Raw genomic sequence first — 144,179 nt, forward strand, 5'->3', positions numbered from 1 at the left:
GTTTGAGTACGAGAGTCTGAATGTATGCATAAAAGTTTTAAATGAACTTGTCTTTGAAAAAGACACAGACTCTTGTTTCTCACTACAATTTAAAAAGGAAACAAGAAAATTTATACGCTACAGTGTATAAAGCACTCATCACAATAATTAGTGAAAAGGCATCATACTAGCACATCGTCAAAACAGACGCTGTAAGTGACAAAGATCACCAAGTACACAAATACAAGATAATCAATGTCTCGTCCTATGACGCTACATATATAGATGCAAAATATTCTAAGAAATATTTATGAAATAAAGTAGTGGATACCAATTGTTGAAATCAATTGATAAGAAAATTTCTTTGAAGAAACTCACCACTCCAGAACATAAATATGAGACAGAATAAAGATTATGTTGTCTCCCTTGTACTCAGAATATTAAACACCTAAAATATATTAGCACTAGTGGTTTTAAGAAATATGCAACAATATTTCACCAATGCCAATACATCACAATCAATTCACAAATAAAACATCAATAAAGCATCAAGAAAAGATACCAATCAAATATTTCAAAAATGTGAATTAATCATGCATCTATTATTCTATCAAAGTCAATCATGAAACAAATAAGCATATACTTGTCATGGATCACAATTTAACTAAGAAAAAATAATAATTACCTACGCAATATCATATAATTATCAGATCAGCATATAACAACTAAAATCATGACAATCATACAAAGATATTCGCAAGCCCGAGGGAAAGTTGAAGAAAAGTTCACGAGTCTTATACAGATAATCCTTAAACACAAGTGAACTCACACAACTCCTCGCGGAAAATATTGACAATTAATATTAGTGATCTACATATAAGCATGCAAAAATATCACTAACACTAAAAGTATCACAACTATATGCAGTTAGACATGAAATAAAATATCAATTAATAAATCATCAAATATCTAACACAAAAAGTTATGCTTCAAGTATATACACTAATATAAATGGATTCAGCCTAGAGAGAATCTAAGTAACTCCACAAATACTAGTTTATCATGACTAAATTCTAACTAGATTCTAACCACATACCAATTACTGATACAAGTCACAAGTTTAGAAACAAATAAGTCATGCTTCAGATTTTATACCTATAAAAATGAATTCAACCTAGAAAATAATCCTAAGTATGTTCACAAATACAGATATATCACGACTAGATTATGACAAAGTTTCTCTACTAGATACCAATTGATAAAGAAGTATAGTTCAAGAAAAAATAACATAATTAAGTCATGCTTCATGTCATCTCTAATCATTTAAATCATGAACAAATAATTCACTTAATTGTCATGCAACGCAATTTAAATAATTTGAAATAACAAATACTCATGCTAAAACATATAATCACCATCTAAGCATGCAAAGCAATAAACATGGCAATCACATATAATAGCAAAAAGCACGAGGTACTGGATTTTAAATAAATTCACAAGTCATATGTATAGACAATTTAATACTCATGAATTCATTCAAGAAATACGATAGACATGCTCATGAAAGAAGTAGTACCTTATAGAAAATATAGTATGTGATCCACTTGCAGTTGAGTAAAGTGATGAGTTGAATGCCTCTGAGACTTGACATTTCAGTTGATGTACCTTTCTTGTACTGATCAAGTTCAGTGGTTGTTGGCTTAAGTCTTGGCAGGTCTAGAATCTTCCAAAATGCGCATATTCAAAAGATCCTTGACTTCCTCTTATTGCCATCATTCTTTAGGCTAACTAGTAGACCATAAAGAATTGCAACTTTCCAACAAATTACTCATCATATCACTAATCTGCATTCACTTAGCAATTATCTTGCACAAGTGATGTTAGTCCACATATAATATAATCATGGTATCACAGCACATATATTTGTATTGTGTGTGCCTTGTATCATGAGAGGTAATAATTTGGATACCAAATACGACTCTAGCAAACAGATATTAAAATAATATGCTAGTCAGAAGTCATACCATGTTCGTGACGATCATCAGGTGTTGGATACCCACTCATAGAGAGATGGTGAAGAAAGAGAATACAAATTCCGTTGGACCTGCATTTGCAAAGTCCTTGAGATTGTATGAATCTTCATCTTCTAGCTCACTGTAATATCCTGAACTCGAGTCTCGTCAATGGTGCTTTAGTTCAATCATGAAGGTCGTTGAGTTCCCTAAGATGTAGAGTCCTGAACTTGAAGATTCTGTTTCCATCATCTTCGTAACCTTCTCCTTTGTAGTAACTCTTAGCAACCAGATTGGCTTGTCCCTCGTAACAGAGCCAAAAACATCCAGTTGGAATCTGAATACCCGACAAGTACTAAGTACTAAATTGTCATTAAGTCAGGGTATCAGAATCCGCACAATCTGCTTTCAAACTGATTGAGATCATCTTGCTGTGCAATCACTCAATCTGGATCCCTTTAAGAGCTTCTGAATCTTCCCCAAGTTTCACTTCAGATTGAAACCCAAAGAAATTACATCCTTTCACAATAGCTCTCCCAGTCTTCACTTCACCATTAGGAACATTTAAGAACTAGAACCCGGGAATGATATAGACTCAAACCCTTTGTCTAAGCAGATACGTTCTTGATATGTCCTGTTCATCTTCAATGTGGTGTTGAGTTTGACTAGTGGATCCACCAAATGCTCCCCCTAAGCTGTTGTTGGGATCTCCTTAATAATCCTTATCCTTGCAAAGAGATTCTGCTAGGATCTGAATCATTATTAAACAAATACAATCACCTTTAACAGCTTGGAGCAAAGTGTCATTCAATGTCCCGTCTAGACTTACAATCACCTTCTGTTGATTAATCACAATCACCCTGTAGACTGTAGACTCCATTGAGTAGCCGAGGAAAATATTCTTTGATCTTCAAATGCAAGACTTTCAAAGAGGCATTTTCCTCCAAACACATACCAAGAGTTAGTGTTTACTTCTGATTGGCCACTGGAAAGAATGGTGTCTTTCTGGATTTATCAATGATCAGGGTTCATCTTGATCAACCTCTATTTGTGATGTCTTGTCCTTTGAACACATACGAACAACACGAAATAATCTAGAGTAGTCAATGATCTTCGCAAAAAGATATTTGGCTTTGTTGTAGACATGACATTAACTGATCCGTAGAAATCCATACGTATCATCTGAAGCGGCTCAGCAATATTGATCATATCTTTGCTTCTGTGCGATGCTCCTTTGACTTCCCTATTGACATACCTCATAATCTTCATCCATAATGAATTCCAGATGAGGCAGTCCTCTCACCAAATCTCTTCTTACTAATAAAAAGAGCTCCTTGTTTTGACATACAAGTTTGAGAGCTTCAAGTGCCATAGCTAATACTCATCTGATGAGGCTTCACTATCAAAACAGCTCACTCCATCTTCAGTTGAAGTTCCATATTAGCTACGAGCAATATTCACATCCTTCTTGATTTAAGATAAAACACTATTCCATGAACTGACATAATGTCCTTTGTCAGAGAACCGTTTGATACTAGGAATTTGTGTGCTTTGACTCTTCCAAGAAAGATATGCTTCCATGATGACATTCCAGGAAAACAAGCATGTCCCGCAAGAGAATCTTTGTTGTCATCTTTCAAAGATTATTGACAGGACTGCTCACATGATCACATTTGCTAACAGGGTACTTTTTGTGATTCATATGATTTCAGCTACTCAGCAAACAGAGTGCACCAAAAATTATATGGAATATATGTAACCTGCAATCACAAATGGAAAGAGTTCTATGGTCCCCAATCATAACTGGGTCCGAATGGATTAGAGATTTTTCTTTAACAATGGTAACAACAGAAGCAACCTTAACATGCTAATTCTTATCTAGACATTGCCCTAATGTGATTCTCAAACATGCTTTTCTAAAATCAATGCAAGTACAAAGACATGCATTCATGACATGAAAATAAACAGACATGATGTTGAGTACACATGGCAAACAATCAAAGATAAGACAAGAGCAAGACATGCAGTTATGCAATTCAGAAGATTCAGTACTCTCTACTTAAACCAATTAACACAAGTGCAACAGGTATAAAGTAGAATTACATATATTTAATAATCTTCTAAGAGCATAAGAATCTGATTCCAATCTGTTGTTATATGGCATTATACTATCTCTATTACCTAAGTCAGTTTTAGATCTAACATGAAGTTCTAAAAGTTCTACTGACACAAGGTAGACATCCCATCATAGAACAAATAAATTCCTTAACAAACAATTCAGATTAGATAAGCAAATCTAATTGTACTAGGGAATCTGAAAGTAAGTGTTTTAACACAGTTATACATGCTAGGATCATAACCCCTAAAACTAAGAGTTGTTTTCCAAAGGAAAGCTTCTAATCTCACCAATGCAAATAATCAGATCCTAAATATTCATACACATGTTAAGAATCTACTAAAGACACATGCACAAGATTATCATCAATCCTAGTTACTAGAACAGTGATCTAGCATACTAGTTCAACATTATCTATTGTGATGCTATCATGCTTGTGCTTGTATGTAAAACAATTCTACTCAGAGATTTATAACATTCTTTGAATATAAAGAAATATGTATTGCATAGTTAGAAAGAATTCGTACCTGAGATGTGCAAAGTGAATCATCTTCAGAGAATGCTTGGATAGCCAGATAACCATAATCATCCTTCTCATCAGCAATTGATCCATCTCACACCTTTCCTAAAATAGCATAAGAACTTGTTGTGATGCTTCTTTCAAAACATCCACTTGAATTTTAGACAATCCCTATCATCCTTGTTTGTCGAGGCTTCAATATGTATAGCAACCTTCTTTTGCTAAAGATACCAAAAATATTGTGTGTACTGACCAACTCAGTTTTCAAACAACCTGTCGAACTGAACCCCGAAGAGTCACCACTTGAAACCAATGGATTCCATCTGAATCTGACATGACTAAACCTCTCAGATAGTGTTATGCTAATCCTTGAAGTTCTGTCCTCACATTCTTCAAAAGTGTTAACTTTCGTCGACTTGAGCTTCCTCAAATTCAGCAGTTACAAACTCTTCTGTTCAATCCTAAGGTTCTGACATAAATGCACGAAACTGATTTGGTGCGGTAGTAACTCGATAACTATATCCTTAAACCTCCACAGTTCTCTGTCTTTGATCTCAGTTGATTCCAGATAAGTTTAGCATTGGTACAATTCACTGAGTTATTGTATATCCCTGAATCACTGAGTTAGATTGAAATCCCTTGAAGATTCTTCTGCAAAAACTTCTCTTTTCCTACTACCAGTGGTGCCATTCAAAGTTGACATTCCGAGCCCTGGAAAGATGCTTCACTGCAGATGTAGCAAATTTCCATCCTGATCTGGTGATCTGATAATCAAGTCGGAGTAATTACTTAGATCAAGGCCTGAAGTACCTTCTTCAAAATCCACTTTTAGTAGTACCAAATTAGTCTTCAATAGAATCTTCTTCGAATCACAATCAGCTTTGTCGAACAAAGAAAACTGCTTCTAATAATCCTTTGAGAAATCAATTGGATTGGGTCATCAATGTAATTCCATTACCGGTTCTGAGAATCTGGTATTTGAAAGTCCGATGTTTGTCTTGTAATCTGTCAGCCTGATCTGTCTCAACTAAATGTCAATCTGATTTGTCTTGGAGTAGAATAATTAAAAAGGTTACGGGACACTTGATTATTTAAACTAAGTTTAAATTATAAAGAAAATAAATTTAAAAATAAGTTTTAAAAGATGAAAGAAAATAAAGTATAAAATAAACTTAGTTAAATCTATAAAGTAAATTTAATTATATTTAAAAAATAAATTCAAATAAATTCATAATAAACTGAATAAGTTTAGAATAAATTTATTTCAAATTCATTTAGTAAATATATTAAAATTTATTAGATAAATTTAATTTTTGAAAATATTCAAGTGTCTCGTCTCCAATTAAATCATAGCTTCCAGAACAAATGAAATTGAACCCTTGAACTTGAACTTATATCCATAATCAGTTAAATCCTCTTAAATTTATATTTTATATTTTAACTTAAATTTAAATCATAAACTATACAAATTTAAATAATAAATTTATAAAAATTTATGATAAACTTGATGAAGTCTAAGAGTAAACTTTACAAGTCTAAAATAAATTTAAGCAAATTTATTAAATGAATTTAGCAAAGTTTATAAAGTAAATTTAATTAAGTTTATAAGATAAATTTAATTAATTCATAATAAACTCAATTAATAAGTTTAAAATAAATTAAGTTAAATTTATAAAATAAACTTATTAAAATTTAAAGTATAAATTTATAAGTCCCGGTCCAAAGTTCAGTATCCGACAGATAATCCTTGCTTAGGCCTACGGACAAATTCAGCAACACAAACCGGAAGAACATTTCCCCTAATCAAATATCAAAAGCTAGGTTCTTGATTTTCCGTACGATAAGGATCCTGATTTGTATATCAATCAACCTCGCTCTGATACCAATTGTTAGGTCCAAAGTATCGTAGAAGGGGGGTTGAATACGATACTCACTACAATTTAAAATTCTTTCGAATCTTGCGGATAAACAAATTGCAGTTCTGTAATGGGTTTCGTGTTCCGGATATTTATTGGGTCGATTTCTGAGGATATGAAAATATTAAACCAACACACAATATTTTTCAAGGTATATCTGTATATTGATAAATACCTCGAAGGGTGCTATAAATCCAAACCCGAAGGTTGGCTACAATGGCTATTACTACTTACACTCACAAACCCTAGCTTCTAAATATATATATAATACAAAACTAAGCTAGAGGTTATTTGTGTGTAGTAGTGTGCAAAGCACAAAGCCATTCCACCATAAAGGTGGTGGAGAGTGTTTTTTACAAATTATGAACCCACATCTCATGTATTTATAGGCTTCTCACTTAACTAACCCTAGTTAACGAGTTCGTCCTGGACGACTTGAGTTCGTCCTGGACGGATTCGATTTATAAAAATAAATCTAACTCCCAGAAATCAAAGTTGCGCCTGTGAAGTGAGGAGGTCAAAGGTTGCGCCAAGGAGGGAGGTGAGTTTGCGCCTCAGTTGTCCACAGAGTGCATGACTTAGTTTTAATAAACTAAATGAATGAACTTGCGCTAGAAACTCCCCAGTTCTCTCTCCAGGTTAAGTGGTTAACCAACTTGCGCCTTTGCTTTCTCTGTATACTGTATGCAGTGCCTTAGTCTCCACAGCTCTTATATCAATTAGCGCCATCAGACACATATATCATCTTGGCGCAACATGTGATTTTCCACTCATAACCTTGCGCCACAACAGGTACCACAGCATACAACAGTTTAGAGGAGCGCAAGGACACTTTGGTAAACATCCAAGGTGCGCTGCCCATGAAAGTTGCGCCAACTGCTTACCATGCATGCATCACAGTGTGCACAGAATGATTCCTGCCTTAGTGAAAAACACACACAATATCAACTGGCGCTTGTAAGTAGGCAATGCATATCTGTTGTCTCTCCTCCACGCCAATACAGGTTGATCAAGAGAGGTGTGCAACAAAGCAAAGAATACACGTGTGCATGGCATAGTACACATGCAACAAGGGCTTAAAAGGAGTGAAACCCTAGATGCACATGCAAACCCTAGAGTGCCCTAGACACCTGACATCATCTCCATGTATGCATAATATATAATATATTATATTGTGTTGTGTTTATATTAATAAATAAAAGTATATATATAAATATATATACACATATATATCTTATTTATATGAACATATAATAATATATGTACATATATTTAAATATATTCTCATATATTTAAATATATATAATATACAATTATATGTAAATACAAATACAAATATATATAAATATATATAGAGATATATATAGTTATTTATAAATATAAATATAAATATAAATATATGAAGAAAAGTATATATAAATATATACATATATATAATATTTATATAAACATATAATAATATATATATACACATATATTTAAATATATTCTCATATATTTAAATATATATAATATACATATAACTATGTGTAAATATAAATATAAATATATATATATATATAAAGATATATATATAGCTCTCTATAAATATAAATATATTTATGCACATAATATAAAATATATATATACACTTAATTATATAAATGTTAATGTAAAATATAAATACATATACTATATACATATATATTTATTTAAATATACATACATATAAATATACATATACATATGTTTAAAAACATATATACATATATATTATATATATTATATTTAATTAAATATACATATATACATATATATAAATATATTTGTACATATACAAATATATAAGTGCACACATATAAAAGATAGGTCACTTCCTGATATGGCTTTGTGTGGAAGCTTGACATATGGCATTTGAGCAGAGACTTGGCATAGGTTGCAGAGGCTAGGCATTTGGCTTGGCTTTGGAACAAATGACTTGATATGACTGGATCAATTCTTCGATCAATAAATACTTTGCAAAGCTCCGTACGTGCTGACGCTTAGTGCACTGGTCTGGTTCACAAGCGACTAACACTGAAGTTAAACATTGTACCATCTTTGTAAGCAAACATTGATCAGTCGGTTCCGGGTTAGTTTATGCTTCAGTTTGTTGATTATAAATAACCAACCAAGATATATAGAAATATCTTGCTTCAGGGGTTGCACTGAAATCTTTCGAGTACTTGGACAACATCTTCATTGCTTCAACAATCTTGAATACTTTAATCTTTATTCTTCACTGAGGCATGAACATATTAATGACCTTCTTCCAGTGAACTTATTCCTTCAAGACTGTAGATGGCTTCTTCAACCTTTGTCTTCGTATTTTCCGATTCCGGTGCAGGCGTAGTGTTATTTACTTGTCCTGTTCTATTGTTGAGTTATCATCCCTATGTAACAGATAGGGTTGTCTTTACATTTAGACTTACAAAATTTCGTTTTTTTAACTATCTGCTATAATTTTCCGCGGATAGGGAAAGTCCCTATCCGCGGAAAATTTCCACAGATAGGTAAGTCCCTATCCGCGGAAAATTTCCACGGATAGGAACTTTCCCTATCCGCGGAAAATTATAGCGGATGCTTAAAAAACAGGTTTCAATCCCAACTCTTGAAATACATATCTGATGATAATGGAGTTGTGTGTTGGATAAGACCCCCATGACAATCGATTGTCATGGACCAAAACCCTATTATAATATAGTGGTAATCTGCAATATTATGGTTATCTAATATGTGTCTATATCTTTATACGTAGGACTCCATGTGTCTTAGGTAGTTTATCTTGGAAGTCGAGAGTTTGACAATCATTTTAAGGCTCCTAAAAGATTTAGTTTCATAAATTATTTTAATTTTTTTTCTCATTAAAAATTTAACGTTTAAATTTTTATACACAAAAAAAATCTCAAAATTAAGTTATGAAATATGTTTTATAAGAAGTGGGAAGGTCAAAACACATGCCTAGGAGTGAGAAAGAAATATAAATAAATGAGATGGACGAAAGGAGTAAAAATAACATAAATGAGCGGTAAAATCGGGAAGAATTATAATTAGAATTCTAAATATTCATTGAATCATTAATGACTTCAAACAATTTACCATCTATAATCAATTCTAAAAGTAAAATTGAGTCAAGTGATACTATATTTTTGTGGAGTTCAACCACCAATTTAGATATCATATAAACTTCAAATCAAGATTAAGAATTTCTATAATTGTCTATTTTTGTTATAGTATTCGTCCTTATTTTTGTACAATAGTACAAATAATTACAAATGACATCTAACCTTGATTTTCATAAAACAATATATAATATAGACAATAGACAATCATAATTTTTATTCAGAAAAAAATAAATTTATAAAACTAAATTTTTAGAAGTTTAAAAATGTGTGTCAAACTATCGCCTACAAGGTAAGCTACCTAGGAGACATATAGGGTATTATATATAAAGATATAGATATATCATATCACCATAATATTGTAGACTACCAATGCATTTTAATAATGCTAAAAAAATAACATAATGTTAATAATCAAATCAAAACCTAACGTTAGTGACAAAAAAGAAATCCGAACTTAACATTAGTGACAAAAAGAAAAAAAAACATAGTTTAGTGGTAAGTTTCTAATTACACAATAAGTTGGGTGGCGAAAAAATCTGTTTTCCCTTTACTCTACTATCTCCCTTTTATACATTGAAAAATTAGTGGGTCCCACCACTTCAACCACTTTTCTTTCTTTTTTCCACTACTTTATACATATTTCATAACCTCCGTGCCCAAACCAAACGTAAAAAAATTGACTCGGACGGAGGGAGTATATAACTAGCCATCAAACATATATTTCAAAATTTATTATTTATAATTTAATTTTTAATATCATTTATCAATGAATTAAAATCTGATTAAAATATAACTAACTAATCATATTATTTCCTGAAAATTTAGATTTACAATATTTTTATATTGAAAATCGGTGATTAAACAATAATTATTTTTATTATTTATCAACAAATGTTTTTTCAATATTAATATGTGATAATATGTATTTTTTAATTAATTTTAAACCACATTTTCATTCTATAAGAATAAAGACATACTTTAGAATTTAAAAAGGTTAATTGATGGTTCGTGTTTGTATTGAAGTAAAACAAATTAGGATGAAGAAGAGTTATACGATGGTTTGTATTTATTTCCGATTATAAAACATTAGACATGTTTGTCCGTCTCTCAATATTTATAAAGCAACTCTAATTGTCTTTTAATTGTACTAAGTATTATGGGAACCCAGGCCTAAGAAGGCAATCAGATTTTATACGGACCAAGCAAGATGATTTTGTATGGACGAGACAAGATGCTCAAAGTCTACATTTGGTTTCTATTCAGCACTTGAAACCTATCCTGTTTAAGTAGGCTCTTTGAGTCTTGAACTTCCACAACTTTACGACGTGGGAGGGGAACTTGGAAGGAAAACTTTTCCTTCAAACACTTTTTGGTAATAGAGGCATCTAATTGAAATTAATTAGTCCCTTTTAACCAAGTTTAGTAAAAATTTCGGTTCGTTTAAAGAAAATGGACAGATAATAAAAAGCAAAAGCTTTAAGTCCATATTGACTTGAACTCATGACATAAAATAAGTTTAAATAATGGGTTGAGGGTGACCATTTCCTCTTCTTCTCGATGTGGGAAGTAGAGAAAAAAGTTTGAAACTATAAATTTGTTTACTAACTCTATTATGTTAAAGAATTGAACACACAATACTTATATAGATAGATTGCTAGAATCTTTATCCTTTTGTCTCGATGTTAGACAAAAGCTACTATACTAGGAGTTAAAATAGCACACTTGTAAGCACATCATACCACAAGTATGTACCCACATTTATTATATCTTAATGATACTTCTTTGCTCACATTCTCACAAATGTGGGAAGTGAGCCAAGTACCTAGCACAAAATTTAAACCCAATACCCTCCATACATTATATAGTGCAAGAAGAGGTTTCCCTCTTATTTTTAATCAATGTGGGACAATAGTTCAAATAACCATACACATTAATACTTTAAGATTAATTGAAAATAAATAAATAAAAATTACAAACATATTTCACATGGAAAATAAATTTAATTCATACATATCACAATTCACAACTACTATTTTAATAATATAAAATATCTCATATGTAATTATATTGTCGAACCTGGATATTACAATAAGTGTTTGAAGTGTTTGGATAATTTGACTTATAAGCAAGTTAGTAGAGTGTTTAATAAAATTATAAGTTAATATTTCAAATAAATAATAATAATATATATAAGAATAAATTTATTATATATGAAATTTAAATAACATTAATTTATTTAAATATATATTTAATACATCAAATGCTAATTAATTTACAAGGTAACGGAGACTTACGAAAAATAAGTTGACGGAGAAGATACACTTCCGGCTTCTAAATACTTAACTTAAATCACTAAAGAAGTCATGTGAACTTCTGCATTCAACCAGACAACAAAAAATAGAAGCAAGCTCATAATGAAAAGAAGGACTTAATTTTGTTAGCCAAACACCCACTAATTTTATAAATATGATAAAGCATATTCTCATATTTTATTCTAAATTAACCTATGGGCTCTGGTCCATTGATTAATTTTGCTTACTTAATGTCATCTCCCCACACAGGGGGTGATTTTTTGCTTTTTCCTAAAGACCATGCTAGGATTTAGGTATCATCACCCCAATAAGGGGTGATTCCTGTTTTTTCATTATAACATCACTCATCATCCCTATAAGGGGTGATTTTTTTCTAATCACCCATGTTTACATTTAGGGTGTTCAAAAATGTCATGTTACTTTCAATGTGTCTACTTTTGTCCATTACTTGTTCCGAGTACCTACAAATGTCCGGAGTAAGGGGCGATTTTTTCCTCCTGTTATCGCCCCTTGCAAGGGCGATCACTATTTATGTGAAGACTAACATGCTAGAGGAGCTATAAATCTTGATTAGGACGTGCCCTCTATTCTTCAAAGATGCATCATGATACTTGCAAGGTCTTTGATCGTGATACACTTAAGGCCTTTCAAAGGTTTACCTAATTATCTTTGATAAGCTCTGCATACTATGAATTTTAACCATCCGTGATACGCTCTCGAAGGAATAAGTAAGGTTGTGCCACTGTCAACGACATTTAGGCCGCGCCCCATGCTTTGTAGATTGTTCATGACTTATGAACATATCATGATGGCGCGCCAGCCTCATGCTTAGCCACCTAGGCAATTATAGAAAAGTGCAATGCACATCACAAAAGGAAAAGGTGATAACATCCACCAAAAGTAGCCGGCAGGCACGCCACTTGGCTAAATGTTCAAAGACACTGGCATCATATGTTTGCAAGGCCTATGCAAAACCTGCATCTTATAATGTCGAGGAATGAAAAACGGCTTACGTTGCGCCACTATGCGTGGACACGCCTTCGAAAGAATATATGTGTGGAACGGGATAAAAATTCCCTTGATATCTTCAATATTAAGAAAATTTGGGGAGTACTTGTTATGATCATTTTTGGTCCCGATATTACAGTGAGCGCGCCCTTTGCGGATGTGCTCCGAAGCGCGCGGCCCTCGGATTAGAAAGATGCTAAATAATGGTGAAAGCATGCCTTGAGGCGCACCCTGAGAGGGTGTGGTTTAAGGAGGAATATTTGGGTAGAGTAAGTGAAATTTGTTTTATTTGTGAGGATAATGAGTGATGTCGAAATGACAACCCTTCCGGGGGATATGAAGACTAGTTACCAGGCTCATCTACTAGTTATCAGGCTCATCTAGCAGTCGTCGGGCTCATCCGGCGTGATCTATATTCCTGCTATCTGCCGAGTTAACCCTCGTATGGGGGCTTGAGGTGATCACGATTCTTGAAGGCCCTCCAGCGTGGTATGAAGAGCGATCATATGTCTGGATCCTGTATTCTGGTGAGTTGCCCTCATTGGGGGATTGAGGCGATTGTGTATCCTAGCTCCTTGATTGCCTTACCTACTCTTGGTGATTATCCTCGCTAGGGGGTAAGGGCTAGAATTGAACAAAAGGACCGGCCTGCTAGGCCCAGGACCGGTCCTTAAAAAGCCCGGGCTTTTTTAAATAAGTCTAGACCAGGCTTTTCTTGTTACCAGGCCGGGCCAGGCCTGATAATTTCTGAAAAATGAAGGACTACCATTAGCGTGGTAGCACACCGAATCAAACCTGGATTTTACCCGGGCTTTTATTTACTTAAAATAATTATATACATATTTCTGGAAAAATTTAAACACAGATCCGAAGCCTAACCCCTAAGCCTTGTTGAAGAAAACTTGAAATGCATTTCTAGTATTCAAAGCTAAGCGTCTAGTACTTGATGTATTACGCCTATCGTTCATTCGAACCTGCATCTCCTCCATCAAGCCTCCGCACAGCTGATAACTTTGTGCTTGGTCAGTGTGGTGCTTGTAATAATTGGGCTAAAGATCACTACACTGAAGGCACTAAGTTGATTGATTTTTTTTCTCGATGTTGTCCGAAAAGAAGCGGAGGATTGTGATTGTCTTCAAGGTCTATAACTCTTTGATCTATACTACTCGTTTTATTCATTTTAATGGGGTTGCTTTGTTTTAAATTAGTCTGGTGTTTTCCCCCTGGATATTTTATCAAACACTTGGCGTGCTTATGTTTCGTTTCATTTTAATTTTGTTATTATGTTGATTTTAATTTATATTTTCATTTTGATTATAATTGTGTTGAGGATGAGACGATGGGAAGGACTGAAACATGAGTAGATATAACTTTGTGGTTGGATACTTGAGCTAGTCTATTAGTAAATGTAAGTGAGTAAACAAATAAGTACTGTAATGACAACTGAGTGATTGAAAATAATAGATTCACCAGGCTTTTGTCGCTAAATGGGCTTTTACCTACCAGGCTTTGATCTGGGCTATAATCTGGCTGGGCCGGGTTTTTATTATAAAATTAAGGCCTTGTAAGGACTTGCAGGCCAGACCTGGACCGGTCCGGGCTTTTCATATCTAGGCTTTATCCGGGCTTATCCAGATAGGCTTTTTAGGACCGGTCTTTTTGTTCAGCTCTAGTAAGGGCGCGTCATTACACTTCAAGGAATAGTCACACCGGACGACTCCTTCCATGATACAAAAATTAGCGGTTAGTGTTACCTCCGATAGTTAGGAGTAATATCGTATCCGTGATGTACTTCAATTAGGGTTCATGTAGTTGGCCTCAAGGCTAATCCTGACTGGAGTAAGACTCTGAAGACGTTAGAAGTCTAAGAGATAAGTCACCGCCTTAGGGCTGATCTTATCCCCAAGAGACCTAGTCTTGATCAAACTAGGTGTCCTGGTTCTATAGAACTACATATGGCTTGATCCCCTATAAATATAGGGGTACGTAGGCACATTAGGGGGACACGAGTTGAGAGCACACCGAGGCAACTCGAAACCCTAACCTCAGCCACCCCAAAACCCACACAACCACCACACTCCGGCAGCAAAACCACCATCATAAATCTTGATTCCGGCTATGAACCTCATCTTTGTTGATTACCAAATTCCTCCGTCAACACATTACACATGGTATATATAATTTTTGGGTTCCTACATTTTTTGGGCTCAGGTCGACCTGGATACCCTCACTATGGGTTGGGCATGAGTGTCATGAAGTGTCAAAAAAAGTTTCAAGGTACCCATAGTTGGAAGTATCATATCCACGGTGTCCAGAAAAGTCCGGGAGCCGTGGTTAAATGCTATAACTAAAGCAAAAGCCTTGACACGTTATTCAATCCAGATTATAGTGGATGCTCTTTTCTCTCAATTTCCAACCCCTTATCCTCAGATCCGAGCTTTGTATATATAGTCCTCCCGTGCGTGTCTTGCGTGTGATCTCTTCTGCATCTACTTGTTTTGGGCTTTCCTTGGGCTTTTGTGGTTTTGGGCTGGAGGTCCAAAGGTGATCAGGGGCTTGAGGCCCAACAACTTTCAAGCTCCAGATTTGGTTTTAAAGTAAAAGTTCTTCTCTGGTTGTATATGCGTTGTAACTTTATCCAATCAAGTAGAAATGTTGAAGCGAGTGTCAGCAAGTTGAGTGAAAACATTAGGTAGAATGAATCTAGTTGTTGAAGTCCAGTAAAAACTCAAGTAGAACATATAATCCCCATTATCCCCACTTGCTGTTGCTAAAAGAAAACTGATATTACATGCATTTAGTCCAATAACAAAGCCTGGTGTGATTGAATAGATTAGAGTGAACTAATATATCCACATAATGATGAAGCGTGCATCTACTACACTAAACTAAGATCCAATTGTGTAGGTGCATTAAAATTCATATGATTGGGGATTAAGAAATTAGTTGAAGCAGCATGTTTTAGTCCCTATCATTACATATCTCATCCAGATATTAGTTGAAGCAGCATGTTCTGGTCCCTATCATCACATTTCTCATTCAGATAGTTAAGCATATTGGCGCATTTGAGGTGTGTCATCATGTGCTATTGGCTACTTCTCTGGAGCTGCAAATAATCCGCATGCGTGCGCACTAGATCAGTGCGCGATTACAGATCAAATACGGAGTACCTTGTTCGCCCTTATCTATCTATCTATCAATCATATCTGTGCACTCGTCAACATTGGACGTCTGCAACTAACAAAGTACCAAAAGTATAGCCGTGGGGGGCCTGATATTGGCCGCACCTTGTCACTCATTTTTGTCAGACTCCATTCAACCTTCCTTTGCTCAATCAATTCAGGCCTACATGCTCCATCCCAGACTAACTCCTTGCCAACATCCTGCCTGTAGTTTTTCCATCATCTGAATAACGTCATCTCACTGTATGACTTCTCTATCTACATCATTTTATAATTTGTCGTCGTATCCATTTATCAGACCTCCAGCTTCTGCATCAACAGGGTGTGAGAAATTTTCGCAACTAATTGTGTCATACTTCCTAATTTTTGAGAATATCTACTGACATGATGTCTGCGCCATTGAAAAACAAATTAAATAAAATATATGCGGAGAATTGCAGGTTCAAAAACTCTTACTCGTCATGTCAATTCATAGAGGTACTGCTTTTACATTTCGACAATAAATAAGTGTACACATGACTTCACAGGATATTGATCAATCTACAGAGAGTATTGAAACAGCTGAGGTTAAAGATACTTTTGAGTCCTGTCTCCATTTATATCTATGCTTGTCTACCAACTTGTTTAAGATCAATCTGAGCTTTCGTCTATATATTTGCTCTGAGAGTCAACAGTGTGTAGTGGAGCTTTCGTTAAGCTAACGAGCAATATCTGGTTCCGTTGTGTAAACCAATTGTTGTTCCTTCTCCCAGCTTAGCTTAGCTGACTCCTCTTCATGCTCCGGAACATACTCCTGAAAAGAATAACATATTAATTGCGGGTCGTATGTGCTAAACCTATGGTAACCGTTGCAAAATCTTCCAGCAGTTGTTCTGCAACATGTTTTAATTGTTTAAACTTTTTAAGTATTTAAGGCACAATTAGCACACCGTTTTTCAGGAAGTAATGACACTTTAAATGCCAAACCAAACCAAAAATCCAAATATACCTCAAGCTTCGACATGAGTTCAGGGGCAGTAGGGGCAGAAACAATAATGTGACGAGCAGAAGGGGTGATAAAACCTTCGTCAACAGCTTTGTCTATGAAAGACAGCAGTGAATTATAATATCCATCCACATTCAACAAACCTACCTGCATATTTCCCATAATATGCACAGTTTTATTAAAAATCAGCATACATATAATTGATCCGAAACAGCAGAGTTATGATCAGAATAAATTGTGTACCGGTTTATCATGAATGCCCAATTGCGCCCAAGTAATGACTTCCAGCAGCTCTTCTAGCGTTCCATACCCACCTGAGATTATTTCAATAGCAACCCTTTAGCACTGTAAATTAACAGTGGAGAAGAAGAAAAATGCTCGAGATCATGGAGATTTAAAATAATAATGTGAAACCAAATACTAATGTGACAGTGGAGCATGTATAAGCGAAAAATTAGCAATTATTATATTATGCTTCCGTCGCATATGTTTTAAGAGTACCTGGCAAGGCTATGAATGCATCAGCTTGTCTCGCCATTTCTGCTTTTCTTTGGTGCATACCGGCCACTGGCCTTACTTCTCCAACCGTCTCGCCGGTTATCTGTCAAAATACAGTATACTAGTAAATTACTGCGCAATACATTTAAGTAAATTTCAAAGTGGTGGCTAAACTTAACTCAGTTTAACATTTAGTAGCCCTCAGACATTATTTCAAAAAAAAAAAAAAATGTCTGGTCAACATATTGCAAATTTAAAATTCCGACCAAAAATATGCTAAAACAGGTAAAGTCCAGTCACGACTTGAAAATTTACTCTGTATAGAAAACAGTAGTGTACCTCTGTGGGCATAAGTGTCTTTGGGATAACCCTGTGGAAGAAGTGGAGATAAGAAATTAATAATTTGATGTAAAAATAACAAAAATAATGAGAATAAATGGAGAAAAAAGAAGATGGTCGTACCCTAACACGTGGCGACCACCATCGTAGACAGCTTGAGAGACAAGACCCATCAACCCAATGCTGCCTCCTCCATATACCAAGTCGATGTTCCTTTCAACCTGTGTCCATTTTGTAGTTAATTAATTACTAACACTTATTATTATATTCTACACGTTATTCATAAGTTGGTTCACTTAATTGACTTTAGTTTTTATCATTCCACGTTAAGTATGCCGTTGATTAAATAATTATATCGCTAATGGCATTTTCTCAGCTGACGAATATCTTTAGAAATATGTTTCTACTAGGTGGAAGGAAGTAGCACTCTGTAAATTGTGTTTAAAATTTCACAGGTTGCTGAAATTGGAAACTAGATAGTTAAGAAAAGCACAAGACAAATAGGATCGCCATTTTTGGTTCCTGCCGACCATCAACTTAGAACCTGTTTGCCCGGCTTAAAATCCCGATTTTAAGGTATTTTTGATTTTAAATTTAAAATTTTCTACTTATGTAATAAGCCAGATGTCGGCTAGCTTAAAATAATAATAAATCAGAAACTCTTTTAAAACGAGAGGTTAGTTTGAGATCATTTTTTCAGTTACTTAATTCTTTCAAAAAAAAATTGATAAACATTACCCATTAGACATAATTTACTTAGAAATCATTTTCATTTTTATTATTATAATTTCAATAACTCATAAATTATTACTAAATTCAAAATTACTCAAACATATTAAACTCTCAGTTTATAACATAAGTCACCTTAAGTCGGAACTTACTCACGTTACAAAGACTTGGCATATATATGTAAGGAATATAGAAAAGGGCGGGCGGGGAGTACCAGTTGGTTTCCAAGATGAATGGCGGCGACTTGGTAGCTAGGATTCTTGCCGGGGCTGCTACCGCAGAAAACGCATATACGTTGGAATCTTGATTTCCTTCCATATTTCTGCTGCTGCTTCTTCTCCATTTCTTTTGTCGGTTTTGTCAGACAAAATAACTTCCAACGGACGCTGTGTTTTAGTTAAGAGTGGGAGAGATTAATATCCTATATTTTTGGTTGCTGTATATGTTATGTAAGACTTGCTATGACAAATACACGAGAGAAGTTCTTTCTTTAAATAGAGGCCGAGGGACACTTAAATTAAGAATGAAAAGAATAGATGGCGTCATGGTGAACTCGTCTGTGATCTATATAGTTGCACAAGTTATAAATAATAATAATAATAATAATAATAATTCATCCTTTATTATAATACCTGAGTTTATCACAGTATGCAGTTAACAAATCAGAGAAGAGGAATTAATTTTAAAACCAATCACAAGTAATTCCTAAATTTTAGACTGTTATGCCCAAAAATCGGCATGAGCCTCGGCAGGCCCATAGTCAGATATGGATCACCGAGGTGGGCCTGTCCATCTCTATTTATGAAGATTATCTAGTTCTTCTGCCTGGAGGGAGGATTGGGCCACGGATTCTGGACTCAATGATCGTTCTAGACTGAGTCCCTTGGGCTCATCTTCTAATAGGCCATCACATTGGTGAGTTCCCGCTACTTGGAAGATTTATGAAGACTTAAGGAGGACTCTATAGGGGTCATCATCCCTAAAGGTCATCATGAAGATAAAACAGTGAGCCTAGGGCCTCACCATCTTATGGACTCATTATCCTTGGGGGGTCATTATAGATGAAGGTTGCCAGTCTGGGGGGGTCCCCATCCCATGGGTCACTCTCCAGCTAGGCCTCGTCCTCTCAACTACAAGGTGGCCTCATCGGAGAGGTCACGTGCTTTATTCAACTAAGTCCTTTGTGCTCTCGTCATCAGGGCTACGCCTTCCATTTCGGGTTATATCACCCCGTAAGATGATGATCGGGTTACATCATCCCGTAAGATGATGAGAGGGCTCCCTAGCCCCATAGAGGATGATCGGGCTCCCTCGCCTCATACGAGGATGAATGGGCTCCCTCGCCCCAGAGAAGATGATTGGGCTCCCTCGCCCGGTACGAGGACTTATTGGATCAATATCCATTCTCTGACCCGCTCCATGACAGCCTCTTGCCATATGGGCCTAGGCCATGCGAGTACGGGCCTCTTCCGACGGCGGCCCTCAAGGTCCTACGGACCTGGGCCCTGATAGACCTGACTGACACTTAGCCCATGCTAAGAAGTTTGACCCGTAAGAACTACGTGGTAGCTTGAACCCCTATAAATAGGGTACGTAGGCCTCTTGTGGCTAATAAGCTGATTTTTGCTGAGAAACGCCTGAGAACACTTTCTCTCTTTCTCTCAAGGATTAAACTACAAGATCAGCTACACCATCCATCACTCTCCTTCTCGTGTTCTCTGGATATTCTTCCTACAATCACGTAAGTGCCCACATTTGTTGTTAACCAATTTCTCCCGTTAACATAGACCAATCATATATATTCTTGAACTTTCCATCTACCACTGTATGCGGTTAACCAATTAGTAAATAGGAATTATTTTAGGACCAATCAGAAATCATTTCAAAATTTTAGACCAATCATATTCATTCTTTAAATTTCCTTACTACCACCTTATGTAGTTAACCAATCAAAAAATAAGAATTATTTTAATCAATACAATTTTTTATTATACAATATAATTGAAAATAAGAATTATTCTAGGACTAATCAGAAACCATTCTTAAATTCTAGACCAATCATATTGATTCTTCAACTTTCCTTCTACCACCTTATGTAGCTAACCAATCAGAAAATAAAAATTATTTTAACTAATACAATTTTTTATTATACAATGTAATTAATCAACTCTTTTTCATTATCTGATTATAACTCATATAATTAGATTCCATTTCATTATCTAATTAGAAATCATCTAATTAGATAATAATAGAATTTGAGATTTACTTTAAGTAATTTGAAATTTAATTTAATTCAATTTAAGAAAAAATAAATTATTTTAGGACTTTATCCAATAAAAAAAAGGAATTATATTACTACCAATCAGATATCATTCTTAAATCTTAGACCAATGATATGCATTTTGTTATGGTGGTTAAAATATTAACATGTATTACGTGACATGCATGATCTTTCGATATGAGTCAAATACTATGCCAAATGCTCAAGCTGAATATCGGAAACTTGATTTGTCGATAAGAGAACTATATTACACGTTTCATTCATATCGCATTCTGAAACTTGGGTATCGTCTCTGCACACGTGTAGAAAATCACGAATAGACTTGTACAAAACTGATATTATTACATGCTAGTGACCGCTCATCCAGTCGAGACGATACTGTTCTACTACTGCAAATGTATTAACCACGAACTGTTGCCACAATCCTCTTCCAAGATGTAAATTCAAAACTTCAGGTGGTGAAACGCATAATTTAGCAAAATATGAAAAATGTCACCACGAATTTCTATATACCGAAAGTGTCTGAAACTAAATTAAAGAACAATGTAAATAATGTAGACTTTCATTCGGACGGATCATCAATTTATAAGTATAAAACTCCCTCATCAATACCGTTGATTTGGATCTTGATTCTTCTGGACAGGGCCGTCTGGAACTTTTTTGAGGCCCTGTGCTGACTTTAAGAATGAGGCCCTTCCAAATGACAAAACAAAATTTTAATATATTTAAAATAACAAGATATCATAAACAAAATTAGACTACTACAACTGAAAAATTGTTTGTTTTTTGAGTACTTAGACTTAAATATGTGTGTGGCCGTGTGGGATTTATTGCTTGTACAGTGCACTAATTTATGGGGAGAGAGAAGGAATAAGAAGAGACGTGCATGGCTGGGTCTTGAGAGTTGAGAATTGACTAGTGTTTCAATAAAATAATGATAAAAATTAAAGAGATATTAATATTATATTATATTTATCTTGAGTATACTAAAAGATAGAAAGAAGTAGTCATAAATTGGGGGCCCTAAATTTTCATGGGCCCTGTGCTGGTGCACTTGTTGCACTCCCTCAAAACCGGCCCTGCTTCTGGATGCTCATGATTAATGTTTGTTGTCATTGTTTTGTTTTTCTTCTCGTGCAAAGGTATATTTAGGTGAAAACCATTATCATCAAAGGGGAAAAGTAGTGGATACGGCAATTGCATACTCTCTCCATCCCATCAGATTCTTTACGTTACTTTTCGACACGTATTTTGAGACTCCTATAAAATATGCTTATAATATATATATATATATATATATATATATATATATATATATATATATATATATATATATGAGAAAAAGGTATATCAGATTAATCTGATATAAGTAGTGTGCATATATGAGGTTAAACGGCAAGGTGTATTTGTTTTTTAACGTATCTGGATTGTCGTTTCATGAGAAACCTATTACTCCACCTCAATTCCTTCTTTCTTTAAGAAATCAAGGAGACAATACTATATACATCTGTCGTATAATTGTGTAATCAGAAGGTTTTATATGTCATCATATTACACGCAAGTAGTATGCGTCCACAAAAAATACTCAATTCCTTCTTTCTTTAAGAAATCAAGGAGACAATACTATATACATATGTCATATAATAATTGTGTAATGAGGAGGTTTTATATGTCATCATATTACACACAATTAGGATGCGTCAACAATAAATAGCAACAGCAACGTGCAACGATCAGTTTTATGGTTTCACCTCATATAAGCAGTATCAGGTTAATCTGATATTCCTTTTACTATATATATATAAATATTTAAAAAATTTACTCAAAAAAAGTTTGACGTTTAAATTTTTATTCAAAAAAAGAAAAAATTAAAAAAACATCATAAAATTATACTTTACAAGAGTCTCAAAATACGTGCAAACAATATACGCAAACAATCTGACCGGACGGAAGGAGTATAACGTTTACACGTCTCAAAAACTTTTTCCAAATACCGCTGCTTGGTCTCTACCACAATATCCCTAAAAAAACATACAACGTCTCTCTCGCCCAGAATCAAAGCAGCAACCTCATTCGAAGGAATATATTTCCTTCATTTTTACATATCTTATATATTTCTTTTACTTTTTAACAGGAATTTTAAAATCCTAAATATCTTGTCTCTTTTTTTTTTTTTTTTTTTACGACACATTTTAAGATCCTTTGATCACGTAATTAGAAGCACTATTTTAAAATACTTCTTTTTTCAAATTAACACTCAAATGAAAGTGTTAATGTAATATCTTTATGTACAAAAAAGGAATATTATAATAATAATATTTATAACTATTTAATCAAAATACTTTAACATATTAAACAGTCGAAAAACAAATATTTAAGAACAGCGAACGTAATGCACATAAAAATAATGGAAGATATGCTTCCCCAAAATAGCTTTATTTTCAAAAGCTTTTCTGAAAATATTGTTGGAAAAAATATAATTTTTTTGTGAATATATGCGTAAAAGTATAACATAAAAATATGTAATGAAGCATTTGCTTCCCAAAAAATAGCTCTTCCAGCAAACGCATATACGAAATACGTTTCACAATTCACAGCCATAATTTTGCGAACAATTTCTCCAGACTTTAAACAAAAAGCTTACACATTGAAACATTTTTACAAGAATTCTTTTCAAATAACTTTGCAGTCTGCAGAACATTTTCATGCATAATAGGTTGACATAGGAAAATGCTTCTAACTATGATCTAGAGACCTTCAAATACGAAGAATGGTCAATAACTTTTTATATGAATTCACTGTTTCTCTCTATGTTATCAGACTAGAAATTTCCTACCATCGTTGAATAGTTGTCTTAGTAATATACTCGACCTCTAAAATGTAAATCTAATTACCAAAGTTCAAAATCCAACCTAGATCTAAAAGCCCACATTCACATGAAAATCACCAATTCAAAGTTCCCAAACATTATGTACAAGACATACTTGAACAAAAACTAGAGCTCAAATGAAATATAAACATATATATTACTTGTACAATTATTATTCCCAACCCCCGTAGCCATCCACCTCAAACATGCAATTACAAGAAATGCTCCCGCCACTACACAACACAAAAACCACGATGCCAAAACATGAACATTGATACACTTCTGTTTAAATTGAAAGCCCTCCCAACAACCTTGGTGAACAGAAGACTGCCTACTTAAAGTAATGGTCAAAACTGTTCGAAAGAAACTACGGAACAGTAAAAAATGAATCTAACTCTTGAATGCAGAGATGTAGCCCTTCTTACTGGGGAAAAGAAGAGAAAGAAAACCCACAAACTTGAAAACTGCAACCCTATACATCATATCCATGTCTGAATCCCAGCTTCTAACTTAACTGAACTGATTACTTTTGTAACATTTATAACCTTGCAGGAAACAAATACTGCTTTAACGCTTCAATATGTGATCTCTCAGTGGTTTGGACCAGGTTTTGGTCGGTGCTTGAAGATGGATCCACTTTCAATATGACAATGTACAATATGATGTAGAAGTTACAAACTTTCTGGAAAAAATATGAACCAAGTACAGCCCACAACCCTGGTCTGGATACTATACTTGATACTTTAAAAGCTTTTCCTTCACAGGAGGTTCTAAAGATGACATGCACTGTTCCCATGCTCCATTCCTAAGCATCTGGCAAGTTATAGATACAGGATTAAAGCAACACATTCCTATTTGATATTTGTGTTTATGCACAAGCAACAGATGAAACCAAGAACTTTGCCTGTTTGAATTTCAATCTACTTAAAGACCAGGGTAGAAAGGCAAGCCGAATTAACTCTCCAAACATAATATATTATATAAATTTTTAATTTTGCACTTCTAAACCCATTCAGCACATTTACCAAAAGTATACTTTTTAACCTCCACAAGTCCACAACGAGAGTAGTCATAAAGAATGGAAGGACAAAACAATGATCTAAGTGAATAATTTTGTCAAATATATATGGATATAATAACACAACAGGGTAATGCCACTCACATTCGCAAGCAGAAAATAAGCAATGTCTACAGCTTCAGAAATTAACTCAAAAAACTAATATAATGTTTAGTCTACTACGGTAAAAATAAAATTTTCTATATCCATTATTCAACACATGTAAATGGCACTGAGCAAGATTCAATATGACATTGAGTGCGTAAACATTTCATACCTGTTTGTATCCAAGCAAAACTTGGCAAACTTCATTCCGCAGCTCCTCACTCATTATTTCCTAAAAAAAACAAGAATGCAAGATTGAGATACAGAATTTTTTCTTTAGACTTTTCTTCTCGAGTTACTAGTGCAAACATCAAGTAAGTGGGTAATTTCAAGTAGCAACATAATTTTGTAGTTCTTTCTTACATGCCAGCTTGCAATTGCTTTACACATAAAAGGCAGTGAACTTAATGCTCCGGGTGGATTTGCTCTAACCTGCATGACAATGATAGAGATATTAAGATATAAAATTCTGATCATAATCTATTCTCAGGTATAAAACCATCTAGGTGCATACCATCGCGCATAATCCACGGAAGGCATCCTCTTTCTCTATATCATCACGTATCCTGCCACAACATATATTTATTCTTCAGATGAATATATTAACTTTTAGCTAATATTTACCATAAAGCTTCGAGTAGCTGATGATATAATACAAAATAGGGACTGAGGGGCAAAGACGTTAGATAAAGGTAACCTAAAAATATGTATCATCAAAAATCAACGGCATTTCACTATCGTTTCACTATCACACATTACAGACAAGAGAACGACTACAGCGTTCAAACCTAAAACCCAAGAACTGGCAATTTGGCCTTTTATATTTCCTTTAAAACCAGATTAATAACCTGCTCGCTGCAAAATATAATGTGGCATGTCAGTCATGCAATGGCCTAGACCAAATATCTTGTATACCTGATGTCCTCAATCTAATAGCGCATGATGGTCCCAAAATAATCAACCCAGATGTAATTTAGTATAAAAAAGTGGTTGGAAAAAACGGCTCACGGCATATTATACAAGTCAAGAAGACTGAATTGTCATATACATCTATCTGATTCTCGATGCGCATGATTTGAACTCAAACAGTAAGCCATGCTCTGAGCAATGCATGTAGTATATTGAGGCATTTAGATTAAAATCACGCGCCAAGTTTAATATGTAGCAATTAAATGAAGCGTAATATGCACAGATAGGAAGACACCAAGAGTGAGCACAAAATAACATACATCGATAGCGAAAGACACCAGGATTGCATAAAGTGCTCCATATGTGGTGATACTAGCTCCGGACAAACCCATGCAAGCCTGCCAAGCGTGATAGAACTGTTCTCAATAAGAGATTTGTTGAGTTCCTGTTAATCATAAAAAAGGTTTGAATTATTGCACAGAAAAATACCATTATATAGATTCAAATACAATTAATTCATGCAAGATGATACATATGGTCTATAGGAGAAAGCTTATCATCACAAGATGCCTTAAGAGATGGGAACTAACCTCGGCATGCTGAAGTATTGGAACCAACAATGATATCACTGTCACCACCACTGGAGAAATTTCTTGACGTACCTAAATTTTGCAATTTAATGCCAAGTAAAAAAAAAAGCTTTTGTCTCTATAATTAATAGAAAATAAATCCCAATATGCTTTTCAGTGTTGTACAAATCTGGCTTAGCCAAAAATTGGACAAAATCAACTGAAAATAAATTTGACCTATGTGGATATAATAAAATTATTAATTATAATTAAAATCTAATATATATATCCAATTAAATGTTAAATACCAATTTGATCTGTAGAAGGTACCCCAACCGCCTAGCAAATTTCTAAACAAATTTTTTTTACCCTAATGTAAGAAATATTAAGCATTCAAAGCTTAGGAGTGAAATAACCTTGATTGCTAGTTCTCCAATCGCCCAACAAGCATTGTTGGCCACTGAAACATTTTCTTTAAGTTTCATAGTGGTCTGCAAGGAAAAAAGGACTTGTGATAATTGAATGGCAGCCAGAATGATCCAAAGGATTAAAACTGAGGGTCCACTTACCAGTTGCTTAGCAGCAATGTCAAGAAATTCAGACAACCTGGGGTGTAGATGAATAGGACAAACCTAAAAACAAGCAGCGACTCCATTTATATGAATTATTCAAATAAAGTTTAATGAAAGTTGTAAGGTACTTCACTTGTAACTTACTCTTGCAAGGTCTCCAAGAAGTGCAAAGGCACTTTGCCGGATGTCAGGAGCATCATCCATGCAACATTGTAGAAGCAGATCCCTCAAATTACTGTTTGAAACCTGGAGAATAATATACAAACCTCTCAGAAAAATGCATCAAGGGCCCACTATAAACTTCATTATACACTTTCAAGCAAGTGATTTGTTTTTTTGACAGAAACTTGCTTATTATCCATACTAAAAAACTTTGTTACAGCATAAACTTTACAGGCTTCGCAAACAATAAGTTTTTTAGAACAATGTCCTAAAATTGTGGAACATGATTTCTAATGTTGACTAAACAACAAACTCCATATAATAAAACATTTGAAAGTTGAAACAGATGATAAGATACAATCCCTCAGTATCATTCTTACAGATAACCATCAAACAGAACGGATTGGTCAAAAGAAGAAGAAAAATGCATAGAGCACGTCAGAATACAGGGATATTCTCGACACTAAAGCAAATAAGACTTGTAATGGAAACATATGGAGAAAGGGTATACCAAACTCTCAATCCCACTTCCAAGACCTTCTGTCATTCCAGATAGAAGATCCAAGGAGCATACAATGAAATCTTTATCATATTGAATACCAGCTGAAGCATCAACCTGAAATGAAGTTGTAATTATTGTTTGGCAATATAATATACATGTTCTGTACTTCTATCATGGAGAAGCCACTATCTGTGAGGAAAAAATGGACCTTACACGGTCAAAGTTTCTCACTTCAGTTTGATTTGGTAAGATAATAGCAAACTTTAGTGAACTATGAAACTTTTAACTGTAAATTCATCTTCAAGCTTCTCTTTTGCTTTGTTCTACACTTGTGTCGAATTGAAGCTAAGAGAAATAAACTACAGATTTCAAATAACTTTTAAATGCAAAATCATTTTTAGAGATGAAACAGTAAATATGTTTTAGTGACAAAGCTTAAACAATTGATAATCATGGAAACCAGGTCTGACACGCACACAAGAAAGACAGAGAAAAAAAAATAGCTATTTCTACGATCATGCTGTAATGTCAGTAGCAAACAAGCATGCATGTCCGTGTTAAACTTTAAGGTTTTATGTCCGAGTTCCACAAACTTTAGGGTATGTACATAATATAATTGCATGTTAGAAGAATATCTGTGTGCATCTTATCTTATATTCAGAAGGAAATTTATATTTAATATGCAAGTGCATATAGTTTAAAGCTTAAAATATGGGTAGAAGGGGCATATAGGAAGAACAGAAGGTAGTAACACATAGGACTCTGATTGTTTACTAATTTATATGAATTCACTGAACAAATTTTCGCTATGAACTTTTAATTTTTACAATATTTAACTCCCGTGATTCAAACCATATCTAGTTCTAGACCTAGTAAGCAGATTGAGTTTACAACTAAATTTAAAAAAAAAATTGACAACTACAACTTACAGATGCAATTTACATACATTTGATGTACCTGCATGTGTTTGTCACGTCGGAACACATATGATAAACATCCTCCAATTAAAGTCTCATCATTAGTTAACTTTTAACATTAAACACAAATAGTTGGAAAGATGAAGTGTTACAGATTTGCATAAGAACTCTAACTCGCCCTACAAATAGAAGTACTAATTTCACAAACGCGCATGGAACTCCAGAAAAACGGTCATTAGTGTATGTACCCATCTACAAAGCTGAACCAGCAGATACTCCCTTTAGTCTATTTAGAGTTCCTGCAATATATTCAGCCTTGAAATAACATTCTCTCTACTAGTGTACTTTAGTATTACCGTGGTTGAACTATTCTTCAGTAAATTATTCTAAATATCTACACTATAAAAAAAACCTTTCCTTTGGGCTTACACATGAAGCTTTAATAGATATTATTTTGAAGTCTTATAGTTAATGTGATTTAATAGCACGGATGCAATCACAGGTTTTGTTCCTCATATTTTTTAATATTATTAAAGCTCATTTTTATCATATACCACTTCACCAACTTATAGAAGCACACAAATCATGCCAAAAAGATATATAAAATAAGCCTCAACATTTTAGGTACACCCATGTCTCAGACTCTCCTAATAAACTTTGGTACAACAGATATACCAATAGACTAAACATCAAGCAATACATCTAGAAAGCATAGAGAATTTAATATTCGAAAGCAACACAACTGCAGTAAAATGTATAATATTGGAAGAGCAAAAAATTATGAAAAAAACCAAGACAACAGAAATGTCATGTGTGGTCAAGAAATACAAAGAAACATGTGACAAATGAGGCAATATCATATACATTAAACAAGTAAGAACAATTTAGAACTGAAAAAAAAAACACAAATCATGTCTGTTAGGACCTTGGCGAGGTGTTGAGTCTGGATGATGTTAATGCACCTCTGGAATACAGGCTGAGCAAATTGTGAGAATCCTGTGCCCAATGCCTGGAATGGGAAAAAGAAATCAGTACTTTCTTCTTACAACTTCAACAGAATTATTAGTAAACCACGATCCCTTAATATCAATAACCAATAGCAAAAGCCTTTTACAACATGAAAGTCTTCAAAAATTTATAGAAGCATATTTCAATTCAACCACACATGATATATCAAAACAATCATGAATATACCTTATTGGGAAGTTGATTTGCACACATGTGAACTTAATATTAGTACATATGATCTACATGACGCATTATTTATTATATTTAATTAGTTATACGCATGACATATTAGTATGGCCGGATTCCATTGTGAGAACTAGTAGTTTTCACAAAGAACGGGTAAGAGCAAGTCCAATAGGTTACCTATCCCATTACTTATAAATAATATAAATAATATAAAATAATGAGTGCTAGTGTGTCTTAGTGATTTAGGTAATCTATTTTTAGTGTCAACTCCAATAGTAATCCCTATATTTGTTCTCCTAAGATTATTTTAATAATAAATTTGAGAGAGAGAAGGGGGAAAGGAGAGAATAGACAAAGAAAGAAGGAGAGAGATGATTATTTTATTCATAAATATTAAATAGGTAATGGCTAGGGGTTACTTATAAATAGGTAATGGCTAGGAGAATTAAGGTTGTGCTAGTGATCTAGGATAACACTAGGATAGTGTTGGAGTGCATTTTTTTGACACATTACCTAAATGTGAGTTTAGGACATCATATAGGTAACCTATTGGACTTGCTCTAAAATGTAGAGAGAAAATTAGTGGATAGCTAAAAGTTGTATACAAGTATAAGCCTTTTTATGTACCTTTGGTCCTATTTATAGGATAGCCAAAAATGATCAACTAGGGTAGAAGTCAACCTTTCATCAAACACAAATTACTGTATTGATGTCTACGATGCCCTTTCTAGGACCACCTAAAATAAATTTACTGAATATGAATTTCAGAACAAAAACTGGCCCAAGTACAAACAAATTACATGACTTCATCATAATAGGCCCAACCCAATTGCACCAATCAGACCTTAAAGAAGATCTGTGTCGGGTAATGATGTATCAACACTGCATAACAAACATATTGTATGTGCTGCTTAATGGTTTCTAAGCATATTAAATTAATTCACAAGCACAAAGTTTTGTGCAATATACCAAACAACATACTATAATCACAATTCACATCTCACACAGGGTTTGAGCACCAGTCTTCTAGTTCTATCCTTCTCAATTAGAGAATCAACCATTGACTGGTTGGCAGTTTAGTAAATTCAATTTACTTGGAAGATATGAAGTTCATAAAAAGAAGTCTGAGTTGTATTATTCTATGATGATTTGAATATGAAGAAAATCGAATATTTTCCACCAATCTTTTTATCTCTTGTCTCTAGTTTGTTAGTCATTTTCTCACTCTACAACTAACTTTCTGTGCAAGTTAAGCTATCTCTTTCAAATGTTCCCTATGTCTCTGAGTTGATCACTCTAATTTTCTGTGTTCTATCTATACATTTCTAATCTATTCTTCTTTGTTTGTGCATCTACACACCAGAATCATTCTCTAAATTCTACTTCTTCTGCCTGGTCCTTACTCTAAACTAAATTAAACGACAGAAATACACCGAAAACTATCTCAGGAACCATGGATTCCTGACACAAATTTAACAGATAGTACTATCCACGCAGATAGAACAGATGGCTATTTGCCAAGCAGCTAAAATCTAATACATGCATAAAAGGCAGCTGCATACCTGTGCTATAGATGTAAAGCACTCCAAAAGTGGGAATAGGTCTTTGTCTGAATCTGATAGTTGCTGCCACTTGGCAATCAACGGTGGCATGAGCACATCAAGATGCATAGGCTGTAAAATCATCAAAGAGAACCGAAAATCAGAAATATGCACCAATCAGAGGCAGTATATGTCAGAGAACAAGTCTGGACCTGCACAAATATTAAAGTGAACGGTAATATTGAACATTAGCTGATTAAAAATTGAAAATCCTAATATATCCTGTACCTGATTTAAGTCCACTCCAACAGCATCTGCCAAAGTTCCAATAGCATCATACACGATCCTAAGGTTCCTCCTCTGAGCATGTGCAAGAATTTGAAACACACAAAAGTAAGAAGAGAAAGAGAGAGCCACATGCAACAGTGGTAATCATACTAATTGGAGTGACAATTGATTGACATATAGAAGGAAATAAAGCAGGAAGACATCAACCTGATATTTCCCAAATGCGCACATAAGATGTTGCAATATTATATCTAATCGTGGTGCCAGCTCTTCGGCAGCTTCCTACAGATTATCCAAAAAAAGTATTTACAAAAAAAAAAAAAAAAAAAAAAGACATCCTCAAAGTAAACAAGCAGAATTAATATAAGTCATACAGAAATGTAACCTCTTCCAGAGTTGCAAAGGCTGAACAAGCTGCTTCCTGCACCCGCTTGTTATTATCTAATATTCTCCGTAGAAGACCCACAAGGACCTTCTCAAATTGTTTATGACCTTCCGGATGATTAATACCCTGAAGCAAGCACCGCACTTGTATTAATGCAACATGCTAAATATCTAATTAGCATACGAATGTGTTCTAGGTGGCATTGGTGCAGAACCAGTGTTGAACTGTTGTTAAAGACAAGCTTAATTGCACGATTAATGGTGCTTTGCCTTGGGCCAAAGATGTGTGTTCATTAAACTAATGACTAATAGGTTATAGTGGCTTATATTATTGGTGATTTTGGAGTTATTAAAAATGTAATAATAATAATAAATTTGATAGATTATTCATTTGAATTACAAAATTCACTTTTACTAAAAAAATATACAAAATAATATATATTGTTCCAAAAAATACATCTTACCAACTTCTGAATTTAAGTCAGTTTCTCATTTATTTTTAACAAACATTTTTCAAGGTTAAACTCGAAATAACTTTAAAGCCGCAGGCTTTCAGCCATCACAACAAGCTCTATATTAGATTTAGGATCGATCTAAATCCACATCCGATCCGTTTATTAATCAATCGGATCACTCTTCACTGATCGAGTTTTGGGCAGATGATTTCGGGCCAGGCCACGCTCGGATAGAATATCCAATCCAATCCATTGACAAGCCTAGTTGGTGATTTGGTAACCCCATATTCTAATTAACCGTTGTTTTTATTATAACCAAAATATTATATACTCGAATTCTGCTTAGAATCTAATATCACATTACGTAGTGCTGCTAAGTATGATATACATACTACATCTGAATTTTATTATTTGGTTTTTCCATCTATATTGAATTTAACAAACTTTAAAAATTATACAATTTCAAAATACAAAAATAAATAATACACTACACTATTATAACTAAACTTAAGATTGTTTTTGTTCGGTTGACTTGCCGAAATATTTATCAAGTCGAATCAATAGTTTTTAATGAAATTATATTTCATATATATCATAGTTACCATTTAATTATACATAGAATCCTACTTGCAATTTATAATTGCATAATATAACATAGTTCATCCTATCAAGTATGATATACTTGCACATCTTAATTTTATTAACCCCCACTAATCAAACACACAACAGAATTCATCAAAAATTGTAACTCAATATTTCCATTATATATTTCTAGTATTAAAGTTCAGAATAACATTTTGGAAAATATTAACAAAATATATAGACAATAGGGACAATAATAATAAAATTAATTGAACCATTATAAAATTTGATATCATATACAATAGCAAAAATATATATTGCCCATTTATGGCCTCCCGTGCTTCTTCTTTTAACATCTGCCAAGCTTACGTCAATTAACTTCCCTAAACTCTTCACATATCAAAACAAATATTGTATTGAAATTACACGGCATAGACGGGGATCCATGTATATGCACCATATCAAGCCTATAACGACAATAATTTTGATTTCCAGACCATCACAATAATATAATAAATTCCCAACATACTCTCTACTCACTATTACCCTATTCATTTCAACTAGAATTGGCATATACTCCTCCCGTCCCACTCAAACTGGAATGTTGACTTTTCTGGGTTAGACTAAACCTAAAAAAATGTATACAATAATAGATTACCTATATCTCCTTGTAATATTTTCCCATAAATTATATTTAACATTTAATGTGCATAATTAACTAACAAAATTGGTCGATTTGACCAAAAAAAGTCAAACAAAACAGTTTGGGAGGGACGGAGCATTTCTTGTATGTGAAGCCACCTCCAGCAGTAGGCTATACCTTGATACTCATTATTGCCATCTTTCATCACACAGAAACATAAAGAAAATCTTTTATAATCCAACTACTATGACCTTATCCTGCATGACTTCACATAAATCATGTATGACATATATCTCAAACACCATTAGGTGTTTGTCATCAACAAATAGCGACGCATTATGATGCAGTAGGCTATACCTTGATACTCATTATTGCCATCTTCCATCACACAGAAACATAAAGAAAATCTTTTATAATCCAACTACTATGACCTTATCCTGCATGACTTCACATAAATCATGTATGACATATATCTCGAACACCATTAGGTGTTTGTCATCAACAAATAGCGACGCATTATGATGCAGCATGAGATGTTAAGATTCAACTGCCATGGCGATGCAATGATGAAGTGAACTGATATTACCTCAACAATGAATTTGCTGAAACGTGAAAGGGTCCAACAGGATATGCTTCTGATCAGAGGAAACTTGTCGTCTAAGAGCGGGATGAGGAAAGCAACAATCTAACGAATAAAAAAAGAATATCATTCCTCATAGAGATATCAAAGTTATGATGCGCACTAAATTCAAATAGAGAAGAGCAATAACTAATTTGTACCAACAAAAAGACTTGAGCTAAAGTGGGACTAGTTTAGCATGGCACCAATTATCATCACCACAACAGGCCCCAATGGTACACTAAAATTGCTTGCAATGAACTAATAAAAACACTTATAGCGAGTCATCACACATCAAAATAAGAACAATCCATACCATATCCAGATTTGAGTTCCTTTTGCCTATATGAACCCCAAGCCCTCGTCAAACTGGTAGCATTTTGAAATTTACAGAGTTCCAGAGTTTTTTTTTGAAGGAAAAGAAAAGAAAGAGAGTGTTTTAATTTCTTTAACTTGTTTCTTGAGTGATATTTCTGGAAGGGAAGGGGAAAAAAATCTAAAGATTTGGTAAGAAAATCCTTATATGTATGTCCCAAAAATAACTAATTTATTATTCTTTCTTTTCTTCACCAACTTGGGAACACAACGTTGGAGCTCACAAATTTTAGGCAAGTAATAGGGTCAAAATCAACTAAAGGCCTTGAACTAATGGTAACCTTCTACTATTAATCGTAACGTGGTACTGTTTAGACCTATATTCAGCCAGGATCTCTGTGCAGGCCAAGGTAGCAAGGCAAATCAAGGTTAAAAATTATATAATTTCTTTGAATAACATTTATTCACCTTCATTCAGGCCAAGGTTACGGTACAATGTAAATTTGACCATCCTGAATTCATGTTCAAATGCAAGTAAACAAATTAAGGACGCGCACACATATATATATATGCTAGTGTTAGGGCCAAAAGTAGATGACATCTAACTTAACTGAGTGTGAAGCATTCTATGCATCTAACATCTATAACACATAACTTAATGACATTATAGTAGCATACAATTAAGTTAATAATTAACGGCAATATAAACATAGAAAATACATAATATGTCAACTAATAAGGCCATCAAAGAGTTTAACCTTCTGTTAAGTTTCTCCAGAGTCAAAAAGGATTGGTATGCAGATACTGAGGCTTAAGCATACCTGAGAGAGATGAGGATAAAGACCATTAATGCAACCCTCAGCTATGGCCCCTAGAGCTAAAACTGCGGCTTCCCTTTCTTTCCAGGTCTCATCATCAGAGGTGGACAACTTAGCCTGCAAAGTTCAAATAACTAGTTCGCATTATTGTATTCAGACAACACCATGCAACAATTTCTTACAAAAAAACAACATAATTTACAACATGGAAGCTAGGAAGCATAAGTGCGGGTGGAGGGGGATTCGGCATATATTAATATATTAAATATATATGTAATATATATTTCAAGAGTTTCATTTAAATTATACTCCCTCCGTCCCAATGAGTTATATACGTATGGGGCGTGGCACGGAGGTTAAGAAAAATTTGTAATTTAGTGAAGAAAGGTAGTAAAAGAGGATAAAGTGATGGGACCAACTCATATTCAATGTATAAAGTAGGTGTAGTGGAAGATAGTAGTGGGTGTAGTTAAATTTTTATATTATAGAATATTACTACTTTTGGAATGTATACAATATACAATTGAGTGGGACGTCCCAAATAGGAAACTGTATAGAAATCAATGGGACGGAGGGAGTACTAAATAGTCAACTATATAAGTTCATTATACTTGATAACATGTGTCATTTATACATAATAATACAACTGATGCATTTCAACGGACTTATTCGCTTATATTTTAGAGTATCTTCATTATTTTCTCTCACTTGTGGGTGAGAGAAGAATCCCAGTGCACCCAAGATCCCCAAGTACCGAGTCCACAGTGCGGCAGGTAAGTGAAGAATATCCCTGCTTTCTAGCATAGAAGCAATTAAAAGTAATCTGCCTTCCGTAATATACTATATCTTCATTCAACAACCACCAGTCCGATATATTAAATAATCCTCCAGGAGACATTTGGAGTATTCTACGGATGTTGTCAACTAAGGTAGGAAAACTGCTATATCCAAATTCTTAAGAGGAAAAAATTAAAAGAAACCAGTACACAGACAATCACACAATATAAAAATAATGATAATGATAATGATAAAAATAATAATAACTCTGATTTAGATAAATCCTTTACCTGGACATAAGGCATTAGTGTTGGAAGAATCTCATCCCCGAATACATTTGAAATAATATCAAGAGCAGCAGCACTACACTTCCTTAAGTTCCAAATATTCACTATGTCATCATCCTGTAATTTCATGATACAAAAATGGCTATATGAAAAACAAACCGGTGTAAACAGAATTCTTAATTCTATTGAAATATATTTAAACAAAGACCAGCAAGACCATACAAAAATTGAAGGAAAAGGACCAAGCCATATAACATAATTAGTACAGATAATAGAACTTAATAGAAAGTCTACGTCATCTTCCGCATCCTCCGATCCATGAAGGCGCGATGTATGAAAACGTGGCTTTAGATCCTGCATAGCAAGGAATTCATTTAGAAAATTTGTAAAGGTAACTTTGTAGGATATCAATAGAGAACAAACAGAGGTGACCATGAACACAAACCTGGTCTCGATCAGGAAGAGAACCATCCTCCTGCAATTATATTTATGACATCAATTCTCTATAAATAGGTGGAGCAAACTAAAACAATCTAAAGATGGATCTTAACCTCAGCTTCAGCAAGCGACTCATCATCATCATCATAAGCCATGTTTGATAATAAAACCTACATAGTTGTGACACAAGTAAGATACACTGAGTAGTGAGTACGGTCTTAAAAGTCTTCCATATAATATGAAGAACCAAATAAAAAAGTAAAAGCCATACTGGAATTAAACGTGGTAAGAACTCCTTGATGTTCTCAGGTGGTAATTGAGCATCACAGTACGCAGACCTGTAAAAGTATCAAACAGGTAACACGACAAAGACTGGGGGGGCGGGCGGGGGGCAGAGAGAAAAATAAAATGCACAAGTGAAAGTCCGCCTTCAACACAAATTTGTGTATGTTACTGTACTTGTTTATTAGTCCTATGTCAGAAGAATGTGAAGAGATAGGCTCATTCAAAAGACCAAACAAACTGCTTCTGTAGGTTCATCAATTTTTTATGAACGAAACGAGTTTGAGATAACTGTTGTCCACGTGTGAAATAAGGTAGTCTGGACATCCCTCGAAAAAAGAATTCTTTGTACTAAAATTTATAAAGCGACTGGAAGGGAGAAGCATATCACAGACCAAAAACCTTTTCTATATTTTTCCAGAAATAGATAAGATTTTGGGTGTTACATGGATGATCTGTGTGTTGTGGCAAGTGTGCTGTTCATTGCCAATATATTACTTGATTGTTGATTAAACAAGTCAACTAGAGCCATTCGACCCAACACACCAGCATAAGAATTCAGCACATTTGTGAACATATTGAAGAGTACCAGAATTCACAGGCTTCAAGAGACACTTCATCATCAGGGTCATTGTTGACTTGCAGCATGTATTCAATCACATTCCTCAAGTGCGGCTGATATTGTATGACCAAAAGAGATGAGCACATGAAGAAAATAACTCATAGTGCAAGATATTATATATATTATCATATAATCAAAAACTACTTTAGTTTGTCTACATAGACACCGAGCAACATGCAGAAAAAGATAATTAATTGACCAAACAATACAGAATGCCAGGAGGGGAAAAAAATCAGACCTCCAAAAATGCAGGACGAACTTCAATCAACTGAACAAAAGCCGCACAAACCTGTTCAAGATATATCAAGGAGAATGGTGGATGTAATTCTTGGCTATAACTGAACAAAGTAGTCCATATGAAACAGAAAAAATCTTTAAATAACCAATTTAATATTCTGCTAATTTCAACAATTATTTAACATCAAGGTCAAAAATAAGTTTATGAACATGATCCTCCACCCCCCTCCAAAAGGAAAAAAACATCCTTGCAAAACTAAGAAAACTGCAAGCACGCATATATTGCAGCTACATAGGGCAAGTACCATCCCAACACCTATATCACATTCCTCAAAAAGCTGAATCAACAAAAAAAGAGCACCATAAAAAGTTTTAGAATGGATGCTAGAAGACAAACCAACTAATGTTCCAAATATGACGACAGAGCATGATAAATGTATGATTCTCTTATAAGTTATGACTGTCTCGCATTCTGATGTGAAGACAAAGCATGTGTGTGTGTGTGTGTGTGTAAAGACCAAGTTCAAATCACGAGTTTAAATCAAGTCCAGACCGAATTTTGGCAAAATTTGAGTTAGTGGCCAATTACTACCAATTCAATCCACAAAACCCACCACAAGCTCTAAAAACAGGGGGATTGCATATTTTACCACCCCAACTAAAGCATCTTCTGTACAGAACCGCACATTCCAATGTGGAACAGGGAAATAACAAATTGAACTCAACAAATACCCATAAGATTCAAATCACAAACTCTCTGATCATTGTGTGGTAAATATCAGCTGAATTCATGTTCCCTGGACAACCCTCCTAGACCAAACAACCTGACCAAGGTCTAAAAGTTCAAGAATCAGCTCCCATCAATATATGACCACCAGACTCCAATCTCAAGCCTGAACTGAAACTATGGTAAATCCTAAAATTTGATCCAAATTAAGTCAAAGTTCATCGGCCAAATTGCAACCAACTTGGATAATCAAAAAAAGCCTAACACAGTTCACAAGTCCAAACCAAATCACTATTTATTGTTTCAGTCAGTAGTCAAACTTAAAATTATATTCAAACAATTTCCCAACATGTTCTCAGATCCAATGTGGAACAGATATGTCATAACAACCTTCTCCTAATGTACTTGTATTGAGGCCTCATTGATAAGTATAATTATGGAACATTAGTATGTTAAGATTTTTAAGCTTCACGAAACATGAATATCTAACTAATGATATGAGTCATATGACATGATTCTTCAAGCTAGACGGGCATTAAAACATGGTGAAATATAAAGCTGAGTGATTAGTTAGCATAACCCTGTTGAATATGAATATGAATATGTGATACATATTTAAAAAGCAATCGAAACTGGAGAGTTGTCATAGACCTACTATAATCAATCAAACCGAAAAGATGTTAAAGCATTTTGTACCAGTTGGGGGACTGAAAACTACTTACCAATTTCCGGACCTCTGCATTTGGATCATTAGCAAGAACAAACAAACCTTGCAGAAATTTATCCATAGATATGTACAATACCTGCACACAAATAACCCAATACATACAAGCAAACCAGTTAAAAACAAACATCATTGGAAAAGCAATAAAAAATTCTGAGATGAAATCGGCTAAAACTCACGCTTGGCATCAACATAATGTACTGATTCACCGAGGCCAGCGATAGTTTTCTCAATGAGGCATGTGGGGATTGGAATAACTGTCAGCATTCAGGTAAAAACAAAGTATAGATGAGTTGTTAACTCCAAAAAAAGCCCATCCTTAGGAAACGTGTTTCTCTTAGTCAAAGAAAATAATTTGTCACCTGGAATAGTCTGGGAAGAAAAATATTGATAGGTCTTTCAGATGATCCAGGTGTTTCAGAATCCAGCACTTGCGGAATGTCCTCACATATCTGTATATGACAACATCATCTCTCAGATGAACTTAAAAAAACTTTCCTTGCATACATTTAAAGAGCTACGATATAAACGAAATGTCCTCAATTGCAAAATAGGAGATAGACATGCCTTGGATAAAGCATCCATAGCACCTTCCATAAGATTCAAGTCATTACTATCCAAGCACTTGACAAGAGTATTGAGCAGCTCAGGCCAGCTAGCAACACCGCCGAGCTGAACAAGCACACTTATAATAGTCCCCGTAGTCGAGCGGATTTGCCTATCTTGTGCTCCCAAACACGGAAGCAATTCTGATTTAATAAACTCCTGGTTTGCCAAAGGCATGGCCGTATAGGCATTTTTTAGGTTATTTTTTAACAGCAAGCCAGCTGCTTGTCGAACCTCCACCGACTTGCTCTACGATTCGGAACAATACAATTAAAAAGAGTTGGAGTTTGAGTTTAAGTTTGATAAAGAGTAGAGTGATGAGAAAGAATATACCTGAGCGCGAGAGAGTATAAAAGCGAGATAATTATTGAAATCAGGAAACTGAGAGTAATGTTGAAGTTGCTGCCAAATCTGAGACTTATCAGAAGACGGTGAAATTTGCTGCTCCACCAATCCACAGATCTCTCTAAACCCTTCCTCTTGTGGTTGCCACTGACTCGCCGCCGCCGCCGCCATCGCCTCAGATTAGGGTTTTCGAGATGCTGCTGGGGTATATATATATGGTAATGGTAACAACAATAATAATAGTGATCAATGAGAAGAATAAGCCGAGAGAGAGAGATGTGTGTGTGTGTGTGTGTTGAATGTTGATGAGAAGTTTCAAAGAAGAATGAACAAGACTGATTACTGTAAAGAAGGAATCCAGAGAAAATGATTTGGGCTTTCTTTGCCCCCCGTTTGCTGGGTTCTGATCGTATGTGGCCGGACCTACTTTAAGATCATATTCTTTTATCATATACACCCTCCGTCTCAATTTTCAATTTATACGTCCATTTTGAAATAAGTCCATTTTTTTTTTTTTGAAAATGAGAATAAATTTTAACGAGAATCGGCAATTCACCGTGATAATTCTTTCATTCAAGAAAGCTTATTATCTAACCGTCGGACATGCAAGATGACCGGGGAAATTTAGACAATAAAACTTTAATGTCCGAAAAGAAAACCGGCCTTCTTCCAAAAATCCTGAAAATAAAACAAGAGAAACAAAAAGAATATAAGTCGATATATTTAACACATTACATCAAAATATTCCCACAATCATGATAACTCATGATTGAGACAATTAAACTCTTAATTAAGGCATAATAATAAAATATTAATATCCTTAATTAAGACACAATTAACGCCCTCAAATAAGGCCCAATTAACGCCCTCAATAAAGAGGCACAATTTACGCCCTCAATAATTGAGGCACAATTTACGCCCTCAATAAAGAGGCATAATTAACGAGGCACAATTACCGCCCTCAATTAAGGCACAATTAGCGCGCTTTCCTTTCTGAAACCGGGTCCCGTCCTGAAACCGCCGTCACCGCCACCATCGACCACCACCGCTATGCTATCGATCAAATTGCCTCGTCGTATGCGAAGCGAACAACGAAGCGTATCACATGTAACATGAAAAATTGCCAAAAACACCAAAAACCAAACAAAACACAGGGATTAAACAAACAAACAAATACACACAAACAAACAAGATTAAAATCAACACCTTTCGCAATTTCACTCAAAATCATGAGAAAAAGAAAGAATATTATAAATAATTGTAATAGAAGGGCATACCAGTTGAGCCATGAGGAACCCCATAGGATTTGAAAGTCGGAGCAGCATCATGTGACAAACCCATCTTTTTAATTGCCCCTCTCTCTTGCCTCTCTCTCGATCTTTTTCTCTTCACGCAGAACAAGATATAAGATGTTATATCAAGCTTTATTACTCAGGTGCCAGAGGATTGAATAAACAGAGACCAAACAGGGGTGAGTGAATGTGGATGAGTATGAGTTTGAGTGAGAGAGAGAGAATTTGAACGCAAGAAATTCTCAATTTGAAGTTCTGACCTAGGAGGAGTAGGAGGTTGAAGCGGCAGAGCAAAGGGAGAACATTCTGCAGCCACTCCGTAATTTTAAATAAGTCCATTTTGAAATAAACACGTATATTAAGAAAAAAGGTGGGTAGATAAAATCTTATCTCATATATCATTAATTAGTGCATTGATAAGTGAGAATATAGTTGAGTTTCAAAAAAATCACAATAAATATAGGGATTTAGTGCATTGAGAAATGAGAATAATGTTGAGTTTCAAAAAAATCACAATTAATATGTAGATAAATTTGTATTGAAAGAAGAGAGGGACAAGTATTTTGGGACAAATTTTTTTTCCAGAATGGACCTATAAATTGAGACGGATGGAGTACTACCTTTTTACATTTTCTACTTCATATTTCTCGATTTTATGATTTTTAGTTGAGAAACCATGTTTTGCAGTCGTCTTTAATAATTAAAAAATAAAATTTATATAATTTATTTAATGAAATTTAATTTTATACTATAAATATTTTAATTTGAAACTAATATTAACATAAAAATTGGCAAATTGGATCATAATTCATGATTAAAAACTATTGAAATATATTTCCACGTAATTTTGAATCTTGATAGATTGTTTATATGAGTTAATAATACGAAGAAAGGATTTACAATAAAATATCATGTTACAACATTTATAATAGTGTCATGTAAAATGTGTTATACTTAATTTCATCAATTCTATTCCTTTCGGTTTTATTGTTCTCTGCATCTTGTTTCATAGATATTTTTATTGTCTTTTTATCATATATAATCAAAGTTATCAACTGTGTGTGCAGTATAGCGCTTCGTATCCAATAAAAAATATACTGATCAATTAAATAGTCAAAACATATTTATGAATTAAATATTTGTATAATAAATAATTATATTACACTTGCAATTAAAGAGATAAATTTATGTGTATATAAATTATAATACTTTAGATGTTCTTTTGTTGATCGCTTAATTCATATTCTTGTTCTAAAGCTTCTCTTGGCTCAAAAATTGAGCAACACTAAAATTGTTTTGGCATAATGTAACTCTTGAGAAGAACTAAAGCAATCATGTTTGTGTTAAAATTAAAAATATCTGACCGTAATTTACAGAGGTTGATTGAATATCCTCAAATGGATATATGTTTGATTCAGGAAAATACTGAATTATCAAAAATAATTTACATTTATAATATACACTTTTTTCCAAAGTCTTGCAAGACCAAATGTTTATAGTTTAAAACTTCCTTCCTATAATTTTGAATAGAATTCAATAATTTCAAAATTTTAGAATTATAGAATTTACCAATTTTACAATTTAAAACTCTGTTCCAATAATTTTAAAATCAAAAAAGATAGTTTTGAAACTTTTTTCCAATAATGAATAAGACAGTTTTCAAACTTTCTTTCAATACATTCACATTTAAAAAAAGGTGATTTCTATTTTTTGTATTTATTATTCCAAAATTTCTGAAAATTATAAAAATAGAACAGAGTTATCTGAGAGGAGCCACCTACACGCCCCTCGCAATTTGATTACCTTTGTTCTTTTCCTAAGAAATTACATCTACAATACCTTTGTTTTATTTGATTTGTTTTCTTCAATAATCTCCCTCTTCGGGGAAGTATTTCAATCATTTCGAATAGGTTTGGTTTGTTTTTTAGATCTAAATTATTCGAGTTTCCGATTTACTTTTTTCTTCGATTCAAACGGAGCTTATCGGATTCGAAAGTTAATCGCCTTCTTTGTGGTTTCGGCTATTACATTTAAGTTTTTTAATTTCATTTGTTTTTAGTTTGCTTTTATTGAGGCTTGTTTTCGCTTCTTAATTGTAAACGATGGTCTTGAGTTGGTGATCAAATTTTGTATGGAATTGCAGTTCTGATCGATAACCCAAACGATAGCTCGATCGGGACATGATGAAGTGGGTACCAGTTAATTTAACAAGAATGCATGAAGCGAGTATTTGTATTTTTATATACATTATCTTCAAAATATCGTTTAACTGTCTTTTCATGAAAACAAGCGATTACAATTTACTATTTGTTCGGCTCAATCATTGGGATGTCGTATGACTTTTTATTAATATATTAACACCTTTGTTTAAAAAAACGCAGTGTATATGAGTTGCGCATTGTTACTATTACAAGTCCTAAATTCGTGCAAAACACATGCAATTGTATATTTTAAACTTATTTAGATTTAAATAAATTTAAAGTACCCAGCAACTAACGACTAAGATTAAACATTCTACCAGAGTTTGCAGTTTTGAGAGTCGACCTCCAAGGTTCTAGCCGCCACTTCTCCGCTCTTCAACCTTCATCCCCTCTACTGATTAATCAACTTCGTTCCTTTATCTTCTCTCCTATTTATCAGTTTTATCAATAAAACCAAGATCTAATCCTTTTGGGTGAGTTCTTATTGAGTACCTTGTCATCAAGGTCGTGCCCATCTTTTTGGGATGTTTGTGTTTGTTTTGATGTTTCCGTGTGATTTGCTATGGGTTTCGGTAACGTTTCTAAGAAGGAGTTACATGATATTTTAGGTGATCCGTAAGGCGTGTATCAAATATGGCATGGTGGTGAATATCGCAAGAGCTCACCTTTCACGACATGAAATTGTTCTTGTTTTTGGGTCATTTGTTGATCCAATATCAGTTATATAACTGATAATTTTGAACATTGGGCAATAGATGTTGCTGCTTATGTGAAAGTCAATTGTGATGCTAATATGTTCACAACTTATGTAGGTTGGATTGTTCGAGATTTGTTTGTAATACCGTTTGGCCTAAAGAATTTAAATATTCTATTTGTTAAGCGATCTAAAAACAAAGCGGCTATATGTTTAGCTCGTTTTAGTTTCTTAATCAGGTTGTAATTGACAGTTCGAGGGTTTGTCTCGATTGAGTTTCAGTTATTTATTAAATTTTTCGATTTTCATAATAAAAAAAAAAATTAAAGTGAGCTACTTTGTCTAGAATTGTTTCGGGTATTTCGGCATTAGTCTCCATCTCTTCTCCTTCGTGGGGAATATTATCGTCCCTTTTCGACTCGTGAAAGGAGCCACAGTTTGTCGACTGAGCATCATATTCATTCGAGGGGTTTCGTCCTTGAGTGATGAGGGGTCATGGTGGTCGTCACGACTGTTGAGTAATGAGTTCCAGCAGCGGTGGTCGTGGCCAAGATACTGGTTAAATGGGACATAATGCCGAAAATCAATCAAACCGATGTTTTAGGAGTTGTGGTTTGCCCATTTCTGGTGAGGGTTAACATGACTGGAGGTGCCATGGTGGTTGGATTTGAGGGTCCAACCCCATGTGTGGAGAGCGGAGTCGGCTCTGTGGTGGATGCAGCGGTGACCTGATTGAGGAGTGGATTCTAAGCTCCGGTGTTCTCTCCGGTTGATGGAACATGAAATTCTGAATGAACGGTTTCACGCGGTCTCGCCATAATTGCTGTCTTCTTCCCACTGACGACGCCAAATGTTATAGATTGCAAAACGAAGGGTGAGCTTTGTGACTGTTCTCAGGATACGAGATGCCTACGTATCTTCTCTTGTTTGAAGAAAAAAGTCAAATGTAGTTCTAGTTGTGACTGGTAGAGATCTTTATATAGAAATCGCAATGTTAGAGATTGATTGGAAGTTAGAGTCCAAGTTTAAGAGACCTTATAGAAGTAGTATATGTGTTTGAGATATGATAGGATTGATTTTTGATCATTATCCTGACTTGTTGATGGTTATCTAGGACTCTAGATAGTCATCTTTAAAAAATCAAAATATGTTTAGAACTCTGAAGTTCTAGATTCTTCTTATCATTCTCATGTTGGACTGGGATTCAAGATTCGGGACTTGATCGGACAGTTCTCTTATTGGACTAGGATTAAAGATTCGGGCATTGATAGGGCGGGGCTCAATCCAAGAGTTTTGACATTCTACGTAGCTCATATGTGGATGTCCAATAAGAGTTGGCCTATGCCCAACCCTCAGCTCCATCTTTATACAACTGAATGAGATTTCGCCTGCAAAGATGCATGGGATATGAGGTAAGCTTGGAAATATTCTTAACAAAATTTTGGCAACTTTGTCATTTCTTCTCTGACTAAAATGTGATAGTGACTACTAAAACACAAACTACAAATAAATATGAAAATTGGCCGGCTAACCTGTGCCCTCAGGGCAGAGGTTAAGGTGTATTTAATACACCTCTGTAGTTGTTGAAAGCTCATATGAATAGATAATTCTTACTACTTTTCACTTTTTCCAGTATTTTTTTTAATTTTTCTCTTCTTTCTTACCTTTCAAGACTTACATGTTTATTTTTCTAATTTTTTTTCCATTTTAATTTTATTTATATTTATAAAAAAACATGCTCAATAAAAGATTTATTTTTATATAATAATATATACCCAATCCTTGCATTTTTTTATAACTAGAAAAGTAACAAGTATGTGTATAAAAAATATGAATTGATTTCATCCTTGGTGTGCTTACTGACAAGGTGAAACAGAAGCATATCTTATTGATGAAAACATCATGTCAAGTGTTGCCAAATTTCTGAATGAACCTGATGACTATTCCTACTGAGGTATGTAATGTAATTTAACGACAAATGAACCAATTTTGGTGGAGTAATGGAGGTCAGGACAAAGGCGTGAAGTGGATGGCGTGGGAAAGAATGTGCGAGACTAAAGAAAGTGGTGGTTTGGGATATAAAGAATTACAGCAGTTTAATCTTGCAATGCTAGCGAAACAAGGGTGGAGGTTAGTGAGTGGTGACAATAAGTTTGTTACGAGTATAATGAAAGCTCGCTATTACCCAAAGACAGACTTTTTCAATGCGGAATTGGGAGCTAACCCAAGTTATATGTGACATAGTATCCTATCAGCTTAAGAGATTGAGAAAAATGGGTGCAGGAGGAAGATGGGAAATGGGAAAGACATGTTTATTTGGAAAGTTCCCTGACTTCCAGTAGTGGAGAATGGAATGCTTACAACTGAAATGCCAGATCAGTTAGCTAACATTAAAGTGGGGAACTTGATGCAAAGTGGAGAGAGACAATGGGATGAAGAAGTTTTAAAAGATATTTGCAATGACAGGGACATATTATTAATAACAAAAAATGCATTAATTGCCTAGAAGGGATATAGAGGACTCGTGGTATTGGATTTTTGATGAAAAAGGAGAATTCAAGGTTAAGAGCTGTTACAATCAACTACGAGGGGAGGGAAACATGGTAAATACGAATTTTTGGAGGAAACTTTGGTCGTTGAAACTGCCAGGTAAGATTATTCATTTTATATGGCGTGCTTGTAGATTGTGTTTACCAACTGATGTCGATTTAAAGAGTAAACATGCGAGTATTGAGAGTAGTTGCTCGTGGTGTCATAATTATGAGGAAAATGGAATCCATGTCCTTTTTGATTGTGTATTTGTGAAGTCAGTCTGGGATGTTGTAGGCTTGTCAAATCTGATTTAGTATGGATCAAATGACAATGTGTTTGTGAGAATCTTTGCACAATGCACAAGGGATCAAGCAGCTGCAGTGGCATTATTCTGTTGGAATATATGGACGCCGAAATAAATGGGTACAGGAGCATGTTAATATGTTACTGTATGGTACTAAAGCTGCAGCAACAAAGTTATTAGAGGACTGGAGAGGTGCTCAGCAAGAAGAAGCTAAATAAAGTCGGGGGCAATCTATTGGCAGTCGGGTGTGGCAGAAACCAACCATGAGGTGGGTTAAGGTCAATACGGATGCAGCAGTTATTCCTGGAGCTTATTAGATTAGAACGGGGGCAGTGATTAGGGATGAGGATGGGCGTTTTCTGCATGCGAGGTGTATGGATATTGCTGGTGAGTGGAATGTTAAAGAGGCTGAGGCTCGAAACCTTAGGGAAGCTATTAGCTGGTTTGTGGAACTGGGTTTTAAGAGATGCATTTTCGAGTTGGATTCCAAGAGTGTGGTTGATGCCTGTAAGGGTGGCGGTGGCTGATCAAATTTCTATTCCATTGTAAGTGAGTGTCTTGAGGAGTTTAAGCACCTTGATGAAGTTAGGGTGCAATTTAATTATAAATCTACGTACGTAGTGGCTCATACGTTAGCTAGAGACTCTATTTCTATGCCAGGTTTTCATGAATGGCAGGGGAATGCCCCTGAATTCATCAGTGATGTACTGAATTTTGACTTGAGTTAAGTAATGCAGCTACTATTATTTCAAAAAAAAAAATAACGAGACCCCCCCTGCATGCACACTAATTTTCTAACTAAAATTAGAATTACAAAATATAAATGATTAGAATTATATCATTTATTTTTTTAATATTATTAAAATAATAAAAAAATCATAAATTTATTATTAAATATCAAATTGACTGATTTTAGTTAGATAGCTAATTTTAATTAGAAAATTAGTGTGCATGCAGTGGGGCCTCGTTATTATTTGTGGGATGAAATCATAATTTATATTTTTTATACACATATACTTGTTATTTTTCTAGTTGGTAAAAAATGCAAGGATCGGGTATAGATTATTATATTAAAATAAATCTTTTATTCATCATGATTTTTTATAGAAATAAATAAAATTAAATGTTCTAGTTAAGAAAATAAAAAGATAAATATGAAAGTGCTGAGAAGTGATGAAAAAGAGAAGAATTAATAAAACTGAAAAACGTGAGAAGTGTTCAAAGGTGAGGAAAGGGAGAAAAATTAAAAAAATAGAAAAAAGTGAAAAGTAGTAAGCATTATCTTCATATGATCTGTCAACAACCACAAAGGTGTATTAAATACACCTTAAACTGTGGTTGCCCTCGTACACATGTTAGAGCATCTCCAGCAGATTAGCTATTCCATGTCCTAAGCTAAAATTTTGAGGAATGTAGACAAAAATTCACTCCTCATAAATAGGTAATCTCTAACTCATTTCTCATTTGTTTTTTAATGATTAAATATTCAACTCTCACTTTTTGGATGAGAAAATGCCCATATTAACTAATATTCAAGAACCGTGTGCCCAAAATATTAGATTTTGGTATCAGTGTCTTTTTTACCCAATTACCCACGCATCTTTTGAATGCGTATCTGTGTTCAAATTGAGGCTAGCTCCTGTGGCTAATGTTGGAGTCATTAAGCCTAAGAGGGGAAGAGTGGAAGATATTAGTTGGGCTAGCCTAGGAGGAGCTGCCATACAGTTAAACTCCTACCTGTGTTTGTCTTGATCCAGACCACGTCGCCATGGGACTAGCACCACACCACACACTGTTTCAAGCCTTTGAACCATCTTCTATCAGAACAACACAAGAGACTTGCAGATATTGAAGGATGGAACTGGCTAGCTCACAGTCCACACACCGGGATTTTGGTAGTCAAGGACTACGCATTTCTTATATGCGTGTATCATGGACTACGCATTCTCTGTATGCGTGTGGTGTATTTTTGCAAGCTAATGGTACAAAAAAGATGATGAAATTGTAACTTGCGCATACAAGATATGCGTGTATAACCTGCGCATTCTACAAATGCGTTTACAAGTCGGTATATAAGGCACTATTTACGCGTATTGCTATTTTGGATACTGTGAAATGGAATTGTGTTATAAAGGGCATTCACCCCTTTTTGGATACTCTTTCCCATATTTTTTCTTATTATCTTTTTGATGAAAGAATTTGAATTTAATACTATAATATAATAATAGAGAATACAAATAAAGATTATTGTTGGAGTGTCAATTAATATAGGATCCCTATTTTTTAGAATTTGAATTGTTTATTATATATTTAGGAAACCAAGTTGAGATAAGGCTGGAGATGCTATTCGACAGCCCGATATGAAAATGCCTCAGCGAGCTGCTTCAGCACAATCAAATATACAAGTTACAACTACTCCCGATTCATCAGATAAGTAAATTAATTTTTCGCCAATATATACCATAAAGCTTCGAGTAGCTGATGGTATAATACAAAATAAGAATTAGGAAGGGATTGCAAAGACGTTAGATAAAGGTAACCTAAAAATGGGAGTTGATCCACAGCAATCGATTGCTGTGGACGAGTTAAACAACTCACGATTTTTGGATCGTTGGATGCATATCCAGCGGCCAAGATCATATTAAAATTTTAGTATGTCCAGCGCTAAAAAAGCGCTGGACATACTAAAAATATAGTACGTCCTAGCCGCTAGATATGCATCCAATGGCAAGGAAACTGGGAGTTGTATAACCGATCCTTGGCATACGGCTGCCAAGGACCTGGACCCCCTAAAAATAAGTATCATCACAAACCAACGGCATTTCACTATCGCACATTACAGACTAGAGAACGACTACAGTACTGTTCAAACCACCCAAGAACCGGCAATTTGGCCCTGTATATTTCCTTTAAAGCCGGATAATTAACCTGTTCGCTGCAAAATATAATGTAACATTTCAGTTATGCAATGGCCTAGTAATATCTTGTATACCTGATGTCCTCAATCTTATAACGCATGATGGTCCGGAAATAATCAACCCAGGTGTGGTTTAGTATAAACAGTGGTTGGAAAAAAACGGCTCACGGCTTATTTTGAAGTCAAGAAGACTGGATTATCATATACATCTACCTGATTCTCGATGCGCATGATTTGAACTCAAACAGTAAACCATGCTCTGAGGCCTGAGCAATGCATTTAGCATATTAATGAGGCATTTAGATGAAAATTACGCACCAAGTTTAATATGTAGCAATTGAATTAAGCATTCAAAGCTTAGGAGTGGAATAACCTTGATTGCTAGTTCAATCACCCAGCAAGCATTGTTGGCCACTGGAACATTTTCTTTAAGTTTCATAGTGCTCTGCAAGGAAAATAGAACTTGTGATAATTGTAAGCCAGTCACAATGATCCAAAGGATTAAAACTGAATGATTCAAATAAAGTTTAATGAAAGTAGTAAGGTACTTCACTTGTAACTTACTCTTGCAAGGTCTCGAACAAGTGCAAAGGCACTTTGCCGGATGTTTCTTAGAATATAAGATCCTGGAAAGGGCCATTCTCTAACACCTTGAGGTTTTAGAGTAACTGGTTCCTTGACATGGTATCAGAGCCAGGTTGGCAGAGGACTCAGGTTCGATCCCTGCCACCCCCAATATTCTCACAATTTATAGTGGCACGAATGGCAAATTAATGCTCCAAAGATGAGCGCCCATAAATGGGCTCTCGAGTGAGGGGGAATCTTAGAATATAAGATCCTGGAAAGGGCCATTCTCTAACACCTTGAGGTTTTAGAGTAACTGGTTTTTTGACAGTCAGGAGTATCGTCAATGCAACATTGCAGAAGCAGATCCCTCAGATAACTATTTGAAACCTGGAGAATAATATACAAACCTCTCAGAAAAAGACTATATGATCATCATTTTATAGTCAGTGTTACAGCATAAACTTTACCGGCATTACAAACAATAAGTTTTTTAGAACAATGTCCTAAAATTGTGGAACATGATTTCTTATGTTCTGACTAAACAACAAACTCCATATAAACGAACTTTTGAAACAGATGATAAGATACAATCCTTAAGAAACAGATGATAAGAAACAGATGATGAGAAATGCATAGAGCACGTCAGAATACAGGGATATTCTCGACACTTAAGCAAATAAGACTTGTAATGGAAACATATGGAGAAAGGGTATTACCAAACTCTCAATCCCACTTTCAAGACCTTCTGTCATTCCGGATAGAAGATTCAAGGAGCATACAATGAAATCTTTATCATATTGAATGCCAGCTGAAGCATCAACCTGAAATGAAGTTGTAATTATTGTTTGGCAATATAATGTACATGTTTTGTACCTGTATCATCGAGGAGCCACTATCTGTGAGGAAAAAATGGACCTTAAGAGGTCAAAGTTTCTCACTTTAGTTTGATTTGGTAAATATAATAGCAAACTTTGGTGAACTATGAACCTTTTAACTGTAAATTCATCTTCAAGCTTCTCTTTTGCTTTGTTCTACACTTGTGTGGAATTGAAGCTAAGAGAAATAAACTACAGATTTCAAATAACTTTTAAATGCAAAATCATTTTTAGAGATGAAACAGTAAATATGTTTTAGTGACAAAGCTTACACAATTGTAATCATTTTATGAACATTTGGACAACAAGTACTACTAGATATATGGAGGAGAATTATAGGATAAACAAATATATCATTTTCTGCAATAACTAAATTACACACAGTTGCCCTATGCCCACCCCTCAACTCCATCTTTATACAACTGAATGAGATTTCGCCTACAAAGATGCATGGGATATGAGGTAAGCTTGGAAATATTCTTAACAAAATTTAGGCAACTTGGTCATTTCTGCTCTGACTAAAATGTGATAGTGACTACTAAAACACAAACTACAAATAAATATGAAAATGCCTCAGCGAGCTGCTTCAGCACAATCAAATATACAACTACTCCCGATTCGTTTAAAGCCGGAAATCAAGAAACATTTGTACTAGCTCTATGTCATCTAATACCTTCTCCAACGTGCAAAGCCGGAAATCAAGAAACATTTGTACTAGTTCTATGTCATCTAATGCCATCTCCAACGTGCGACGTTTCTATACATGTAGGGTTTTCAACTTTATGAGCTCCTTCTTTGTAACTGATAAGGTCCTGATACATCTTCAAAGAGGCCCTGGAAAAATCTGTCAAGGACTCAAAGACTCTACAGAATCCTGTCTGAAAACCATTTAACGTGGTCCTTTGTGTTTCTTGCATGCTGTTCTGGTGCTTTTCCTTCTCTATCTCAACCTTGGCTCTAAAATCATCTAACAAATCCTTCCTATCTCTCAAATACTCGAACTGAGAATCAGTGTCTAACTCTGAATTGTGCTCAAAATGGTTGGGTCTATAAATCTTGTTCTCTGTTTTCTGAAGTGTTATAATCTTTTTGTCAAGCACCTTTGATAAACTGTCAACTTTCCTCTTCTGCTGCTGCTCCTCTTCTTGCTGATTCAACAATGCCTTGACATCCTTTGCAAAGCTTTTAATGGCATAACCCACCATTTTATCAGGTAATTTCTGTAAAAGATTTAACCAATCTTGGCAAATTAGAAGCAACTGGGGCCCATTAGATCCATTTGGCGGGGCAGAACCTCTTCTCTTTGAGTAAAATTCAACTTCAGGAACCACAAACTTAGACAGCCAGCCATGAAGAGCTTCGATGTATGCCTTCTGTGCCAACATGTACTCTTTAAAGCATGTATGCCAGTTCTGAAGCTCTGCCCTGAGCTGAAGAGTAGCAAGTAGATGACTGTTGTTGCTAAATTTTCCGTAAGAAGGGCAGGTAAATGTCTTAACTTCAAACATAATTTTAGTCTGGATTTCGTGGCATTCCATCATAGTCTTCCATGTATTCATCATACTGCACAAAGGTAAAATAACAAAAGTAAAGTAGTACTCCTAAAACATTCATTTAACCCCAGTAGTGTGTAGGAGTTAACAACTAACCCTTGTAGCAATTCAATGATCTGAGGTTGCAGTTCTTCATCTCTTAGTTTTTCAATTCTTGAGGAGATTGATTCAGCACTTCGAATTGCAACCAGTATTCTGCTATATAAATCCTTGACTGCAGCCCTAGTCTTGTCCACTGTTTGTCCTTCCTCTCCTCTTGCATCTTGATCTCTTAGTTGGTTACATTTCTTCTCATATATTTTCCGTATGCTATCTCCATCCTAATAGAAATTAAACTGTATAATTACAAAAAGTAGAAGCATGATAAAGTATGAAAGAAGCTTTTAGGGCATACTGCTGGCATGACCAAAACATTTTTTACAGTGCAAAGAAAAATCAATCTTTCACGCGTCCAGAAGCAATCCTTAATAAAGATTGATTTTCATACTCATAGAGGGTTCTTGCTTTCGCCTTCTTATCTCTAGTGAGTTGCAAAAGCAGGAAACAAAAGTAGGTGGATAATCTGTCACTCTTTCAGCTTGAAATATGATCACTGTAACTGAAATCTAGTTACATTTGGCCTTCTCCTTTACTATAAATTGTTTAGAACATAAATATGTAATCTTACGGAATACATGACATAGATTAATGGAGACCATTTACCTGCCTATTAGTTTTTGGAGTGAGATTTCCACCCTAAAGAACTAATATAGCAATTTATTTGTATATAGGGATACAGTAGAGATAGGAGTGCACAGTGAACAGTGCTCAAATTTTGTGCAGTTTTCAGCTTCCTATAAGCAAGTCCACAACACTTGGTTCAGAATCCTTGAAAATATAATGCAGAAAAGCATATTAAATATCAAATTTATAACTAGAGCAGCTGACACAGTTATAGCAATGGTTTACCTTAACCTCTTCATAGAGCTTTTTCTCCCAAGCATATAGCCTACCCAGGGTCAATGAATGACTTCCAGAGTCCATTCCGCCATAGTCATCAAATAGATCATTCTTAAATTCAGTCCATGGTGAAGAGTTTTTAGAATTTGATACTGCAAGACTCTTGCAGGATGATGAGCGAGATGAACTGGAACGCAACGTGATATCTTGGATGAGTTTAGCTGACTTCTCTGCATAAACAAACATTAAAATTGACACCAAGGGAAAAGATAAAAATTAGAATTGTGTTTCTAAATACAGAAACTGAAGAATGCGGAACAAGAAAGATAAATCAGCGAGGCAATAGGTAGACCATCAAGTAAAAATGAAAAATAGATGGGGGCACAGCTTATGTGCAACAAATGACAAACAAGAAAACACAAACAAACAATTCTGACCAAAAAATATACACAAAAAATTCCAATTAAGTTACTAAATTAGTCCAAAAAATTATGAAGAGGGAACAGGAAAAAGTTACAGGATAAGAACATCACTGCAGCTGAAATTGCTAAGTACTAGAAGGTTTTAAGGCCATCTGTGCCTTTAAACCAGCTTAGTTTTAAAGGGAGGGAGGGGGGGTCTCAGATTCAATAATGCAGTTTACACCTGTCAAAGCCAGAGCTGTATTGACAAACTAAAGTCCAAATTATATTCACAGAGGTCACACTGGTGAGCTAGGAAGGGAGGGTTACAAAGTGAAAACAGCAAAAGCAAAAACTTTCTGAGATCAACCCAAATTGACCAAAAAAACTCTTCTTATTAGAAAAAAATGAAAATAGAGGCCCACTATAACAAGGTGGATTAAATAAAAAATGCTCAAACAAAAGTTTAAACATGCTGTGGGCATAATTGGACACCATCCATATAACCACATCACCACTAAAATAAGCATGTCATACGAAGGTAAGTATGATATATAGAATGTAAAAGAGGGTCATAACTTGCAAATTCTCAGATCTGTGAACCATAAAGTGTTAATAGGAGTATATCCTAATTGCTTTGGTGAAGATGTTCACAATTATTGCAGAATAACTTTAAAAACTGGTCAGGTAACATATAAATACAAGTATGAAGAGGAAATAAAAAAGGCACCTTTAATTTCCTCGAAATTAGATTGCAAGTGGACTCTATTTGCCTCAAGCATCTTCGAAACCTCCTTGCCAGATTCATATGCCCTAAGGAAATGATCTTCGATATCCTTCAAAGCTTCCAACAACTCCCTTCCCCTTACAGGTGAATGAACCACTGTTAAATCCTTTTGCTCATTTCCTGGGTGGGTGATGTTAGAATCAAGATCCACTGGTTCTACAGTCTCCTCAACTTGAACTTTCTTTTCATTATCAGTCACCACCACATTGCTTTTTCCCTCCATTCTAACAGTCTCTTGTTCTACTTCTTCTTCTTCTTCTTCTTCTAGGTCTGGAATTCCTTCCTCTTCCCTAACCACCCTCAAATCATCCTCAGAGTTCCTACCATAACCACTAATAACCCCTGGTCTCATCCCTGCAAAAGGGTCAAAATAATCCCACCCAAAATCAGGCATGTCCATATAAAAATACCCACAAGAAGAAGAAGTGTCTTGTTGCTTTTGGTACACAAAAGGCTGCTCTTCCCTCTCAACTTTCTGGTACATACAAGCTTGTTGTTGGGCTTGCTCCACTCTCTCCTCTGAAGATGAAGTTGCAGAGGACTCACAATGTAGAGGTGTTTGAGCAGGCTGTGGAGATGGTTCTGAGTGTTGAATGAACAAAGGGTTTGAAACCACCACATTTTCACTTTCATCTTCATCTTGTTGAGATGGTGGGGGAAAAGTGATGAGAAATGATGAAGAGGGTGAGGAATGTGTAGCAACAAACAGATTTATTGCAGCTGAAACTCCAAACAGAGCTTGACAGTACCTAAAATGTGCATCTGCAAGACCATATCTTGTGTCCACAGCTAGCTTTAGCTGTCTCTTTCTTTCTCTGCATATTGAAACCACTTGTTCTTCTTCTTCCTCTAGCTTTGAGGCTACACACCCCATCTCACACAACAAAATGGTGCCTGTTTGTGTCTGCTTTTTCAACCCTTTTCTTGTTTTAGGGTAAACTCAACTGGGGTTTTGCTAAAGCCCTAACACAGAAACTCCACAACCACAACCCGTTTCATCCAAAACTAGAGAGAGTGAACCTGGGTCTGGGGTGAGAGAGAGAGAACGAGAGAGAGAGAATTATTTTATTGTTTTTTAGGAGTAATTAATCTTGTTCATGTTAAAAATCTGCAATCAAGAAGGAATAGATTATCTAGAGAGAGAGAGATTATGAGAAATGTGCATAATGAATGAAATATAGCTAGTGAAATAAGCTGACACATACACAGTGATAGATACTAGTGTAGAGAGAGACAGAGGAGAGTAGGGGGGAGTGGGGTGTCAAAGCCAAAATAGTAGGGGCTCGAGGAGGAAGAGAGTGAAAAGTGTAAACCAACCTTGTGTTTGCCAATTTGTTACCAACTGTTGTAATATTAAAATTACTCCCTCAGGGCGTTTCATTGTTTACACGTATTTACTACATGCTAAAAATTAATATTTTTAAAATTTTATTTTTCTGAATAAAAATATTGATGTTATATTTTTATTTAAAAAAAAAATTACAAAAATATTAATATTTACTATACAATCAAAGCACCTAAAATTACGTGTAAAAAGTCAAACATCATGAATAATGAATCAGACAGAGGGTATGTTTCATTTTAATAAAATCATACCCCTTACACTCCTGCTGCTTCGAATTTATTTAGGGTTTGTTCAGGGTGAGGTCAAAAGCCATATTTGTTTCTAGCCTTTTTCATAAACAATGTCTAAAAGCATTTCCAACGTTCTCTTAGTTAACTCTTATATTATAATATAAAATCCGTCTTTTTAATGTGTGCCCAAGGGCACACAATAATCACTAAATTCTATAAAAATGGCCTATTCTGATTGGTGGAGTTGATGTGAATGCAGGGGGTCATTCCCATTTATTATTCATCCATCAATCAAAAGGAACTATTTTTATTGGAGTTAGGGACTATTGTGTGCCCTTGGGCACACCATAGAAAATCCCATATAAAATACGGTTTGGCTAATGTGTGCCCATGGGCACATGCTAAACACGGAAATTTTTGTATTTGGGAGATTTTGATTGGTGTGATTGGTGTATTTGCAGCGGGGTCCACCATTATCATGAGATAGGAGCCAATCAAAATGATCAAAACACAAAATTTTCCGCGCTTAGCATGTGCCCATGGGCACACCATAGAAAAACCGTATAAAATATTAGACTTTTAGTAATTTAATACAATTTTAAGAGTCTCAAGTCCAACAATATTTTTTATACTTGCTCTTAAGTTTATATTTTATTTTTGTTTGGACTTTGTATATGACAAAAATTCAAATGCAATTGGAGGAATGAATACTTTATTGTAAAAAATAAGTTAAGAGCTATGTAGTTGCTCTTAACTTTGAGGAGAGAGGAAAAAGAAATAAGAAACTCTTGGCGATTTGAAGAGCTACTAAGAGTCTCTCGGAGTAACAAATTCTTTCTCCCTCCTCAAATTTTAATTTAAGAGCTCATTTAAAAGTTTATTGAAGATGCTCTAAAATAATTATTACAAGAAATAATCTGATGTGTTAGTTATTAATATCGAATTATTCAATATTTGTTTTTTGAAAAAGAATGCTACTACATCATATCGCGTTTAGTTTTGAAATTCTTTTCAAAATATAGCACGATATGATATTCTAGTGTGAAGCGTTTAATAAATTAGTGTATAAAACTTAAAATGCTAAACGATGTGGTGTTAATAAGAGAAAGATAGATGAACTTGATTGCTTCAATTGTAAAATAATATTTTGGTTCATCTTCTTCTATACACTAGTATATGAAACCTTATTAGAAAAAAAATAAGAGATTCGGCCAACACACGTTAAAAAACTTGTAGTTCATATTCTCCAACACTAGTATATGAGTCTTATTGAAAAACATAACACGATATGATGTTTAGTGTGAAGCGCCAAATAGAATAGTGTTTAGAATTTAAAATGCTAAATGATGTGGTGTTAAGAAGAAAAAGATAGATGAACGTGATTGCGTCTTCAATTGTAAAATAGTATTTTAATTCTTCTTTTTATATGTATTAGTATTTAGGTGTTCTTAACTACTTTTCATAAAATAAAATAATCACTTTCTTCTATTTCTATTCACTTTTCTCAAATTCTCTCAAATATGAATAAGAAGCAAGTGTCTAGAGTAGGGTTGAAGTTGTCACGATATTCAATGTATTAATTTACTAGGAGCCACATATTATATTATTTTTTAAGGACGGATTTAAGAGCACCACTGGAGATGTTCTAAAAATTCTGCGCCTAATAATTTCATGTGGAACATGATGACACGTATGGTGTGTGTGTGAATTTAGTTTTAGATTGAGACCGAAATATGGATCAAACTATAAAATCTTAAGATTACAACAAATATTAAAAACATTTCTAGTGTATGTGTCTTTGAATTTTAAAATTAGACGGAATATTACATTTTCGAATAAGATATAGAAAACTTCCATATTATAATTTTATTTTATATTTAAAATACCTATTGCCCATTTTTCTAATATGAATCTTTTTAAATTTGGCATTACATAAATTTTTTTAAAAAATGCGAGGTATTTAAAAGTTATTTCTAATTCTTTTCTCTAAAACGTAATGGCAATATTTTATTCATTCGAATCATATTAATAATAATGTCCTAATATATATTTATAAATTAATTTATTTGCAGGGAAAGCATTGTCCAATTATAATATTGTAGAAAGCATTCTGTATGTAAATATAATTGTGGAAAGAGGCATGAGGCATCGACGAATGTGCCCCATTAGGCATAAACGAATGTAGGACAAATTTTTTTACGCTGAGTTTCTAATAACTACTACTCCACTCATGATTTATAAATTAGAATGTGAGAAATTAAAAAAATTTAATAATTTTAAATTTGTTAAAGAATTAGAATTTAACTTTACTTTATCCATCTTTGACATATTAATTGCAGGTATACGGTTCTTATGTTTTTATTGCAAATATACGGTTGCTTTATTAAACTAATAGAAACACGTACTTGCAAAAATACGGTAATTGTTTGTTAAAATTGTATACGAAACTTGCATTTGCTTTAAATATTAACAGAAGTCCCTTTCCACTTTCACTCCATCTTTTTTTTTTGGGGTTATATATCATACTGGCCACCCATTACGTCAAAATGTCTCACTTTACCCACCCATCTCATCGGGGACTCGTTTAAGCCACTATAAACCAAATATATATCATTTTACTCACATCCCTATTTATACCTATTTACTTAATCATTTATAAAAAATCAACCGTTTGTTTTTTTACTACAAAACCACCTTGAGTACCTTCATAATTGTCTCTATTATTTATTAAAATAATTTAGAAATTTTTAAGGCAACATACTTAGGGTGATCACATAAATATATATATTTATTTCTAAATATTTTTTTTTAATAAATAGCTATGTTGCTTTATTAATTTTCAAATTATTTTGATAAATACTAGAGACAATTATGAAGGTATTCGAGGTGGTTTTGTAGCAAAAAAGCAAATGGTTAATTTTTGATAAATGATTAAATAAAAATGTATGAATAGTATTGTGGGTAAAATGATATATATTTTGTTTACAGTGGCTCAAACGAGTCTCCGATGAGATGAGTGGGTAAAGTGAGACATTTTGACGTAATGGGTGACCAGTTTGATATAAAACCCCCTTTTTTTTGGAGGTGACAAAGGCAATACAAATTATGTCGGTGGTCGTCATAGCAATTCAGGGTTGATTTTTGAAGATACACAAATTTTTATCGAGTCAGATCTATCCAAATTTGACAACGTCGACATCGCCGTTGTGGTTGTAATCATCGTGACAGTGATTTGATTGCGAAACAATGATCTAAACATAGTGGATTATGCATAATTGAGAGATGACATGATGGTGATGATGAGGCGGGGCAAGAATAACGATGGGGTCGGGAAAACAAAAAAGTTCAGAGAAAGGAGAAGAAAATGACAGTCATAACAGGTAGAGATAGGCATAAACGAATGTAGGACAAATTTTTTTACGCTGAGTTTCTAATAACTACTACTCCACTCATGATTTATAAATTAGAATGTGAGAAATTAAAAAAATTTAATAATTTTAAATTTGTTAAAGAAATAGAATTTAATTTTACTTTATCCATCTTTGACATATTAATTGCAGGTATACGGTTCTTATGTTTTTATTGCAAACATACGGTTGCTTTATTAAACTAATAGAAACACTTGCAAAAATACGGTAATTGTTTGTTAAAATTGTATACGAAACTTGCATTTGCTTTAAATATTAACAGAATTCCCTTTCCACTTTCACTCCATCTTTTTTTTTGGAGGTGACAAAGGCAATACAAATTATGTCGGTGGTCGTCATAGCAATTCAGGGTTGATTTTTGAAGATACACAAATTTTTATCGAGTCAGATCTATCCAAATTTGACAACGTCGACATCGCCGTTGTGATTGTAATCATCGTGACAGTGATTTGATTGCGAAACAATGGTCCAAACATAGTGGATTATGCATAATTGAGAGATGACATGTTGGTGATGAAGAGGCGGGGCAAGAATAACGATGGGGTCGGGAAAACAAAAAAAGTTCAGAGAAAGGAGAAGAAAATGGCAGTCATAACAGGTAGAGTCGATAGATACATATAATGTTTTGGTTTTTTGTTTGATTTCAGATTTTCTTTTGGTTGCTGTTTTGATTGCCTTTGTGGTATCAGTGTTGGCCTCGAAGAGGCGATTGTTTCTCAATCATTTGCAACTCACTATGCAACCAAATATAATTTTTAACTTCGTCAAAAAAAAAATATAATTTTTAACAAATTTTTCTAAAGTTGCATTTATAGTTACACGTAGAGTTGCTAGGAGTTGCAGATATGGTTGCAAATGCAAATACCGTATTTTTGCTTTTTTTTTCTTGGAATATAGTATTTTTACAATTTGTTTGAAAAATTGGTAGTATTTTTGCAAAAAATAAATAAAATTTAAGTATGGGTATATATGAAAAACCCCATTACATTGTTATCATAATTTTTCCATACAATAAATTACAACTATCAATTAATATATACAAACAAAAATAATAATAATTTCACTTATTAATAAGGTATATGCGACACGAGTTTGTTGTGTGCCCATGAACACGTGCAAGGACATATTTAGCATGGCGGCATAGGGGTACTTGCCCCCGCTGACCTTCATAATGGATATAAATTTTTATAATAATTCTCAGTAAATAGTTTTTTTACCCTCATGGTTTAGGTGTTCTATGTTACTTCAGGATTTAAAGATTTGATTCATTTAGCAAATTTGTTGCCCCTCTTCTTTTCTTTCTCTTTTTGTTATATTGTGCCCCCACTATTTCAAAAGTCCGGCTCCGTCCTTGGGCACGTGCTAAACACTGCTCCCTTCGTCCCCTTTTATATATCCATTTGACTTTTGACGAGTCAATTTGATTATATTTTGACTGGAATTTACATGTATCATATAATTGAGTAAAATAATAAAGATTATATCATTAGAAATTATATTTAGTCTATTTTAATATGCAATTTTAAGATTTTAAAAATAATGAATAAAAATTTGTAATGTTTAGTCAAACAAAGATTAACTTGACTCCTCGAAAAATAAATAGACATGTAAAAAGGAACGGAAGAAGTAAATTTTATATGTTTGGATTATTTTGATTGGTAATTTGGTATGATTATTGTATATGAGGAGGTCCACCATTATTAAAAAATAAAAAATCAGTCAAAATGAGTCCAAATATATAAATTTTACAACAGTACTTAGCATTATGCTCGCGAGGACATCATAGAAAAACGATGCCAGATTACTTAGAAGACGTTTAAGACCTTTGTCACAGGAAAGGAATAGGATAGCCAGCCTCAAATTTTTTTTGTGAAAAGGTGGAGTAACAAGTTTAGAGTACAAAGGCATTTGATTCCTTCTCTGCTGAAAATAAAGTTGCTGCAAAATGCAGCAGAGATTTTTTGGGGAGAGGGAGACAGGGCAGCTGACTAGTGAGTGAAACGAGGAGTCAAAGTTTGTCAATCACTGGGTAAAGGGGAGTAGTGCCAATGTTTATGTTTTCGAGTCTCGTAGGAGAGAGAGGCGGAGTCATTAACTTGTCTTGTTTCATGTTTACAAGAGCTTGTCAAGGGACTATTAACCATCGGTGTACAAGTGCATCAATGTACTACGTTGTCGATTCAAAATTGTGGATTCTAATTGTAGGTGCAATATATTAGCCTCAAAAATTAAGGGGGTATTTGGAAACCCGACATCTAGGTTTAAGTCAGAGACTCTTGTTCGTAACATTTGTGTAAAAGTTAAGAAGTATTTATAAAAAATTGAGAATACTAGTTTTTGTTTCATGACTTCTACTTCTTTCTCAAATACTCTAATTCATTATAAGTTCTAACTTCTACTTCACTTCTTTACTTTAAATAAGAAGTACTTATTTTAAGTTCGTCAAAAGGTGCTTAAGTCTGGCGATATTTTTATTTGTATTTTTTGTCAAATGATAATATACTACTATTTTATCCGTTTTACGTATTGAAAAATTATATTTTAAAACAAAAATAATTTTGTTAATATATAGACTCAAATATATATTGCTTTCGCTGCTTTTTCTTATTTAACGTTTTGACTTTTGACATATATTTTTAAATGAAATATATCTCCTCTTGTTTCTGTAGTATTCTTTCGCTTGGGAGCCAGGAATCTAGTGAAGAAACAAGCAATTTTTAATAATTAGCAATCATGACTTTTAAAATATATTGCAAATTTAGCATTAAGTATTAAAAGTTTTGCGGTGTAAATATTTTTTTTAGTTAAGAGTTTGCATAAAAAATTTGCTAAAACAATGACACCTGCTACATAATTATTATATAATCCTGCTTAGAATCTAGGTCCTTTGTGTTGCTGGTCTGTACTGCTTTTGGGTCTGTTCTGTTGTCCTTCCTCCTACTACAATTGGAGGCTTATTTATGCTAATATATTTCGCTTGCTGTTCAAAAAAAAAAAAAAAACTAAATGAAATCGGCTAAAATACATAAAAGGTAAAAATGAACAACATATGATAAAATTTATAAAGATTTTATTACAAGCGTGTTAAACAACGCTTTCTTAACTCGTTTTGAAGACACAACGCTTTCTCAAATGCTGCTACTAAGGTAGCTGCGGGCATTTTTCTGAAGATAGACCGATACAAACACACTACTCATTAAGGAAAATGACGAAACGAAGGATATAATATATATGTACAGCAGATGTTCTCCACCCCTTAGAATGACAATTTGTACCGAACCGATAAATATCCGATCCGTCCTCATCCAATTGGATTTTACCGAACCCGAATATTTCGGGTTCGGGTTTTAAATCCGAACTATTTTTAGATCGGGTTCGGGTTTATGGCATACTGTTTCGAACCCGACCCGAAAACTTGAAATTCGTTTCAAACCGAACCCAAACTCGAAACCGACCCGAAAACCATATATATATATATATATATATATATATATATATGTATGTATGTGTATATATATATTATTGATATTAATATTTAATATATTAGTAATATGTACATACATAGTCTACTTTAATATTAATAATTTTTAATATATGTTATTTATAGATATTTATCAAGTCATTGACCTAAAACTTGGTTAACTTGCACAGCTTGTTCATGCATTGAGGCTTCCAAATCAAAAATGTTATCCTGGTAATTACTTACGCATGTCATATTCATAGCTATATGTTCTCTAAAAGCTACTTCATCCTCCATGCCATCCAAACTAACCACGCTGTCGATTCTTCCTTTAAGCTCCAAATCAGGTGCTCGAGCAACTTCTTAATTTATCCGATGTTAGTATAGTGCGAGCAAGCCCGGCACAGGCTTTTGCCTTGACTCTTAATTCTGAAATCATGCAGCAATTAGCAATTATATATTTCGGGTTTCGGGTTAACCCGAACCCGAATAAAACCTGACGGGTTCGGGTTCGGGTTTACATAGTTTGGGTTTATAATATAAAATTGGGTTCGGGTTTGGTTTTTATAAAACCCGTTTCGACCGACCCGTTTGCCATCCCTACCCACCCCTATCAACTAGCATGGCTGCCGCTTTCACAACCATCGCATCTACTATGAACATCTATGTCACTGGTCAAAGTCAAGTATACAGCTAAAAAGGAAAACAAATACCCTTCGTACCATATGGGTATCCCTAACTATCTCAACATGGAAACTTCACCTCATGTCTCACCACCTAACATCGTCACACGGCTCGTGAACTACGCCCAACTCTCTCAGGATCCAACACACCAAGCTCGTAACTTTACGAGCCTCACCATCCCACTCACCCGTAGAAGGAAATTCCGTTAGACATTGTCTAGCTATGTTCTCAATGGCTCTCACCCTGGACTGTGCCTCTGAACTTGACAATGTTGCTCTCATCGCGGTAGTTTTCACCAAGGCATCCATAGACTCTCTGATCCCAGCATTTTGACCCTTAAAAAACTCGTACTCACGTTCTAGATAAGCATAAATGTTGTTGTGGATCCAAAATGGAGGGATGAGCTTCGTGCTTTATGACTACTGTCGTTGTTGAGATGCCTACGTATCTTCAGCTGAGTGAAGAATCAAGTTAAAAACGTAGTTTTAGTTTTGGGGTGTAAAGCCCTTTATATAGAGATCTCAATGTTAGATTGATTAGAAGTAGGATTTTAAGTGTTAGAGATCTAGTAGGATTAGGTATATGTGTTTGAGATAGGATAGACGTGATTTTTGATAATTATCCAGAGTTGTTGAAGGTTATCTAGGATGCTAAATAGTCATCTCTAAGAGTTAGAGTCCATGTAGAAATCTTTAAGTCATGGACTCATTTAATTGACTCCTAGTTAGACTAAGATTCGAGATTCGGGACTTGACGAGGCAGGGGATCTCTTGAGATTGGGCAGTCCACGTTTTTCAAACATGGATGTCTAGCGGGCTATTTTATAACCTCAATTTACCATCTACGAATTTAATTTAGATAATAAATCATGAACCCGGGCCTTTTGTTCAGTCTTTTATCCCATCTGGATTTTCTATAATCCAATAATTGTTAGGATTAATTTCAGACTCATATCGGATGTGATACAGAACCATATTGGCAACTCTACCTACTAGGGTCCTAGGAAATCACTAACACCGAGGAAACTATCTTAACCTGCCTCTAGATTGAAACATGGTTATCTCTAGCTTCAGGGGACTCTCTACCTACAGCTCGTCGCCCCTCCCCAATGATCCTAAGTGGCCGAGCCTCCCATGGCTCCATCTGACTAAGGGGAACCTCTCTTTCTCTCACTTCCTCTATTGTACTCTTAGCACTCCTCACTAATACTAGATCTGCTACAACCTCCTGAACCAACCCAACCACAAGATTTACAGCTCTTTTTGCTACTAGCCCACTAACCTCGGGATCCTCCTCTAGATTTGTCATCATTGGGTCTGGTCTAATACTCCTTGATGAACTCTCAGAAGCCAAAGGGAGCTCAAGAGGACTCCCTGCTGTACCACTCTCCCCAGAACCATGTCCAAAGCTTAGAGTCTCCTGGAATAGCACAGAATCACACATGATCACATCTGTTACGGAATGGTAACAACAACAAAACCTAAAACTAGAGGTTATCTCTATAACTTACAACAATCTGGACTGAACTCTATATGAGTTAGACGAACTCATTTATCTCAGGTGATCTACTTATAACTCGACTCAAAATGACACTTAAGCCTGTTTTGGTGAACATAACCTGTAGCTCTGATACCAAGTAATAACATCCAAGGGTCTAGATCTTGGAGTCACACACTTACTCATAATAATATAACATGCATAGCAAAATAAAAATGATAATAATATGACCACTGCATATAAATGAATTGATCACAAGTTATGACATAAAACAGATACTAAAATAAACCATCAAGTTATTACACACTATAACTTGATTATGATAACATCTGCATGAAGTCATACTAATCCTCAAAAGTCTAGTTAAGTTTTGGGAAAATAGATTTTTTTGCCACCCAACTTATTATTTGTTTAGAAACCTACCACTGAACTATAATTTTTTTCTTTTTTGTCACTAATGTTAGGTTCGGCCTTTTTTTTGTCACTAACGTTAGGTTCGGATTTGATTATTAACACTATGTTACTTTTTTTGGTATTATTAAAATATGGTGTTAGTCTGCAATATAATGGCGATCTGATATGTGTTTATATCTTAGTGTCCTAGATAGTTTACCTTGGAGGACGAGAGTTGGACACGCATTTTGAGACTCCAAAAAATTTTAAAAATTATTTTATTTTATTTTTTTTGTATAAAATTTAATGTTGTTTTTTTTTCCTTAAAAAAACGTTGGATTTTTTTTTGTCACTAACGTTATGTTTTGATTTGATTATTAACAATATGTTATTTTTTAAGCATTATAAAAACATAGTGGTAGTCTGCAATATTATGGTGATATGATATGTGTCTATAACATTATATACAGTCATCTATATGTCCTTTAGCTAGTTTACCTTGAAGTATGAGAGTTTAACAGGCATTTTAAGAACCTAAAAAATTTAGTTTTATGAATTATTTTAAGACTTCACAAATATATAGTATCACTTGACTTTATAGTTATTTACCACTACTTGTCACGTATTTTAAGGTTCCCACTTTTTATAAATATAGTTTCATAAGTTAATTTTGAGATTTCCTTTCTGAGTAAAAAAATCCGTACTCTCGTCCTCTAAGATAAACTACCTAGGACACATCCTCTAAGATAAACTACTTAGGACACATATGGAGTACTACATATAAAAATATAGACACAGATCACTATTATATTGCAGACTACCGAAAAATAAATTTTCGAAAAATATCGTTTAGATGGTCAGGAAATTTAAATAAAGGTCTGATTTTAATTAAATATAATAAAATTTCCCAAAATACCCCTTCAAAAATTAACGATAACGGCAGAAGATAACGGAAAGGGTGCAAAGTGTCTACGGGTTAAAAGTAAGGGGCTGCATAGTGTTGATTCCAAAACTATTAGGTGCAATGTGCAACATGCTGAAATCAAAAGGGTGCCAAATGCAATTAACTCTAAAAAGAATAACACAGTGTTAATAATCAAATCCGAACCTAACGTTAGTGACAAAAAAAAAATCCGAACCTAACATTAGTGACAAAAAAGAAAAAAATTATAGTTCAGTGGTAGGTTTCTAAACAAATAATAAGTTGGGTGGCAAAAAAATCTATTTTCCCTTAAGTTTTACAACTGATTCAAATTTTATTACAATCCAAATACGATACTATATACACGTTGTCCTCATCTTCCTACCTGTGTGGGTAAGTAAGCGAAACTTGAAGATTTGAGGATGCTCGAGGATGCTCTTTCTAGCTGTGTGTTTGTTGATGGGCATGGCTAACCCTGTTTGAAATATCAACAAAACAAAATAGGATCAACTAGAATACTCAGCCACCAATGGAATTTGAGTCTTTAGTTTAAAAATCGAGTCGAACTGAACCGGATTCTCTCCTAGATGGCACTATTTTCTTCGTCTTACTAATTTTTTAAATATTTTTTTTCACCGGTTGATATGCATTTTAGGTTATATATAAAGTATAATTTCATAATTTATTTTTAAAATTTTCTTTTCTTAAAAATATTAAATTTTTATTTAGATAAAAATTAATAATTTTTGAAATTATATTTTATAAAAGTACCAAATACACAAGGAGCCTCTGTCACGCCCATATGCTAGTTTAGGTATCTGTCAAACAGCAACGGCTTAAAAGCCGGCTTCTGGGTTTATAAGTTAGAAGCACTTATTTTATACCGTTTGTGTAAAAAGTCAAAAAGTACTTATAAGAAGCTAGGAATGTTAGCTTTTGTTTCAAGACTTCTACTTATTTCACAAACAACTTAATCAGCCTTAACTTGATTCTAACTTATACTCCACTTTTTTATTTTAAGTAAGAAGTACTTATTTTAAACTCACCCAAACGGCTCCGAAATAAGTTAGGAAATTAAATAAGCAGCACGCATAAACAGTCTCTCAATCTAATACAAATACTATTACACGACATCGCTTTAGTGTTTTATCCAAGTTTCCACAGGTTTTAGCAAAATAAAAACAGATGGTGACCAGTTATGCATTGGTGATAGAAATTTCGGACGCCAAACAAACTAATGATAAACTGCAATAATGCACCAGCAACCAATGCACGCTAAAATTATTCCAGGTTTACTAACAGGATATCCTTTTGTGACAAGATATAAAACATCATTTCACCAGTCTTTCTTCCCAAATCTAAAGCTACAAATACCAAAATCCTACTCTCTTCTTCCAAACCTTGAGCTGTTTTTTCACAGAATCCGAGAAGATTATGATACAAGGAGTAAGACATGAGATCAAAATGTCCATGAAGCAGATCTTCTCAATGGTGGCCTCATTTGTTTGTCTTCCTCCAGAGCTATCATCCCCAAATGAGAAGGATCTTCCAACATCATCCTCGACACCAAGTAACCAGCAATTGACCAGGTCTGTTGTTTGCGTGCTTGTTTTCCAATATATCGACCAACCTTACCATCATAATATTCCGGCCAGCTGTCTCGGGCCAGCCTCAGCTCAATGAGTTCAATAGCACGTTTTGCAATATGAGGGCGACCAGTCTTGATACATGCAGCTGTTAGGAGCCATAAAAGAACTGCAGCCACGACAATCAAGTGACATGAAAATTAAGTAAAATAAACACGATAAAGACATTTCTTTCGTATTGGCATGCTCAGAAAAAGAAATGCAACTAAGCAAATATCATTAATCAAGACTGTATTATCATTCTACAAAGGGGATCATAATTATTTGGTCGATTTTTGTGGTTTGAGAGCATTTGGGGATGACTACATATCTTGGTCAGACACTATATCGTTACAGACCTATAGCAGTTTAGAGAACAAAACTGTCTGATCAAAACCGTCTGTAATGTATGTGGATTAACATCATAAAGCAGATTTAATTAGCAGCCCTTCCCACCCCAGGGTAAAAATAATCTGTAAATTGAAGGCTTCCAGAAAGCCTGTCACTACAATTATATCTAATATACAAGAAATATAATCATATTTACCTGGCCACGAACCGCCATTGTGATAACTCCATCTTGTATTCTTTGGGTCACATCCTGTCACGATCCTCCACTCGTGACTTTCAATTGCAGGATAACAAACCTTCAAAGGCATTTCTCCCACCAACTCCTCCCAGCGTGATTCTATGAGGTCCATAATTGCATTTGACTGTTCTGGAGTTGCCAAGGAAGCTAAAATTGCAATACAATTGCCCAAGCAAAACCAGCGGAAATCCATTTTTGAAGGACCAACATTTCCAATGAAGTAACCACCATGTGTTGGCATGAAGTCAAAGATCCATTCTGGCAGAGAATCTGGAATCACATTGAACTTGTTGACTGCGGTATGTGAATATTCTTCTGTTTTGTACCTATAGATATCATTCAGCTGCTTCAAATCCAACCAAAAGTAACTTCTCATGTGATAGCTCAGCGCATGAAGACGCTTAACTATTCGTTCTACAAACTCCTTCCCCTCAGCATCTTGCTTCAGTAAAACTAGAGCACATCTCAAGGCCATGAAGAAAAGTGCCTGTATTTCAATTGGATAACCATAGACACCCTGCAGTAGGCATAATGTGTAGAAGTAAAGGTAGATAATCAAGAATATAATAATAAAAACACTATACTCGAAACTTCAAACCATCTATGGAGTTCAGCTTTTAATCTTTGCATGTCGTACATAGAATCACGTAAACAATTATATTATGTAATTTTTGAACAGCCAGGAGATCATGTAATATTTGGACTACAGATAAATATACCACATTGGGTGAGATAATGAGATTATTCATTAGTACAGCGTCGGAGGGATTGCAGAATCAGTTGTAATCTTTCAGTTTATAAAACAAAAGAGTGTGCATATAATTAACTTCTCATTATATCTCAAACTGGAGCAGTGGACTGGGACCTAACAGCAAATTGGGATGAAAACAAAAAATCCTCAAACAATATAGGAAATAGATGTACCATATTATGGGCAGAAGCATATTAAAAAAATGGTAAGACAAGTAGAGGCATATCCTAAACTTAAAGGAAGAGCTACTAGTTTGTTACTGCACAGGAAATAGGCAGGAGCATGACATCTTCAAGTAAAACTTGCAACCAAATTCACTTCCTTTAATAACTTATCAATATATGACCCATGTACATAAAGTCCCAGATATATCTATTGATAATGATGTAATCACAGATTTCTAGACAAGTTAGCATAAATACATGAATCTAAGGGCTGTCTATGCAGCTCAATAATGTGACTAAAGCAAGTGTGGAAACATGCTACATATGTTGTCATTGTACTGACAAGTAACTAGGCAATAATTACTTGAGGCTGTGCAAAAGGACTACAGTAATATCAGAAACTTCCAGCTAATATATAATAAAATATATAGTTGTTGATATAATATCGGGCTAGTTGTTGCTGGTTTCAAAACAATAGACAGAGTGATATACTGGCCAAAACATAGGAGTGATTAGAAACTCACCATTCTCCTATCAATCATACAGCACCCGTCTGCACAGAGGAGGGTTGGAAATGTGTCGAAACCCTCTGAAAGGCATAAACTTAGTATTAAACGCATACCCTTCTGGCACTCAGGCTTGTCAGCCAAGGAAGTGTCTCCAGTGGACTTGGTGTATGCTCTGAGTAATATGATCCACCAAAATCCCGAATCAATAGGTGCTACTCTTCCAATTGCACTCTCACCAAAATCAGCCATCAGAGTCTCGGTATTCCTGACCGGATCATGCAAGACTTTAAAACTAGCAGGCATCACACCCTCCGCAAGCTGGAAGCGATCAATCTTTTTCTCCCATGACTGGAGGCGAAGAGTCTTTAGAAGGAAATTTTTGACAATCTCAGGCTCTCCATTCATTAGAAATGCTAATGCACTTGGGACAAAGTCTCTGACAAACACCTATAAACATAAAATGAATAAAACACATGAGACCTTATACTACCAAGTATATAAATAGCAGAGTAATACACAAGTTAGCCAATTATCTGTTTACAATGATATCAGAGCACCTTAAGAAGGTGCACACTACAAATGATGAAATTTTAAAACATGGGAACACATCATTCATTTCCAAGGGGTAGGGCTGAAGGGGAAGTGGGACTGAACATATTTAAGATATAATCCCTCGGTTCCAAAACAGTAGTCCACCTTCAAAAATTTATGCATATTTATGAAATTCAATTTGGATAAGAGAATTTTACATGTACCCATATTTATCGGGTTAACTGAATATCAGGATATAGAGTAGAGTCTATTGTGGAAATAGTGAATAATAGTATGTGGAATAGATTCAATCTTGGAAATATAAACTAAAGGGTATTCTTACTTAAAGAAATTACATAGAAAATATAAGTGGACACTTAATTTAAAACAATTTTTTTTTTCAAAATGGACTAATTTGAAACGGAGTACAATGTTAGTCGAACATATGCAGTTGTGATACAAGCCGGGAATATGTAATACAACGAATTCAGGCCTACACATCCTCAATGTACAGCTTATGAAAAACACTATCATATCATGGTATCTTAAACAAACTCATGACAACTTTAACCGGCAAAAGAAGGAGTAGTTATAGAGCTTATCTTGTTGACGAAATTAATATATACATTCTCAAGTTATCGACCAATTAGGAAGCATTGGCAACTATGACAGCAAAATTTCAGAGGTTTGTATGCAAAAGAACAAGAAGATCGCTTGGAACTTGGCAAATATGATGCTAAGAGGCAATTACATAAAGAGTTGAAGATAAAGGGAATGGCCTTGACAAAGGAGATAAAATTTGCACATCACCTGATCATAGTTGAGCTTCTCTTCAGAACTATCCAGTGCCGCAATAGTCCCGACTGGTTTTCCCCGGAAATAGACCAATGTACGCCTCAATGCATCCCAAGCCTCTGCCATCATTGGAGACCCCTCGTGCCCAAATGACCTAGGAGTGTCAAAGCCGGACCTATGTGCAGGAGAAAATGGTAAGCTATCAAAGTGGTCTATTCTGGAAATGTTGTCTGCTCTGGATGACACTGGAGGTGAAAAGCATGGCAAATCAACTAGCGATCTCTCATCAAACGATCTTTGCCTATCCCTATCCATGTTTAAATTCCTTGGCCTCTCGGGAAATCTGGAGAAATCATATTCATCAATCTCAGACACACTGCATGATGCGTCTACACTTTTTACACACTCGGTCGGATTAACATCCACCGAATGAGTAGACATTCTGATAATTGTCAAATGGAAAAATTCAGTATTTCAGTAAGGCTCAAAAGCTCCAAACAAACAAAAAATCCAACAAAAACACACACAGAAACCCTTTGGTCTAACAATGTGATGACCCCAAAATCTTACACAAGATTGTAAATACAGAAGCATATAGCAGTTGAAAGGCTCGCTGTGAAATTTTGCTACTAGAAAAACTATTTAACATGCATACGTAATTATAACAAAGTAGCCCTAATTCTCAGCACTAAATGTTGCAAGAAGCATCAGTATCTTGAGTCTCAAACAAATATAAAGTTCAGACACGCACCCACACAGAGAGAAAGGGACAGGAAGGGAGGGAGGGAGGGAGGGAGGGGGAGAGAGAGAGAGAGAGAGAGAGAGAGAGAGAGACTTTAACAGAAGCAAAACAATGTGATGATGATGAAATCTACACAAGATAAGCACTACATAGAAGCAAGCAAGCAACTGAAACCCTGACTATATACATATGCCATTTTCAAAACTAAAAAATGTCAATTTTCCTTACTCTAAACGTGAGATGAATCCAAAAACCTAAAATTTCTGCAACAACCCTTAAAACTATGAAAACCCCAACAGATACATACAAAAATCATAACACAAAACGTCAAAACCCACAACACTAAATGAAAAAAGAAAGGACTGAAATATTTTCAAGAAAATGCAGATAATTCGAAATAACAGAGCTTAATCATGGGATTATGCTTACTTGGAGTGAAGCAGGTGAATGATAAAATGGGAGAGATAAAGAGAGAGAGATCACGGCCAGCTTGTGAAGTTGTACAACAATTTGGTTATACTTGTAGTACTAATTTACAGTACTACTGTGGCAGCCAGCTGGTGGTGGTGGGTCACAGACTAACACCGCACCTGCACGACACATGCTCTCTCTGTTTCAGTGCTATCATTTTTATTTTAAAATAAATAAATTTTCAGATTCTAAATCTAAATACATATTTTTAAATTTTTTTACATCATTGTGGGAGATCATTGTGGGAGTTCAGAATTAATTTCAAAATATAATACATAAATTTGGAGGAGTTACCGAGGTAAAATAGCTGTTAAAAACTACTCCCTCCGTCCCCCTATTTCTATACATTTTCTTTTTCGGATGTCCTATTTAATTCTGTACATTTCAAAACCTTCCCAAAATAGTAAACTTTTATAATATAAAAATCTCACTCACACACTACTTCCAACTACCTTTTCAAATCTATCGATTATATATTCATGGGTCCCACCACTTTATCTAATTTTCTTTCTTTTTCTCATTACTTTACACTACTTTATACACTTTTCTTAGTCTCCGTGTTCATTCTAAATGTATACATCTCAGAGGGACGGAGGGAGCAATATACACACTGTTACCTCTTAAACAGTTAAAGTTTACTGCAGATTTGGACGGAATAGTGACTAGGGGTGACAAGTTGCACATGAATGTTGAGTGTAAAGTGAATATTGCCATGTTTTAAAGTTCAGGTACTAAACTGCGTTTGAAGCAAATTTAAAGGTTACAAAGTGTAATTAACTCTAAAATTAGAGGTTTAGGGTGTTTTAGAGTTTGGTCATTTCAATCCGCTAATATTAGTGTAGCTGATTGAAATAGAGGTTTGGGTTCAAAAAGCTGCTTTAAGCAGTTTTTTGTGTTGAGGTTTTGGCATGTGTCATAAAAACTCACCAAACAGCTATTTACCAGATAGTTTTACGAGAAACCACTAATTCAATCCGCAAAATATATGCTTTTGCCTCATTCTCTCCAAATAGTAAACTCTAGAATGAAGTCATTATGGATGAGCACGGGGACATTTCGGGTTGGGGAGTGCTAGCCCCGTCCCCGCTCTCAATCCGAAACGGAGATTCTTTTCCTCTCCGATCCCTGTCCCGAACGGGGAACGGAGATCCCTGCGGAGATTCGGGGAATTTATTTTTCACTTAATTTTAATAAAAAAATAAACTACTAACTAATAATGTACTAATAAAATAATATTGTCTCATATTTTTAACATTAAATCATATTAAAATTGAAATAAATGATAATTTTAAAATTTTAAAATATATTATATTACAATATAATAATAATCGATCAATAAAAATAAAGATCTTTTTCAATTTTTTAATATTACAATGATATATATTTTTAATAATTTATTTAGTATAATATATATAAATATATTATCATTTATGTGTATATATACAATCGACGTCGGGGATCGGACGGGGAGACACGAAGCCCCGACCCAGATCCTATCCCCGAATTTTTTAATAAAACCTTCTCCCTTCGCCCTTCCCTGCCCCCAAAAAATTCCCAAAACCCCAACCTGGCCTTCTCTTCCCTTTCGCGGCCCCTGAAAAATTTGCCAAACCCCCAACCCGAACGGGAAGGCGATTGAATCGGGGTCGAGCGGGTCAAATACCCATCCCTACAAGTCATGAAGGTTAGAATTTGGTGATTTTTGAAAGATATAAAAATTTCAATTTTTTGAAAATTTTGATTTCAAAATATACCATGATTACTTAAATATTTATAAGTCAATATATCAGCTAATTCACATGTCAACACAATTAGCTTGCACAACAAATTTGTTCACAATTATATTACACACTAAAAGAACAGCATTGCATATAAGATTATAGATAAAGATGTGGAAAATGATGATCTATTTTTGTTGTTCCTTCTCTGTATCATCAGATCCAATGCCAGCACCAAAAACACTATCCGATGAGCTCACCAGCACAGAATGAGATGATGAACACCGGCTAGAAGAATTCCCATCTGACAAGGTTCTGTCTTTCCTCGAAGATTTCTTAGGTTTCTGCTGCCTCGATGAAGAATCCTGCAATGAAGTGATGATAGTTTTAATGATGTCGCAGTCCTTAAATTAATAGCTTCTAATACATTTTAAACAGTTCTTCAAATGAGCTTATTATCACTGACTTGATCAGCAGTAGATCCAGGTGTTTTCAGCTCAAGATCTGTTGCAACATCATCAGAATCTTCAACAGCCTTGCTTTCCCCATGATCTGAAGATCTCTGTCTAGAATCTTGCTTGCTTGAAATACGGGACCTACTACTTGCTTGCACTACCGGATTTACAGTACGAGATTGCTGTTCTATAATTGTATTGGGGGTTAAGTATGGTATGAAAGTAGAACAAGGGTTAGGAACAAGTGCAGGGTTTTGATTTCCAAAGTAATGGTAAGGCTGTATAGATGGGTGCATAGGAATCGGACCAGGAGCCATTGGCATTGGGACCGGGTAGGGGTAAGAAGGAGGGTGCATAACAACTGAAGGATCCATGCCCCCCCATGGATACATAGCCCTGATTCTTTGCTGATACTGTAGATTTAAGTTATCGATATCAGACTTTAAGGATGCCTTCTCCTCTTTAAGATCATTCTTCTCCTGAGTTAACTGAAACAGAAAAGGCCTCATAATTTGTTCGAACCGGTTTCACTAAATACGTTGAAACCACCAAAAAAAAATCATCACCTCACGGGATTCTTCAGTAAGTGTAGCATACTCTGCTTTTAATTTATCAACTTGGGTAGTCAAATCTCTCAGAACTTGAATTGTATCCCCAAGAATGGACGCTTTGTCATTCTTCGGCCTATCAGGATCTGCACTACAGTTTTACGTCATTACTTCAAAGTCCAAAAGAAGAGGAGAAAATATTTAAACATCATGTTTGTAAGAACGACTTTTTCCTGAATAACTTCGAGACAATAAATATTGAAACAACTTGTCAATGAAAACAACTTTTTTAAGTGACTTCAAGTATACCACAGAGTTCAAAGATTAGAAAGAACACGGAATACATAAGGCTATGAAGATTATGTTATATTTGACATAGGCTTTAATTTTTATGCTTGTAGGACAATTTTCCCAGTTCAAAACACGGAATACATAAGGCTATGAAGATTATGTTAGATAAGGAGTATTTCCCTTTTTAGCTCCTGTGATCAATGTTAGAATTGCAGATGAAATATGGAGATAAGAATGCCAAATTTTGCTAACCCTGCTTAATCATATAAAAACCAAAGCTTAAATAATTTTGCTATAAACTCATACAAGTCCAACTGATCAATAGCTACATTTTTTTACGGTAATGTTTAGGCCCATTCTATTACATAACAAATAAAACTTAGTAAAATATACATTAATTTACCAAGTGTGTTTCCCAACTCAGTGAACTGCTCATTAAGACGGTCTCTCCTCAACTTCTCACGGTCGGCCTTCTGAACTTTTCTTGCAACATTGCATTCACCGGGGTCTGCTTCTGCCCTGTGGTTATATATACAATAACTTGTAGTTATTTAATATAAGATAACAATTCAAAATTATACACAAATATATGTGTGTGTGTATGGGAAAAAAGAAAATCTAAAGGTCATATTTTAGTATTAGGAGCATAACACAATCAATAATGCAGCTTACCAACATACATGCAAAGCAGATGCCAGGGCTCAATGTACTTTTAAGTTGAGATTTGGAACAAAGCAGTGCAAAACCACTACACATATATAGAGCTACTCTAAAAATTCACTCTTTCAAGAAGTCAATCCTTCATGGCAAGCAGTTACGTGTTAAAATCGACAAGTAAAGTGCGTGGTCTTTGCTGCCACGGATGGCAACAGCACAACTTTGGTCAGGAAGGTACTTACTAGTACGGTTTCTAATCATGCTGGCAGAAAAAGTTATCAAATTAAACAACTTACCGCATACATGTGCTCTTTGGGTCCGTGAGCAAAATTAAGTTACAAATCTTACTCTGAAGCAGGTGCTTATCTACATAAGATAAATTGATCGACACAGTCATCTATCTCCTACTTTTGTGTGCCCTGCTTAACCATTTTCATGCTATTATAAATCGCATTTAGAATCACATAAACTAATTAATCTTTGGGAAAAAAATAGACCCCTTCTATAGTTTCAAGCTTCCAGCGCTTTGGAGATTTCCAATTCTAAGTACCAAACATAAATCAATCTTTACTCTCCAAGAGCTATTTTCTTAATAATTACTATAAAGATAAGCTCACAGTCCATATTTATAAATTTTGGAAAAATCCAATATTCACAAACAAGCATTTATCAAGAGGAAACACAAAAATCATAAAGCCGACAGCTCAAAACAACCATAGGTTCAATCCACATAAAATTAAAGTTCCTAACTTTATAATAAGTTAAGCACATACAATTACACACACATAGATAAATACAAGTAATATATGATAGATGAGATTGGGGGAACCTTGAATCAGGATGCAATCTAGTGGAGATTGGGCGTGGATTAAATTCGGATAAAGATTGAGTTGGGTCTTCCATTGATTGACTGAAATTGAATTCATCCATCTTCTCCGATTCATCAATTATTCCATTAACATTTTGCCAGGTATTTGACCTAATCTATACCCAACTGCTTTTTATTCGACCCGACTATATATATTTGTTTTTTAAATATGCAAATATGCAATATGTCATGATAGTGCTGTACTGTAAATAGCATATTTAGCGAAAAAATAAAAATAAAAGATAATGGTAGTACAGTCAGACACCGGTTGAGTCAGAAAATCTAATTTAAATAAAATTGACGAAAATCAAACCGGATAAAACCGAACCAATTCTAATAATTATGATTGCGGTTTTGGTTTTAAGTTAAAATCAAACTGAAAAAAACTGAACGGAACCATCTATTATGATAAATAGATAAACATTTTTTTATTTATATAATTATCAGAAAATAACATATACATATGCATATACTAATATTTAGTTAAACTGCATCATAATTATAATAAAACTAGCCTAAACATTTGTACGAGACACGGGTTTTCAATTTAAATCACATTCTAAAATTTTTATATTCTATTTAAAAATTTTAAATTAAAATTTAATTATTTTTATTTTTAAAATATACTTATCAATTCATGCAAAATTTTTACATTTTTAATTAAGGAAAGTAAATAACCTGACATGTGAAATTATTGACAAAATTTACAAATTGTTTTGATAACACTTAAACTCTCTCATTAGTGTCGGCAAATCATATTAGAGTTTATCGGGAGACAGGGAAATGTGAGAGTCTAGACAATGAAAGTATCTCGGAATTTATAGGCAGTTGATTTTCGAGAGAAGATCTACACTAATTAATGAAGATATATATTCACTGATTGATATGTTTCAGGAGGAAAATCAGTAGAGTATCAACATAGGTTTACACTAGATATGTTATCGAATAAAACATCATCATTCTTGTAACCTAACAGCTCTTAGTGATAAATTATAAATCACTCAGAGAGGAGTTATTCCATCATTGTATCAGATTTTATTATTGAAATAAAAGCTGAAATTTATTTTACATTGTGTTTGTTTAATCGAATTGAATGTATCCATTGTATTTTAACCCCCCCTATAGTGGTTTTAGGCCTAACAACATATGTTTAAAAAACATATACATTTTTATCATATATATAAACATATTTGTGCATATACAATTAAAAATTAAATGTAGACACACACATATAATGTATTTGTCACTTCCAGATTTGACTTTCTATGGAAGCTTTGAAAAATGGCAAATATAGCAGTAGACTTGGCACAGATGGCAGAGGCTATGCATGGTCTTGCTTTGGAACTGATGACTAAATAAATATCTCTCCGATTGATAAATGCTAAGTACAACTCTGTATGTGCTGAACCTTAGTGCACTGGTCTAGTTCACAAGCGGCTAACACTAAAGTTAAACTTTGTATCGTCTTTGTCAGCAAATATTGATCAATCGGTTCCGGATTAGTTATGGTACAGTTTGTTGATTATAAACAACCAACCAAGATAATCTGGAATCATAATGATTTTTGGTATATCTGACTTCAAGGGTTGCAATGTTATCTTTCAAGTATTTAGACAGCATTTTCATTGCTTCCACATCTTGAATACTTCAATCTTTATTTTTCACTGAGGCATGAACATATTAATGAACTTCTTCTAGTGAATTTATTCCTTCAAGATTGTAGATGGATTCCTCAACCTTTGACTTCGTGTTTTCTGGTTCTGGTGTTGGCGTATTATTGTTTACATGTCATGTTTTATTATTGAGTTATCGTTCATGTGTAACAGATAGGATTGTCTTTACATTTAGATTTACAGATAACGATTCAGCAAGTAGAGGTTAAAAACCCATTAGATTAGAGGTAGAGACCCCATAAGATATACTTATACTGCCTGAGCCGGGACTGGTCATAAATCCCCATGTCTTGATCATCCTCTAGTGGGGGTGTAAGAATCCAAAACATAATGAGTACTGAGTAGCCGTAGAGAGAGCTCACAAGGGACTTGGTGTATAAAGATGGTGACCCCTCAGTTGAGGCCATCTTGGAGTAAAAGTGATGAGACCAAAAAGCCTTGCTGGAGAATGAGCCCAATGAGGATGACCCCTAAGACTAACGACCTCGACGTAAACGATGCCGAGATGTAGAGACCCTAATCATAGCAACCTCGGGTGTAGCGAGCCCGGGGGTTATTACTGCATCTATAGCGACCCCTTTCGTAGAAGGGAGGCCTTGAAGTCTTGATAATTCCTAAGTAAGGGTGGCCCAATTGTGAAGTGAGAATAATGAGCTCATGGGACTTCGCCCAATTCTTATACTAGGCTGGAGAGCTAGTAATCTTCATCAATTAAAATGGAAGAATCCGTTTTTCTGATTTATATTTGAAGAACGTGGGCCTACCGGGGCTATGTCGAATCTAGGCATAACACCTCGGATAAAACTTGTCACAAAATCGCTTGATTAACTATTTAAAAGATTCATTTTGTGTAGTTTCATTATGATGTTTGTTGATATATTATATAGTACTAGAAAGAAATTATATAATAGATGGGTCGCACACTCGCGCTCAAGAGAAAACCGATATTTAAAATATAACTATAAAACCATTAAGCAAATGTTAAATAGATTTTCAGGATTTAAATCTAAATACATGTTTTTTGCATCGTTGTGTGAGTTCAAAAATAATTTTAAAATATAATACATGAACACGACACTTTTTGCATATGTAGTTCTGCTGCAGAACCCTTATTAATACCAGAAGATTTTAAGGGTTCTTTGGTTAAGGGTTCCAAACGAAACATGACCCTATAATAGATTATACTATATTTTTGATACAATATAGCTTTGTAATATTAACAACTCTCATGTCAATTAATGAAAAGTGATAGTTATTTATTACTGTATCTAATATCTTCATTCCTTAACGTAAGAACTTACAACTAAAGGTGGCAAAATGTGTGATTGGTTTGGTTTTGGATCTCATAAAATGGATTTAGTCTGGATAAATGAACCAAAACCATTTCCAAACCATATATTAATAAATGTGGTTGTGGTTTTAGTTTGAATTATGGATAAACTAGTTTAATAAGTAAAAACAAATATTGTTATGATGAACAAAAATTAATACACTCAAATGACAATGTAATGAAGAGTAAATATAACAATAGCATGTGTGGGTGTGTGAGTTGATGTAGTGGTTCAAACTCTTGGCTTCTCCAAGAAAATCATGAGTTTGAATTATGGGGTATGCATGTGTTGTAACTTTCAAAAAGAAAAATAGTGTGTAACGCCTGTAATATTTGACTTATATATATTACAGTATTTCATTTTGGTGATATATAAAATTTCGTGTTTTAATTGCCAAATTATGTGAATTTGACTCGTTTATCGTTACGTGACTTTCGTATATCGTTATAATGTACTTATATGACTTTTGACGAATAATTCTCGCTACGCGATTAAATAATATTACTAGTTGCGACGGTTTTGGCTTTACATTAATAAATGTGATCGTTGCCGTTACCCGATTAAATAATAGTTGAGATATATGCGATTTAGTGATATTTGATAAATTGCGAGTAGCCGATAAACTTTAACTTGTAAAATAGCGTTTCATTGTATATATTCTTCTCGAGGTTTTACGTGTATTATATTCGTGTTTTATATTTATGTGAAATGTGACTATTAGAGCTTTACTTGTAATATTTCTTTTAAAATTCATTCCTTGTCCAAAATTTGTGAAAACTATTTTATTAAACTTCTAAAATCTCATATTATTTGTGATCTTAATTTCATGATTTATCGATTTGTACTTTATTTACTAAAACTCATTCTTTTAATACTCTTTTAATCACACTTTTATTAATTATCAAAAGACTACATTACCCTTGCATGCAAATTCTCTAACACTTGAAGAGAGGACAAGCAAGTCATTCTACACTCCACTACCATTAGTTGGTCAAGTCAAAACACTAGAAAACAAATAATCACATGCTTCCACACCTCACATATTCATTTACACCAACAACAAGCAAACCCACTCCTCTCATCTCTCTCTTCTCTCTCCCTCACCCTCTCTCTCGGCTGAATCTCTAAACCCTCCCCTCTCTCCACCATTTTCTTCCATTCTTTTTCATTTCAAGCTTTTGGAGGCCAAGACTTTCACTCTCTAAGCTTGCATCTTCACTTGAGGTTAGAAACTTGTAATGCATGTTGATTTGGAGCCGAAATGGGGCTTTGATCCTTGTGGATTTAGAGTCACCATTTTGGAGGTTCCTATATGATGATCTTGTTGTGTTTTTGGTGAGGTTTTACATCTCATTTTAGCCAAAAAGCACTTGTTCATCACCCTCGGCAATGAACTTAAAGAGAGCCGAGGGAATGGTTTGGTTTTTGGAGTTTTTGATGGTTTTTGAGTTTGGTTTCTTGTATATTCGAAGGGTGTGATGCTTTGGTAAGAATTTGGTGTGATTTCAGCCCTTGCATGTTAGTATTTTGATGTTATAAGATGAGTTAAAGCTATGTATAAGAAACTCTAGTGATGCATGTTGCTTTAAGTGAAAACCGTATGCAATATCATGAAATTGAACTTTGTATGTGATTTTTGAGTAATGCATGCCATGATTCTTGTGAGATATGGTTAGTTCTTAACATATATGATAGTTTAAAATGATGAATGATAGTTATTTGTGAGAATTACCATGTGTTATAGTCGAAATTATGCATATATATATGCCCCTGAAATTCTGCTCTGTTTTACCTCTATATATGCCTCGGTTTTGTGCTCTTGGATGGTTAAATTTTGTAATATCTTGCTTTGTGTGACTAGTCAGTAGGTGTATGAATATTGTAGCATAAGATTTGAGGCTTGGTTTGTTGGTTTGTGGTGTTTGGAGGGTGTTAAGGTGGAAGGAGACACACACACACCATGGCAGATTTTTGCACCTTAGAAACCATGAGAAATAGATGTGTCATGCTTAGGCCCTCATAGGCCCAAGTCTCCTGGAGTTGGGACTTGATGTATACAAGTCTCCAGTAGCCATAAAAGTCATAAAAACAATCACTTACATAGATGCACACACACATCTTTGAGTATAGGGCAGAACAGGGCACTTTAGGATTAATTGTATCCTTGAGTGGTTAAAACCTTGTCATTGATGAGGCCCTCATGGGGCATTGATTTAGATGAGTTTAGGGAAGTATTAGGAAGCTATTTGAGTCACTGGATTGGTGTAGTGAGTGAGTTTAGTGAGTCTCAAGTTGTTAAGTTCATGGCAGTCCCCACAGCAGGGCAGGGTGCTCTGTGCCAACTTTGTTTAGAGGCCCAAGGAGGCCTGAGCAAGGCCTTAGTGTCATTCCAAGTGCACAACTTAGATTTAAGTCTTAAGTATCCAGAAGAGTCACAATTTCACCAAGGCACATAGTGGAAACACTTGTTTTTGCCAAAACCCCCAAGAGGTGCCAAACTGCCAAGGCAGAATGGTCACTTTGGTACACTAGTTTTTAAGGACCTATATAGGCAAGGCCTTTGAGTCATACCACTTCATAATGTTAGTTTAAGATTGTGTCAACCTTTAGAAATTGGTTTGGAGTGAATACCCTATGTGGAGATGCCTCATTTCCACTAAGGAACACAAGTGTCACACATGGAGTCACATTCTAGTACCAACTTAGGATGCATTGCATTTGAGTGTGTCATCAGTGAGGCCTTGACCTCATATTGAGTCCATGAGTTAGTTTTAAGTCATATTAGAGAGTGCAAATTAGTTTAAGTCAATTCACTTAGTGTAGATGCATTCTTTTACCAAGGCACACAAGTGTCGCCAAGGTAAGCATACTAGTGAGTCACTTAGGTTGCACTTCACTTGTAAGTCTTGGGTAGTGGGGCACAAGAGTGCCTTACTATTAATTTGTTAAATTGAGGTCAGTAGAGTATAGTTAGGAGGTATTGGTCTTAGACCTTATGTGTTACTTGATTAAATGCTTAAGTGACTTAGGTGTAGTTAGAGATTCTTAAGTGATAATAGTTAAATGATAAAGTACCATGCCTTACTTGCTATGTGTATTACTTGATGATCATGCTACTTGTTTTAATTAAGTTTAAGTGTATATTGTATATATATGTATATATTATATATATATATATATATATATATATATATATATATATATATATATATATATATATATATATATATATATATATATATATATATATATATATTTATACGCGAAAGGGTAGTTAGTGACGAGGATACTACTAATTATAGGTGCAAGTAGGAGGCTAGGCAAGGAACCCCTAGAAGCATCTATACAGGAGTTTAGTAAGCTTTATCCAGGCAAGTGAAACTCTTCCTTTATACTTGCTTTGTAACTGTATACCCTGTGAACGTTGAATTACTGTTTATTTAGGACTGAATTACCTTATCACCCCTTGTGATCATGACTTTGGATTCCAATAGTACCCTTAACACTTGAATTACCTTTTTCATGTAATATCACCTTACAACCACATGATTATACTCCAATAGTCCCTTGATGAATAATGAGAACTTGATACCCCACATTAAACTGAATTATCTCATTTGGAACCCTGATCTTAATAACATCCTTTACTTTTGAAAGATCGCTTGTATTTTGAAAACACCCTTGCTTATAACTTGTCTTTGATCAAGACCCCTTTTTGAAAATGATTTGATTTGAAATGACCTTAAAAGGAATTGGTTAATATTTTACTTAAGACTGAGGCGCTAGTCAATTATTGCAGCATCAGTAGCGGGGAGCCTGATGTCTGTTTATGGCCAATGTGTGCCGAGGATCCTCCCTGGTTGAATCACTTTATGTGGTTCGGAGCTTGGTGTGGGCTGATCACCCCTCAATGCTCGTAGCGCTGTGTGTTTCCAATTCCAATAAATTGATATCCCACATTGCACCTTTACTTGTGTTTATACCTTGTGATATCTATTGTTGCTTTTGCACTTGATTATATTGCATATTGTGAACTGTCTTATTACTGTTTTCACTTGCTGAGCTTTATGCTCATATATATATTGTTGTTGTTATAACCTTTCAGTGAAACCCGAGAATGGCCCGTTTCAAGCAGACCGCACGTAAATCCACCTCAGGCAACGGGATTGCTTACCGCCGTATGATGGAGCAGGTTGGGAACTCGTAGTTCCCTAGTTAATTTCTTCTAATCTTTTGGGATTTAAAAACTGTAGTATGACTTAGACTTGATTTGGATTTCTATTTGGGTTGTAATAACTTTAGATGTTGTTCATACTCATTCCTGGTGATCCGGGGATTGTGGATTTAGATTTTAGTTCTAATATTTCATAACTCTATAATTCTAGTTTATTTATCGTTTATGCATGCTTTAGTCGGTTAATTATGTTGGGTCCGTCACATAGTGTGTGGGAAGAGTTATAAAAAATATTAAAAGGGAGACACAAATATAGTTGAAATATAGTTAGATCCATATTTTGTGAGAAATGTGAGACTAGAAACCAAACCAAATCCATTTTCTTAAATGTGATTTCATATTGATCCAAATTCACAATTTTGATTTGGTTTTTTTACAACCATATTGCCACCTCTACTTACTTCCTTTACGATTTGTTTTTGAATTTCATTTGTTTTATGACTTTCATTGATCCGATCAGTGGATCCAAACTAAATTATATTTTATGAATTGGATTTTAAGTTATTGTTTATGAATTGGATTGAAAATTTATAAACTTAAAACTTAATTGAGTTGGGCTACCAAGAGCAAGTCCAACAATGTCCTAAATTGATGTCTAAAGTTAAATTATAAGGCAATTGGATGAAATGTGTACTCCAACAATGTCCTAGTGGCGTCTTAACCACTAAGACATCCAACAAGTGCCTCATTTTTGAGGCACTTCTGAGCATGTTCTAAACTAATTTTCTCATTAAAATATTAACTTTCCACCATTTCAATACATCTCTCTCCTTAAACTTTTTCACTTGACTCCAATACTAATTCATATAAATTATTAGTTTAATAATAAATCACAATTATAAGATATGTTGTTGGGGTTCATGTATTAAAAAAATGTCCTAAATTATTAAAACACTATTTTTTGTTATATTTATAGGGCCTTTACCAAGACATTAAGGTCCTGAACCCATATGACCGGACCCGTGTACCCTGTTTTTTTAGCAGTTTTGTTTGCCTCCAAAAACACGATTGGGTTCCACAATTTGGATACGTCCCAGAAACTAGTTGATAAACAGGCGAAAACCCTAAACTGAAATCCCTAAAGCAAAAGAAAATATTGCAGTAGCAGTTGAGGTGTGAAGATGTCGGGTATGGGAGACGGGTATGTGGGCACGGCCCAAGATGCAGTTAGGATCCGAAGGCTCGAAAAACAAAGAGAAGCAGAGAGAAAAAAGATTCAAGAACTTAAAAACAAGTCTGCTACTACTAAAGGTCAATCGGGTCTCCTTCAATTTGGCTCTGGTACTTCCGAGGTTTGTTTCTGTTTAATTCTTTGATTCATCTTCATATATAATTATAAATTGTGTTGATTTGGTATCTTGGTTTTCTTCAGTTAGGGTTATGCTTTGATGTTATAGATATCACCACGCTGTCATGTATTTGATCTTTTTAATTGCTGTATCATGACTCTGATGTCATAATGTCAAGCTTACGTTGCTGCCCGATATTGAACATATGAATTAATATATAAACAAATGTGCTAATGCGATCTTTTTTGTGTGTTGGGGAGATTGACGGGTTATAGTAAACGAGGTCATGTTATACTACAAATTATTATAGTTACAAATTTGTAAAACAGGCTACAAATCATTGGTCAAGTTAGTATAGACAACTCACCGATATGACAAATTACGGTCTCAGATCCATTTGCACTTTGCGTTGAAATTGTTTTTAGTTTAAAGGGACATCTATGGACACATCATATGTATACAAAGAGAGAGATATAGATGATTAAATGTGATTTTAGTGAGGCATTCGTTTTTATAAGATTGGTTGAGTTTTACGATAAAATTAAGGTCGGTTGTTGGAGGGGTTATCGTTCTGTATATGTATATCTGCTCATGTATAGCTTTAAATTTTGATACATTTGTACTTTACAACTTTGGTTTATTATTATTATCAGATTCTTGAGACTGCATTTAAGAAGGAAACAGTGGGACTGGTTACAAGGGAGCAGTATGTTGAGAAGGTATAAAATACTAAATATCGCCAGTTAGTTATTGATTGATTTACTTTGTATTTCACTTACAGATACACTGCTAACAATTATTTGATGCTATGTAGAGAGTTAATATTCGTACTAAAATTGAAGAAGAAGAGAAGGAAAAACTTCAAAAGCTTCAACAAGAGTGAGTTTTATTTCAGCGACAAGGCGGTAAATTATAATGTTTTTTCTAATGCTTATTATATTATTTCTTGTACTCCAATGCAGAGAGGAGGAGATTCAAATGCAGAAATTGAAAAAGCGAAAGATAAGGGTGAATCCTCGATTATCATTTTCGGATGACCTTGAGAATGGATGTGAAGAAGAAGACGGGGACAACAGTAAGTGTAATTATATATTGAGTGAAAGTTCAAGTCATTATACATCGTATTGCTCTTTTTTATTGTTTATATAACACTGATTTCTACTGTATTTAGAAGTACATGAAGTTGAGCTTTGTAGCTTACTTTTGTTTGGAAGTGTGAAATAGGGTACATATCAAGGTAGTGCTCAATGTATATCACGATCGACAACCGGATGCTTAGCCTTAACGAGGGAAATTATATATCAAACATTGCTTGATTGGGGGGCCTTCCAGGAACTAATGTTTTCTTTAGCTCTATGAATGTGATAGTAGGCATTTCTAAATAATTGAAGACTGGAACTTAACTAGACTTTTGTTTATAATAAAAGAGGATTGTAATAGATGTGTATTTAAGGACAATCCACTATATTTGGAGTGAATATTTATGCGGTGTTGATGCTTGTGTCCTTTGTTAGTATTCTCTCATCCTCTGTTAACATGCCATTTCAAATCAAGTACCTGCAGATAATAAGGAATCAAACAACTTTGGACACAGAGGTTTTGGCAAAGATCCCACAGTAGAAACTAGTTTCTTGCCAGACAGGTCTGTTTCTCTTCAATATTAAGTTTTCTTTGTGTGTGTATATTTCCTTTATCAACTTGTCAATATAGTATCTGTATATGGATTGATCTATTAGCAATTTAGCATATATTCATGCTTTACCTTTGGTGTGTGAAGCATACTTCTACAGTGAGAGAGAGGCGGAGGAACAAGCAGAACGTGAAAGGCTAAGGAAACAGTGGCTTTGTGAACAAGAGCATATTAAAAGTGATTTTCCTAACCTTGTAACATTTTCTTCATCTTGACAAATAATTGCTTAACTTGTTTTCTCATGATTTGTAGATGAACCTCTTCAAATTACTTACAGCTACTATGATGGAGCTGGTCACCGCCGGGTGCTCCAGGTTATTAGCAACTACTCTGTCTCCCCTCCCCCCTCCCGCGGGACCCTTTCTCCATTATGATCTTATTATTTCTGTAATCAGGTTCGGAAAGGTGATTCCATTGGTGAGTTCCTTCGGGCTGTGCAACAGCAACTTGCACCAGAATTTCGAGAGATTCGAACAGCTTCAGTAGAGAATTTGCTTTATGTGAAAGAAGACCTCATTATCCCCCATGTAAGCAGCTCTAATCTTAAATTTCGTCTCGAATTGAACATTGGTAGGTTGATTTTCAACATTCTGTCTCTTGGGACTATCTAATATATTAACTACTTTTTCCATGATCTTTAATGATCAGCAACACAGTTTCTATGAGCTGATTGTTAACAAGGCAAGGGGGAAAAGTGGACCGGTATGTTAAATAACTTGTAATTCCTTGTATATGCCTTTGAAATGTACATAAATTATTCCAAACATTTTACTAGGAAAGGATAGATGTAATTTTAGGATGTATAAAAATCTATAGCAATACACACACACTTCATATATAAGAAGACAGTCTGAAGCATACATTTTAATCAATTAGAACCTATAAGCTGTATCACTCGTCTCTTACATGTCTTTTACATTCTGTCCTGCACAGCTTTTCCACTTTGATGTACACGAAGACGTCAGAACAATTGCTGATGCAACCATAGAGAAGGATGAGGTATGACACATTTGTTGTAGTATTTATCTTCTTGAGACCTGCATTAAGTAACATGTGAAATGACTAGCTAGTATTAATTACGTGTCGAGGCTTGATTAAAAATTACCAACTGACTTGCCGTTGATTTTTCTAGTTGATATATGTCTTTACACCAGAGTTTAGGTATCTCATGATAAGTTCACATTAAGGAATGGAACAAATTACATGGTCAATAAGACAACACTCTGTTATTTTATTGGGTTGGGGGGTGGAGTGGGGATGGGAAAAGAGGGTTCATTTAGCAATGCCCCTTAACCCTAATACTGCACATGCATGCCACCACTAGGCTCCCGGCAACTTTTGTTTCAGCCAAATGTTGCCTGATGAATAATTTTTTGATTGGAGTAGCAAGTGCCTGGAATTTATAAAGCCAATGCATGTCACTACCTGGTCGTTCTCTTGTTATAAAATAACCCATGCTACAAAGTGTGAGGTTGTTATAATTTGTTTGCCTTAGCAGTTGGCACACAAGTGTTCTCAGGTTTTACACTGAGTTCCAAATAGTAACCCTCTATTCTCTATCTGATTGACAGTCACATGCTGGCAAAGTTGTTGAGAGGCACTGGTATGAAAAGAACAAGCACATATTCCCCGCCTCAAGATGGGAGGTAATCTCGCTCTCTCCTTGATGATATTTACAGGTCTAAAGACCTTTTGCTTTCCTTCATTTTTAATTCTTATGTACTCTTTCGGCATTTTCTTACAGATTTATGATCCAACTAAGAAGTGGGAGAGGTATACCATACACGGCGACTGATTACTCGATTGACAAATAATGAACAGTGTTTTGGAAGGGCTAAAGCCTTCTCTGTGTTTTTTGCATGTTTATTAAGTGACAGTTGTGCAAGTTAAAATAGAGTTTCAAGAAACCTTAGCTAGCTTATGAAGATTGGGGTGTATGCCTATGACTATGAGATGCATCTTTCATACTTCTTTGTTTCAGTTTGACTTCTTTATATATAATGACCATGGTTGTTACGTCGGTAAGTCGAGTCGAGTCGACCGGAGTGTCCGGCAAGTCGAGTCGTGACTAGTCGTGACTAGTCGTAGACTAGTCGTGACTAGTCGTAGACTAGTCGACACTAGTCGACAAAGTATAAAATTAGTAATTTTATATATATCTACATATTCTACACTTCTACACACAATTGACTGCACAAATAGGATTATAAGAAGCAAAGTAAACTAAGACAGAGATGCAGAATACATACCTGGCCAGCAGAAAACAGTAGGCAGAGAAACAGAATACACAATCTGGACATAGAAAAACAAAGAATTGCAGAAAATGTAGGCAGTGGACAGTAAGTAGAACTGCAGAACTGTAAAAACTGGGCAGAAATTTAAATAGTTCAGCAAGTGGAATGCAAAATAACAAGTGCATAGTAACAGTCTAGAAGACCTAAAAGAAAGCAAGATAAAAACACAACAATGCAGTCAATTAATTAAACATAATCATCAAGGTCAAAGACTTCATTTGTATTCGAATCAGTAGCATCTTCGCGAGTAGAAGTTCTTGGCCTTTGTCCATAATCATCATCGACGTTCTCATCATCATTTAAAATGATAGGAATGTGATCTTCCTCTATGTCATTATCCTCATCTACAAGTGAAGTAGAAGCACGCCCACGTCTATTATAAGTACTTAACTCAGTGCCACCTCTTCGAGGATTACGACGTCCTTCCATACCTTCCGTTGCATCCAATGCTCTATCAACACCCATCCATAACTCCTCATCCCCGGGATCAACAACTTCTCCATTTACCCACTCATTATCCCATTGAAAATCATCTAGAAGCAAAGGATCAAAATTCCTACCATCTTCACGCCTCTTTTGGAATCTTGTTGCAATTTTTCGGTTGTATTGTATATACACCAAATCATTCAAACGTTGATGCTCCAATCTATTCCTTTTCTTGGTGTGAATCTGTGAAATAGGACAATTGCATACAAATACAATATTAAGTAGTGATTACTAAGTAGATAACGACACAATTTAGAAGAAATAACTACTTACAAACTCGAAGGTGCTCCAATTACGTTCGCAACCGGATGAGGAACAACATAGGCCAACAACTCTTTTAGCAAACATTGTTAGCTCAATAGTATTGCCACCAAAAGCAGCCCACCAATCAACTATTATAAAAAAAACATTGTCAAGCACCGTTTCAAGAACATCATTAATCATAAGCTCATAATTAACATCATGTACTTACGTGGACTCTTAGATTTCCTTTGCCGAATTGATAATTGCTTTCCAAATGAATTTCTTGAATTATCATATTGATCGGCTTGGTCACTTATCTTTTCCACCAAACTTATGTCAAGCACCATCCTTTCAAGAACATCATTGAACTTCATCCTCAATTTTGAAGCATATGCATGATCATTTTCTTTGATTTCAAAATATCTTCTGGGATTAAGAAACAAAGCAGCTCCATATAATTCCACTTCCATTTGAGTCTCCCATCGCCTCTCAATAATTCCTAAGACTTTTTTTTGAAGTCTTGGTTTTTTATCAAGTGCATCTTTGATCCTAGTCTTGGCATAATCCATTGAAGCACAAATCTCCGCCATAGCCGGTTTTTCATCCCCGTCAACAATCCTCAATACAACTAAGAGTGATTGTGATGCTCTAATACAATCCTCAACATTATTCCAAAACCTAGCATTAATAAAACAAGTGAGAAAGTGTAGGTATTTCTTTGATAGTTCTTATCAAAAAGGACACAATAAATATTTTTTTACCTTGTTGAAAGAGCAGCATCATGCACTTTTCCTCCGACAACAGTTTTAACCAACTTAGAATTGAACCACTCTACACCACCAAACAATGCTCTCAAGGCCTCCCTATTTTTGTGTAAACTTTGTAGTGTGAGGAAAGCCATAGCAAATCTTGTAGCTGCTGTTCTCACAAGGTCTCTCCCTAATGTCTTCTCCCTCATTGCACTTAAGAGTCGACCATGCCTATACACAAAGGTGGTTATATTTCTGCCATGTGTGATGGTTGAATCAAACTCCTTCAACTTGGCAATATCCTCTAACATTAGGTCTAAGCAGTGTGCGGCACAAGGAGTCCAATAAAGTGTAGGAATACGGCGACATAATAATCCTCCCGCGGCTTTAAAATTAGCACCATTGTCTGTCACAACCTATATAATTATGTCATTACTCATTAGTATTCACCTAAACAACAATACTTAGAGATAATGTAAGAAATAAAGTAATTATGTCATTAGTATATACCTGAACAACAATGTCTCTTCCAATCTCATCAATCTGTTTTTCAAACAGATTTGCCAACATAACAGCATCCTGAATTTCACTTGAAACATCAACTGATTTGAGGAAAAAGGTCCCCTCTGGACTGTTTACAAGGAAATTAATCAAGTGTCTCCCCCTCTTATCTGACCATCCATCAGACATTAGTGTACATCCATACTGCCTCCAAGCTTTTTCGTGTCTTTCCCTTAGCTTGTCTGTCTCTTTCTTTGCTTTCTCAAGTAGTGGAACCCGCAACTCATGATAGCTTGGCGGCTTTAAACCAGGTCCAAACTGCCCAATAGACTCAACCATAATCTCATAACTCCTAGAGTTTGCAGCATTGAATGGTATGCCACATTCATAGAAAAAGTTGGCTATATGCATTTTCACTCTATCCTTCTCTTCTTCAGATTTTGTGCAGTTTTCAATAGTTGTTTGAGATGGACCCTTGCTGTGTCTCTCCTCAACTACTTCTTCAGGTGTCTTTCGGATCATAGAAGATATCGACTTGGCTGATTTTGTTGCTGGTATTTGGAAAACATTCTTCCTTTTAGATGTTGTTTCCTCCTGGCTGCGCATATTAGAGGCAGCAGTAGATGCAGCTTGTACTGGAACCTCATCATCGTCAACATTCATATCATCATCCATTGTCACCGGCTTCTTCGCAACTTTATCAATATACTCCTTCATTTCTTTCTGAATTGCTGTTGTAGTTTTCAAACACATTGCTACATCCGGATATCCTCCCGCAAGGTGCTGCTTCAATCTTCTTACCCCTGAACACACATTTTTTTTACAAAGGTTGCACTGCACCACATTTTTATTGTTCAAATCAGGCCAGAAACCGTATTTCCATCCCGGGTCAGTTGACTTGGCCTTCCGTTTAGGGTCTTTAAACGGATCATAATTAGGATCAGTTGGGTCAGTTGTGTCCCCCATTTTCTGTTATCCTGGAGGCTGGAACATTGAACAATGAACAAAAAACAAAAAACAAGTGTATTAATTCCATTATCTGTTCAATAAGTGTGTGTGTAATATATATTGTTTGACTGTGTGTATATATACATACAACTATTCTGTGTATATATACATATATGACTCAGTGAGTCTGTGTATATATATGTGTTATGTATGTATAAATGAGTGTGGTACTGTTTTTGCAAATAATATGAACCATACCTGTGAAAATTTGAAGTTGGAGGCCACTGGAGGTGAATTAGGGCGACTGGAGGCGATTCGATGCGCGACTCGTAGATCTGAGTTGAACTAGGGCGATTGAACCAGTCGGGCTTCTTTTAATACCTTGGGCTGGGTTTTTTTTTGCGAATCTGGGCTTTTTTTTTAAATCTGGAACCAGTCGGGCGACTGGGTCGACAAGTCGGTTCGACAAGTCGACCCAGTCGACCAGTCGGGTACCAGTCGAACGAAATCTTTACAAATAGCCAGTCGAGGAGGCCAGTCGACCGGCCTCCACCGACTGCTCGACTAGTCGTCGACTAGTCGCGCTTAGTCGAGCGACGTAACAACCATGATAATGACTGTAATTTTGCTCTAGCATTTGAATGCTTCATTTTTATGCTTCTTTAATGATCGAGTGGAGGTGGGCTGATGCAGATTTTAACTTGAAGACGTGACTAATATTTTGGTTGAATGATGAAAATTGGAAGTAATTAGATCTGTTTCTGGGTTCACATTTTACATTTTTAACAATTCAGGAACATGTTCATATTTTCCAGTGCAATCACTTAAAAATGTGAGAAGTTTCGGTATCTATGTCCTCGACCATGCCCAAAACCATGTTTCACGAGCATGTCCATGGTTGTCCAAAATCCAAATCCTCGCCCACGTCCTTGTTCTCGTATATGTCCAAAATTTGATGATTTTTTATTGAAAATTTATTATTTTGCTCAGTAAGAAGTAAGACAAAAATAAGTTCTGAATATTTTGTAAATTTTCATTCACGATTATTTTGTAAATCCCCGTTTACGATATTGTTGTTGAAGGAGCATATTGTTGGTATAAAAAGTGGAGTAAGTCTTCTCCAACATATCTTTATCAATTACATTTTCATCACATAATTTCAGTTGTGAAGTGATTTTGAACATTACTGAACTATATTTACTTACATTTTTATATTCTTGCAAGTGCAAGGTTAACCAATTATAACAAGTCTGGAGTATTATAATTTCTTGATGATCATATCTCTCTTTTTAAATTTTTATAAAGACTTAATAGATCTTAACAATCAAGTATTCACTTTTAAAGCTTTCATGAAGGTCACGACGAAGAAATATTGTCTTTTGCATTTTCTTGCTCATTTTTCACATTTCCTTCTTTTATGGTGTCTCCAAGACTCATAACATTAAAATGAATTTCAGCATTAAAAATCCATGTCAAATGGTAATTGCTGGTGATATCAAAAACGTTAAATTCGAGTTTTGTAAGTTTTGACATTATGAATTAAATGTTTTGACTAACTAATTGAAATATATGTTTTGACTGGCGGATTGAATTAGCGGTTTATTGTAAAACTGTTTGATTAATTTTTTATGACACAACCAAAACCTCTGACCCAAAAAACTTCTCAAAGTAGGTTTTTGACCCCAAACTTCTATTTGAATCCGCTAATTATCAAAAACTAATATTAGCGGATTGAAATGTTCAAACCTCCAAATTAATCCTAATCTCTAATTTTACCCCAAACCTTTAACTGCCGAACACGGCCTATAATTATAATACACATCACAAATCTTTTAAACAATTATATCTAGTAAAAAATATTTGAAAATCAAGAAATCAAGATTTATCGATAGAACATAAATCTTACTCGTATGAAATAGATGATGATAAGTGAAAGACCTGTAGAAAAAGAGCGAATAAGACGCGGCCACGTCAAAATGATTTGTCACCGGACCGAAAACTAAAACGCTGAATTGCTTGCTCCAATTCAACATCTCAGCAGCAGCAGCAAAAGGCAACAAGCACAAGTAGAAGCATCATCCAGCAGTGTCATGTCTTCGATTAGGTCCTTATTGCTTCTGGCCTTTCTCCTCTTCTCTGCTCCTTTTCTCCATGGTCAGTTTTCTCTTGTATCTATCTTCAGATCTCGATTCATTTCTCACATCTTACATTTTGTTTTAATCTAGTCTTCTCCGCTCTTGTATTTCCAATTTGTAGTTTTCTAGGAATTTACACACCAATTACGATTATACTTTGCTTTGCAATCACCTGTTGTTGACTCGTTAGGTTTTGATTGCACTTTTGCAAATGAATTGGAACTTTATGTCATGATCCGTTGATTAATTCTACTTTTTCACTGGTCTCTGTTTTTTTTTTCCCGTAAAATTTAAATTTTGGCGTTTCGTAGTTTATGCGATAGGTTGATCCGTTTGTTAGTGTTTAGTTATTGTTCATGTACTGAAATGTCCAACACACTAGCAGCTCGTATTCTGTCACTGACCACGACTTTGTCATTATGTTCGATTTCTTAATAGTAGTACTTAAGCTCAAGTTGAATGATATCTCGTATTTCCTTCCTTTTGTGTGATCAATGCTGCATTATTATGAATATTTAAATAATGTTTGACTAAACTAGAGTTGCACCGCAGTTGCTAGATGTCAATCAGAGTCTGAAGCTGAAGTGGAAACCACGGAAGATGGAGAACTTGGGATTGTGGCTGATGATGTAGATTACTCTGGAACTTTTATTCCGGCTCCCGGTGTGGAAACAGTTTGCGTGTTCCCCAAAAATCCATCTAAATGTTAGTATCGTACTATTTTTCTTCTTTGTGGTTGTTGTCTTTGAACATTACAACTCTTTATGAGGTAGACTGGCGTATTTAAAGACTTATTGGAATGTCCTTTTATCTCTGCAGCTGTCGTTGCTGGGGAACCAACTGATCTCTTAATCGGATTGCAATATGAGGGTAAATATCGTTCATCATGCTTATTGTTTGCTTTTGATGTTTCCATTTTTTCACTTGTCATCATTTCCTCTTCTGTGTCTCTTTCTCTATCCCCCCTCGCTTCCTGTGTTTGTCAAATTAAAGCACTACTTATTATGATCTATTGACTTATTTTTACTTCACAAATTTGTCATATTAAACCATAACCTATTGGGATCTATGGGCTTATCTTTGTTTATTTTAATTTCTTTTGGCTGTTTTGCCCATTGGAGACTTTTAGAGTCTAAGGTTTGTGATTTCTCTTGATTTTTGATGAATGAAACAGGGGAGTCAAATCTAAAAGTTATTGCTGTTCATGCTAGTGTTCATCTTCCTTATGATCATAATCTGCTGGTTCAAAATCTTTCTACACAGGTAATTTTGTTGTGACTTTTTGCATTTATGGATCTATTTGCCTTCTTTGTAATTATTCTAGAAATTCTTTCTTCTCAAGTCCCTCATACAAATAAGTTACAAAATCATGCTTACTTGACGCAATTGATCAGTTCAACATATTTGTAAGCTGTGGACATAATTATTTTATCATCTGAGCTTACTAATAGTGAAACGTTTAGAAGTCTCAAATCTGTCCTCAAACACATGAACAATCTTATGGATTTGTACTCCTGGAATCATAGAATCACCATAAGCCGTGATCTCAAGTTAGAGGCTTATGTGTTGCAGCATTATATGCTTCTACATATTCGCTGATATTAAGATTCTATATCTTGGACATCACTACCTTTATAGTGATGCATCTGTTTTGACTTAGTTATCATTACTTTCTCTTTATGCCCTGACATATTAATGCTCATATATTCCTCTTTTCTTCATAATAGGCTTTTAACAACGCTTCAGTTCCTGCCTCAGCCGTGGCAACTTTCCCGTACACTTTTGCAGTCAGCAAATTTTTGCAGGTGGGTTTATTCACTCATTGTTTTGCATGACATACTTTGAAATTAGCATTTTACCATCTTCTGCTCCCTTGTAGATGACGCCAAGAAGTTGTAGTTTAAGTACTTATGTTGTGCTTTCTATTGCAGGCTGGTACATTTGATCTTGTGGGAACCATTGTTTATGAGATAGATCAGACTGCATACCAAAGTACATTTTACAATGGTACTATTGAAGTTGCTGAGGCGGGTGGTCCTCTAAGTGTTGAATCTGTATTCCTGTTTTCCCTTGGCGTGGCCCTGCTTGTCCTTTTCGGATTGTGGGTCCGTACTCAGATCTCTCAATTGTCAAAGGTATTTTTGTACGAAAAAGTACATATATTTGATCTTTTTTCTTTTTATATTTATCTGTTGATTGCTGCGTGTTTTTCCAAGTTCAGGTTTGTTATTGAATTTGCTTATTTATTTTTAATAGTTTTGTATATCAATATAATTGCTGTCATAATTTATTGGGTGAGAACTACCATATTTTTTCTTTATATGTCCCTAAAAATTGGTTGAACATCCCTTCCTGAAATGTAGTTACTATGCTTATCCTTACTACTCTTTCCGTCCCATATTAGCTGCCTCTTCCTTCCCAATATATTTTATTTCCAAATTTTGTCCGCGTTTCCCTCTCTCTCTCTCTCTCTCTCTATATATATATATATATATATATATATATATATATATATATATATATATGTTTTACCTTCGTTTAATATCTTATGCGAACTAAACAAATTTGAAGCTTCGATACTTAATTTACATTTCCTAGAATGTAATAAATGATATATTTTACTCTCTCTTTGTCATACATTATTTTAGTACTTGTAAATTTGATTTCCATACGATTAATTTGAATGAGGGCAAGGCAAGCTAGTCCAAAAATTTAAAACTAATATAGTGGTTTTTTATTTATTTACTAATACATTTTCAATTTGTTTACATTAATTCAAACTAAAAAATCTGGAGCTTCCATACTTAATTTACATTTCTTAGAATGTAATAAATGATATATTTGCTCTCTTTGGCACACATTTTTCAGAACTTGTAAATTTGAATTCGGTGTGGCTAATTTGAATGAGGGCAAACTAGTCCAAAAATTTAAAACTAATATAGTGGAGTTCTTTTTATATACTAATATATTTGCAAGTTGTTTGCATTAATTTTGCAAACTGTTATTAATCGCACCGTACAATCTCTCTTTCAGTTCAAGAGTTTCTGGCACATTAATGATATCTGTCAATGCTTACCTAGGATTGCTGACATTGATAATCAAATCAGTTTTACGAATGTATATTTTTTTTCTTTTTGGGGGATTAGCTATTCATCTCTTGTTTTGCAATGTATATTGTGCATCACATTTGTTTTTCGTTAACCCTTACAAGTGCAATAGACTATTTGTTCCAAAACTACTTCTATGAGAAGAAAGGCCTCCTTATTAATGTTTGTAGTTTATATGTGGTCTCTTTATTATTATATGTAGTTTATTTGTGTTTTGCAAAAATATGCGATAACTTTACTGTTCTTATGTTTTTGTATGTTCTATTTGATGCTTAGAAAACCAAGAGGGCGCCAAAGGTGGAAGTTGGCACAGCAACCACTGATGCCTCGATGGATGAATGGCTTGAGGTTTGTATTTGATGCATTAATTAAAAGTCGAACTTGTCTTCATTTCTGTAGTAGTATTGCTATAAATATCTTATTCTCACCGCAAGAGAAAGTAGAGGTGACTGTTTTCAGCTTGAAGTCTATGTATTTTTATAAGACGCAGACTCTTATTAGCTAACATCTTTTTGGCCCAGGGAACTGCATATACTCAGTCTAGCAAATTGAAGAAGAAGAAGTAGATCAGCTTTGATGCATAGTTTGGCTGAATACATTGAAGCTAGATTCTTGCAACTCAAGTTAGGCACACCTAGATACAAGAAGGAAGCTAAGAAGGTGAAAAGTTTTTGCCGGAAGAGTGAAACTCGAAAAGACCTGCGTTGGTGATGTAGCATGACATAGAATCTTTTATGTTCCATCAATTTGGACCTTGTAAAAGTTGAGGGTTGTTTTTCAGTGCGGAGTTAAAGTATATTTATATTAGAAAAGATACAGTTTTGTAAAAACTTTTTTCTACCAAGTGTGCCTCTTTTAGTTTTGCTTTGCATTTCGTATTTTTTGTGTTATTTATATCATTCCAATTTATAAACCTGTAAGGTGATATACCATTGAGATGCCATTTGAGGCGTTGAATATCTTCTTACTCTGTTGGTCTAATTACTGCTGCACTAACAGTGTCGTGGATTAAAATGAGACGATGGGAGTATCTAGTGACTTTAATTATACGCGGAACACATAACAATCTAGATGTATTCTATCCGTCTTATATTAGGTCTTTTAACTATTAAGATGTCAATTTGACCAAACTTGGTTATTAATTTAAAAAAATTTAATGATTATTTTAAAAATCTGAAAAATGGATTAGAAAGGGATTAGATATATTTTCTAATAGAATAATTGTTTTTTGATATTTTTAAATTGTATAATATGTATGATTCAGTGTTAAAATATAGATAATTTGATTTTTTTTAATAGTTAAAACAAGACATATAATATGTGATGAGGAGTATTATATGTTAATAATGGATGGATTGTGGTGTTGTGTGCAGTCTCGAGTAAAACTGTTATATACAAAGCAGGTGCTTAAAGTGAATTAGAGGTGGAGTGGAGCATTACCTGAGCATGAATGCAAATTGAGCTTTGCAGTAGAGAGTACTAGTAGTATGAACTAATACCAAATATTGTAACAAAGTTATGAAGTAGTTTACAGTTGGAGAATATTAAACAGCCTCCCCAGAGTATCACCACACCAACTAAGGTTGCAGCATTATGGCGTTGACAGCATCACAAATCTAACCATTAATATCAGAAATCCCACACTAACATACTGTTGGGGGTTGGGCAAAACATGCTAATTAATGCTATCATGCTGTCACTTAGTCTGAAAATGAAAAAATGGAGCTTGCCCAGATTTATTTTTTTCAATCTCATAAAATACCGATTACTTACCACTTGGTCATTGAAATGGGCATAATGTATCGAGTTGGTTACTGAACTGAAAACGATATCAAAATGATCACCATTTTGACGTGATTGCATAGTCGGTTCTCTCATTTTATATTTTTGGACGAAAATTGCTGACATGGTTAATGTTTTATCCACGTGGCTAACGTCTATTAGAATAATTATGGTTAGTTAACTAAAATTTAAGCGAATTCCCGTCAGCTTTAGTAAATTCTTATTACGAGCTTAAATTGGATAGAAGATTCTTTCCTACATAGTATTTTTATTATAATCATGTAATAGATTCCTCAATCATTTTTGTGTTAATGACATGTTGACCCTCTGAATCTAAAACAAGCTTTCATAATCATGCATTTCTTTCTAACAAAACAGCATCAACCAAAATCTGGGACAAAGATGACGATGTTTAACTATAAGCTCTACTTAGTCTTCTGCGTTGGCGGTTGGTGTGAAAGGAAGATACGCAAACCAAATATCTGATAACCACTCCTCTGGGAGACAATGGTCTAGAGATGGAGTTGCAAAGTACAATGTCAAATTGACCCATTTTAATTGAATTATGTAAATTATTTTTATATAAATTTAGTAATATAAAAAAATACATTCTAAAAAAGATTATTATGTATTTTTTTAATGATATATTGTAAAAGACTAAAAGTCATAACAATATATGTAATTTGAAACGGAGGTAGTACGAGACGCACTTTATTGTATGACAGAGGGAGTCGGGGACAGTAACATAGGAATTGTAAACTCACTTCTAATAAAATCATGGCTTCATCGAATACAGAGTACCACTATGGTATAACTATGTACAAATATGCAAACACAACAAAATAGTAGTACTCTATTTCTAATGCTCTTGGGGATATTAATGAGAGGCGGTTAGCTCTGTGTAGTGTGTACAGTTATGATGGTCATAACTCATAAGTGATTGATAATGGCCGGTTTTAATGACCAAATTTGCTGGTGAACCTTAAGCTAAAATTTAGCATCATGGGTCCCTAGCTCAAGTGGGCTTGCAAATTTTGGGCGGTCTTTAATCAAGCCACCTCCTAGAGATCATTATATATAGCAATGCTCCTTATGCCTCTAATACTCACTCACTTAAAGAAGCTTGTAGCTTCTGATCAGTTTTTAAGGATACATTTTGTGTAATCTTGAACCCTTATTAGAGGTGTTTTAGAAGGGGTGATTTCCAATGCGGATTCTTTCCGTCTCCCGATGCGTGGTGATTGGTGCCTTGGTTTCATTGCTGGTCTCTGTGAGCTTCTCTTATGGGGATGATAGAACAGTTGAGGTGGTTGGATTAGGAGAATGTTCAGACTGCAAAGAAAGCAACATTGAGACTAGCCAAGCCTTCTCTGGTGTGTTATTCTTTTCTTTGATGTACATTGTGCATTTATTTTGTTTTCTGTTCCAAAGTTGATACTACTACTATCTCAGTTCTTAAATATTTATTTTTTGACTTTCCATTTTAAAAAAATTGCTAACTATTTGATCAAATATCTAAAAATGAGTTTTAGAAAGTCAAAAGACAGATATTCAAAAACGGAGGGGGTATCAACCAAAATGGTCTTATGGCTTCATATACTGATGTTGTGCATGCAGGGCTTCGAGTGACAGTCGATTGCAAAGCCAACGAAGGACATTTCCAAACTCGAGGAGTTGGAGAGCTCGACAAAGAAGGACAATTCAAGGTGAGTCTTCCAAAGGAAATTTTGGAAGATGGAAAACTCAAGGAAGAATGCTATGCACAACTTCACAGTGCATCGTCCACTCCCTGTCCTGCTCACAATGGACTAGAGTCATCAAAGATCGTCTTCCAGTCCAAAACTAATGAAAAACACACCTTTAGTACTGCCGGAAAACTGAAATTCTCTACACCTGTGTGCGCTTCAGCCTTCTTGTGGAAATACAAGTACTCTCCTAAGCCACCACACCCATGGAAAAAGTACCTGACTGATCACCCTTGGAAAAAGAAGTACCTTCCACCCCTGTCTCCTCACCCATGGAAGAAGTACTTTACACCAAAGCCGGTTTATACATATCCACCAAAGCCGGTTTATTCATATCCACCAAAGCCGGTTTATACACCTAAACCGGTTTATACACATCCACCAAAACCGGTTTATACACCAAAGCCCCCAAGTCCTGTTTATACACATCCACCAAAGCCGGTTTATACACCTAAGCCGGTTTATTCCCATCCCCCCACTCCCGTCTATACTTATCCACCAAAGCCGGTTTATAAGCATCCAATTTATAAGAAGCCCTGCCCACCCATTGTACCTTTGCCTAAACCTATTTACAAGAAGCCTTGCCCACCCATTGTTCTTCCCCCCAAGTTCTTCCACCACCCTAAAATGAAGTACTTCCCTCCCATGCCACCTCACTTCTCCCACCATCCTTGAAGCTTCCGTCTTGGTGTTTAGCCTGTTGAATAACCTCTCGTTTAATTTCCTCGTTGCAACAATAATAAAAACCTTCGTGGAGATAGATCTACAGTTGAAGACTTGGAGTGTGCTGAGTGCTTGTGTTAGTTGATGGAACAAATTTGATGTGTGTTATGTTTTTTTTTTCTATGGTTTTTCAAGGTTGCATTTGTAAGTTGATAAGCAAGCAGATCATTTCTATTTGAAATATATTAATCTTGTTTCAGTGATCAATATTACGTAATTTTCTTGCCAACAATTTATTAAAAAAAAAAAAAAAATACTATTTGAGTATATGGAAATTAAAAATATGATCTCAACACTTGCAAACTTTCTTCTACATTTCCTTTCAAGTTTCAACAATCTAAGTAGAAACTTTAGGTAAAGATCTCATTTCCGAACTTTATCATAACTAGCAAGTGCTTTCAACAATTTGAAAACCTTTGGTTTGTGTCATTTATAGGCTTCTTTCCATCTCTCAGCTACCTGACAGAATTTCCACCTGGAAGTCTCTGAACCTCAGGAAACACAAGACAACTCTGTTAGAATTCAAACCCTCCCTCGTACAAATAAAATGCGACAGCTAGCATTACGAGGAATATAAACAGTGCATAGTTGTGTGAATTAAGGTGAATAAATGTAACAGAAGGATGAAAATTGAAGCAGATGGTCATATGTTGAATCAATGAATTAAGGTGGGCTGAAGGAAATCAATGCTGCAGCTGAACAGAACAGGCGGGTCTTATGTACATGTGCATCAGTACATGTGATGCACATGTGACACTTATAGGCCAAGTTAGCAGACATATCTACTCAAGTATACTATATAGGCTTAATGAACTTTTAGCCCTCCAAGTATGGGTGGAAGTTCCGATGCGGCCTCGAAATTTAAAAACGTACCTTTCGCCCCTCAAAGTATCTTTGTTGTACCTTTTAGCCCTTTTTAAAAATACCGGTATAAATAGGGGGATAAACTTGACAATTCATATTCGGGGTAAAGTTTTGGCGTACCTTTTAACCCTTAAAGTATACATCTCGTTCTTTTTAACTCCTAAAGAATACATTAAAATACATTACATGTTCCTTTTAACCCTTAATGTTTAATGCCCCTTTTAATCCTCACGTGTGAAATGTCAACTTTGTCCATCCCGTTATATACCGGTATACGCCATAAGGGCTAAAAGGTACGACAAAGATACTTTGAGGGTCGAAAGGTACGTTTTTAAACTTCGAGGCCGCATCGGAACTTCCACCCAAACTTCAAGGGCTAAAAGGATATTAAGCCTACTAGTCTATATACCAGTGGCAGAGGAATTGGTGTAAAAATAAAGAACGCGGAATAAGAACATATAGAAGTGTAAATAGCTGTGAGGTGATAAAAAGAGCTGAAGCTCAAGTGACATTAGAGCTAGGTTCTTTCATAGAAAAAAAATGGTGTCGCAACTGCAAATCCGTACAAATTATGGGAATTGAAGTATTTGAGTGAGGTCCTATCATAATTGGGACATAATCGAAGGCGGGTATAACGAGCATGAGGATGAAGGAGTTCTTTCAAATGCAGAGAAAACGTCTTTAAAGGATTTTTCGGAAGAAAAAGGCCAAAAAAACTTCGTATATGAATTTTTAAGGGGTCGACGAATTGACTTTTGATGAAAACTCGGGAGCAAACATGGCAAAAGTTGTTTAGGAGATTTTGCAAAAATCATTTCTAAGGTGTCAAAAAAGTGAAAAAGATGCGGCTTCAAATGCTATGTGGAGAGTTCGAAAATATATAGATGAAAAGTGAGGAGAATATCGGAGAACATGTTAATTTAACAACCGTGACAAACTAAATGAAAAGAAAAGGAGTAAGTCTCAATGATGTTCGGGTTCATGAAAAAATTCCTTCGTTCATTGATAAAAAAATTTGATAATGTTCACTACAAAGAAACTGGTCTATCAGCGACCAAAATTATCAACGACCGTAAAGTCTATTGCTAATTTTGAGCTACAGGGTGATCATGAGTCAAGGGTGTAATCGAGCCAAGCCGAGTCGAACACTACCAGGCTCGGCTCGAGCTCGATTGAAAACTTCGGGGCTCGAGCTCGAGTTCGAGTTCGATCGAGCCTTTAATTTCAAGTTCGAAACTCGGTTCAAAAACAATTTGATAGCCTCGAGTTCGGCTCGAAAGCTCGAATCAAGTCACCAAATATCGCCAAAAACTCGAATTATGATCGGTTTGGCTCGAGTTCGATTCGATTAGGTCTATAAATTATAAATAAAATATTAAATATATTTGTAAAAATATATTTATAATATAAAAATTAAAAAATAGTAGAGGCTCGATAAGGCTCGCGAACCTTACGAGCCGAGTAATTTGAAGCTCGCATTCGGCTCGGTAAAACATCCAAATAGCTCGAGTTCGAGCTTGGCTCGATTATTATCGAATCAAACTCGAATATATTACGAGCCAAGCTCGAGTAGCTCACGAACAGTTTGGTTTGTTTACACCTGTTATAACGGAAGTAAAAAAGATTATAATAAACGTAAAGAGAAGAACACAAATTGGTAGAAGAGAAAAGTTTTATTGATCTTGAGGATACAGATACATCATACGTTTTTAGGTTATATCCCAGAAAGTATGACCTAGAGAGTTTATATATTACTCTTAGGGTTACAGAAAAGCCCAAAAAACAGGCTACAGAAAAGCCCAGAAAATAGGCCCAAAACCGATTCAAGGCATATTTAACAAATCTCCATCTTGACTTGAATCCTTTCACAAAAACGGATGTACCAGATGCACCATAATAATGCCGGATGTACCAGAAAAAAAACTCTTTTGCCTTAGATTTTGAATCAACAACTCCGAACATTTAGCAAGTTCAAACAATGTTGAAACTTGCTATATGGAACCAGCCTTGTAAGCATATCAGCTGGCTATCTGCAGTACCCACTTTGCTTACCTTGATTCTCTTCTCGCTTCTCAGAAAATGATATCTTACGTCTATATGCTTAGTCCTCTCATGATGGACTTGATCCTTAGCTAAACAGATTGCACTTAGACTATCACAATATACAGTAGCCTGATCATGATGTAGACCCAAATCACTGACCAATCCTTTCAACTAGATTCCTTCTTTTGCTGCCTCCGTCATTGCCATGTATTCTGCTTCCGTAGTAGACAAAGTCACTGTAGGTTGCAGAGTAGCTTTACAACTGACAATTGAACCACCCTGAATGAAAGCATAACCAGTCACAGATCTTCTACTGTCAACATCTCCAGCGTAGTCAGAGTCTGAAAACCTTGTCACGAAACACTCCGTATCACCTCCATAAATGAGACCAACATCAGACGTGCCTTTTAAGTACCAAAAAATCCTCTTCACAACTTGCCAATGCTCCTTGCATGGTTCACCCATAAACCTACTAACAACACTGACAGACTGTGCAAGATCAGGTCTAGTGCAGACCATTGCATACATCAAGCTTCCTACTGCACTAGCATAAGTAACTCGAGACATGTACTCCTTTTCCTCAGCAGACTTCGGTGCAAAAGCAACATACAGATGTGCATTTGCAGCACTAGGAGTATCTATGGGCTTTGCGGTGGACATGCCAAATCTTGACAAAATCTTCTGAATGTATCCCTTCTGTGACAAGAAGAGTTTTCCTTTACTTCTATCCCTACAGATCTCCATTCCCAGAATTTTCTGAGCCGCACCCAAATCTTTCATCTCAAACTCAGCTTTAAGGAGACCTTTCAACTTCTGAACATCAGACTTGTTCTCTGCAGCTATCAACATATCATCTACATATAGGACCAGATAAATCAAAGAACCATTTGCTGCCTTACTATAATAAACACAATAATCATATGGACTCCTGGTGTAGCCAGTACTTATCATATAGCTGTCGAATTTTTTGTACCATTGCCTCAGAGACTACTTTAGTCCATACAAGGACTTCAATAACTTGCAAACATAGTCTTCCTTACCAGGGACCTGAAAACCATCTGGCGGAGTCATGTATATCTCATCTTCCAACTCTCCATGCAGAAAAGCTATCTTCACATCTAGTTGTTCAAGCTCCATATTCTGATGTGCAACTATTGCTAGTAGCACCCTAATGCAAGTGTGCCTGACCACTGGTGAAAAAATCTCATTGTAGTCCACTCCCTCTTTTTGAGTGAACCCACTGGCTACTAATCGAGCTTTATACTTGACCCCCTCAACAGATGTTTCTCCTTCCTTCTTCTTGTAGACCCATTTACAAGTGACAATCTTTCTGTCTCGAGGCCGCTTGACTAATTCCCAAGTCTGATTTTTATTAAGTGACTCCATTTCATCTCCTATTGCAGCAAACCATTTGGCAGACTCAGTACATGTAGCTGTTTCTTTGTAGGTGGATGGCTCATTAGAGTTGGGATCCACCTCTTCATCAACCTGTAGTGCATAAGCCACCATATCTTCAAAACCATATTTCTTTGGAGGCACCCCATAATTGGCTCTACTCAATCGATCAAGAGCCAAACTATGCTGATTCACTACTGGTAATGATGAAACTGATGATTCTGATTCTGAATATGGTTGTTGAACTTCCTGTTGTGGTTCACTCTCATCATGAGCCAAACTATGCTCCACCTGTTTCTCAACACCACCACTTTCTGAAACAACAGTAGACTTCACCGTAGAGTTAAACATAGAATTTTCATCAAGACGACATTTCTACTCAGTATAACCCTATTTTCAGATGGAGACAAAATTCTATAACCTTTAACTCCATCCTCGTAGCCTACAAATACTCTCCTTTTAGCTCGTGGCTCCAATTTACCCTCATTTACATGATAATAGATAGTACAACCAAAAACTCTTAAATCGAAGTAATCAGCGGGCTTACCTGACCATTTCTCAAAAGGAGTTTTGAGATTAATACCCGTGAGTGGTCCCCGATTTATCAGATAACACGCTGTACTAACCGCTTCTGCCCAGAATCTTCTAGTTAGTCCAGCATTAGAGAGCATACACCTAGCTCTCTCCAAAAGTGTCTGATTCATACGTTCCACTACACCATTCTGTTGTGGTGTATTCCTGACTGTATGATGCCTTAACATCCCCTTGTTTTTGCAGAATTCATTAAACTCAGATGAGCAAAATTCCAAGCCATTATCAGTTCGCAGCCTCTAATCTTCTTCCCTTTTTGATTCTCCACTAGCGCCTTCCACTGCTTGAAAGTATTAAAGGCTTCACTTTTATGCTTTATGATAAACACCCAAGTCATTCTTGAGAAATCATCAATCATTGACACAAAATATCTGTGACCCCCTAAAGACTCCACCCGGGAAGGACCCCAACAATCAGAATGGATGTAATCAAGTGTGCCTTTTGTTATGTGTATTGCTTTAGGAAATTTGCTGCGATGTAACTTCCCAAAAACACAATGCTCACAAAACTCAAGACCTGTGACCTTATGACCACAAAGAAGATCGGCTTTTGACAGAATTTGCATCCCCCTTTCACTCATGTGACCGAGCCTCATATGCCACAACTTGGTCATGTTTTCTTTTTCAATTTCTGAAGACGCGACAACAACATAACCTGATAACGTAGAACCTTGAAGAAGATACAAGGTACCATGTTTAACACCTTTCAGAACCACATCAGAACCCTTGCAGACATGTAGAGCTCCACCTTCACCTTTAAAACTGAAACCCTTGTTGTCTAACATACTCAAATATATCATATTCTTCGTCATAAGTGGGACATGCCTAACATCATTCAATGTGCAGAAATTACCATCATGTGTCCGAAGTTTAACTGAGCATATTCCAACCGTCTCACAAACAGAACTGTTACCATAGAAATTCTACCCCCGTCTACTTGCTCATATGTTGTGAACCACTCCCTGCGCAGACATCATTAGATTTTGAAACCTTAGGAGTTGGTTTCTTGGATTTATATTTCCCCGACTTTCCATGTCTGATACTCCCGCTGGCTCCTAACCCAACAGCCTGATTATCCGCACCTGTACCAGCCGCCTTATGGCGCAACTCTTTAGAATGAAGATAAGATCTAACCTCCTCTAGAGAAATAGTATCTTTACCGACTATAAACGATTGCACAAAATTCTCATATGATAATGGTAAAGAAACTAACAGAATTAAAGCAGCATCCTCATCCTCAACTTTAACATCAATATTACGCAATTCTATTAAGATGGTGTTTAATTGATCTAAGTGATCTCGAAGAGACATACCCTCTTGCATCCGCAGACTAAACGAACGTTGCTTCAAAAGCAACTTACATATTTGTTAAAGACTTTGTCATGTAGAGACTTTCAAGCTTTAACCACAAACCAGAGGCGATATCCTCCTCCGCAATTTCAGTAATAATATCATCTGCAAGACACAACAAAATTGTTGAGTGTGCCTTTTCTTCGAGACTGGCCATCTCAGCGCTTTCAGAATCTTTCGATTTCTTGTTCAACGGCGCCCAGAGCCCCTGTTGCTTTAACAAGGCACGCATCTTGATTTGCCATAAACTGAAACTATTCCTCCTAGTAAATTTGTCGACCTTCACGTTAATACCACCAGACATCTTTCTGACCGTAACCTCGCTCGGATGCCAGTTTGTTAGAATGGAAGCAAGAAAGATTATAATAAACGTAAAGAGAAGAACACATATTGGCAGAAGAGAAAAGTTTTATTGATCTTGAGGATACAGATACAACATACGTTTTTAGGTTATATCCCAGAAAGTATGACCTAGAGAGTTTATATATTACTCTTATTGTTACAGAAGAACCCAGAAAACAGGCTACAAAAAAACCCAGAAAATAGGCCCAAAATCGATTCAAGACATATTTAACAACACCCCTAATCATGACGATTAGGATGTTGATATTGGAGGATCTTGGAGTATTTAGGTCTTAGTATTGTACTGCTTGGATGATAATTGGAACATATGGGTGTGTTGCTAAATTTGTAAGGATGATGTAAACTTTGATGTTAGAATTTTTTCTATTGTTGGGTTATTCAATGAAATCATTTTAAATACATGTCATCGTGAAATTGTTGTGACAAAGTTGTTTATTGTTTGTAGAAAAAAGCAGATACAAACAAAAATTATATGCTAAATCTGCAAAAAAAAAAAATGCAAAAAAAGAAATTAGCATCAGCGACCGCAAGGCGTAGCCAATACTGGTAGCAAAAGGTCTCAAAATTAGCGACAGATATCAGTAGCTGTATTAGCTACAAAAATCGATAGCCATTCGGTCGCTAAAGTTAGCGACCAACGTGCCGTAGCTAATCAGTCGCTATAGCTAGCTACGACTACTGTAGCAAACATCGGTCGCTAATAATAGCGACCATCGTTCGCAGATTTGGTCGATGCCAGGTGGAATTTGACCTTCTTGTGTTGACTCAGACTAGCGACAACATCAGTTACTAAAATCCGTCGATATATAGTTTATCGAAAACAATTGTCGATGGAGTGCATGTCAGCGACCAGATAGATGCAAGAGTCAAAAGACTTGTCCACTATTTCAATCATGTGGGATCATTTCAAGCGACGAGTTATTCATTTTAGCATTTGACTTTATATGCTTTGTTGAATCCCATTGTTTTTTTACAATGCAGTCGTATATTCCTTACAAATTATTATTTGTTCTAATAATTTTCAGGATGAGTCAGAGTCGAACCCGGGTGTCCCGGGACAACAGAGGATAAGCCCACCACTTGGGCTATCCAATCGTGCTCGAGTCCCATTGTTTAGTTGCAAGAAAATTTTAAGATTTTATTCAACCCCATTCTACAATCTTTTCATATAGTTGAAAAGATTAGTGGTCTAAAATTTAGGCTTTTTCTCTAAGTATGATTGTATAAAAATTTTAGTTGTGAAAAAATTAATGTTTGGTATAAAATCTTTTTATGAAGTGATTAATACAATTGGTATAAAATTTAGGTGTTATCTTTGATTGGTTAAAAAGAAATTAAAATTCACATATTGGTTGACCCGAGTTTGCTTAATTCCTCTAAAAAAGAAATTGAATAATAAATATAACTGATCTAAAATTAATTTTGAATGAATAAATATGAGTCTGTCTGCTGTTGTTACGTTTAAATAAGCTAATGTTGTGTTTGGTTGGGGAGAATGAAATATAATTGAATATTTGAATGACTAGAAATAAACGAAAATAATAGAGTATGAGGAAAATTTTGAAAAAAATTAAGGGGTGCAAAATTGTTATGATAAGATTTGAGAAAAAAATAAGTACATTCCTTTCTTGAATTAGTGTTGTGATATCTAGTATAGGGTGTAAGAGCATCTCCAATGACGTTGGCTGTAATCGTTGGCTAAATTGGACCTATAAGAGATTATGTAAAATTTGCTGAACCTGTAACACATTATGCTTCCACGGTATTATTGGTTGGCTATAATTTAAAAATAGTATATTCAGTTTAATATGGTAATACATAATATGTAATCAGCGGGAAGTAGGAAAATAAACTGTGGGAGATGACATGGAATTCGCTACAGATCTGTAGTGGTTCGACAAATATAGCCATCCATAGGGGGGTGACTATAATTACACACAAGGGATGGCTATGGTTGGAGTGGTGTTTTTTGTGAGAATTGGCTATAATTCTTAAATTTGGTAAGCCACCTAGACTTTTAGCTAAGGGCTTCTCATGGTTAGAGATGCTCTAAGAACATCTCCAACCCATCAAAACGCTTAGCTAAAATTCATTAAATCATATCATAAATAAAAATTATAGATAATGTGTGAAATTTGCTCCACTCCAACCACACATAACCCTTGTCTAAATATATAGCCAACCAATTGATGGTTGCTATATTTGGCCAACCACTGCGGGCTTGTAGCAATATCTGTAACAAGATTTCGTATCATTTATTACCATATGATAATATACATTCTATTTATAACAACTTGAAAGAATAATACATTATTATTTCTGAAATTTAGTCAACCAATATAACCAGTACTATCGAAGCAAAATGACTTACAGCTTCGACAAATTTTACATAATGTCTTACCGATCCAATTTAACCAATCATTTTTAGCCAACACCGTTGGAGATGCTCTTAGACCGGAGGGAGGCCAACTAAATTTGAGGAAAATAATTCGGAAACAACTTTTTGAATAACTATTATTTAAATCGCATACTACATAGTGTTATGGGTCCAGCCCAAATAACTAAGGTTTGGTCCACTAAGTTTTGGCCCAATATATGTGATATGTTTATCACTTAAGTGCTGAGTTTTGTTCTCAGCAGACAGAGTAGACTAAGGAATACAAAAGGTCAGAGAAAGAGGGAAAACACAGTTTTAAAAATACTACTGAGCTCAGCTGCTTCAGGTGTTCGGATCAAGGAGCAAACGTGGTCCGTTTTGGCTGAAATTTGGACAGCTTGTTGGGGACTCACAGTGCTATATTCTGAACGGTTGGATCGTTGTTTTGAGCTTCTGGTTGAGAGTTATGGTCAACTGATTGCTGCTGGCAGACTCTCAATTATTTGGTGATTTCTTTCTCATTCTAGTTACTATGATGTTGTCTCTTATGTATGAACTTGTTGGTGGGTTGTGAACCTTTGTAAGACTGATTTGGGTTTCTTTATCCCTCAATTTTATCATAATAAGAGAAGAACAAAGGGTGGACTCCTCACACGTCCCGTGGTTTTTACTCTTCACATTGAAGAGGTTTTCCACGTATAAATCCTTGTGTCGTTTGATTTATGTTGGTTAATTTTCTGCATTATATAGTTTGTCATTGGTGAATATTTGTGGTGACTTGAGTTGAGCTGTTTTTGGTTGATTGTTTAGAAGTACTGTAGCTTGTGTTTTTGACTACTTAAATCCCTGCAACTTGGTATCAGAGCCAGGTTTCTTTATTTGATTGTGATATGGATTCTGGTAGTGGTACTTCGATGATAAAATTGACATCAACCAATTATTCAATTTGGAGGCCGATGATGGAAGACTTGTTGTATTGCAAAGACTTGTTTGATCCACTTGAAGTAACAAAAAATGCAGATGGTACAAAATCTATTCCATCCAAGCCAGAAAAGATGGATGATAGAGAATGGGAAAAATTAAAGAAGAAGACTTTGGGAACTATTCGACAGTGGGTTGATATTAGCATATTCAACCATGTTTCTCAGGAGTCGGATCCATATGAATTGTGGAAGAAGCTGGAAAGTCTTTATGAAAGAAAGAGCGCTCACAACAAGGCTTCGTTGATTAAGAAACTTGTAAATTTAAAGCTGAAAAGTGGAAAATCAGTTTCTGAACATCTTAGTGATTTTCAAGATATTATAAACAAGCTGACAACTATGAAGATTGTCCTTGATGATGAGCTGCAGGCTTTGTTCTTGTTGAGCTCTTTGCCGGATAGTTGGGAAACTTTGGTTGTGACCATTAGTAACTCTGCTCCTGATGGTGTGCTTTCTTTAGATATGATAAAAGATCGCATGTTCAACGAAGAGACAAGAAGAAAGGAGATGGGAGTTGACAATTCACATGCTCTTGTTGTTGAGAACAGAGGTAGAAGCAAGAGTAGAGGTCCTAAAGCACATGGCAAATCAAAGTCGAGGTCCAAGTCTAAGGATGGGAAAGAGAGCAGGACGTGTTACTATTGCAACAAGCCTGGTCATATAAAGAAGTATTGTTTTCGCTGGAAGAAAGATTCTGGAAAGAATCAAGATGCACAGAAAAATGAAGATGACAAAAATACCGTTACAGTTGCTTCCAAAAGTGATAATGATGTCACTTTAATTTGTGCAGCTAGTGAGTGTCATCATGTTTATGGTCCAGATGTAGAATGGCTTGTGGATACAGGTGCTTCATATCACTGTGTTCCTAAAAAGGAGTATTTCCTAAACTATCAAGCTGGTGATTTTGGTAGTGTTAAGATGGGAAATCAAAGTTCAGCAAATATAGTTGGACTAGGTGATATTCGTGTGAAGACAAGTGTTGGGTGCATGCTTACTTTAAAGGATGTTCGTCATATCCCTGATTTGCGCTTAAATCTATTATCAGCAAATGTTCTTGATAAAGAAGGATTCAAGCATACTTTTGGTGATGGTAAATGGAAATTATCCAAGGGTTCGATGACTGTTGCTCGAGGCCAGCTGTGTTGTTCTTTGTATAAAACATTCTTGGAAGTATGTTCGGGTGAATTGAATGCAGTTGAAGAAAATAACTCTCCTAACTTGTGGCACCGGAGATTGGGACACATGAGTGACAAGGGATTAAAAATTTTAGCAGGTAAATCATATATTCCTGTTAATAAATCTATTTCTCTTGACCCTTGTGATCATTGCTTGGCAGGAAAACAACACAGAGCTTCTTTTGCTAAAAAGTCTACGAGAAGACAACAAAAGTTGGAGTTAGTACATTCTGATGTTTGCGGTCCTATTGAGGTGGAGTCTTTGGGTGCAAGCAAATATTTTGTAACTTTTATTGATGATGCTACTCGGAAGACTTGGGTATATATGCTAAAGAGGAAAAGTGAAGTGTTTGAGATTTTTCAGAAGTTTCACACCTTGGTAGAAAGGGAAACCGAAAGAAAGCTCAAATGCCTTCGAACTGATAATGGTGGTGAGTATACTTCCGCTGAATTCAGAAATTATTGCTCACAACATGGAATTAGACATGAGAAAACAGTGCCTCGTACTCCTCAACATAATGGTGTCGCGGAGAGGATGAATCGAACTATCGTGGAGAAAGTGAGATGTATGCTTAAAATGTCTACTTTACCAAAGACATTTTGGGGTGAAGCTGTAAATTGTGCTGTGTACTTGATCAATCGGGCTCCTTCAGTCCCGCTTGATTTTGATATTCCGGAACGAGCTTGGAGAGGTAGTGATCCAACTTATTCACACCTGAAAGTTTTTGGATGTAAGGCGTACATGCATGTGCCAAATGAACAGAGATCAAAATTGGATTCCAAGACTACTCCTTGTGTGTTTGTTGGCTATGGGGATGAAGAATACGGTTTTAGACTCTATGATCCAGAGAAAAAGAAGACAATCAGAAGCAGAGATGTGATATTTTTTGAGCATGAAAAGGGTGCAGACCTGTTGAGTACAAGGTACAACTCTACTTCAGATTTTTCTTTTGAACTTGATGAGTTGTCTTCTTCTCCTACTTCTATTTCAGTTGAGCAGCCGACAAATGATAATTCTGAGGCTATGAATGGTAATGCTGAGGAGGCAGAATTTTATATTAACGATAATATACCAGAATATCATGATGATGAATTTCACGATGATAATGTTACATCTAATTTTGATGACACCACACATGATGTCCAAAATGAAGATGAACAAGTTCATGAACAGGGGGAGCAACATGTTCCTCAAACAGAGGAAGCTCAAGTTCGAAGGTCGTCAAGAGAGCGAAGACCTTCTACAAAATATTCAAGTTCAGAATTTATTTTAGTTGCCGAGGAGGGTTCCCCGGGCAATTATCAAGAAGTGTTGACACATAAAGAGAAAGATCTTTGGTTCGATGCAATGAGGGATGAGATGGATTCTTTGAAAAAGAATGAAACATATGAGCTAGTGAAGCTGCCCAAAGGCAAGAAAGTCTTGAAAAATAGATGGGTTTTCAAGAAAAAGATAGATGGTGAGAAGATAGTGAAACATAAAGCCAGACTTGTGGTGAAGGGATGCAACCAGAAAAAGGGCTTAGACTTTGATGATATCTTCTCTCCGGTTGTCAAGATGACTTCTATTAGAACTGTGTTGAGTTTAACTGCAAGTCTTAATCTTGAGTTGGAGCAGCTTGATGTAAAAACTGCCTTTTTACACGGTGATTTACAGGAAGAAATTTACATGGAGCAACCTGAAGGCTTTGTAGAAAAGGGGAAAGAAAACCTTGTTTGTAAGTTGAAGAAGAGTCTTTACGGGCTCAAGCAGGCACCAAGGCAATGGTACCGAAAATTTGATTCGTTTATGACATCAAATGGTTATCGTAGAACCCTTGCTGATCCTTGTGTGTATTTCAGAAAATTTCCTGGAGGTAATTTCATAATCCTTCTTCTCTATGTAGATGATATGCTAATAGTTGGACAAGATGCTAAGATGATTAACAACTTAAAGATAGAGTTGTCCAAATCATTTGATATGAAAGATTTAGGTCCTGCAAAGCAAATTTTAGGCATGGAAATTGCTCGTGACAGGAAATCTAGAAAATTGTGGCTATCTCAAGAAAAGTATATTGAACGAGTGCTTGAAAGATTCAATATGAGTCATGCCAAGCCTGTTAGTACACCATTAGCTTCTCACATAAATTTGAGTAAGAGGGACTGTCCTAAAACAGAGAAGGAGAAAGCAAGTATGTCATTCATTCCTTATTCTTCTGCTGTTGGTTCTTTGATGTATGCTATGGTGTGTACAAGGCCAGATATAGCACAAGCTGTTGGGTTGGTTAGCCGATACTTATCTAATCCGGGTAAAGCTCATTGGAATGCTGTAAAATGGATTTTCAGATACTTGCGTGGTACTTCCAATTTAAGTTTGTGTTACGGAAGTGAAAAGTTAATTCTCGAGGGATATACGGATGCAGACATGGCTGGTGATCTGGATGGTAGAAAATCTACCTCGGGTTATTTGTTTACTTTTTCAGGGGGAGCCATTTCTTGGCAATCGAAGCTGCAAAAATCTGTAGCTTTATCGACCACTGAAGCAGAGTATATAGCAGCTGTGGAAGCAAGTAAGGAGATGCTATGGTTGAAAAGATTTCTCCATGAATTGGACTTGAAGCAAACTGAATATGTGGTGCTTTGTGACAGTCAAAGTGCTATGGATTTAAGCAAGAATTCTATGTATCATGCTCGCACCAAACATATAGATGTGAGATATCATTGGTTGCGATGTGTGATTGAGGAAAAGATGTTAAAGCTGAAGAAAGTCCACACCAGCAAGAATGGTGCTGATATGCTAACAAAGACAGTTCCAGCAAGCAAGCTTGAGTTATGTATTAAGCTTGCTGGAATGAGGTTCAAGTGATGAATGAACTGATTTTCTATCTTCCTCATAATGGGCTGGAGGGGGAGATTGTTATGGGTCCAGCCCAAATAACTAAGGTTTGGTCCACTAAGTTTTGGCCCAATATATGTGATATGTTTATCACTTAAGTGCTGAGTTTTGTTCTCAGCAGACAGAGTAGACTAAGGAATACAAAAGGTCAGAGAAAGAGGGAAAACACAGTTTTAAAAATACTACTGAGCTCAGCTGCTTCAGGTGTTCGGATCAAGGAGCAAACGTGGTCCGTTTTGGCTGAAATTTGGACAGCTTGTTGGGGACTCACAGTGCTATATTCTGAACGGTTGGATCGTTGTTTTGAGCTTCTGGTTGAGAGTTATGGTCAACTGATTGCTGCTGGCAGACTCTCAATTATTTGGTGATTTCTTTCTCATTCTAGTTACTATGATGTTGTCTCTTATGTATGAACTTGTTGGTGGGTTGTGAACCTTTGTAAGACTGATTTGGGTTTCTTTATCCCTCAATTTTATCATAATAAGAGAAGAACAAAGGGTGGACTCCTCACACGTCCCGTGGTTTTTACTCTTCACATTGAAGAGGTTTTCCACGTATAAATCCTTGTGTCGTTTGATTTATGTTGGTTAATTTTCTGCATTATATAGTTTGTCATTGGTGAATATTTGTGGTGACTTGAGTTGAGCTGTTTTTGGTTGATTGTTTAGAAGTACTGTAGCTTGTGTTTTTGACTACTTAAATCCCTGCACATAGGTCTAGATTTTAATCTTTACCCTTAAAATTAAGTTAAAAAATAGTCAGTAGATTGGTTGAATAAATGGTTTAGTAGACTGACCAAGAATTTTTTATTTTTATGTATTTTAATTAAAGTCCACGAAAAAAATCAAACAAAAGTTACAAAAATTACTGACGAGAGTACATGATAAACATGAAACAAGAGACGTGAAGAATCTAGAAGGCCCATATCACGTCTTCTGCTCCGCTAATTGGCCGTATGCAAAATGAAAGTACTAAAATAGCCTTGAACATTCCCGAAATTCCCCTTTCACCTAACCATAGTTAACGTAAAACAAACCCTGGTTACTTCTTTTCTCCATCAGTCAACACGTGTCCTAAATCAACGGCTCAGATTCGCTTTCCACGGATATACCCTGGCCCCAGCTGCTATATAATCTCTCATCTCCGAGGCGCTGCAGCATATTGCAACAACAAATCTATACTTACAAAATACATCTGTGTCTACAGTGTGAATTGCAATGGCGAACCCTAAGGTGTTTTTCGACATGACGATCGGCGGAACTCCGGCCGGCAAGATCGTGATGGAGCTCTACGCCGACACCACTCCCAAGACGGCGGAGAATTTCCGAGCGCTCTGCACCGGCGAGAAAGGCACCGGGAAGTCCGGCAAGCCGCTGCACTACAAAGGATCGAGCTTTCACCGCGTGATCCCCGGCTTCATGTGCCAAGGCGGCGACTTCACCGCCGGAAACGGCACCGGCGGCGAATCGATCTACGGCGCGAAGTTCGCGGACGAGAATTTCGAGAGGAAGCACACCGGACCGGGGATCCTCTCCATGGCGAATGCTGGACCGGGGACGAACGGATCTCAGTTCTTCATTTGTACGGCCAAGACGGAGTGGCTGGATGGAAAGCACGTCGTGTTCGGAAAAGTTGTGGAGGGGATGGATGTCGTGAAAGCCATTGAGAAGGTCGGATCGGGTAGCGGCAAGACATCCAAGCCTGTTGCCATTGCTGATTGTGGACAGTGTTAGATCCGAGAATTTCTCGGATCGAACCGCTTTCGTATTATTATAACTATTATTATTATTATTATTATTAGTCAGTCGTTCAGGGTCGTTTTTCTTATCAGTATCAGTCGTAGTAGTTGTAGTGGCGGTGATGCTAAGGGTTTATGTTATCGATCGGTGGTCATGACCACATGTATCAGACTATCTGGATTTATCGAATAAATTTCAGTCTTTTTTAATGAATATCGTTTGTTTGTTTTGATATTTTAAATCAATATTGTTTGTTTGCTTCAGCATGTACCAGGATATATTTTCGTATTTTCCCTTTGTGGCTGTGGGTGTGGAATTGAGCTTAAATGTTGTTATTTGTATAATTTATGTGTGTTTGCGGTGCAAATCATCATCAATCAATCATCATCAATCAATCAATATACTCCCTCCGTCCCAATCATTTATATACAAATGGCCGTCCCAATCATTTATATACAAATGGTTTGGACACGGAGACCAAGAAAAAGTGTAAATATACAAATGGCCGTCCCAATCATTTATATACAAATGGTTTGGACACGGAGACCAAGAAAAAATGTAAAAAATTAGTAAAGTTAGAGGAAAGGTGGATAAAGTGGTGGGACCCATTTATATTTAATGATAAATTTGAGATAGTGGAGGAAAGTATTGGGTGTAATAGTGTTTATATTATTATAGAATGAAGATAGTAGAAGAAAGTAGTAGGTGTAATAGTGTTTTATATTATTAAAAATTACTATTTTTAGAATGTATAGAAATGATGGGACGTCCCAAAAAGGAAACTGTATAGAATTGATTGGGACGGAGGGAGTATATATATAAAGGAGAATGCGGGCGTCTCTAGAATTGTTCGATTCAGTCTTCTGATTTTTCTTAAATTTCGGAGAAAATTGTTCGATTCAGTCTTCTGATTTTTCTTAAATTTCGGAGAAAAAATATAGTTATAAAGGAGGATGCGGGCGTATCTAGGATTGTTCGATTCAGTCTTCTAAATTTTCTTGAATTTCGGAGATAAAATATAATTATAATTCAAAAAATCAGGTCCAAAAATTCTAAAAGTAATACAATTTATTTCTTATTTAATTCTAAAGATGATACAGTTCTTTTGTTATTTGGTATTTCTTATTAAATTCTAAAGATGATACAATAGTATTTCTTATTGAATTCTAAAGATGATACAATTTTTTTCTTATTTATTCAAACTAATAATAATAGATAAAATACAATTTATATTTAAGATATGTAAAGTAATATATACAATTCTTATTTTCGATAAGATATATTGAAGATATGTTTAACAGGAACACGACTGAAAATAATTTTTATGGAATTATAATATTATTTCGTATCAAAATTTATAAAAAAGATTATTTATTAGTATTGTGTTTAAGGGGAGGGCGACCCAAATTAATTTTTACCTAAATGATAATATTTTTTTATTAGTATTATGTTTGACGGGAAAGTAGCTAAAACAATTTTTTTGTCTAAATTTAAAAAAAATTCATAACGCCGCCGCGAAGCGCGGCTTTTTTCGCTAGTTTTATAATAATTCAAAATTTCATTCCTTCACATTATTTTGAGAGGAATTCTTTTTTTTTTTACACAGTTTATACTTAACTTTTTTTTTTTGCTAAATAATTTATTCTTACCTTATATATTTGTTTATTTATTCAATTTTATTTTATACGACCAAACTCAACATCAGTTCTCGTGGATTAAAGAGACTTCGTGGGTGTGGTTTTTGGGTTTAAAAGCTTGAGAAGTCCACTTCAGCTTTTTGTTGGTGTTTGGCTGTGTGGTTTCTGGGCTTAAAAGCTTGAGAAGCCCACTTCAGCTTTTTGTTGGTGCGTTTGGCAAGAATAAAGCACCACTTAATTAAGAGGAAATAAGCTCAGCAAAAGAAGCTCCAAAACCTAGCTTATTTTTCAAGGCCCGACTTCCGCTTCTTTCCTTAATAATCCCTAAATAGCAGGAAAACTCATAATTTTGGGATTATCCAGTTTTGTCAAAGAGGCAGGTGGTTCTGCTCTACACTCTTTGTCCCGGTCCCTGCATTTCCTGACCACTTAACCAAATAAACTAAAAAGTTTATCATTTATCTTGGCCCTGATCTAATACATGATGAACTTTTTGCTGTTATTAATTTTTTCTTTTAATGCAGCGTTTAAATTTTTGTGTTTGTAAAATATATTATGTATTAATAATAAAAGATATTTTATAATTACATAATTTTTTAAAACAAACAAATTATTAATATTACAAAACCAAACTAATACCAACTTATAAGTTGAGTTATTCAAACACTTAAAAAACTTCTGGTAGCTTATAAGTCACGTCATCCAAACACTTCTGGTAGCTTATAAGTCCAAACCAACTTATTATTTTTAATCAACTTCTTTATTTTAAGTAATAAGTCATTTTTTTTAAACCCAGCCAAACGGCCCCTTCATTGTCACAGAGATCATTCCCCATCCCATGTATTTGAGTTTACAATATTTAAGAATCTAGGTAGGGATGAGCAAAAAAGCGAAAAATAACCGAAACCAAACCGAAATTGGTAAAAACCGACAAAAACGAGCCGAAAAAAATCGAGCCGAAACAGAAACCGAAAAATTAAAAACCGAACCGATGTTATGGGTTCGGTTCCGATTATTGGTTAAAACCGAACCGAAAAAACCAAACCGAACTGACTATTTAAATAATTATATATATATATATATATATATATATATATAGGCAAGTGTTCAAATACAAACTACTTTTTTTTTTTTTTTGAAATAAAAGTACTTGCTTTTATTCAATTGAGTCAATGATCAACGCATCAAGAATACAATCAGGCGGGTTATCAACCCACTCATGAACGCCTGACATGAAATGTGTAGCTCGTGCTAACACATGAGCCACTACATTCGCAGACCGAGGAACATATTCAACTAGCACTTCATCATAGTGCTTAAATAAATCTCTACAATCTACCACAATGGAATGAAAATATGTGTCTCCTTGAACATTTTTGCACGCCTCTGCAAGTTCTTTCGCATCTGTTTCAAACACACATCTTTTGTAGCCCAATTCTTTGACCCAGGATAATGCTTCTTTGAGACCAATTGCTTCAACCTCTCTGGGACTGTACAATGCCTGCAGTTTATGATTTCGAGCCCGTAGAAATGCACCATGAGCATCTCTAATAACACTTCCTATCCCAGTACTACCCCACTCCATGAATACCGCAGCATCTGTGTTGACCTTGATCCACCCTTGTTGTGGTCGATGCCATTTCCGAGAGCTTGAATTTGTTGTTACCTTAGGAGTCCTGACTGCCACACACCTCTGTTGCCATTCATGCAACATACTCATTGCAGTTGATTGAACGCCAAACTCTGATATATTCACTTTATCCCATACCCACCTGTTTCTGCGACTCCAAAGGTTCCAGCAAACCATTAAAATCAATGCAAAAATATCTCGTGCAAACTACTTAGTGTACAAACGTACAAACAACCACTAAATGACTTGAACAGAATCACTAAATGATTGAACAGAATCACTAAATCTACCAGGGGTCTGATGAAGAGAGACACGATTGAGGGAGATGAGAAAAGTAGTGGTGAATGTGTGTGTGTATGGCACTGGTCGGTGAGCGAACAACCAGAGAGAGAGAGCCGCTGGCAGTGGTGGTGGTTGGTGGTGGTGGGTGGTGAGAGAGAGAGAGGTGCTGGGCAGTGGTGCTGGGCGTGGTGGATGATGGAGAGAGAGAGAGTGGCGCTGGGCAGTGGTGGTGGTGATTGTGGTGACGGGGGTGATGTATGTATGTATGTATTTGTTAAATTAAAATCTGCTAATCACTAAATATTATTATCATAATCACTGGTTTGTACGTTTGTACAGTAAGGAGTTTGTACTGGAGTAAGACCCTATATATATATATATATATATATATATATATATATATATATAATTTATATGCATTTAAAAATAATTACAAATAAATAAATGTATCATATATAATAAGTTGGTCCAATATTAATTTGTTTAAACTTGTAATACACTGTACAAGTCCAAGAGTTTAACATTCATCTGGTCGTCGAGACAGAACAGTCTGCTGTGCTACTCCGTTGTACAGACAATGTGGTATTTTTTTTTGTTTTGCCATTCTATCATCCTGGGGTACAACATGTATATAAATCAGGCTGTTTATGGATAGTTCCTTGTAAAACTTGACAATCATAGTTAGGTTTTACATTAATAATAAGATTTAAGAATTTTTATATAAAAAAAATTTGTCGGTTTTGTAACCGAAACCGAACCGATTATAACCGAACCGGGGTATTTTAAACCAAAACCGGAACCGAATCCGAACCGGCGGTTACGATTTTCGATTTTAAAAACCGAGGATATATGGTTTCGGTTCCGGTTTTATCCCGAAACGAGTAAGTAAATGTGCTTCTGTAAATTTTATTAATAAAAATACATGTTGGGATGCTTGCGACAAATAAGATAAACATGTTTGTCACCAATAGAGATTGGGATACCAATACTTAATACAAATATGATCACTGATATAATCTGTTTGAGGTAATTTAAAAAAGGTGATTTTTTTACTTAAAATAAAAAATTAGATTAGAAGTGAGAAGTAAATAAGTTGATAAAGTGTTTGGTAAAAAAATTAAAACTCTGAGAGAAAAGCTAACATTATCAACTTCTTAAAAATGCTTATACTTACGGGTTAGGTAAAATAGAAGTCAGAAATAACTTCTGCTTCTGGTAACAAACATGGACAATATTTTCTGAAAACTGCGAATTCAATCAAGTAATAGTACTTCCTCATTTTAGAAAGGAGAACCTATAGTACTCGATATGCAGAGGCTACCTTCTGATAATCGATCTCAGCAAATGCACAAGCACTGATATTTTATAGTTCTAAAACTGTAAAATTAAAATACTATACATGCCGAAGAAAAGTAATTTGTGATTAAACTTCTTGAGAATGTTAACAATCGATTTATAGAATCTTATGATACAAGCTTTAATGAGACTGAAGGCATATTACACAATATAGGCTCTAATAATGAGCACTTTAAATCCTGAAAAATAATTGATGTTCCCAAATCCTTTCATGTGAAAGATCCTTCCTTGATAACATCAGTTTGAGGTTATCAATGTGAGCTGATGAGTTCCTTGCCAACAGCAAATCATCCACATAAGCTAATATCAAAATGATAGTTGTGAAATCTTCTGAAACTTTTGTGAATAGACTATAATCTACTTTAGATTATTGAAATTATCTTCTTTAAAAGGTGATGTAAGCTTATTAAACCAACACTTTGGAGCTTGTCTCAAACAATATAAGTTCGTGATAAGCTCACATACTAATCTCCCATGTCGAACTGAAGCATTGGTGTGGCTGACATATATATCTTTCCATATCTTGGAACCCATGCTTGTATATGGGGGTGAGCAATAAAACCCGAGCCGGAAAACCGAAAAATCAAAACGAAAAAACCCGTAACCGACAAATGCCGAAAAAAAAGTAATCGAACCGATATAACGGTTTAGTAACAGTTACGGTTTTACCCTTAAAACCGAACCGTTTATATAATATAGAATAAAAATATAACATTTATTATATTTTATTCTATATAACATATTATATATAACATATTATATATATGTGCTACAATATATTAATTTTATATTTTAGTAAGAGAAATTGATATTATAAGTATATAAATATTTTTCTAAAATTATAATAATATTAGATTTGTATACTAGTTTCAAATCATATAAAAACCGCAAAAAACCAAAACAGACGGTTAACCGAGCCGAAAAAACCGTTCGAAACGGTTCGGTTACGATTTTTACCTAAAAACCGAACCGAACCGAAATGCACGGTTCGGCAACGGTTTGATAGAAACCGAGCTGAACCGACCCGTGCACACCTCTACTTGTATATCCTCGAGGAAAAGTTGTGTATACCTTTCTCGTTAAATCGTCATGGAGCAATGCATTTATTACATCCATTTGAGTAGCTATTCAATCTTGAATTGCAGTACAGTCATTATGGTTCTGACAGTTTCCATCTTGGCAACATGGCAAATGGTTCCCCGTAATCAAGCCATTGATTTTATTTATAACCTAAAAAAATAAAGTCTGCTATTCAACTTGTCTAAGGGCCATCTACTTAGTAATTTTTTTATGAAGTCATTTTTAACATATAGTTTGTTTGCCATGTGGCAATGAGGTTATGATTATTGTATCATTTTTTTCAGAGCTTGTAATTCACAATTTATCGTCCAACCGATAAACACACTTAACAACTTGCTTAAAAGATGTAGGATCAGTATTGGATGTTAAAAAAACAAGAGAATTTAGGCTCAATAGCTTGTTCAAATTCTAGGAACTCTGAGTGATTTGATCATAATCACGAGCCATCCAATGTGGTTGTTTTCTTTTTCTGGTTAATCTTTTGAGAGGTTCAAAATCTTTGGTGCCCTCACTCTTTGAGTTAGAAGTCTCGTCTGAGTGAGATTGACTGAATTGTAATAGATCATCAAAATTAAGATTTCGACTTGGCTCAAAAGTGGATGGAAAAGTGATAGGACATGGATGCGAATATGAAGTCTAATATGTTTCTTGATGATACACATCTTCATTGAAACTAAGATCTCTAGTTATAATGATAGATTTATCCAACAGGCTCAATAGTCTATAGCCTTTTTGTGAAGGAGGGTAGCCATGAAAGACAAATGGCATCGCTCTATTTTTGAACTTGTCTATAAGAGGTACAATGATAAAGGCTAAACAACCAAAGGATTTGAGTTCATCATACTGTAGGGAGACTTTGTATAACATTTCATAAGGACACTTACGAAAATACGAGATTCAACTTACAATGCAAAGCGCACACACAAAAATATATGATGCGAAAAACCCACGTCCCAACTTGTACTATTAATCAAAGCCATCATTAATAGTACACAATCAAACTATGATAAATAATAATCTGATTCTCAAATACTTAATTCCAATTAGTTACCAATTTTGAAATCTAACTCAAATCAGAATGCGATTCGCACTAGATTAATATGCAAAAGTCCTTCCCATATTTTTGAACAAGACATATGTTATTATGTTTATAATAGTTACGTAAATGTACAATTACTATTCATATATATTTCGGATTATCCAAGACCATAATACCATCATAATGAGCTGATATCTAAGAATAAAAGACCCGTGAACCCTCCTTTGATTACAAGACTTATTTGTCCATACTAGTTATTCATGTAAATATCATAAATGGATCTTGAATATATAGAAGCTCATCTCTTGTTCCACATAACTAGTAAAAACAATTAATTACTCTTTTCACATTCTTCCCAAGGGCTGGTAATTTGTATTCTTCATACCATGACCAACACAACTGTTAGGAATCAATAATTTTGATGATAACATAAACACCTTGTAACATGTTTAAATTAGAATCTTTATCAATTTATCAAGTGTAATTGTTATGTTACTTGTCTTGGGAATTATCAACGGATGGATAGAATAGGATGGCTAATTGTAAATATCCTGTAACATCCCGACTTTTCGGAATATTAAAACTAAATCCAAAACTAAATTACAACGAATTTATTAATCTAAAATTCTATTACAAAGATGACTGTTACAAAGGCGCAGCTAAAATCTATAAATCCACGTGTCAAACTTATCCGAAATCTCATATCATCGAACTCCAATTCCAATGCACATCAACTCGCTTTTAAATCAAACCTGAAAAACTGTAAAAGGGGATGAGCTACACAGCTCAGCAAGTAACAATTTGACCAACAATTAATCTCGAAATCAGTGGGTGTTTTTATAAAACATTGTTCCTCAAAACAATAATAATTTTAAAAACACTTGTAAAAGCAAATCCAACCCACAGTTTATATTTTAAAAGCAAACATAATTTAAAACAGATCAGAAACAAAAATCTTATCAATACCACAGTCTTGCTCTACGGTCACACTTTCCCAGTGACCGGGATCTTATTCTTATTCTTTTGCCACACTTACCCAGTGACCGGGATCTAAAGTTCAATAATCACGCGCCCTTAGCAGGTATCTAAAATTGCACACTTGTGCGCCTACTAAGAGTATCTAAGGCTAGTTCCGGAACTATAGCGTAAATTACGAACGGGTTCGAAACGTAGAGACTGGGTCTTCAAAGATTCTCATATCTTATATCTTATAAACTTCGAAACAAAATTCTTATTCTTATATCTCATACAAAAATCAGAAATTTGCGAAATCAAAATATCCTTTCGAAAATAAAAGTAAGTCAAAAGGTACTTACCTCAAAGCCGACACTTAAAATCCGAAATTAATAACACGAACAAAGCCTATACATTTAATTAATAAACAAAACATAATTAACTTATAGTACGTCTTAAACAATAAAGAGCAAGTCACGTAACAAGTCTTAACAAAATCAAACTTTAACAAATAATAACAATTAACACATTTTCATTTATCGAATAAGATAAATAACATGCATGCTGTTACAAATCTCAATATTAACCAAAGATAACTTCTGAATATGAGAAAATAGTCAACTGTAGAATTAAAGTACATTCAACAAGTATTCCAAAATGTCCAGATTCATAATAAACCGACAGATAACGAATTAGTTATGAATTTTAGAAGTTCAAGTAACAGAGCAGAATTTTACTCAGGAGCAGTTTACATTCAAAGCAGATTTTCACAAAGCAAACAAACTGATATCAATTAGACTATAACTAAACACTTAAAGATCATTCTCCGAGGTTTCAGAATTGGTAAAGATCACAATTTTATGACAAATAACGAGGGAAATACAAATTTTTAAACACGGAACAACTCAGCAGAAAGGTATAAACAGCCCTGAATCTTTGTAAGTCAGTTTAGACAATTAGATCAATTTAAACAACTTATGGGTATGACTGATAACTAAAGATTATATCTCAAGCTTTTCAGATTGGTATCAGGAGTAAATTTTCGACATACGATCAATTTATAGCGAATTTTTGAACATGGAAAAAAAGTTTCGCGACTAAGAACTGAAGGGTTACAAAGAATATCATTTTAAGCATAGATACACTGCTAATTTCGAAATAAGTCCTGAGACAAAAGTTGTAGGTATCGAAGAGAGCTTTTCAGAATGTCCAGAATCAACAAAATCCGATCAATTTTCAATTTACTACGATTTTTACAACCCAACTGATTCACAGAAAATACTATATACGAATTTCAGCATAAACAAACAGGCAAACAAGATATACTCACATCAAATACACATGACAAGGAACAACAAATCAATATATCAAGTCAACATATACTTGCAAGGATCGAAGACGAAGAAAACATACCCGTCCACGTAAATTGTTGAACGACTTATTCGGTATCTAAAGGGATTCTTATATAGCACATAAAACCTAATCAAAAATAGGAATTTCTAAACTTGGGTCAAAATTTTCTCCACCTCATAAACCAATTTCCAAATATAAGGTTTTCTCACAAAGATTTCGATTTTCTAAAATAATTCTACGCTTCTTTCCATTAATAAAGAATTCTATCTATTTTATTATTCAAATAACTAACACAAAATAATTCTAGAAGCTTCCAATTAATGTTAACATCTAATAATATAAATACAAACAAATTTTAAATCTCAAATCTAACTCATAATAACAATACTAATTAAATAGAAATATTTAAATAAATAAATAAAATCACAGGATTTTACATTCTACCCCCCTTAAAAAGAATTTGGTCCCCAAATTATCCCAAATCTATTCTCCAAAATCCTATCTTAAAAGTCAAGACACACAACTAAAAACTCACTAACCACTGACAAGTCAAACTTGAACCTCAGTACTCGGATCGCACCCTAGGGAATGAGCTAGTCCCATACCTAACACACTCCGAAGGACAACCTCGCTCTGATACCAACTGTAACATCCCGACTTTTCGGAATATTAAAACTAAATCCAAAACTAAATTACAACGAATTTATTAATCTAAAATTCTATTACAAAGATGACTGTTACAAAGGCGCAGCTAAAATCTATAAATCCACGTGTCAAACTTATCCGAAATCTCATATCATCGAACTCCAATTCCAATGCACATCAACTCGCTTTTAAATCAAACCTGAAAAACTGTAAAAGGGGATGAGCTACACAGCTCAGCAAGTAACAATTTAACCAACAATTAATCTCGAAATCAGTGGGTGTTTTTATAAAACATTGTTCCTCAAAACAATAATAATTTTAAAAACACTTGTAAAAGCAAATCCAACCCACAGTTTATATTTTAAAAGCAAACATAATTTAAAACAGATCAGAAACAAAAATCTTATCAATACCACAGTCTTGCTCTACGGTCACACTTTCCCAGTGACCGGGATCTTATTCTTATTCTTTTGCCACACTTACCCAGTGACCGGGATCTAAAGTTCAATAATCACGCGCCCTTAGCAGGTATCTAAAATTGCACACTTGTGCGCCTACTAAGAGTATCTAAGGCTAGTTCCGGAACTATAGCGTAAATTACGAACGGGTTCGAAACGTAGAGACTGGGTCTTCAAAGATTCTCATATCTTATATCTTATAAACTTCGAAACAAAATTCTTATTCTTATATCTCATACAAAAATCAGAAATTTGCGAAATCAAAATATCCTTTCGAAAATAAAAGTAAGTCAAAAGGTACTTACCTCAAAGCCGACACTTAAAATCCGAAATTAATAACACGAACAAAGCCTATACATTTAATTAATAAACAAAACATAATTAACTTATAGTACGTCTTAAACAATAAAGAGCAAGTCACGTAACAAGTCTTAACAAAATCAAACTTTAACAAATAATAACAATTAACACATTTTCATTTATCGAATAAGATAAATAACATGCATGCTGTTACAAATCTCAATATTAACCAAAGATAACTTCTGAATATGAGAAAATAGTCAACTGTAGAATTAAAGTACATTCAACAAGGATTCCAAAATGTCCAAATTCATAATAAACCGACAGATAACGAATTAGTTATGAATTTTAGAAGTTCAAGTAACAGAGCAGAATTTTACTCAGGAGCAGTTTACATTCAAAGCAGATTTTCACAAAGCAAACAAACTGATATCAATTAGACTATAACTAAACACTTAAAGATCATTCTCCGAGGTTTCAGAATTGGTAAAGATCACAATTTTATGACAAATAACGAGGGAAATACAAATTTTTAAACACGGAACAACTCTGCAGAAAGGTATAAACAGCCCTGAATCTTTGTAAGTCAGTTTAGACAATTAGATCAATTTAAACAACATATGGGTATGACTGATAACTAAAGATTATATCTCAAGCTTTTCAGATTGGTATCAGGAGTAAATTTTCGACATACGATCAATTTATAGCGAATTTTTGAACATGGAAAAAAAGTTTCGCGACTAAGAACTGAAGGGTTACAAAGAATATCATTTTAAGCATAGATACACTGCTAATTTCGAAATAAGTCCTGAGACAAAAGTTGTAGGTATCGAAGAGAGCTTTTCAGAATGTCCAGAATCAACAAAATCCGATCAATTTTCAATTTACTACGATTTTTACAACCCAACTGATTCACAGAAAATACTATATACGAATTTCAGCATAAACAAACAGGCAAACAAGATATACTCACATCAAATACACATGACAAGGAACAACAAATCAATATATCAAGTCAACATATACTTGCAAGGATCGAAGACGAAGAAAACATACCCGTCCACGTAAATTGTTGAACGACTTATTCGGTATCTAAAGGGATTCTTATATAGCACATAAAACCTAATCAAAAATAGGAATTTCTAAACTTGGGTCAAAATTTTCTCCACCTCATAAACCAATTTCCAAATATAAGGTTTTCTCACAAAGATTTCGATTTTCTAAAATAATTCTACGCTTCTTTCCATTAATAAAGAATTCTATCTATTTTATTATTCAAATAACTAACACAAAATAATTCTAGAAGCTTCCAATTAATGTTAACATCTAATAATATAAATACAAACAAATTTTAAATCTCAAATCTAACTCATAATAACAATACTAATTAAATAGAAATATTTAAATAAATAAATAAAATCACAGGATTTTACATATCCAATGCCATGTAATTTTGTCTAAGTGAAGGATATTCAACTGATGAGCTGTAGCAATTCAACTGATGAAGAGTGCAGTATGTTTCAACCGATGAAGACAAAGCTTTCAACTAATGAAGTCAAATATATTCAACTGATGAGACTGGAACAGTGTTCAATCGATAAAGTCTGTAATTCGCTTGATGGATGAAGACACTTTCAACGGATGAAGCAAACAGCCATTGAAAGTGACTAGAGCTTTATTCTGAAATATCACATGGATCGAATTACACTAAAATAGACATGGAAGCCTGATTAGGACAATAAAGAAGAACCATAAACATTCTTATTTCATGCAATGCAATCTGGATCAAATCAAGAAGATGGTCAAAGATGAAGACATCACAGAAGACATGCATAAGACAAAGATGTGCAGCATACTTTAGTTTAGAGTGCAAATTTTGTATTCTAGTTAAACCTTGTAAACTTGGAGTATATAACCAAGTTAGTAGCATTAGTTGAACTTTTTAAATATTCTTGTGAGAAAAACTTGAGTGTTAGAAACAGTTTGAGTGTTGAACCTGCAGCTGTGAGAATTGTAACCAATCCACAGATTCTTCAATATAAAATCTCAATCCACCCGTATTTTTTTTAATACTTGGTGTTTTTCATTTCTGTTATTGTTAAGTGTTAACTGTTCTTGAATCTTTTAAATTTGTAAAAGATTGTATTCAACCCACCTTTCTACAATCTTTCTTATAGTTGGTGTAAAATAACAACCACATCCATCCAATCAAATGCCAACAGACCAATTATTTCTTTTATGTTTTTCGGAGGAAGATGCACACTCCCTGCTATACCTCTACAAACTATTAACACTTTTCTCAAGATCTGATAAGTTTTATCTATTTTTGTCAATATCAAAGCTTTCTGACTCGTGGACATTGTCTATAATATCTACTCCTCAGAATCTCCAACGAGATGTACCTGTTAGGTATAATATCTAGTTGTAATGTTAGGTTTTAAAAATATACCTAACAGTTGCAAAACAGACTACTCCAACGCAGTGACTTGTTAGCAATAATCTTAGATAACTTAAAACACGCACGCTACATCTGTTGAATGAAAACCCATCATCTATATTGTTTCCACGTCATTTTCCTTTAAAATGTACCGTACTTTTAAACTGTTGTCAGTTTTCTATATTTAATAATTATATTATATATTATTATAATAATTTTATATTATAGATTTAATTTAAATATTATAGATACAAATATGTATATATAATATTTGTTTTTAAATATAATCTCTCATTTTTGTTTGTAAAATTTACAACGTTGAGTTATATGAAATAATATATTTTTCTATATGAAAATAATTTATATGTTATTTTTGTCCAAAAAATATAAATATTTTGTTTTAAAACAAAAATAAAATGTGATAAACACATGAACTGGATATATAATCACGTATGATTTTACAAAAATATTATCTTGTTGTTAAAATTTTATACAATATGTTCACAATAAATAACTACTAGTTAAAAATATAGTTGTCAGAATTTTAAAATAATGAAATAGTAAAATTTTAATATAGCTAAATATTATAACTATTATCACTGAAATACTATTGTTTACATGTTCAACAAATTTTTATAATTTTAGCTAATAATTATACATAGCTCCTTTGGAGATGCTCTTAGGTGTCATTCGGTTGGATGGTATCAAGAATCAGGTATATGTATGAAATCAACCAAACCAAAGGGGAGGGGTGGTTATCGGGTATGAGATGACACTACAAGAAATCTACTTTTTACCTACCAATAGATTACCCACCATTATATATCGGTAGGAATAAAGAGTTTTTACTTACCAATAGATAATAATAACTATTATTAGTAGGTAAAAGTAAGGTTATTAAAATCTAAAATTCAAACATCAGTAACTATATGCTGACATGTCAAAACCAATCCTACTTGTAATTTTAAATTATCAAATCATTATATTTTTTATTGTAGTTAAATATATTTTATAAACATATATATTTATAAACACAATTACAACATTAATCATTAATCAATTAACAATCCCTAAATTACAACATTCATCGTTTGGAACCTTAGCCCCGGGTTCAACTTGGATTCTAGCGCGCAACTCTTCAGGGCATGAACTTGGTTAGTCTCCCTTCATATTCTTCCGATCAATTTCTTTCTTTCATATTGATCATGTATACATACATATAGATGATGAATCGCTCACTCCTCTGAAATTAGCTCTAATAAGATTAAAGTGCATTCTATGTGTTTGTTTAAATGGGTGACACAAACAAGATTCTGTAAACATAATTGAATTATATATACACACACATCATCTATTACTTCCAGATTGTGTTTCATTTTACTAGCATTGTGCGTATGGAGGATACTAGTTCCTGTTTTTTCGAGAAAAGGATACTAGTTCCTGTTATTAGCAACATATCGGGAAGTAAAGTTTTTCAAACCCAAACAAAAATTTTATTTATTTACTAAATATTGATTACAATCCCTAATTTTTTTATTTTTTTTGGGCTGACTGATTATCATTATATGTAAGTTTATATTATATATTCTTATGTTAGTATTTTATTTTAAGTTTAATTATTGTTATTAAATTTTTTGTACTATTTTATCGATTTTCTAAATATTTTCAGTGGATAATTAAAATATATATTTTATTTATGACACAGGTTATACATTAAAACTATTTTTTTATTTGTTAAATATATTTATGTATTTAAAATTAATACTAAATATATTTATATAATTAAGAATAATTATTTAATTTTGCAGAGGGACTCCAAATTGTTGAGCCGGACCTAATAATTATCTAGGAAGCATCACTTGATTATATAAAGTTTGCTCTTGTATTCTTGCACTTGCACAAATGTCTGTCCCTGTACACAAAAGATCTGATGCTCATTAGATTTTTCCAGTGTCTGAGCCAAATGTCTTTTCAAATCTAACTTCAAAGTAATAGTAACAGCTAGCCTGAGAGATAACACATAATTGGGTCTTTCTAAGGTCTAAGTTAGATGTGTATTAATGTCTATAATGTACATAACTGTATAATAGAAGGACAAAAAAAGATTGGATACAAAATTATTAAACAAACTTATCTGCAGATTCTTGTAAAAAATAAACATTTTATCATATTCTTAAACAAAAGCAGGAACAGAACTAGGGTTAAAAATGGGGCGGGTTCGGGGCGGGGACTTCATTTCCCAGCCCCGCCCCACATAATTTTTTCTTGCCCCATCCCCGCCCCATTCCCCGCGGGGATTTATTTTTAATCCCCATCTCCGCCCCACCGGGGACTTAATATAATTTCGCCCCACCCCGCCCCGCTTCTATAATATTACACTTTAAATAATTATTTTAAAATTAAGTAATTTTTTTCAGAATTTAATAAAAATATACGAGACATGTATATTAAAAGCAAAAAACCTAATGATAATAGAAATCAAAGAGACATGTTATATATTGTAAAATTATAGTTTTGTGTATTAAAAATAATAATATTAAATATAATAAACATATTATATTAAATATAATAAAAATATTATATTAAATATAATTATTTATTTATATTAAATATATGCGGGGCGGGGCGGGGAATCCCCGCGGGGATTCAACAAATTAAATACCATACTTGCCCCATATTTTGGCGGGGCAGAAAATCATTCCCCGTCACTGCCCCATTCCCCATATTAGCGGGGCGGATCTGCCCCATTCGGGGTGGGTTAGGGCGGGTTCCCCATTTTCCCCACCCCATTTTTAACCCTAAACAGAACATATCTAAAACTTTGCTTTCATGCCTAGGCTTAATACAAGGTACAAGGAACATATTAATTAAGATGTTTAACTCTATTATTAAAAAGAATGGCCAAGAAGTAGGTAGCACACATGAAAGCAATTACCAAGTAACACATTTTAAAAGAATACATAAAGATACCCTTATAAAATTTTAGGAACAATTAACAAAGTCGGTGTACTGCTAATATTCTTACCATTTGTACATTTGTGAAATCTATTCCTCCCGCTACATTAGCTTGTGTATCTTTATGATATACTCTTGTTCCAAAAGAAAATGCAGTTTTTTGATTTATAGTTAAGTGTTTACTATATTTATTCAAAAAAAAAAATAACTCATGCATATATACCTTTTATGAAATTTTGCTAATGTCTTTAAAACTTTCAGGTGGGACATGGATCGTTCATGGATAAATATTCCAAATAAATTGTCAACGGAATACGCAAGTGGTATTGATGAATTTGTAAGTGTCGCAAGTCAGTGTATAGACTCTAAAGGTACAGTGCTATGTCCTTGTTCTCGATGTGTGAATAAGCAAAAACAAAATCTCAAAGTGATTAAGTTACACTTACTTACACATGGCTTTTTGAGAAGTTACAAGATTTGGTATCATCATGGTGAGCTTGGAGATGATATAGAAGGAGTAATCTTTAATACTCCAGATGAGCATGAAAAAGACCATCACGATGATTTGGCCGCAGGTCTTAGTGATGCCATCAATAGTAAGTATTTTGATATTGGTCCATCTAGTGATTTTGTTGATGATCCTTCGGTTAATGTGGGTGACAAATATGATGCTTTGTTTGAATCTCTTCACAAGCCTTTGTATGATAATTGTAAGGATTTTTCTGTCCTAAGTGTTGTGGTGAGGTTAATGAATATTAAAGTGGTTAATAAATTATCTGATAAAGCATTTGAGGATATTATAAAGTGTTTTAAAGAGATGTTGCCTGAGGGTAATAATTGTCCTGAAAATTATTACCAAACAAGAAAACTTCTTTGTGAAGTAGGTTTAGGATATGAGCAAATTGATGTATGCCGATATGATTGTGCCATATTTTATGGTGATAATTCAAGTGCTTTGTCATGCCGGACTACTCGCAGTACCAGAAAAATACCAGCAAAAGGCACAAATGGTCATACCAATGAGGCAAATGTCAATACTTACTCTGATTCTCAGCCTGTACAACCTAGTGTGAAGAATCCATTGGCTGCTGAAATTGATACTAATCCAGGATCTGGTAGTTTGTATTATACTTTGTATCTTTTTTATTGTTAGTTTACTTCACTAATTTATATCTGTATGTTTGTTGGAAATTTATGCAGATCGGAAAATTAACCCACGTAAAGCAACTCGTGGCATGGCCACTTCGAAAATTGCTAAGGCATCCGCAACAGGAAAGTTGTCAGTTGTTTTTGATGCTGATTGTCGCCAACCAATTTGTAATAATGCAGAGAGATTTAATAATGAAATCGGGTTTATTATTCGCAATCATGGCACATTTGGTTATAAAGATTGGAGACTAGTTCCTGAGGAGGTGAGAGCACCACTACGATGCTATCTTCAGGTACTTTTAGTTTTAACATTTTTATACTTATATGTCTGGCTTTTTTATGAGTTCATACTCTATTGTCTCTGCCATTTAGGTTGAGAACTAACCCATGAACATTTAACATTTTACTTGAGTAAGCAAAATATTTTCTAAAGCTCTGTAGAGCTTGAAACTCTTTCGCAGGCTTATATATATAATATTATGACTCTACCTTATCTGGGTCCTTGAGTTTTGTCACTGATCATCTATATAGAAATAATATTGTGGAGGGAAAAGTGTATGCTTATATGTTACCTGCTAAGTAAATATAAAATAGGAATCATTTTGTCATTAGAGATAGCATTGGTTTGTTTGTTTTAAAACATGATAGTACTACTACTTTGTTGTTTAACTTGTTGCCTGCTGTGCATCTTGTCAGTATACACATTTCTTTGTGTTTCTATTGTGTAGTTTAACAACTGATATTGCTAATAGTTAGTTAGTCGAAGGATATTCTTCCAAATTAATCACTCAGAATTCTAGTTATATATGCTGATTTTCTTAAGATGTCCAGTAACTCATGAGACAACTTAAATGCATTTACTTTCATTGATATGCCATACCCTGTTCCTACTACCTTTATTTTTTGGAGGGACCTCCATATAATATTATTAATTGGCAATCCTTTTTTTATCATTATGATGTTATATTGTAGGTCCTAAATGCTTATTGTTCTCACATGTACAGGAGAATTTCGACATTGACTTGCGAGATAAAACAACCAAGTTGTGCATTGATGAGCAGATGCGAAAAGCTTGGAAGGGGTACAAGTATAAGTTACATTCATATTTTAAACGCATTGGAGGTATAAAAAATGTTGAGATAGCGAAAAAGAAGAGATATCCAGACTTAAATGAGGATCAACAACAAGATTGGGAGACCTTATGTGATCAATGGTGTTCAGAAAAGTTTCAGGTGCCATAATTTTTTTTTATTTAGCCAAGTTCTATTACTTTCTTGATATTAATTGATTTATGGTATTTGTTCAGGAAAGAGCAAATAAGAATATTGAAAATCGATCCAAAAGACAATGGGAGTCTAAAAATGGATCAGTATCTACCCCAAGACATCATATTCGACGTGGGATGGCATTAGATTCTTTGTCCGGACATATTGAAACATGGCGCCTAAAGCATCGAGATGAAAATGGATGGACTGGGCTTAATCTTCAGAAATTATATGTGAGTAATGGATATATATTTTGTAGACATCTTAGTATTATATTTATTTTGCTTCAATATACTTATATAACTAATGTGTCATCAGGATCAGATGATATCTTTAAGGGAAGTTTATTCTCTTGAGGAATTGTCGGATAAAGAAATTATGGAAGCAGTACTTGGTCGTCATTCGGTATATTTGCGAGGATGGGGACGGAGTAGTAAAACTAATAATGAAGGTCATCAAACTACAACCGAGTCTACCCAACCAAGTTACCAGGAGTTAGTTGAACAGCTTAATGATGCCAATAATCGTCTCGATGAAGTTGTTTCCGTATTACGTCAAAACAATCTCATGCCGCAACCAAAGACATCTCCAACTAAAGATTCAGATGTTAATTCTGAAAATTTAGAGTGATTTACTTTCTGATTGTTGGAATTATAAACCTTTTTTACTCTTTAGTACTTTAGCTTTTCTTTAAGCTATACATGTTAAAATAATTATGTAATTTTTGATTGTTTATTTGATTAAAATTTTATTCTCGAATTGTACAAAAGAATACTTATATATTAATATATAAGAAATTAAGGTGCCATGTGTCATATTTGTACAATACATGAGGCATATATTAGAGGTGCCAAGTGGCATTACAGCAATACACCAAATGGCAAGACAAGGAGGTGCCATGTGGCAACACAGAGAAGCACCATGTGGCACATTAAAAAGATGCCACGTGGCGCATTAACGCAACGCCATGTGGCTTGTCCACAAGGTTCCACTTGGACATGCCATGTTGGTGACACGTGGATGACGCCACATAAGCTAGTGACACGTCATTTAATTATTAATTAATAGAGTGGGGCCCACACAATAAATTACCTACCAATATTTGATGTGTAGGTAAAGAGTCTTTCTCCACCATCTTTTACCCACCAATCTTTACCAATAATATATTGGTAGGTAATTCTCTTTAACCACTAATATTGTACTTTTACCTACATTTTCAAATGGTGGGTAAAAGCCTAATTTCTTGTAGTGTGATGATATAAGTATCATTGTTAATGCCGTTCTTTTATTCTTCGAAAATATATTAATAATAAAAATAATAATATATTTATATATACAAAAAATGTTGTTAATTATAATAAAAATATTTATAATTGCTTCTAATAAAATAATTTAATTTAGTCAATAACATAATAATATTTAAAATTAAACAGATTTATTCCGACACTCAACTAAACACATGATATCAGAAATGATACCTTAACCTCATATCATCCTAACCCGATTTCTGATTCCAACCCCTACCATTGCACGAATTCGACCCCTTAAAAGTTTCCATTATCATAAATTAATAAAACGAATTTATTTTTATTTCAAAGGAAGTACGTGGCTCTAGCCTATTAGGCTATTAGCTTGTAAGTTAGTGCCTGTTCGGCTACATTAAAGAAGCACTTCTATTCCAAAAAAGTTAGACTTCTGCTTTTTTTTACCCGTTTGTGTAAAAAAGTAGAAGCACATTTTAGAAGTTACAAATGCTCGCTTTTTTCTCACAGCACTTATAAGTCATAACTTACTTCTAACTTTTACTTCAATTTTTTTACTTTGATCAAGAATCACTTATTTTAAACACATCCAAACGGCCTCTTAGTAATAATAAATTTTAGCTTAAAAGTTGGTGTGAACGATGTAACGGTGATCATGCTGATAAACTTTATCATCTCGGCTAATCACAATTATCAGGTTTCTGGAACTGATTCCGTTTCTTAAATAGAAACCGGAATCAACACCTTTAAACAAGTAAAAGCATTTAGAGCATCTCCAACGGTGTTGCTATAATCATTGGCTAAATTGGACATGCAAGACAATATGTATAATTTGCTGAACCTGTAAGACATTGTACTTCAATGGTATTGACTATGTTCATTGGTTATAATTTAAAAATACACTACAAGAAACTGGTCTTTTTGCGACCGCCTATCAGCGACCGCCTGGGGTCGCTAATGGCTAGTCGCGACCGCAGTCAGTCGCTCAAAGAAGTTGCAGAAAAACTGGTCGCTGGAGTGCATCATTGTGACCACTATCAGCGACCGAAATAGTTGCGACCGCGTTTAGCGACCGATCCCGTCGTTAATCTGAGTCAGCATAATTTATGGCCAATCCACGTGGCGGCGACAAGGATCAGCGACCGTTCCTTGTCGCTAAAATTTGCGACCAGCATGCGCGACCGTTTTTCGTCGCTAATATTTGCGACCAGTATTGCGACCGTTACTCGTCGCTAAGTTTTGCGACTAGTATTTGCGACCGCGATCGGTTGCAAACGTTAGCAACTAAATTTAGCTACTGATTGTTTTGTCGCTAAGTTTGTGACCACTATTAGTGACTGTAATTTGTTGCCGTTTTTTGTATTGGTCATTTTAAATCTTGCTACGGATGTCGGTCGCTAATATTAAATTTTCTAATTTTTATTTTTTTTTATTCTATTAAATTACCAAATTTATTACACCTGTTTTGTACCTGTATTTCCCAACATAATACAAACACACATCTGCTTTTGCACACAAATACATAAACATTTTGATCACTCTGTATAGTGAAAATGATAAATGTAAAATCCACATAATAATATTAAAAGTTATATCCGCTAGAAAATCATATGATCTAGTATCACCAAATCCAAAAGTGGCGCATAAAAACATAAATACGATGACACTACACTAATATCCGACATATAAAATCCACATAATAGTGTAAAAAGTTATATCAACTAGACAATCATATGACCGAGCATCACCAAATCCAAAAGATAAAAACATAAATATGATGATACCACCCTAAGATCCATCGGCCTCATCATCTCGAGCATCATGCTCATCATGCTGTTATTAATATTCAATTCAATGTGGTAATAAATGATGTGCAATCTTCCTACAGATTTTTTACAGACAGGTTCGACAAATTTAATCATCCATAAGAGGTTGGCTAAAATTGTAGACAAAGAGTTGATGTGGTTGGAGTGTGAGTTTTTGGCGAGGTTGATTATATTTTTTAATTTTGATATGCCAACTCACATTTTAGCTTAAGTCTTTCAATGGTTGGAAATGCTCTTATATTTGTTTTTTTAATACATTTATTAAATGATCAATTCTTTTCAAAACGCCAAGGAGCGCCCATATTTGAGGGCGTTAACTCGTCTTCAGATTCTTAATAAACTATGAGAAAGATATATTAGCTTTTGTTTGTTTTGGTGGGGAGAAATGTGTTAAAGTAAAAAAAGATTACTCATCTTTAGAGTTACACGATGGATTATGTTTGTTTTCAAGGAACGTTATAATTAAAAAAAGATATGTTAAAAACTCTAATGAGAGTCGGTCGCCATTTATAACTATCATCCATCCTTCACCGCCCCTTTCTTCCATCAAAATCACATCCATCCCATCCATCCCATCCATCCTCTCATCCCGTTTCCTCCATTTCTATATCTTTAATTTCTACTATAATAGTTTTCAATAAAATCGAGATCTAAGTCCTTTTGGGTGTGATCTTGTTACCGTACCCATCTTTTTGGGTTGTTGATAGTCCCCAATTTTTGGGTGTATGTCTTGTTGCGTTTTTGATTCGTTGTCATGTTGCGTGAAGAATGATTTCTACGGTGTATTGGGAGATCTGGGCAACCCGCTTCAAATTTGGAATTGTGGTTATCGCGAGAGCTCACCTCGCACAACAAATGATTGTTCAATATATGGGGCATCTGTACCCCCAACCTCAGTTGGTGTAACTGATGGAAATAAACGCTGGTCTATCACCGGTTTTTTATGTGCGCAGGTCAATTGTGATTCTACTATTTTCAGTGATGTCGGTGTCGACTGGATTGCTCGAGAAACTTTTGTAATCATTTTTATTATCAAGAATATTTATATTCTATCTGTTAAGCAATCTGAAAACAAAGCGGATATTTGTTTAGCTCGATTTTTGTTTCACAATCAGGTTGTAGTTGTCAGTTTGGGGGTTTGTCCCGACTGTGTTCTTAAGTTCTATGTTTAATTAAAATCTTATTGTTCGTCAAAAAAAAAAAGATATGTTGGTCCATGTCTTATTGTTTATTTATTATTTATATTTATTTTTTAAAAAGATAATTCATGCAAAACACGAGCGAGTATATAATTCAAAGTTTAAATTTACAGTTTAATTTTTAACGTCAAAAAATTTATTTATATAATGTAAATGGATTTTTGAAATAATATATATTTTTATCACCTATTTAGAAGTAATTTTTTTAATATTAATAAATGTTATTGATAGTATTTTTATTTTATTTGTATTTTTGAAATAATCTTTTCATATTTTTTCCTTTATTTATAAAATAAAAAAATATTATATATCTTTCATGTTTATTTTGTAGCAGAAGACATTAGATTTAAGAATTCACTCTTATTTATATAAATTCTTAATATTTAAGTAGAATGCATCTATCTATAAGTATATTTTAATATTAATATTCCCTCAATTTTGAAATATTAGTTGTTTGACTTTTTGACACGTACTTCTTAATTGTTTGACTTCATAGTTAAAATTCCTTTTAAAAGAATTTTACTTTTAAATTAAAATATATGATTAATATTATAATTTAAAAGAAAAAAATTCATAAAATTACTCCCTCAGTCCAAGTTTATATGTCTGACGTCCAACTATTTTTGAACACTACTTTTCATTATTACATCCACTATTTCTCTATTTTATACACTTCTTTTATATTAAATAAATATTATTACACCCTCTATTTTACTCAACTATCTCAAATCTATTATTAAATTTTGATAGGTTCCATCACTTTACTCAATTTTCAACTAAATTTACTTTTTTTGTTAATTTTTTCTTAATATCTGTGAAAGTCAAATAAGCTCACAATGGGACAGAGGGAGTAATTAATAATATGATAAATATACTTAAAAATGTATGTCAAGAAAGTTAAGCGATCTAAATTTGAAACACGGAGGGGTATACGTTACTCTATTCGTATATGTTACTCTATTTAAAACAGGGCGCAGAATAGAACTGTTCGCGAACAAGCTCGAGCTCGGCTCGATAAAAGCTCGGTTCGTTAAGAACTCGAGCTCGAGCTCGAACATATAAATGTGTTCGTTAAGAAAATGAGCTCGAGCCGAGCTTTTAGTGTGTTCGGCTCAAGCTCGGCCCGAACTCGTTCGGCTCGTTAAAACTCGAAAAAATGCAATTTTTTAATAATAATTTCGTAATATATATGTGTTATTGAACTCCAAATTCAACATATAATATATCAAATCGTTCAGGAGAATATTAACTATAACATGGTACCATCAAAACACACTAAAAATTTTATTTGGCTTGCTATTTTAAGAGTAAAGTAGCGGTTTGACCTTATTTTTCTCTGGCTCGGCTCGACTCATATTTGTTCGTGAACAAGCTCGTGTTCGGCTCGTTAGTTAACGAGCTCGAGCTCGAACACACTTTTTTGTTCGATAAGAAAGCTCGGCTCGGTTCGGTTGGAAAAAACTTAAAGCTCGACTAGGCTCGGTCAAAATTGGGCTCGGCTCGATTCGTGAACAGCTATAGCGCAGAAGGCTGGTTCCTGCACTTGCATCCACCATCTAAAAGACAATGTGTGGTTTCATTTTCCTCCATTAAATATCATGATAGAAAAGACATTAGCTGTTCAAGGTGAGCCCAATAACCATTTTTCTCCGTTAAATATTTATTTTCTTTCCTTGAACGGGCGTTGGATAGTTGTTTAAAGATGGGATACGTTTAACATGGGTTAGTTGGACTTACTAATAGTCTAATCCTAGTATTAAAATTAAAGTTGGTATTGGTTAATCTAACTGTCCCACCAACAAGTAAACAACATTGTTGATACTTTGATACTCAGTTTTCAACTTCTGGTCAGTTTTTTCCTTTTTCTCCGCAAGGAAGCTTCTAGTCAGTTTATAAATACTACACGCAAGACTTCTTTATATATATAATGGAGGTTAAATATATTATGAAAAACGCAAGACTTCTTTATATATATAATGGAGGTTAACTATATTATTTTTAGACTTCCATATTTTCAAAAAAAAATTCATAATATATTTCAGAAATAAATAATTTGGTGTTAAAAATAATACTTTTGTTTCGGTTTTGTGTCCTCTGTTTTACAGTAAAGTGGCAAAAAGCTACCTGGCTTCTAGGCAATAGAAAATTGGGGAGGTTCAGCACTGGAGTGGTTGGTGGCGAGACGAAATGTTGAAAGAGAATAGTACAAGTCAAAGGGCATGTTTGTTTGGCAGAAGCAGCTTCTGCTTCTGTTTTTCTTGACCCGTTTGTGTAAAGAAGCAGAAGCATTTTTAAGAAACTGAGAATCCTAGCTTCTCTCTCACAGCTTCGGCTTCTTTTCCAAACATTTTATTCACTTATTTACTTCTC

At 34.7% G+C, this 144,179-nt stretch overlaps 12 protein-coding genes across 14 annotated transcripts; 5 read left to right on the forward strand and 7 right to left on the reverse strand.

Annotated features, from left to right (window-relative positions):
- Nucleotides 1-16,622: 16,622 nt before the first annotated feature.
- On the reverse strand, nt 16,623-19,220 carry LOC108225570 (probable cytokinin riboside 5'-monophosphate phosphoribohydrolase LOGL10). The gene is made up of 7 exons (XM_017400465.2): nt 18,954-19,220; nt 18,134-18,231; nt 18,011-18,041; nt 17,675-17,774; nt 17,417-17,487; nt 17,177-17,320; nt 16,623-16,981 (listed from the first exon to the last, which is right to left on the reverse strand). The coding sequence occupies exons 1-7, from the start codon at nt 19,080-19,082 to the stop codon at nt 16,886-16,888; spliced, it is 669 nt and encodes a 222-aa protein (XP_017255954.1). The 5' UTR covers nt 19,083-19,220; the 3' UTR covers nt 16,623-16,885.
- Nucleotides 19,221-24,004: 4,784 nt separating this feature from the next.
- Nucleotides 24,005-40,984, reverse strand: LOC108227549 (transportin-1). Its single transcript, XM_017402753.2, has 29 exons — nt 40,555-40,984; nt 40,183-40,470; nt 39,978-40,067; nt 39,795-39,872; nt 39,614-39,694; nt 38,166-38,216; nt 37,895-37,980; nt 37,295-37,361; nt 37,137-37,193; nt 37,031-37,060; nt 36,880-36,939; nt 36,589-36,702; nt 35,525-35,638; nt 34,356-34,454; nt 32,091-32,216; nt 31,913-31,987; nt 31,706-31,777; nt 31,439-31,549; nt 29,608-29,691; nt 27,775-27,879; nt 27,246-27,347; nt 27,099-27,161; nt 26,946-27,020; nt 26,551-26,622; nt 26,281-26,405; nt 25,566-25,617; nt 25,415-25,483; nt 25,224-25,283; nt 24,005-24,702 (listed from the first exon to the last, which is right to left on the reverse strand). The coding sequence occupies exons 1-29, from the start codon at nt 40,735-40,737 to the stop codon at nt 24,619-24,621; spliced, it is 2,673 nt and encodes an 890-aa protein (XP_017258242.1). The 5' UTR covers nt 40,738-40,984; the 3' UTR covers nt 24,005-24,618.
- Nucleotides 40,985-52,281: 11,297 nt separating this feature from the next.
- LOC108224904 (protein ALTERED PHOSPHATE STARVATION RESPONSE 1) lies at nt 52,282-56,918 on the reverse strand. Its single transcript, XM_017399664.2, has 4 exons — nt 55,572-56,918; nt 54,450-54,670; nt 53,598-53,821; nt 52,282-53,511 (listed from the first exon to the last, which is right to left on the reverse strand). The coding sequence occupies exons 1-4, from the start codon at nt 56,500-56,502 to the stop codon at nt 52,674-52,676; spliced, it is 2,214 nt and encodes a 737-aa protein (XP_017255153.1). The 5' UTR covers nt 56,503-56,918; the 3' UTR covers nt 52,282-52,673.
- An 11,938-nt stretch (nt 56,919-68,856) lies between these two features.
- Nucleotides 68,857-73,814, reverse strand: LOC108224631 (probable alkaline/neutral invertase B). 2 transcript variants are annotated; one of them, XM_017399308.2, is made up of 5 exons: nt 73,723-73,814; nt 72,567-72,894; nt 71,241-71,672; nt 69,760-70,318; nt 68,857-69,342 (listed from the first exon to the last, which is right to left on the reverse strand). In XM_017399308.2, the coding sequence occupies exons 2-5, from the start codon at nt 72,864-72,866 to the stop codon at nt 69,047-69,049; spliced, it is 1,587 nt and encodes a 528-aa protein (XP_017254797.1). In that variant the 5' UTR covers nt 72,867-72,894; nt 73,723-73,814; the 3' UTR covers nt 68,857-69,046. The 2 variants fall into 2 exon arrangements, with proteins under 2 accessions (XP_017254797.1, XP_017254796.1); XM_017399307.2 differs by having other exon boundaries at nt 72,567-72,993; nt 73,723-73,807.
- Nucleotides 73,815-75,520: 1,706 nt separating this feature from the next.
- LOC108224595 (transcription factor bHLH121) lies at nt 75,521-78,447 on the reverse strand. The gene is made up of 5 exons (XM_017399266.2): nt 78,263-78,447; nt 77,180-77,295; nt 76,504-76,631; nt 75,949-76,425; nt 75,521-75,847 (listed from the first exon to the last, which is right to left on the reverse strand). The coding sequence occupies exons 1-5, from the start codon at nt 78,361-78,363 to the stop codon at nt 75,671-75,673; spliced, it is 999 nt and encodes a 332-aa protein (XP_017254755.1). The 5' UTR covers nt 78,364-78,447; the 3' UTR covers nt 75,521-75,670.
- Nucleotides 78,448-86,481: 8,034 nt separating this feature from the next.
- LOC108224933 (protein XAP5 CIRCADIAN TIMEKEEPER) lies at nt 86,482-90,534 on the forward strand. 2 transcript variants are annotated; one of them, XM_017399698.2, is made up of 12 exons: nt 86,482-86,831; nt 87,482-87,547; nt 87,643-87,707; nt 87,791-87,903; nt 88,383-88,470; nt 88,619-88,695; nt 88,771-88,832; nt 88,914-89,045; nt 89,167-89,220; nt 89,452-89,517; nt 90,090-90,164; nt 90,263-90,534. In XM_017399698.2, exons 1-12 carry the CDS (start codon nt 86,661-86,663, stop codon nt 90,311-90,313), a joined length of 1,020 nt encoding a protein of 339 aa, XP_017255187.1. In that variant the 5' UTR covers nt 86,482-86,660; the 3' UTR covers nt 90,314-90,534. The 2 variants fall into 2 exon arrangements, with proteins under 2 accessions (XP_017255187.1, XP_017255188.1); XM_017399699.2 differs by having other exon boundaries at nt 86,520-86,831; nt 88,392-88,470.
- A 330-nt stretch (nt 90,535-90,864) lies between these two features.
- Nucleotides 90,865-91,937, reverse strand: LOC108203625 (uncharacterized). The gene is made up of 3 exons (XM_017372624.2): nt 91,771-91,937; nt 91,572-91,690; nt 90,865-91,481 (listed from the first exon to the last, which is right to left on the reverse strand). The coding sequence occupies exons 1-3, from the start codon at nt 91,913-91,915 to the stop codon at nt 90,999-91,001; spliced, it is 747 nt and encodes a 248-aa protein (XP_017228113.2). The 5' UTR covers nt 91,916-91,937; the 3' UTR covers nt 90,865-90,998.
- Nucleotides 91,938-92,298: 361 nt separating this feature from the next.
- LOC135147161 (uncharacterized) lies at nt 92,299-93,827 on the reverse strand. The gene is made up of 2 exons (XM_064080011.1): nt 92,801-93,827; nt 92,299-92,706 (listed from the first exon to the last, which is right to left on the reverse strand). The coding sequence occupies exons 1-2, from the start codon at nt 93,755-93,757 to the stop codon at nt 92,299-92,301; spliced, it is 1,365 nt and encodes a 454-aa protein (XP_063936081.1). The 5' UTR covers nt 93,758-93,827.
- Nucleotides 93,828-95,663: 1,836 nt separating this feature from the next.
- Nucleotides 95,664-99,852, forward strand: LOC108224602 (translocon-associated protein subunit alpha). Its single transcript, XM_017399273.2, has 8 exons — nt 95,664-95,893; nt 96,427-96,579; nt 96,694-96,744; nt 97,049-97,137; nt 97,602-97,679; nt 97,806-98,009; nt 99,258-99,329; nt 99,503-99,852. Exons 1-8 carry the CDS (start codon nt 95,830-95,832, stop codon nt 99,545-99,547), a joined length of 756 nt encoding a protein of 251 aa, XP_017254762.1. The 5' UTR covers nt 95,664-95,829; the 3' UTR covers nt 99,548-99,852.
- A 2,005-nt stretch (nt 99,853-101,857) lies between these two features.
- Nucleotides 101,858-103,438, forward strand: LOC108224614 (proline-rich protein 4). Its single transcript, XM_017399288.2, has 2 exons — nt 101,858-102,136; nt 102,381-103,438. The coding sequence occupies exons 1-2, from the start codon at nt 101,971-101,973 to the stop codon at nt 103,181-103,183; spliced, it is 969 nt and encodes a 322-aa protein (XP_017254777.1). The 5' UTR covers nt 101,858-101,970; the 3' UTR covers nt 103,184-103,438.
- Nucleotides 103,439-118,391: 14,953 nt separating this feature from the next.
- LOC108224768 (peptidyl-prolyl cis-trans isomerase) lies at nt 118,392-119,195 on the forward strand. Its single transcript, XM_017399491.2, has one exon. It carries the CDS (start codon nt 118,461-118,463, stop codon nt 118,974-118,976), a length of 516 nt encoding a protein of 171 aa, XP_017254980.1. The 5' UTR covers nt 118,392-118,460; the 3' UTR covers nt 118,977-119,195.
- Nucleotides 119,196-133,223: 14,028 nt separating this feature from the next.
- On the forward strand, nt 133,224-138,330 carry LOC108225678 (uncharacterized). The gene is made up of 6 exons (XM_064080007.1): nt 133,224-133,307; nt 135,370-136,223; nt 136,309-136,550; nt 137,262-137,489; nt 137,564-137,755; nt 137,841-138,330. Exons 2-6 carry the CDS (start codon nt 135,377-135,379, stop codon nt 138,150-138,152), a joined length of 1,821 nt encoding a protein of 606 aa, XP_063936077.1. The 5' UTR covers nt 133,224-133,307; nt 135,370-135,376; the 3' UTR covers nt 138,153-138,330.
- Nucleotides 138,331-144,179: the final 5,849 nt, after the last annotated feature.

Source organism: Daucus carota, chromosome 6 (assembly GCF_001625215.2).
Source record: "Daucus carota subsp. sativus chromosome 6, DH1 v3.0, whole genome shotgun sequence".
Lineage (NCBI taxonomy): Eukaryota > Viridiplantae > Streptophyta > Magnoliopsida > Apiales > Apiaceae > Daucus > Daucus carota.

Bases quoted from the DNA above. Each gene is read 5' to 3' on its own strand.
- LOC108203625 (XM_017372624.2), bottom strand. From the start codon at position 91,915: ATGAAGTTCAATGATGTTCTTGAAAGGATGGTGCTTGACATAAGTTTG. The intron at 91,691-91,770 runs GTAAGTACATGA...TTTTTATAATAG, and splicing joins AAGGAAATCTAAGAGTCCAC to TTGATTGGTGGGCTGCTTTT. The intron at 91,482-91,571 runs GTAAGTAGTTAT...CCTATTTCACAG, and splicing joins ATTGGAGCACCTTCGAGTTT to ATTCACACCAAGAAAAGGAA.
- LOC108224933 (XM_017399698.2), top strand. From the start codon at position 86,661: ATGTCGGGTATGGGAGACGGGTATGTGGGCACGGCCCAAGATGCAGTT. The intron at 87,904-88,382 runs GTAAGTGTAATT...TTTCAAATCAAG, and splicing joins AGAAGAAGACGGGGACAACA to TACCTGCAGATAATAAGGAA. The intron at 88,471-88,618 runs GTCTGTTTCTCT...ATACTTCTACAG, and splicing joins ACTAGTTTCTTGCCAGACAG to TGAGAGAGAGGCGGAGGAAC.
- LOC108224768 (XM_017399491.2), top strand. From the start codon at position 118,461: ATGGCGAACCCTAAGGTGTTTTTCGACATGACGATCGGCGGAACTCCG.
- LOC108227549 (XM_017402753.2), bottom strand. From the start codon at position 40,737: ATGGCGGCGGCGGCGGCGAGTCAGTGGCAACCACAAGAGGAAGGGTTT. The intron at 37,194-37,294 runs GTATGGCTTTTA...ACAACTATGTAG, and splicing joins TCTTACCACGTTTAATTCCA to GTTTTATTATCAAACATGGC. The intron at 27,348-27,774 runs GTATACCCTTTC...ATTATTCTCCAG, and splicing joins GAAGTGGGATTGAGAGTTTG to GTTTCAAACAGTAATTTGAG.
- LOC135147161 (XM_064080011.1), bottom strand. From the start codon at position 93,757: ATGGGGGACACAACTGACCCAACTGATCCTAATTATGATCCGTTTAAA. The intron at 92,707-92,800 runs GTATATACTAAT...ATAATTATATAG, and splicing joins GAAGAGACATTGTTGTTCAG to GTTGTGACAGACAATGGTGC.
- LOC108224602 (XM_017399273.2), top strand. From the start codon at position 95,830: ATGTCTTCGATTAGGTCCTTATTGCTTCTGGCCTTTCTCCTCTTCTCT. The intron at 97,138-97,601 runs GTAATTTTGTTG...TCTTCATAATAG, and splicing joins TTCAAAATCTTTCTACACAG to GCTTTTAACAACGCTTCAGT. The intron at 97,680-97,805 runs GTGGGTTTATTC...TTTCTATTGCAG, and splicing joins CAGTCAGCAAATTTTTGCAG to GCTGGTACATTTGATCTTGT.
- LOC108225570 (XM_017400465.2), bottom strand. From the start codon at position 19,082: ATGGAGAAGAAGCAGCAGCAGAAATATGGAAGGAAATCAAGATTCCAA. The intron at 18,042-18,133 runs GTACGACCATCT...CTTCTTCCACAG, and splicing joins GGTGGTCGCCACGTGTTAGG to GGTTATCCCAAAGACACTTA. The intron at 16,982-17,176 runs GTATATTTGGAT...TATTCTTTTCAG, and splicing joins AACTCATGTCGAAGCTTGAG to GAGTATGTTCCGGAGCATGA.
- LOC108225678 (XM_064080007.1), top strand. From the start codon at position 135,377: ATGGATCGTTCATGGATAAATATTCCAAATAAATTGTCAACGGAATAC. The intron at 136,551-137,261 runs GTACTTTTAGTT...TCACATGTACAG, and splicing joins CACTACGATGCTATCTTCAG to GAGAATTTCGACATTGACTT. The intron at 137,756-137,840 runs GTGAGTAATGGA...ATGTGTCATCAG, and splicing joins TTAATCTTCAGAAATTATAT to GATCAGATGATATCTTTAAG.
- LOC108224614 (XM_017399288.2), top strand. From the start codon at position 101,971: ATGCGGATTCTTTCCGTCTCCCGATGCGTGGTGATTGGTGCCTTGGTT. The intron at 102,137-102,380 runs GTGTGTTATTCT...TTGTGCATGCAG, and splicing joins GACTAGCCAAGCCTTCTCTG to GGCTTCGAGTGACAGTCGAT.
- LOC108224904 (XM_017399664.2), bottom strand. From the start codon at position 56,502: ATGGGGTGTGTAGCCTCAAAGCTAGAGGAAGAAGAAGAACAAGTGGTT. The intron at 54,671-55,571 runs GTGCCTTTTTTA...TTGTTTATGCAG, and splicing joins TAATTTCGAGGAAATTAAAG to AGAAGTCAGCTAAACTCATC. The intron at 53,822-54,449 runs GTAAACCATTGC...AATTTCTATTAG, and splicing joins AGCTCTATGAAGAGGTTAAG to GATGGAGATAGCATACGGAA.
- LOC108224631 (XM_017399307.2), bottom strand. From the start codon at position 72,992: ATGTCTACTCATTCGGTGGATGTTAATCCGACCGAGTGTGTAAAAAGT. The intron at 71,673-72,566 runs GTGATGTGCAAA...TTATGTTTATAG, and splicing joins AGAAGCTCAACTATGATCAG to GTGTTTGTCAGAGACTTTGT. The intron at 69,343-69,759 runs GTAAATATGATT...TCGTGGCTGCAG, and splicing joins CAATGGCGGTTCGTGGCCAG to TTCTTTTATGGCTCCTAACA.
- LOC108224595 (XM_017399266.2), bottom strand. From the start codon at position 78,363: ATGGATGAATTCAATTTCAGTCAATCAATGGAAGACCCAACTCAATCT. The intron at 76,632-77,179 runs GTAAATTAATGT...ACTGTAGTGCAG, and splicing joins TGAGTTGGGAAACACACTTG to ATCCTGATAGGCCGAAGAAT. The intron at 76,426-76,503 runs GTGATGATTTTT...TTTCTGTTTCAG, and splicing joins TTACTGAAGAATCCCGTGAG to TTAACTCAGGAGAAGAATGA.